This window comes from Nycticebus coucang, chromosome 11 (genome assembly GCF_027406575.1).
Source record: "Nycticebus coucang isolate mNycCou1 chromosome 11, mNycCou1.pri, whole genome shotgun sequence".
Lineage (NCBI taxonomy): Eukaryota > Metazoa > Chordata > Mammalia > Primates > Lorisidae > Nycticebus > Nycticebus coucang.
Genome location: NC_069790.1, coordinates 105554095 through 105692746, shown reverse-complemented (window position 1 = coordinate 105692746; position 138652 = coordinate 105554095). Strand labels below are relative to the sequence as shown.

The window sequence follows — 138652 nt, the reverse complement described above, 5'->3', positions numbered from 1 at the left end:
TTCAGAGAGCTCACTGATAACTCTATTCCATTTTAGAAACTTTTTTCTCTGTTTTATTTTGGATAGACTTTTTGCTATGTCTTCAAGTTCAGTAATCTTTTCTTCTTCAGTTTTTAATTATTTTTATTCTTTTTTTTTTTTTTTTTAAGATAGAGTCTCACTATGTCACCCTTGGTATACTGCCGTGACATCACAGCTCACAGCAACCTCAAACTCTTGGGCTTAAGCGATTCTCTTGCTTCAGCCTCCCAAGTAGCTGGGACTAGGTGCCTGCCACAACACCCAGCTATTTTTTTGTTGTTTCTGTCCTTGTTGTTCAGCAGGCTCAGGCCAGGTTTGAACCCACCAACCCCAGTGCATGTGGCTGGTGCCCTAACCATTTAGCTTTGGGCACTTTATTCTCATCCAGTTTATTTTTTATTTTTAAGAGACAAGATCTTCCTCTTTCACCCAGGCTGGAATACAGTGGCATGACTAGAGGTCTCTGTAACTTCAAACTTATGGGCTCAAGACATCTTTCTGCCTCAGCCTTCTGAATAACAAGGACTATAGGCACCCACTACTATGCCCAGCTAATTTTTTAAAATTACATATTTTAATAGAAAGTTTTTGATGCCCTAAATGATTTGAAGAGCCATATACCACACTTTTTACTGAATTCTTCTTCCATATCAAAATGTTGCCATTCTTGTTGCACTATTCATGCATTTATGAAGATGGCTCACCCAACATCAAATAAAACCATTCAAGTTAATTATGTGGGACTGCACTAAGAGAAGGCTGAAATAATTTCTGTACTTTCTTGTTTGAATTATTGCCAATTCTTTTTGTTTGCCAGAGTCAAGAAAACATTTTTCTTCATTTGAGCTATTTATAGCTCAGAAAAATTGATTAAAGTACACTTAAATGAGCAAAATCTCTCTCTCCCCGATTTCTGGAGAATTTGGAAACTATTTGTGAGTATTCCTAATTTACAGCAATATAGTTATCTGTATAAGTTCAGAAAGAATCTACTCCCTTTTACAACTGGATGCAATGGAATACATTGGTCATTTTATCAAGACTTTGACTGGAATGGAATATTCAGATATTCCTGGACTGTTTTAAGAAATTAAATTGACTTTATACAGTTAATAAAAAGCTTCTTAGAAAGATTGGTCTAGTACCTTGTCTTCTACGTATTTTCTACCCAGTTGTAAGTAAAGAATGTCACTTTCTTATTTGGATTTTGAGGGAAATGGAAACCAAAACCACATCAAGGTATCACCTAACTCCAGTGAGATTGGTGCATATCAAAAAAGTCCCAAAGCAACAGATGTGGCGAGAATGGAATACTCTTATACTGTTGGAAGGACTGCAAACAAGAATAACCACCATGGAAAGTAGTAAGGAGGTAACTCAAAGAACTGAAAGTGGATCTAGCATTTCATCTAGCAATCCCACTACTGGGTATATACAGAAAGGAAAAAGAGTCATTTTATCATAAAGATACTTGCATTTGAATGCTTATAGCAACACAATTCACAACTACAAAGACGGAAATGAAAACAACCCAAGTGCCCATCAATGCATGAATAGATTAGTAAAATGGAGTATACGTATACCATGGAGTACTGATAAGCCATAAAAAATGGTGACCTAGTATCTTTTGTAACAACCTGGATGGAAATGGAGACCATTGTCCAAGTGTCACAAGAATGGATGAAAAAACACCATGCATACTCCATATTAAGTTGAAACTAGTTGATCAACACCTATATACACATGAAACTCAATGGAATTCAATAGGTGGGAGGAGAAAGGGGGGATGGGTAAATTCACACCTAATGGGTACATCACACACTTCCTGGGTAAAGGGCACACTTATAACTTTGACTTAAAATATACAAAAGAAAACTATGTAACCGAAACATGTGAACCCCCATAATACTGTGAAAATTTAAAAGAAAAGAATGTTACTTTCTAACAGGACCAGGAACACCAAGTTGTTTGGGGACCTCAGGAAAAAAGAAATTTACCCAATTCATACAGGTCTCTGTAGGTACACATATATCCTTGGATTGGCTTAAAAGGCTTTTCAAAGTCTAGCCTGAGATACTTTATGAAAAAGTTTCAGCAGAGTCAATCAAGAAGGGGCCTTCATGACCAATAATTATTCTTGCTACATTTTATGCAATTAATCAGACCAAGTATAATAAGACTAAAATTATTTTGAAAATAAATTAGTTCTACTATAATTTATCTTTAATAGAAATGGAAAACCAGAGGGAAATTTATGTTTCAAAATTATACCTGCTATTAACAGAGTTCAGCCTTATTCTTTGTTTTTGAGTTTTTAATTATTTGGCTGAAATTTGGATTGAATCCTGAATATTTTCCTGACAAGTCTCCCCATATGTCCCTAAGAACTGGTTTTCTTTTTTGTTTTCTTAAATTCCTCATGAATTCCAGTTTACATGTTCTGTATTGCTAAAGTTAATCACGTCAATCTGGTTAATTTTGGTTAAGCTTAAACTGTAGACTCATTTCCAAAAAAAACTAACTTCCTAAACTCATTTCACTTTGCTTCATTTGTTTCTAACAATTTTATGATTTGCCATTTTCAGTATACAGTATCTGTCATGTTCTTCTCTTACCTAGTCATCTGATTTTCCTACTATCATTATCTGACTCAAAGTAAGGCTGCACTTCAATTATTTCAAATACTTAAAAATTTTCCCACCTAAATTTTTCCTACTCAAAACATCAATTTCTACTACATTAAGAGAAAGGTTTTTGTGGAATGCTGGACTGCACTCCAAAAAATAACACCAAAACCACCTTCTTTTTTTTTTTTTTGTAGAGACAGAGTCTCACCGTACCGCCCTCGGGTAGAGTGCCGTGGCGTCACACGGCTCACAGCAACCTCTAACTCTTGGGCTTAATGTGATTCTCTTGCCTCAGCCTCCCGAGCAGCTGGGACTACAGGTCCCCGCCACAACACCCGGCTATCTTTTTGTTGCAGTTTGGTCGGGGCTGGGTTTGAACCCACCACCCTCAGTATATGGGGCCGGTGCCCTACTCACTGAGCCACAGGCGCCGCCCAAAACCACCTTCTAATCATGTTAATAAGGCAATGAACACTACCTTTATGAAGTCTCAATAGCATCTTAAAGGGGAAAGGGTAAAATTGGGAAATTCAAAAGTTGATATTTGTGAAGCCTAGTTTAAGGTAGATCTCTCAACAGAAGACAAAGGAAGATTTGGAACTTTCTTAGAATTGGGTAAGAATCATGACATAATATACTAGGATCTGTAGACCCAAAATAGTGAAGATTTTTGGGGGGATTATTCAAAGAGTCTTAGTGTATAAACTGACATTTGATGCTTTCTATTCAAGAATTAATGGGATTTGTAGGAAGTTCCTGGAATAAACAATGAAGTTATCTGAAATTTTTCATTTCCTGGGCAAAAATCTGCTGGGTGAATTTGCTAATGAAGAACATAAACTCATGTTAATGTAAACAATAAGCTGTGTTTACGTTCTTAGTATAGTTATCCTTAAACAAAACCAGAGAGAAATACCTCAACTCATTAGGATTGGGTATAGGCAGGCTGACATCAAGACAAAGCAAACTTGTCTTATCTCACTAAGCAGGTCCTCAGAGTCCCTGGCTGCATCTCTGAAAGGGACCTCTCTAAAGCTGTAAAGGAAAATCCACAATCACAAGCCCCAGCTCATTGGTAAAGGGATGGTTAGTTCCAGTTCCTGGGGCCCCCAATCCAGTCTCACCACCAGTTTTAGTTACCAAAGTGTGAAAAATACTCCTGGAAAGGAACCAGTGGAAGAACTTTGGCAACATGAATAATCAGAGTAGATCAACTCCCCCAAGGGATGACAAAGGAGATTATCTCAACAGAAGATATCATTCGTAAAGAAATGGCTGACATGTCAGAAATACAATTCAAAATATGGATGGCAAATAAGACAAATAAAATGGAGGAAATAATGGAAAGAGAAATCCAAAATGTAGTTCAAAAGTTGTCTTAAGAAATTAATGAATTTAAAGACCAAATCACCAAGGCTATGGACATAATGAGAAAAGATATAGCAGAGCTTAAGGAAATCAAAAAGCTATTTGAAGAGCTTTGAAATATACAGTATAGTCCCTCAGTAACAGAGTTGAGTAGGCAGAAGAAAGGACCATGGAAACTGAAGACAAGGCTTTTGAATGATCCCAAGCATTCAAAGAGGCAGAAAAAAAAGGAGAACAAGAACAGAACATTCCCTGAGAGAGTTGTGGGATCATTCTAAAAGATCAAACATCTGAATTATAGGGATTCCTGGAGGAGAAGATAGTCATAAAGGCACATATGCTCTACTCCAAGATATTATGAGGAGAATTTCTTAAGCATTGTAAGAGATGCAAAAATCTAGATGATAGTTTCAGAACCCCAGCATAACTCAATCCAAATAAAGCATTTCCTAGACATGTTGCAATTAACTTTGCCAAAGTTAATATGAAGGGAAAAATCCAGCAAGCTGCCAGGTGTAAGAAAAGTCTTATCTACAAAGGGAGAAATATTAGGTTGACCACAGATCTTTCAGCCAAAACTTTTCAAGCCAGAAGAGGGTGGTCATTGACCTTTAATCTTCTAAAACAAAACAACTTTCAGTCCAGAATCCTGTATCCTACTAAACTGAGTTTCATCTGTGATGGAGAAATCAAATACTTTACTGACATATATATGTTGAGGAAATTTTCCATAACTAGACCAGCTGTCCAGGAAATACTCAGACCCATTTTCCACAATGACCAGCACAATGGTCTACCACCAAAGTAAACTCACCTAGAATTTAAACTACAAAACCTAGCTTCCACAATGGTGAAAGGGTTAAAAATATACCCTGGACCTTTGAAAAACAAGACAGCCCAAACACTACCATACCTATCAATTCTCTCAATTAATGTGAATGGCTTAATTTTCCTCTAAAGCAGCAGAGGTTGGCTGACTGGATACAAACACTCAGGCCTGGTAACTGGTAACATTACCTTAAAGGATAAAACAAGACTCAGGGTGAAGGGATGGACATTTATAATACAGACAAATGAAAATCAGAAAAAAATCAGGAGTTGTGATCTAATTTGCAAATATAATCATATTTAAACCAACAAAAATCAGAAAAGACAAGGATAGACACTACATATTTGTCAAGGAAACCACTCAACATGAAGAAATTTCAATAATTAACATCTATGAGCCCTACCTGAATGCTCCTAAATTTATAAAAAAATAAAAAAACCTCAAAAAACAAAAACTAATGGATCTGAACAATCTGATGTCTTCCTGCACTATAATAGTTGGAGATTTTAGATAAATAAGACAAAAATTTTAGAAATTATTGCTAGCCACATAGAAAACATTGAGAGTACAGGAAAAAACACTTGAAGATATTAGCCTGGGAAAATATTTTATTAGGAAGACCTCCTGGCAATTGAAGAAACACCAAAAATATATTACTGGGATTTGATCAAGCTAAAAAGCTTCTGCACAACTAAGGGCACTGCAACTAAAGCAAACAGACAGCCTTTGGAATAGGAGATTTTTTCATATTATGATTCTGACAAAAGTCTGATAACCAGAATCTACAGAGAACTCAGATTAATCAATAAGAAAAGAACAAACAACCCCATTTCTTCTGGGCAAGAGACTTAAACAGAAACTTCTCTGAAGATGAAAGGCAAATGGCCAAAAAACACATCAAAAAATGTTCATCGTCTTCAATCATCAGAGAAATGCAAAGCAAAACCACTTTGAGATATTACCTAAATCCAGTAAGATTAGCCCACATCACAAAGTCTCCAAACTTCAGATGTTGGCATGGATGTGGAGAGAAGAGAGCACTTCTACAGTGCTGATGGGATTGCAAACTAATACAGCTTTTTTGGAAAGAAGTGTAGAGAATACTCATGGAACTAAAAGTTGACATTCCATTTGATTCTTCAATTCCATTACTAGGTATCTACCCAGAAGAACCAAAACCATTTTGCAACAAAGACATTTGCACTGGAATGTTTATTATAGCCCAATTCATAATTGCCAAGCCATGAAAGCAGCCCAAATCCCCATCAATCCATGAATGGATTAACGAATTGTGTTATATGTATACCATGGAATACTATTCAGCCATAAAAAAAGATAGAGACTTACATCTTTTATGTTTACCTGGATGGAGTTAGAACATATTCTTCTTAGTAAAGTATCTCAAGAATGGAAAAAGAAGTATCCAATGTACTCTATACTATTATGCAACTAATATATAATAACACTTATACTCTCATACAAATAATAAAACAAAAATATAGTCTACTAAGAGGAGGGGAGAAAAGGGAGGAGGAAGGGTGAAGGTGATTGGTGGGAAGAGGGAAGGAATTTGATGGGAGCTCACTTAATATGCACAATGCAAGTGTATACTTCAAAATAACTAAGTATAAATTATAAATGTCTTACCACAAAAAATAAGTAAGTGAGGTGATGGTTAATCAGTTTGATTTAAGCATTTCATATTGTGTATCAAATAATCATATCGTACCCAATAAATGTATGCTGTTATGATTTAATTAAAAATTAAATTAAAAAATTAATTAAAAATAAATAAATAGATAATAAAATAAAAAACAAAGAAAACAGAGAATTATATGATCTTTTATGGAGAAAAAATTGCCACACATATATATCTACATATATAGATTTTCATCTTGAATATATATTATACATAAATAATATACATTTAAAAAATGAATAGAACATATTTATATAAATTTATTGAGTGAGTAAATGAATGAATGGAAACTTCAAGCAGAGAGGAGAAGTGGACCACATAGCTGACTCTGACCCCCAGGTTTCTCCTTCCTCTTTGAATTCTACTATTTAGTTCATGCCCAGATTTCCCAGACAACAGTTTACAGTTCCAGCCCAAGTTGGAACAAAAATACCCTTTCTTTTGGATTCCCTTAGCATAGCTAAATAAGACAAAAATTTTAGAAATTATTGCTAGCTACATAGAAAACATTGAGAGAATTGAACAAAGAAATAACCCCAACATTCAAACAAAGAGAATGACCCTTACAATAACCAATGGTATGTCAACTCACACCAACCAGTGCTGAGTATACAGAACCATATACTTAGTGAAAATTCCATTATTGTTTCTTTAAGGCAGTATTACTGATACAACTTTAATCACTGCTTCGCAATGCACACGCTCTGGTCTTCTGAGGTAATTTCCATGGTGATCTGAAGCTCTTTCCCTCAGAACTTAGGACCTAAACATCCTAAACCAGTCTGCCTTTCTGGCCACATTTTCTCCCCCCTTTTTCCCCAGTGCCTCCTTAGATGCCCCACATGATGTTGTTCAACTTTAAGAGCTAGTGTCAGTGGGACACCCTCTGTGAAAAGCATCCCATCCTCCCATTGCATTCCTATTGCCTCTGCCCTACCATATTGCCTACTATAAAATGAATTGTGTCTGCCCCAAAATTCATATGTTAATTCCATAACTCCCAATGTGATGGTATTCAGAATGGGGTCTTTAGAAAGTGTCATAGCTCTGGAAGAGGGATGGGGCCTTTGGGATGTTAAAAGATTAACTTAGGCACGTTAAACATTTAAAGAGTGACTTCCTATCGGAGGGTGGAGCAAGATGGCGGCTGAGTAACAGCTTCCCTGCAACTGGGCAAGGTGAGTCTGGGGAGATAAGACTCCAGGCATCTCTGGCTGGTGGGATCCGCCTATAATCATTCCTTTGAGGATACAGGGAGTCAGCAAGGGACTTCTGGACCCCAAGAAAAGGACAAAAACAGTGGAATACTGGCAAGTGGTAGGTGTTCGATCGACCTAATCCCGCTGGCAACCGTAAGTACAAGCAGCAGTGAGACTGCAAACCGGAAAGGCCTTACCTGTGAACTGTTTCGGTGTTTTTGGACTTGGCACTCAGTTGAACTGCCTTGGGGAGAGCTTAAACAGGAGTACAGAGAACTTTGTGCATTGTCTAGGGCCCCAGACTGAACCGCTGAGCTGGGCCACAGGGAGCCATTGTGAGAGAACTGCCCCTGCAAGCTCCGCCCTCAGGGTCCCAGAGCAAGAATCGGTCAGGAGCTAGTGACCTAGTAACTGGGCAGCCTAAAGGCGGGGACTGAGCTGCCTTACAGCCTTAACCCTTAGGGGCAGAGAGAGACCGGTTTTGGCACACTGGACCCTTGGGCTTTTGCCCCGGGTAGAGTGCTGTGGCATCACAGCTCATAACAACCTTAAACTCCTGGGCTTGGCACCACCCAGACCTCCATAAGAGCTGCTGCAACCCCCAACCTGCGACCCACGCCTGCTGGGCTTCCGCATGCCCTGACCAAAAACTGCAGGAGCCGTGCAACCCCGCATCCTCCCTCCTGTATCCTCCCTGCCTCCACACTGGCCCTTCATCTGGCCAGGGATACGGGTAGCTGTGTGCCCTCTGGAGCCCTCCCTGCCACTGTGCAAAGCCTTTCTTCTGGCCAGAGACTGCTGGAGCCTTGGGCTCTCTGTGCCAAAGTCAACCATTCAACATCTGGACTTAACAGACATCTACAGAACATTTCATCCCAACAAAACTGAATACACATTCTTCTCATCAGCCCACAGAACATACTCCAAAATCGACCACATCCTAGGCCACAAATCTAACCTCAGCAAATTTAAAAAAATAGAAATTATTCCTTGCATCTTCTCAGACCATCATGGAATAAAAGTTAAACTCAATAACAACAGGAACCTGCATACCCATACAAAAACATGGAAGCTAAGCAACCTTATGCTGAAGGATAGATGGGTTATAGATGAGATTAAGAAGGAAATCACCAAATTTTTGGAACAAAACAACAATCAACACATGAATTACCAGAACCTCTGGGATACTGCAAAGGCAGTTCTAAGAGGGAAATTTATAGCACTGCAAGCCTTCCTCAAGAAAATGGAAAGAGAGGAAGTTAATAACTTAATGGGACATCTCAAGCAACTGGAGAAGGAAGAACATTCCAACCCCAAACCCAGCAGAAGAAAAGAAATAATCAAAATCAGAGCAGAATTAAATGAAATTGAAAACAAAAGAATTATACAACAGATCAATAAATCCAAAAGTTGGTTTTTTGAAAAGATCAATAAAATAGATGAACCTTTGGCCAACCTAACCAGGAAAAAAAAGAGTAAAATCTCTAATTTCATCAATCAGAAATGGTGACGATGAAATAACAACAGACCCCTCAGAAATTCAAAAAATCCTTAACGAATACTACAAGAAACTCTACTCTCAGAAATATGAAAATCTGAAAGAAATGAAGCAAATAGCTGGAAGTATGCCACCTACCAAAACTTAGCCAGAACGAAGTGGAAATGTTGAACAGGCCTATATCAAGTTCTGAAATAGCATCAACTATACAAAATCTCCATAAAAAGAAAAGCCCAGGACCAGGTGGATTTATGTCAGAATTCTACCAAACCTTTAAAGAAGAACTAGTACCTATACTACTAAACCTCTTCCAAAATATAGAAAAAGAAGGAATATTACCCAACACATTCTATGAAGCAAACATAACCTTGATCCCCAAACCAGGGAAAGACCCAACAAGAAAAGAAAATTATAGACCAATATCACTAATGAATATTGATGCTAAAATACTGAATAAGATCCTAACAAACAGAATCCAACAACACATCAGAAAAATTATATACCATGACCAAGTGGGATTTATCCTAGGGTCTCAAGGCTGGTTCAACATATGTAAATCTATAAATGTAATTCAGCACATAAACGAACCAAAAATAAGGACCATATGATCCTCTCAATTGATGTAGAAAAAGCTTTTGATAATATCCAGCATCCCTTCATGATCAGAACACTTAAGAAAATTGGTATAGAAGGAAAATTTCTTAAACTAATAGAGGCCATCTTCAGCAAACACACAGCCAATATCGTATTGAATGGAGTTAAATTGAAATCATTTCCACTTAGATCAGGAACCAGGCAAGGTTGCCCATTGTCTCCATTGCTCTTTAACATTGTAATGGAAGTTTTAGCCATTGCAATTAGGGAAGAAAAGGCAATCAAGGGTATCCACATAGGGTCAGAAGAGATCAAACTTTCACTCTTCACAGATGATATGATCATATATCTGGAAAACACTAGGGATTCCAGTACAAAAACTTTTAGAAGTGATCAAGGAATACAGCAATGTCTCAGGCTACAAAATCAACACCCATAAATCTGTAGCCTTTATATATACCAACAATACGCAAGCTGAAAAAACAGTCAAAGACTCTATTCCTTTCACAGTAGTGGCAAATAAGATGAAATATTTGGGAGTATACCTAACAAAGGACGTGAAAGATCTCTACAAAGAGAATTATGAAACTTTAAGAAAAGAAATAGCTGAAGATGTTAACAAGTAGAAAAACATACCATGCTCATGGCTGGGAAGAATCAACATTGTTAAAATGTCTGTACTACCCAAAGCAATATATAATTTTAATGCAATTTCTATTAAAGCTCCATTGTCATATTTTAAAGATCTTGAAAAAATAATACTTCATTTTATATGGAATCAGAAAAAACCTCGAATAGCCAAAACATTACTCAGCAATAAAGACAAAGCTTGAGGAATCATGCTACCAGACCTGAGACTGTACTATAAATTGATAGTGATCAAAACAGCATGGTACTGGCACAAAAACAGAGAAGTCGATGTCTGGAACAGAATAGAGAACCAAGAGATGAACCCAGCTACTTACCATTATTTAATCTTTGACAAGCCAATTAAAAACATTCAGTGGGGAAAAGATTCCCTATTTAACAAATGGTGCTGGGTGAACTGGCTGGCAACCTGTAGAAGATTGAAACTGGACCCACACCTTTCACCAGTAACTAAGATAGACTCTCACTAGATCAAAGATTTAAACTTAAGGCATGAAACTATAAAAATACTAGAGGAGAGTGCAGGGAAAACCCTTGAAGAAATCGGTCTGGGCGAGTATTTTATGAGGAGGACCCCCGGGCAATTGAAGCAGCTTCAAAAATACACTACTGGGACTTGATCAAACTAAAAAGCTTATGCACAGCCAAGAACACAGTAAGTAAAGCAAGCAAACAGCCCTCAGAATGGGAGAAGATATTTGCAGGATATGTCTCCGATAAAGGTCTAATAACCAGAATCCACAGAGAACTCAAACGTATTAGCAAGAAAAGAACACGTGATCCCATCTCAGGGTGGGCAAGGGACTTGAAAAGAAACTTCTCTAAAGAAGACAGACGCATGATCTACAAACACATGAAAGAAAGCTCATCATTCTTAATCATCAGAGAAATGCAAATCAAAACTACTTTGAGATATCACCTAACCCCAGTAAGAGTATCCCACATAACAAAATCCCAAAACCAGAGATGTTGGCGTGGATGTGGAGAAAAGGGCACACTTCTACACTGCTGGTGGGAATGCACACTAATACATTCCTTCTGGAAGGATGTTTGGAGACCTAAAAATAGACCTGCCATTCGATTCTGTAATTCCTTTACTAGGTTTATACCCAGAAGATCAAAAATCACAATATAACAAAGACATCTGTACCAGAATGTTTATTGCAGCCCAATTCATAATTGCTAAGTCATGGAAGAAGCCCAAGTGCCCATCGACCCACAATGGACTAGCAAATTATGGTACATGTATACCATGGAATATTATGCAGCCTTAAAGAAAGATGGAGACTTTACCTCTTTCATGTTTACATGGATGGAGCTAGAACATATTCTTCTTAGCAAAGTATCTCAGGAATGGAAGAAATAGTATCCAATGTACTTATCTCTACTATGAAGCTAAATTATAGCTTTCAAATGAAGGCTATAACCCATCTATAGCACAAGACTATGAGGAAAGGACCAAGGAAGGGGAAGTGGGGGGGAGGTTATTGGTGGAGGGTAATGGTGAGGCCACACCTACAGTGCATCTTAGAATGGGTACAGGCGAAACTTACTAAATGCAGAATACAAATGCCTACATACAGTAACTAAGAAAATGCCATGAAGGCTACGTTGAACAGTTTGATGAGAATATTTCAGATTGTATATGAAACCAGCGCATTGTACCCCTTGATTGCACTAATGTGCACAGCTATGATTCAACAATAAAAATAAATAAAATTTAAAAAAAAATTTAAAGAGTTTATTTGACCAAATAGCAACATGAATCAGGCAGCATCAGACCACTAGTGGGTCAGGGTTCCAGTGAGGGGACATAAAGGGAAGCTTTTGTAAGGTGTTCATAGAAGCAAGACAAAGAAAATATCTGGTTGGTTATAGCGGAAAGTCCCTAGAGAATAGTTCTGATTGGTAAGTATGTATTTAAAGGTTAGCTGGCAGTCTCTGGTTGGTTAAGTTTCCTTCCACTGGGCATCTCAGCCTAATGGCTTCCAAACTAATACTTTTAACAAAGAGTTAATTAACTTAGGTCAGGTTATAAGGATGGTCTGTAATGATGAGCCTAATAATGCCCTTATGAGATACCAGAGAGCTTGTTCTGTTTCTCTTTTTCAGCTACATGAGGACACAGTGAGAAGTTGGCCACCTGCAGGCCAGGAAGAGAGCCCTCACTAGAACTAGACATGCTGGTACCTTGATCTTGGACTTCCTGCCTCTAGAACTGTGAGAAATATATTTCTGTTGTTTAAGCCCCCTCCCCCCAGTCTGTAATATTTTGTTGTGACAGCTGGATCTGACTAATACATAACTCTATACAGATTGTGAGCCCTTTGAGGCCCAGGGGACAGGTACACAGTGTAATATACATTGGTTGAACCACATTGAGTTGGTGTGGTTTGGTTTGATTTAGCTTAGTGAAGCCTACCACTTTGTGCACTCCTATTTAACCCCGTCACAGTCTTCTTTTTGCATTATAAGGGTGCAAAGAAAAGTGGAAGAAGATTAAGAACACTCAAGGAGCTTAACTCTAAGTTCCGTGAGAACTATTCCCTATCAAAGTTGTGTTCCTCTTGCTTCTGGTTTCCAGAAAGTAGGCAAATAGGTTCTTATTTTGAAATTGGTATTTTTAAATATTACTGCTTTTGATTGAATTAAGCATAACTGCCTCCCTTCCTATAGACAATTGATCCTAGATGTTAGGAATTGACCCAAGAAAGGACAATAGGTTCCATATTATATAGTTTGAGACTACTGAGTGACTCTCTTCCCTTTTTTTTTTCTTTTTTTTCAGATACCTGACTAGGATCAGGAGGGCATAAAGATAAGGCAGGGCCATGTTGTTTCCTATTGCAAAAAGGGAGGTGAGTTCCATGTCTCTCATTCCCTCATCCTCCTTTAGAAATCCCTGATCAGATATCACTTGGGCGATGGTAGAGAATGAGAAACCTGATAAGATATTAAAGGGCTCCTATATTGAGGATGGAGGATTCATGCAAAACTGACTTCGCAGTATTCTTTGCTAAAACTAGATTTTACAAGGAAATGCCTGCTCAGGCCTAGAAGAAGATTTAAAAGCCTGACTACTGTTTGGCCAAGCAAAGAATCTTGGTCAACTTCTATACCAGGCTGCCTTCTGTTATAGGTGAAACAATTTTAGTTGGACAAGTGTTGCCACGTCAAATTATGAAGCAGTCTAATAGAGGAGCTGTATGACGAGAACGAACAGTGAGAGGGAGAGAAAAAGAAGACAGAAAATTCATGAAAATGACCAGACTTTGCAAACAAGAAGATTGTCTAGTTGTGCTTCTCATGAGAGCAATAAGTTAATGTGTTAGAACAGTAGTTCTCAACATGTGGGTTGCAACCCACAGGAACTGCATTAAAGGGTTGCAGCATTAGGAAGGTTGAGAATCACTGTGTTAGAAGATCCTGGTTATCTCCCTTAATATCAGTGTCATCCGCTAGAAATGATGCCAAAGGTTCTCATTATGTTTAATAATGCACTCTGGAGCTGCTATTTATAATTAATTGTACTTAAAGGGGCTTTTTGTTTGTTCATTGGGTTTGTTCATTTTATTTTTTAGAGACAGGATATCATCTGTCACTCAGACTGGGGTGCAGTGACATAGTCATAGGTTACTGTAACCTCAAACTCCTGGGATCAAGTAATCCTCCTGCCTCAGCCTCCCTAGGCTGGTATTATAGTCATGAGCCACTGAACCTGGCCTTAAAGTGTGTTTTAAAGACAATGATAAAAAAAAAAAAAAAGACAATGATGTTGGCCTCACTTTGTAGATTTAGAAGGTCAAGGTCTAAGCACCTGAACCCCCGACCTGTCATTAGGCAGCAGCTTTGTTCTGTCTGTGAAGTCATGACTCAAACAGAAAGGCTTCCTGTGGGTGGGAAGGAATGTGTCTCAGATTTCAATGGAGCAGTGGGGACAGAGTTTGAGACTGGATGTCAGATGACCTGCATTAAATTCTAATCTACTACTTGCTGGCTGTAAGAAGTAACATTTTTGAATTTCACATCTGCAAAGTGAGCAAAATAAAGAGTAACTCCAAGGAATCTGGTGAAGACTTAAGAATACAATGTGTGTGAACTACACATTGTAACTTTATAGTGTTTTAAGAAGATAAGTTTTGGGGTTGAAGCTCAGGAATGATTAGTTTAGGGAAATGTATTATTGTATATTGAAAGCCACATTGAAAGTGTGGCTTTTAGAACTATGCAGTTACTTGGTACCCCCGTTTCCCCCAAAATAAGACATCCCCTGAAAATAAGACCTACTTACAGGAAAGAGAAGACGTCCCCTGAAAATAAGACCTAGCTCATCTTTGGGAGCACACCTTAAAATAAGACACTGTCTTATTTTCGGGGAAACAGGGTATTTTTTAAGCCTAAGACTCTTAACTGGCGCACAATCAGAGAGAGAGAGAGAAAGAGAGACGCAGGGAGAGACAGAAATATCATAACTTACTTTTGCAGGTTCTTGTGAGGATTAAAGGAGATAATGTATGAACAGTGTCAAAAATCTCAGCAGTGAACATGCTGAATGTGCTTCCTTCTTCCTGTAGAAATATAACTCTTTATTAAGTTAATAGATCATAGTTACTAAAATGTTACTCTGAGTGTTTATGTTTAAATAAAGAAATCAATGAACTGCCTATACCTGAGTTCTATCAAGTGACATCCACATTCGTCTTCCACTCTTACCCCTAACTGTCATCTCCTCCAGTTTGATGGACCTTCTCTTTCTGAATTCTTAGACCATCAAGAACCTGAAAGTGTGAAACACAAGCCCCCCCTTCCCCCTTCTAGTATTACAAAAAAAGTTATGGAAACTTATGACTGATAGCTATGTATTTTCACTGCTAGCTAGACCTCAATGCTGTTACATAGTTAACAAAGCCTCTTTCTGATGATTTCATGGAAGGATAAACTTCTGGACACTTAGATGACCCCGGCAAAGAGAGAAATTCTATTTATTTATTTATTTATTTATTCCTTCCTTCATTCATTCATATATATATATATATATATATTTGATAGAGAGTCTCATTTGGTCACCCTTGGTAGAGTGCTGAGGCGTCACAGCTCACAGCAACCTCAAACCCTTGCTCTCAAGCAATTCTCTTGCCTCAGCCTCCCAGGTAGCTGAGACTACAGGCACCCACCACAGCCCCTGGCTATTTGTTAGAGACAGGGTCTCACTCTTGCTCAGGTTGGTCTTGAACTCATAGGCTCAGGCAATCCACCTGCCTTGGCCTTCCAAGTGCTGGGATTATAGGTGTGAGCCACTGCACCCAGCCTCAAAAATTCTAAATGATCACATATGCATAGCTCCCTCCCTCTGGTCCTTCTCTGTGTACAGATATTATAATCCTTCCTACTGAAATATCTTCAAGTGTAGATTAATGAGTATTATCATAGGCCCCAAACAGTCTCTAGTTGGCAGTGAGACGCAGTGAGAAGTGAAGGGGCTGTCCAAAGTTATTCAAGCTGGCTCATTCCTTTAGTAGCTCTACATGGCCTAGGGCAAGTCATTACCCCCTCTAGACTATGTGTCATGTGTAAGATAGTGGGTCATGTGTCATGTGTAAGATGTGTCACGTGTAAGATAGTGATGATTACCACCTCTCAGAACAGCAAGAGGACTAAGGAAGCTTGGATGTAACTAGGTTGTTTAGAGGAGGTGATTCCACACACTCCCACTTTATTTTAGGACATCTTTGCCCAGATACCTGCCCTCAGGGTGGAGATAAAGATGCATACTTACATTTGAACAATGGCACATACGTGACACTCCTTGGATGAGAGGGCCCCTTGCTGGTCCTTTGTGACTGCTCTTCCTCGGTGGTCTGGAAGTGTTTATCATGCAGCATGGGGCTTGTATGGACTTTCTGGAGCTGGATTACCTCCTACTATCTATCACACTGCCATATAAAACACTTAGCATATTGCCTTTCATACAAAACCATTTTAGCAGAATATTTTTGTTATATTTCTCTAGATTCTAATTTACTCCTATAAAGTAGGACATTCTGCTCATGGGGGAAATCTATTTTTTTTCCCTTACAGACAGCATGTCACTGTCTCCAGGCTGGAGTGTAGTGTTGCAATCATAGCTCACTGCTGCCTCAAACTCTTGGGCTCAAGTGAAGTGATCCTCTCACCTTGTCCTCCCCAAGTAACTGGACTTTAAGTGCGTGCTACCATGTCTGGCTAATTTTTTTTTAAATTTTTGTATAGAAGGGTGGGGGTTTCACTATGTTGCTCAAGCTGGTCTCAAACCCCTGGTCTCACACACACACACACACACAAATGTATATATACCAAAAACCCACATAATTACATCTATATCTGTTACATACATATATGTATATAGAGAGAAGGTATATTATAGTCTATGAGGTTATAGTATATATTTGTATCATTTACATTTTCTAGAGGTTCCTCTCTAAGAATCTTAACATTTGGGGGGGGGATCAGAAACCCATTCTAGAATCTGAAAGTTTCAAACTCTTCTCTGTTTTTATTTTTAATTATTTTTTATTAAATCATAACTTTGTACATTGATGCCTTTATGCGGTTCAGGTTACTGCTTTGATATACAATGTGAAATGTTTATATTGAACTAAGTAACACACACGTCACAATTATACTCGTTTCTTAATAGTTTTGAAAGAATGCACATAAAAACACATACTCCAAATTTTACATGTAATAGATTTTTATTGTATCAGAAATGTATTTTCTTCACAAAAATAATAACAATAACAATTACAATGATTTATGACTTATTCACTCTCGAAAATGGTCAAACTTAGAAAATGGCTTTGGCAATGGTCTTTCCTTTCTTCTCAACAAAAGAGAAAACTGCCTAAAGTTCAGTTCTGTGCCTCCAGAAGGCCTCTGCATAGTCAGTGAGTTTCTTGGAAGTCTGTTCTCACTTCTTGACAAAAACTTCTTGAAAAATGGTAATTCAAAGCCCTGATTCTGATGAAACTGATGACTCTAACAACAGTAAACAAGACTTCTTTCAAGATTTCAGCAGACTACTTGAAATTTATAATGAAACATGTGGCCTCCTCTGAGGCTAAAATTCTCCCTCCCCTGTCCCCAGGCATTCTCCACCCCCATTATCCTGTTTTAAATCTTTCTATGTTGTAATCACTTCGTGAAATCATTGTATTCTTTGTTTAATGAATTTATTCCTTTTTTAGCTTTAATCTGTTTCCTTCAGATTAAATTACAGTGTAGTTTTTCCTGAGTCCATGGTTTAGTTTAACACCTACAGGGGTGCACAGAGCTATTTATACCCTTATGAATACCATCACTTTGTGGTGGGCTGGAGCCCACTTGCACCAGCTGTGGGAGGGTATTGGGCTCATCTCTTCCCAAATGCACCAGCACTGCCATATGGAATCAAATGAGAACCTGAGGCCATAGGAAAAATGTGCACCCTCATATACAGCCTTCAAAATATGTTTTCATGTTGTTAACAGAGTAAGAAAAAAAACTAATAAAAGCACTGTGATTAAAAAAAAAAAAAAACAGGACCATTCAGGGTACACTGGCTCACTCCTATAGGCATTTGGATTGCTTCAGCTGAGAAGTTTGACACCAAACTGAGCAAGAGCAAGACCTGTCACTACTAAAAATAGAAAACTTAGCCAAGCACGGTGGCACATGCCTATAGTGCCAACTACTAGGAAGGGTGAGGTAAGAGGATCACTTGAGCCAAAGAGTTTGAGGTTGCTGTAAGCAATGATGTCACAACACTCTGTCAGGGGGCAACAGAGTGAGACTCTGTCTAAAAAAAAAGAAAGGAAGGGAAGGGGAGGGGAGGGAAGGGAAAGGGAGAAGGAAGGAAGGAAGGAAGGAAGGGAGGGAGGGAGGGAGGGAGGGAGGGAAGGGAGGGAGGGAGGGAGGGAGGGAGGGAGGGAGGGAGGGAGGGAGGGAAGGAAGGAAGGAAGGAAGGAAGGAAGGAAGGAAGGAAGGAAGGAAGGAAGGAAGGAAGGAAAGAGAGAAAGAAAGAAAGAGAGAAAGAAAGAAAGAAAGAAAGAAAGAAAGAAAGAAAGAAAGAAAGAAAGAAAGAAAGAAAGAAAGAAAGAAAGAAAGAAAGAAAAAAAAGAAAGAAAGAAAGAAAGAAAGAAAGAAAGAAAGAAAGAAAGAAAGAAAGAAAGAAAGAAAGAAAGAAAGAAAGAAAGAAAGAAAGAGACAAGAATAACCATGACCATGTACAAAACCCTTCATTGACCAGGCCAACATGTTCCCATGCCTCTGTCCACTTTCATAAAACCTTTTTCTGGGTGGGGGATTCAAGGGCCATTGAGTCTGGGAAGCCCAGGGCTGATTGGAAATAACCATTCCATTGTACACTGATGTAGGGTTTAAAACTATGTGAACAGCAGCCCATCTTTATTCAACATTTTGATGATTTGTCATGGATTTTTTGCATTAATTTTTATGTTTTACAATACTGCATTAAAATCTTCTTTATCATGATTATTGAGTTTTCCCTAGCTCCGTATCTTGGCCCTAGAGATTAGATAGCTTTGAATAGGCCATAGTGAGAATATTTATCCCTCTGAAACTGGCAATCACTACAAATCAGAACTCCCTTCTCCCTCTCCCAGAGAATTGGTTGTTAAACATTTACCATCAAACCACTGCCAACAATCATTATGGACCACATCTCTTATGCTTTATCTTCCATCTAGTGTCTGAATGTTCATTTTGTGTTCTTGATGTAAATGAATAAATGTGCTCCCTTGAAGATATTGCTTCCCCCACTGTTCTCTTACGAGGTGGCTGGTTTTTCTCCTCAGTTCTCATACCAGCAATCCTGAAAGAGAGGTAGATATCCTCTTTGGATATTGCTGCTTTTAGTCTATTTCCTCTTTCAACATCCCAAATACTTTGCAGTACATGGCACCAAACTCTATACCCCACTTTCTCTTTCATTGACCTCAAGAGTAATCTTGCTCAGTCATAGAGATTTTACCACTTTTTTATCATCCTTGGTGAATCTCCATATCCACATAATTCTTGGTGACTTTGTAATCTCTGTTAATTTATCCCCTCAATTGTTATAAACTTTTCCTTTCTTTACTGTCATTATCAATAAATATACTACCATTGAATTTAAAATTCTAGCATCATATTATGACTAATACCTCCAACATTTCCATCTCATTTGCTCTACCACTCCAACTTCATCAACACTTTCACACCATTAAGACTGCTGACCCACTAAACTTATCTCATTTTACTGCCCATCACCACCTTCCTGCACAATCAGCTTCTTCTTGTCCCTCTTTATCCAGCTTAGATGAGATTCATGGTCTATCACAATAATTACTCCTTACCCTTATGTTTCACTGTCAAATGGATTTTTTTCTTTGTTCCCATCGAGAAAGAGGATTGGAGGTAGTTTTCATTTGGACAATAATATATATTTACAGTTTCACTCCAAGGCTAAGTTAGCTCTCTTACTCTTCAAAGCTGTCTAGACCCTCTGGACATCCTACTCTGATATGCTATATTAATGACATCATGCTAATTGGACAGTATAAGCAAGAAGTAGCCAGCAACATTGGACACCTTGGAAAGAAACATGTACTCCAGAGGAAATAAACCCGACAGTGACTCAGCAACACTGGACACCTTGGAAAGAAACATGTACTCCAGAGGAAATAAACCCAACAGTGACTCAGGATGTATGCTACACCAGTGAAATCTTCAAAGGTCCAGTGCTTGGGGCATTCTGGGACATTTTCTCCTGGGACATTTCCCTCCCCTGCATATGGGAAGACAGCTCTTGGTAATTCTATTCTGGCCCTGGTGGCAGCATATTTCACACTTGTGCTCCAATATTGCTCCAGCCATATACTGGGTGTCACTCAAGGCAGCCAGCTTTGAGTGAGGCCCAGCACAATAAAGGACTCAGCAGCCAGATTGGGTTGCAATAAAAGCAGCTCTGCTGCTTGAGCCACATAAACCCAGCATACTTTATGATATCAGAGGTATCGGGGTGGGAAAGTCTCTATTGGGAGAATCACGATGAAGATCCTAGGATTCTGGAGTAAGACCATGCCATTGTCAACAGTGAATTTAATGTCATTAAAAAAACAACTGTCGGCCTCTACTAGGCCCTGGTGGAGACACAATGCCTGCTCATGGGACAGAAGTGACGATGTGTCACAAACCAGTGTGGGGAAGGGGAGTGAACCAGAGTGGAATTGGTGGGGACTGAGAAAAATACAGCACAAGAGAAGACACAGACAAAAGATGGAATCAGGAGGTCTGACTGAGCTGATGGCTGTCGCCAGCCCCAAAGCACAAAATCAGCTTTATTTTATAGTATCTTGACAGGGTTCTCTACAAGGAAGTAGCATAAACAAAATACATATTTTTGGTCTTACAGTAGGCAAATGTAAAAGACTTGAATAAAGACAGATCATCTTGTTAATGGTTTCTACTCAACTTCATTAACATATAAGAAGTAAGAAGGGAAAGCTCACAAGGATTTCTGCATAGTTAACTGAGATGAAGAAAGAACTATGTGACTTAGTGGTTTCTACTTACCTTTGTTAACATATGACAAGAAGTAAGAAGGGAAAGATCACAAGGATCTCTGCATAGTTCTTAAAAATTAACTAGACAAAGAAAGAGCTACTGTCTTCCAGAGGGAGCATGAAGAAAGGAATATGGTTTGTTTGGGAACGGAGGAGAAGCAGTTGGGGGTTCATTCTCTGAATGTTCCGTCACCTCACGGCCTGTTCTCCACAACAATGCCTATCAGACCATCCAAGTCATGGAGTTAGGTAGTCCCAGTAACAATCTATCTAAAGCAGAAGTGGTATATCCAAGGTCAAGACCCAGTAAAAACACAGGCTAAACATAAGCTACCCAAGCCCCATGCCACCCACCACTGTTGCCTAAGCCCTCTCCTTCAGTTCACCCATGGACTGATGGGTTTGTGGGAGGAATCACTTATAACTGGGGGATGGAGGAGGAAGAAATGCACACTTGGTATGTGGGTGAGTGAATTGGGTATGTGGTTACAAGCTGCAGTAGAATAACAGCTACCCTGCTGCCCACTTAGGAATGACCTTGGAGGACAATGCTTGAGGGAAAGTCCTCTCAGTGGACAGAGCTTCAGGTGGTACACTTGGCCATCAGCTCATAGACAGTGACAATGTCTTGGCCAGTGGGTCAGGGGCCTGAAAGGAGAAAGATTGGAACATTAGACATTGGGTAGGTACGTGTTGATGGACATATAAAAGGGAATGCAGAGTATGACAATCTGTATCACATGTCACAGCCCAAGAGAGATCACCTACCACAGAAGTAGCAGTATACAACCAAGTAGACAGAAAGGCTCCGTCTGCTGACATCATCCAGGCTCTGTCATCATCCACCCTAGTGCTGGCATGATGGCAACATGAGCAAAGGAGTCATAGTGGCAGGGATGCAGGGTATGCATCGGCCCAACAGCATGGATGACTGCTTACCAAGGTGGATATAACCACTTCCACCAGCCGATGTTCACTCTCCCAGAAATAGAGAGCAGCAGCAAGTGCTCATATGGTCCTGAAAGACTTGGGGCAGGACCCCCCACTCTGCCCTGAGCGATGACGACCCCAATCAACCGCAAGAGATGGCGCTTGATGCAAACAGCAAGAGGATTTTATTCCAGCATGCTGGGGCTTGACTCGCAACTCTTTTAGGAGCCGAGGAGTCAAGCCCTGAACAGCAGGTTTTACAAGCTTATAAAGGCAAAAACCACAAAGTAGGGAGGGGTAGCAGACATAGCAGGGGCTTTAGGGAGGGGTAGCAGACACAGGGGCTTTTCCAGATAAGAACTCTGGTTCATTACTCATCTGTCTTAAGACAAGATCAGCAGTTAAACATTTGCTTAGCTTTTTTCTTTCAGAACCAGTTACCGGTTATCTGCTTCAGCTCGGGGCTATTTCCTAGGACAGTTACAAAAGGTCACATTCTTATGGTAGGGGGCGAGGGGTGCTGCTACATATCTGGTTCCCCCCCCCCTTTTTGGATTTGGTAGTACTTTCCTTCAGTACCACCCATCATGAGTACACCAACCCATAAACCAAGTATGAAATTATACACCCTGTTGTAAATAATATAACAAATAGCCTACTGGAAAAGCTAGAGATTAATTCATACAGAAATAGACACATATTTGAGGTATTGACTTTCTTTTCCTGCCTCAGTAGCAGAACTATCAGGGGCTTTTCTGGGTGTTTGATCTGCTACTCCTGGGTCCCACATAACATGTATCACAGACAACAGAGAAGGAGACACTTTATGACAAAAGAGGTGTGAAGGCGAGCATGTGACCATGAGGTCCACTGGTGGTATCACATGCCACACTATCAGCTCCTGCTGGGAGAGTACTGAAGAGTGCCGGTTAAACACAGCATGTTGAGTCAGTATTGCACCATCAAGATGAAGGACATACATTGAATCAAGGACCTTTGTATGGTGCTAGGTCTCCAGTATTATCGTTACATTGTGATATGTAATGCAATAATCATACAACTCACCAGCATGCAGAATCATTGGGAGCCTGAGCTTGTTTTCTTGCAACTAGATGGTCCCATCTAGGGGTGATGGGAGACAGGGACACGTGGAGAGCTGTTATCCTCTCCTGCTGCTCACCTCCTGCTGTGCAGCCCAGTTCCTAATGGGCCATGGACTGAACACACAGCCCCGGGTTGAGGACTCAGCCTCAGAGCACTCACAGTTACTAGTAATAAAGAATGCATGAATGCTTTAAGCATTTCTTATGAATTTGAGCGGTCTCGAAGTTACTTATCTCTGTTGGAATGCCTCCCTCCCTCCCTCCTTTACCTGTTTACTCTTGGCCATATGCAAATGCCTGCGTGGCAGTCACAAGTTGTTGCAGTGTGGGTAATAATTGTTCTTTGTGAATAACCCTGCTTCTGTGGGTTGATTCTTTTTCATTTTGATGATCTTTCGTCTGCATGAAACATTGAAGGGAGGAGGTCACAAAAATCACAATAATCAAGATACATGATATTGTGTTATAATTTTTAAACATCTAAATTAATGCCAAAAAATCCATGGTGAACAAAATACCAACATTTAACAGAAAGGTCAGTTACTAACACCTTGGTCTTGGGCAAATTAATATCACCAAACCTCAGTTTCTTCAATCTGAAAAATAGAAACAGGAATATAGCTAGTTGTCTTTGTGAGGCAATTATAAGGATTACAAGTGTGATAATGTATTTGAAGGGCTTGATGCTGGAAGACGCTCAGAAAATAGTGGATATTATGATCCACAAGAAGGTATTAAAAGCTGGGCTAAAAGTGAGAAAGCTATTTTATTTGTACCTTTGTCTTTTCTATGTGTGATTCTGCACTGTTCATCCGGAGTAGTAATGTTGACAGTTCCCTCAGTGATGCTTGCCATCTAAACCTCTCTGCACATACAAATCTGAGCAAACATTGACACACTGATCCGGCTCCATAGTAGACCACTTCCTTGTATCTTCAAGGGCCAATCCAGTCCATAGCAAGGGCTGGCACCCCCTCTTGTCCCCTTCCTAAGGTCTCCACTGTCTTTCTCTTTGCTTTGCTTCTGCTGACGGCTTCCCTCAGCTGTTCTTATCCCAAAATTATAGCTGTTTGGCCAAGGACACAGAAGGATGAGGTGAGCAGAGGTGAAGAGAAAGATGGGTTTACTGGCATGGCAGGAAAGCTCAGCTTGTACATTTCTCTAGGAGAAGTGATCGTGTCCCTTGTGTGTGCTTGTCTTAGTTTTCCTGCTATCGATAGTGAGAAGAACTGACAAGAACACAGAGTGGATGGAGGGCAAAGTTTTCCAAACTGTAGGCTGCAACCCATTAGCATAGATCATGAAATCACTTATGGAATCATGGGTGAATTGTAATTCAGACAAAATGTTAAAAAGAATAGCATACAGAATATGAAATATTAGTATCTATCACACATATATAAGGATGGTAATGGTTTTGCAACTCTTACATCTCTGTTATACATATTTGTGTGTATTATGTCATAGGGCAGCATAATTTGGGGGGGCATTTATTTTTTAATTGACACATAGTAATTGTACATACTTACGGGGCACATAGTGATGTTTCAGATCAGATTTATTAGCATCTCAGCATAGTAGTCTTAACTTAGTGGTGGAAAGGTTTAAAATTACGACTACACTCAACATTATTAATACCTCTTCACCTTCTTTTTTAAATTTCAGAATATTACAGGTATACATGTTTTGGTTACATAATTTTCTTTTGTACATTTTAAGTCAAAGTTTTAAGTGTGCCATACACCCAGAATGTGTACGTCGTACCAGTTAGGTGTGAATTTATCCAAACCCTACTCCCCCACCTACTTAATTTCTATTGAATTTTACTTCATTTGTGCACATAGGGTTGGTTGACTCATTCTAATTTGGTGCTGAGTACATGTGGGTTTTCTTTTCCCATTTTTGTGACACTTAACTTAGAAGAATGATCTCTAGTTCCTTCCAGGTTGTAACAAAAGATTACTACTCAGCAGCACTCCATGGTGTGTGTGTGTGTGTGTGTGTGTGTATCACATTTTATTAATCCGTTCACATGTAGATGGACACTTGGGTTGTTTCCACATCCTTGCAATTGTGAATTTTGGTGCAGTAAACAATTGAGCGCAGCTGTCTCTATTGTAAAATGTCTTTTTTTTTTTTTTGCCTTTGGATAAATACCAAGTAGCGGGGTTGCTGGATCAAATGGTAGGTGTACTTTCGGTTCTTTGAGATATCTCCATATTACTTTCCACAGAGGTTGTACTAGTTTGCAGCCCAACCAACAGCGCCTAAGCATTCTTTTCTCTCTATATTCATGCCAGTATTTGTTGTTTTGGGACTTTTGATATAAACCATTCTCACTGGAATTACATATTATCTCACTGCGGTTTTGATTTGTATTTTCCTAATGATTAAAGACATTGAGCACATTTTCAGGTATTTTTTGGCTATTAGGCATCTTCATTTGAGAAGTTTTTGCCCATGTCTTTTGGCCACATTTTAATGGAGTTATTTGACATTTTTATTGCTAGTTTGATGAGTTCTTTGTAGATTCTTGTTATCAGCCCTTTAGGAGATATATACAGTCTGCAAATATTTTTTGTCATTCTATAAGTATCAATATCTGCCCTATTGATTGTGTCTTTACTTGAGAAGAAACTTAAATTTGATCAGGTCCCATTTGTTTATTTTTATTGTTGTTGTGATTGCTTTGGGGGTATTCTTCATAAATTCTTTCCCTATGCTGATATCTATAAGAGTTTTTCTAACATTTTCACACATTTCCCACATAAATTTCTCACACAACAGCTAAGATATCCCTTTTGTTTCTTTAACTTACATAATTGTATTTTTAATTTTAATTACCTATTTTAAATTCTTACAGTTTTGTGCCTTAGGTTTAAGACTTATTTATCATGAATTATAAATCACATTGGGTAGGTTGGGCTTTTTAACAATGTTGATTCTGCGGATGCATGGACCTGATATGTTTTCCCATCTGTTTACATCCTCTGTGATTTCTTTCCTCAGTGTTTCATGGTCCTCCTTATACAGGTCTTTCATCTCCTTAGTTAAATATATTCCTAGGTGTTTTATTTTCTTTGTTGCTAATGTGAAAGCTATTGTACATTTGATTTGATTCTCACCTTGACTGCTGTTGGTATATATGAAAGATACTGATTTGTGTACATTGGTTTTGAAACCTGAGACTTTGCCAGATTCCAGTATCTCTTGGTTTCCTAAAAATAAGATTATATTGAGAGGGCACAGCAAGATGGCATACTAGAGACATCTCTTTACCAACTACTTATGGTGAGACAGGGGAAGGTGGCTGAGGGAATCTACGCTGAGGGAATCTACGCAGAAACATCACTCCAGGGGTACAGTGAAGCAGTGAGAGATTTAAGGAGCCAACAAGGAGGTCTGAAACTAAGAAAAATGGACATAGAAGCCAGATGCAGGCAATAGACCAGCTGGTCAGTCAGCTGTCCCATGGAGGACTGGGGATGGGAAAGGGCTCTCCTACAGTTTTTCGTTTTTGGACTGTACTGCTCACTGGAGCAGTGTGTAAACTTGAACAGTGTCCTGTGGCCAGGGTTGAACACCAGATGAGTGGTTCTCCCATCTGCTTGGCTATTTGTGGGATGCGCCATTGTGGGAAAACCATACAAGCAGGAGGAACACTCAGCAGGATCCTACTGTGCAGCTGACTCTGGCATGCCTGCTGAACTTGAATAGCTATCTTTGGGGTAAGCTGAGCCGCCTCTGCACCCCCAGAAGGGCTGCTTTGTTGTCAGGAGGGACTGTTTGATGGGCCTCCTGAGAAGTCTGACGAGAGCTTTGGATCCCTAGTCCCAAGGAGACTGAATGCTGACAAAGTGAATAGGCCCAGATTGAGGGCTAAGAAATCAGGTAGACAAGACTCAGCCTCCTTTGCAACTAGAGAGTGGCTTCTGACCCCCATCGTATACAGTGAATCCAGCGTGTGTTCTCTGTCTCCAAACACCATAACGCCACCTGGTGTTCAGAAAATATATTGCAATACATACATACACATGTATATATATTGTTTTACATTTTTGGCTTCTTTTTTCAATTTTTTTCTCTAGTTTTTTCTTTTCTTTTACTCCTCTTTTGTTATTGTTGATTTTGTTTGTTTGTTTTGGTGTGGTTGTATTTTTACTTTTTCATTTTTACTGTTATCAATAGCAAGGGTTTTCCATTTTTGTTGTTTTTCAGTCCCTTTGATTCCTTCTTTGTTTTCTGTTTCTCTCCTTTTTCTTTGTAGAGATTTTCTACTTTTCTCACATTTCCCACATAAATTTCTCACACAACAGCTAAGATATCCCTTTTGTTTCTTTAACTTACATAATTGTATTTTTAATTTTAATTACCTATTTTAAAGATTTTTTAAATTTTTTTTCTCTTCTCTGAGGGCTTGGGGCTGTCATAGCATTGATATGGTTCTAGTAGGCCACAAGACCATGGTCCAGGGTGTCCTTCTATCTTTGGCATTCGGAAAAAAAGGTATTGATAGATTCCCACTGCAACATGCTGCTGATTTCCTTCTATATTTGGCAGAGGTGGGGTCTTGCTTTTGCCTAGGCTAGTGAGGAGTCTCTGACTTTGAGGAACTCACCCAGCTCAGCCAACCAGAGTCCTAAAGCTGCAGGTGTAGTTAAATCACACTGCTGAATACCACTATTTCTCTTGACATGTTCTCTCTTATTGTCCTTTTTCTATCCTTTTCTTCAATTCTTTCCTTCAACCCCCCCACTCTTATTTTTCCTCTTTATCTTTTTCTTTTCTTTCTCCCTGCTTTCTCTTCACTCTTTTTTTTTTTTTTCTCTCTTCTCTTCACTCTTATTTTCTTTTTGGCCTTATACCAAAAGGCCACCTCAACACCTAAGCTCTGAGACAAGATAATTTGAAATGGAGGAGATGATGAGAAGGAAAAAGTAGGAGAAGAAAGTGAACAAGAAGAAACCACATATGAGGAAGAACCAACAGAAAATTCTGGCAACATGAAAAACCGGAAGAGAGCATCTCCCCCAAGGGATCATGAAGTAGCTACTACAGAAGATTCCACCTATAAAGAACTAAAGAAAGGGAATTTAAAATATTGATGGCAAAAAAGGGGGGTGAAATTGATGAGAAACTGGAAAAAACAGAACCAAAAAATGAATGATATGAAGAATATAGAAAAAAATCGCAGAACTGAAGGACTTAAAGGAATCAATCAAAAAACTTAAAGATGCAGTAGAAACTATCAATAACAGATTATACAATGGAGAAGAAAGAATTTCAGAGCTAGAGAATAAACCCCTTGAGCTAACCCAGGGAGTTAAAGAGGTAGAAAAGAAGAGAGAGAAAACAGAACATTAGCCCAGAGAATTATCAAACTTCATGAAACATTCAAACACATGAATTATAGGTATTCCTACAGGGGAAGAAGAACGTCCAAAAGGAGAATGTCATAAATAAAATCTGAGTCATCTCAACACAAATAGAAAATCTCCAGGATACATAGTAATGAAACTTTCCAAAGTCAAAATGAAAGAGAAAATTCTGCCAGCGGCCAAGGGTCAGCACCAATTGGCCTGCAGAGGCAGAACCATCAGGATGATAGCAGACTCCTCAGCTGAAACTTTCCAAGCCAAAAGAGTAGTCAGCTACCTTTAACCTTCTTAAACAAAACAATTTTCAGCCCAGATTTCTGTATCCTGCTAAACTAAGCTTCAAAATCAATAGAGAAATCAAATTTTTTACTGATATGCAAACATTGAAGAAATTTGCCACAAGACTAGCTCTATAGGAAATACTTAGACCTATTCTCCACACTGACTATAACAATAGCCCACCAACAAAGTAAACACCCAGAAACCAAAGAACAAAACCTAGCTTCTATAATGGCACAAAGGCAAAAACTAAGCAATGGACCTTTACAAAATGAGATAACTAGAACTCTACCATACTTATCAATTCTCTCAATAAATGTTAATGGCTTGAATTTGCCATTGAAGAGGCACAGGGTGGCCAATTGGATAAAAAAGCACAAGTCATCCACATGCTACATCCAGGAAATACACCTAATCTTGAAAGACAAAACAGGACTCAAGGTGAAGAGTTGGAAGACAGTATTTTAGGCAAATGGAAATCAGAAGAAAGGAAGGGTTGCAATCTTATTTCAGATACAAGTGGATTTAAAGCAACTGAAGTTAAGAATGACAAAGATGGTCACTTCATACTGGTCAAGGGAACAATACATCAAGAGGACATTTCAATTCTAAATATACATGCACCCAAGATTTATGAAACAGATCTTGATTGGTCTGAGCAATGTGATATCCTCTAATACCATAATTGCTTGGGATTTTCACACCCTTATGGCAGAACTATAGAGATTATCTAAACATAAACAAGATGCAAGGGATTTAAGTGAGAACCTAGAATAAATGGCCTTAATAGACATATACAGAATGCACCATCCCAAAGTTAAGGAATATACATTCTTCTCATCAGCCTATGTAACATACTCCAAAATAGATTATGTCTTCAAATAAAACATCAAAAAAATTAAAAGAATTGAAATTATAACTTGTATCTTCTCAGACCACAAGGCAAAAAAGATGGAACTCAACTCCAACAAAAATTTTCATTCCCACCCAAAGGCATGGAAATTGAACAACCTTATGCTGATGACAATTGGGTCAAGGAAGAGATAAAGGATGAAATTATTAAATTCCTCGAACATAACAACAATGAAGCTACAAGTTCCCAAAACCTGTGGGATACTGCAAAAGCAGTCCTAAAAGGGAAATTTATCACATTAGATTCCTATATCCAAAAAAACAGAAAGAGAGCACATCACAACCTAATGAATAATGTTAAGGAAATGAAAAAGGAAGACCAATCTAATCCCAAATCCAGCAGAAGAAAAGAAATAACCAAAATTAAATCAGAAATAAATGAAATTGTAAACAAAAGAATCATCCAGAAAATCAATGAAACAAAAAGTTGATTCTTCAAAAAAAAAAAATGAAATTGATAAACCTTTGGCCAGGTTAACTAGAAACAGAAAAGTAAAATGTCTAACAACCTCAAAATCAGAGACAAAAAAAGGGGAAATAACAACAGATACTACACAGTTGCAAGATATTATTTCTAACTACTTTAAGAAATTCTATGCCCAGAAATTAGACAATGTGAAGGAAATGGACCAATACGTTGAATGATACCATCTTCCTAGACTTAATCAGGAAGAATAGATCTTTCGAATAGACCACTATCAAGCACTGATATCACAGAAACAATAAAAAAGATTCCAACAACAACAACAAAAATACCTGGACCAGATGGCTTCAAACCAGAATTCTATCATACTTTCAAAGATAGCTTGTACCTATACTTCAGAACCTATTCCAAAACATTGAAAAGGAAGGAATCTTCCTTAACACATTCTATGAAGTAAACATCACACTGATACCAAAACCAGGAAAGGACCCAACTAAAAATAAGAACTACAGACAAATCTCACTAATGAATATAGTTGCAAAAATACTCAATAAAATATTAGCCAATAGATTGTAGCTACACATTAAAAAAAAATCATGATCCAGTAGGCTTCATCTCAGGGATACAAGGCTGGTTTAACATGTACAAATATATAAATGTAATTCACCCTATCAATTGAAGCAAAAATAAAGACCATACGATACTCTCAATAGATGCAGAAAAAAACATTTGATAAAACTCAGCATCCTTTTGTAAGAAGAATACTTAAGAATATAGGTGGCACATTTCTTAAACTAATTGAAGCCATCTATGACAAACCCATAGCAAATACCATACTGAATGGAGTAAAACTGAAAGCTTTTCCACTTAGAGCAGGAACCAAACAAAGTTGTTCTCTAGCACCACTATGATTCAACATAGTGCTAGAAATTCTACTCACTGCAATCAGGCAAAAGAAGGATATAAAGGGCATTTAGATGGGAGCAGAGGAAGTCAAACTCTTCCTGTGTGCCAATGATCTTATACTTAGAGAAACCCAGAGAATCAACCACAAGTACCCTGGAAGTAATCAAGAAATATAGTAACATCTCAGGGTATAAAATTAACATCTACAAATCAGCAAAATTTATATACACCAATAATAGCCAAGTTGAGAAGCTAATCAGAGATACAATTCCCTTCAGAGTAGCTTCAAAAACAATGAAATACCTAGGAATATACATAATGAAAGAGGTGAAGGACCTCTACAAGGCTAATTATGAAGCCCTAAGAAGAGAAATAGCAGAAGACATATTAACAAATGGAAGAACATTATCATGCTCTTTGCTGGGAAGAATCAACATTGTTAAAAGGTATTCTACCCAAAGCAATGAACAGATTCAGTGAAATCTCCATTAAAATACTAACATTATATTTTGAGGAACTGTAAAAAATATGTCTTCATTTTTTATGGAACCAGAAAAAACCTGGATAGCCAAGGCAATTCTCAATAATAAAAACAAATCCAGAAGCATCAGCCTACCAGACTTGAAGTTATATTACAACTCCACGGTGATCAAAACAGCATGGTATTGGCACAAAAATAGAGACATAAACATATGGAAACATATTAAAAATCAAGAAATGAAACCAGTATCTTATAGCCATCTGATCTTTGATAAACCAAACAAAAGCATATACTAGGGAAAAGAACCCCTATTCAACAAATAGTGCTGGAAGAACTGGATAACCACATGTTAAGACTGAAATTGGACCCATACCTTTAACACTTACAAAAAATGACTTAAGATGGATACAAGATTTAAATTTAAGACATGAAATGTTAAAAATACTAGAAGAAAGTGTGGGAAAAACTTTTGAGGATGTCAGCCTGGGGAAAGATTTTATGAAGAAAACTTCAGTGACAATTGCAACAATAACAAAAATAAACAAATGGGACTTAATTAAACTGAAAAGCTTTTGCACAGCAAAGGACACAACAATTAAAAGCAAATAGATAACCTTCAGAATGGGGAAAGATAGTGCATGTTATGAATTGACAAGAGCTTGATAACTAGGATCTACAGAGAACTCAAATTTATCAACAAATAAAGAGCAAACAATCCCATCTATCATTGGGCAAGAGACGTGAACTGAACCTTCTCTGTTGAAGACAGACAAATGGCTAACAAACACATGAAAAAATGCTCATCATCCCTAATCATCAGAGAAATGCAAATCAAAACCATCCTGACATATCACTTAGCCCAGTGAGAATAGCCCACTTCACAATGTTCCAGAGTTGCAGATGCTAGTGCCGGTGTGAAGAGCGAGGGACCCTTTTGTACTGTTGCTGGGACCACAAACTAATTCAGCCTCTTTGGAAAGAAGCATGGAGAATCCTCAAAGAACTCAAATTAGATCTCCCATTTGACTCTGCAATCCCACTACTAGGCATCTACCTAGAAAAAAATATATCATTTTATCTTAAAGACATTTGCACTAGATTGCTTACTGAAACTCAATTTACAATTGCCAAGATGTGGAAACAATCTAGATTCTTATCAACTCAAGAATGGATTAAGAAACTGAGGTATATGTATACCGTGGAATACTATCCAGCCATTAGAAAAGATGGTGACTTTACATGTTTTGTATTAACCTGGATGGAATTGGAACACATTCTTCTTAGTGAAGTATGACAAGAATGGAAAAGTAAATATCCAATGTATCCAATTTTATTATAAAGCCAGTAGATGATCTAACACATGCCCACACAGGAGAAAAACTTAATTCTATTCAATATGGTGGGAGGGAAAATGAGGGGGAGGGAGGGATGGGGGAGATGGGTGTGCTACTACTTAAAGGGAACAAGGTAGTGGTGTTTGGCATATCTTAAAGATGCAGGACACAAGTACAAGAGAGACTACCTAACAAATTCCAATATTGTACAAACCTGGCTGTTTGTATCCTCACAATGACCTGAAATTTAAAGAAAAAAAGATTGTATCATCAGCACAGAGTGATAGTTTGACCTTTTCTTTCTCCATTTGGATCCCCCTGATTTCCTCTCTTACCTGATTGCTGTGGCTAGGACTTCCAGCACTATGTTGAATAGAAGTGGTAAAAGTGAGCATCTTGTTTGGTTCCAGATCTAAGTGGGAATGGTTTCAATTTTTCCCCATTCAGTAGGATGTTGGCTGTAGGTTTTTCACATATATCTCTTATAATTTTGAGATATGTCCCATCTATTCATATTTTTTTAATTGTTCTTATAATAAAAGGGTGCTGAATTTTGTTGAATGCTTTTTCTGTGTCACTTTCTGCTGATTGTAGATAAAGAAAATATGTATCTTCTTCATGATATTCTATGATTATTCAATTAGGCTCTTAAGAATGCATAAAATTTCACACTTTATGGGGGCAAGACATGATTGCAAGAGGGACTTTACCTAACAATTGCAATCAGTGTAACCTGGCTTATTATACCCTCAATGAATCCCCAACAATAAAAAGAAAAAAAAAAGAATGCATGAAATTTTCCAGGGTAAAAACTAGTCATAAAATTATGTAATTCAAGGATTACATTGTTATTTTAAGCCTTATATAATAATGTAACACACTTACATCCATACCTGGATTTGTGTCAAAATATTTAATGATATTTCCACTGGAAATAACTGGAAATGGAGAAGTTTTTGCTGTTTTTATAGTGTCAGATGAAGAACAATACTACCTTAATTTTGCAATATACTGCATTTGCTGGTACTATTTTAAAGTAAAGCAACAGCTTTGCAGTGCTATAATTAAATTTCTTCAATGACAAAAAATGGTCCTATTTCAAGTTCAGAAATTCTTTCTTCTGCTTGGTCTGGTACAATGATTTTCAACAGGTGTGCCATGAGAGGATCTAGGTGTGCTGTGAAAAATTTTAAAGATTGTTAATTAAATTATTTTTGAAAGAAGTTGAAAACACAGTAAGTATATTCTTTTTTTCACTCTTTTTTTGGATCAACATAATTTAAGTGTGCCACAGAAGTTTAACTGTAGGTTCATGTGTGCTGTGAGATTTTTTAAAAAGGTTGAAAAACACTGGTCTAGCATATTGCTGAAGCTTTCAATTGTATTTTCTATTTTATATATTGAATTATTCAGCTCTAGGATTTCTTTCTGGTTCTTTTGTATGATATCTCTTCATTGAATTTCTCATTCATATCATGAATTTTTTTCCTGATTTCATTGAGTTGCTTTTTCTTTTGTATCTCATTGAGTTTCTTTAAGATTGTTATTTAAAGTTTTTCTGGTATTTTGTATATCTTCTTATGATTGGGGTCTGTTACTGGAGAATTGTCATTTCCTTTGGAGGTGTCATATTCCTGCTTTTTCACATGTTATGTGTTCCTATGTTGATTTCTGTGTATCTGGGTCAAACAATTTTATGGGATAGGTTTTATAGGGAAAGACCAATTTGTATAGAAGGATCTTGGTGTGTCAGTTCAGTGGGGGTGCATTGACTTTGCTTCTATTTGTACACAGCAGTGTTGCCTCCACATAGTTTTTTCAGCTATAATCCACACTAGTGACTACCAGCATCTCTGTGGTCTAGGTTGAGAGGATTTGTGGCAATGGTGGTGCAACTTTGGTAAGGGTGAGATAGTCAAGCTATTTCTCAGGCCAGGGGTGTATACCTACACATGTTGCATCAGCCCACTTGTGATCTGTCAGTGGAATTTGGGCACAGGGCTGTTTATCAAGCCCAGGAGGCAGATGCACAACTGCTTGGAAGTCCTAGGGTATGTCTTCTTGAGGTGGCCCACAGGGCTTCCTCCCAGGACCAGGATACAGGCATATACCTTCTTGGTTGCCTGCATGTGTTTCTTCTGGGGGCAGCCCACAGGGCTGTTTCTCAGGCCTTGACTGTAAGTATAGAACCCCTGGCTGCAGGGTCTGTTTCACACCCCAAGCACAGGTGTATAGATGCTCTGAGGGCCTGAGGGCATGGCAGTTGCTCAAGGAGTTTCCTTGCTAGGTGTCAGTTCTCAGGGGTTTGGCTAACTCAAGAACAGGATTTTCCTAGGTGGGACCATCAGATTGTTCCTTCAGCAGTAAGTGCAGATATCAGGAGTTAGTTTACCTTCTGTGTTAGATGAGTTACAGCTCATCCCGGGCTCAGGTTCCACACTTCTTGGGTTCTTGTATTGAGCTACCCATTTGAGGCTGGTGGAAGGAAGATAGAGCCCCAGTGTTGGAAAGGTGAAATGGCTACTGGCCCCCAGATCAGGGCATACTCCTGAGATGGCTTTGACTCAAGATGGTGTCATGCTTCAGCAGCTTAGATCATCAAGGGTGGGTAGGGGGTAGAGAGCACACCTTGTGCTCCTAATCTGGAGCAGTGAAACTGCCTGAATTCTCAGCAGCTCTCCAAATTGGGTTCAGGGCTTGTGAGGACTGTGGGATTCTCCTGTAATAAGGACTGTAGTCATTTCTGGTGGCAATGGGGGCCAATGGTGTTCTTCAATTTACCTTTTCCTTACAAGAGAAAGTCCATCCTTTCTCTGGGCTGATCAGATCTGGGCAAGTAAAACAGGGCTGCTCAGGCTGCCACAGTGTGTCAACATTGCCCTCCGGTACTTCCCTTTACCACAGTTGCTTCTTCACTCCTCCCCGCCACCCCCTGCCACACTCTAACACTCTCCCTCTGAGTCCTGTCAAACATTAACTATGTGTTTATTGCCTTGGTCCTTTTTTGCTCTGGAGATAAGCATCAGGCATCTCTAGTTAGCCATTTTGATGACATTATTCACTTTTGATGGCAAAATTCTTAGTGTGAGTCACAGTAAAAAAAATTTGAAAGCCACTGATAATGGTTAAGAGTTTGTGTGCTATAGCCAAATTCTTTTGGTTCAAATCTTGACCCTACACTTACTTGATGTGAGACCTTAGTAATTGATCGTACTTCTGCGTGCCTCAGTTTCTTCATATGTAAATAGGTTGGTAAAAGTACTCAATGCAATGGGTGGTTATAAAAATGAAATCATTTAATGCACATAATACTCATGGAATAATGCTGCGTATTTATTAAGCTCAATAGAAATTAGCTATTATATTATTACCATCACTATTATTATTGTCAAAAGCATCGGCATCTTTACATAACATATGCAAAGTACTTCCTAAACTGCCTGATGTATAATAAAGACTGAGTAATTGTTTGTCATTGTGGAAGAGACTTACCATATCCCATTCACCTTCTTTCTTACCATATCCTGCTTTCTGACACACAGCTTGGTGACAGTGCTCCATCCAGTTGCAGCTAGTCTTGACTGGCCTAAGACTCCAACAAATTACAGATAGATGCGCTATGTGTCACTTCCAGTCCTGGGCAATGGATTGCCCATTTGAGAGTCTCAGGTGCTCTTTTACCCACGTGAGCCAAACCCTGAAGACTTGAGCTGAGAAGGCAGTGAAACAATGTGGTGGAACTTCCCTGGCCTGAGTCCTTGCCTAACTATGTGAAGAAGAGCTGATTGCCACCCTCACTTTCACAAGCCTGTGTAGCACGTAACTTTTGGGTTTTTGTTTATGTATAGCAGCTTTCTTGAGAAATAATTCATATACCATGTAATTAGCCCTTTTAAGTATACAAGTCAATGGTTTTAATACATTTGGAGTTATATAGATAATGCAGGGTCTCAGATGTCAGGCTCAGGAGTTTAAGTTTTATCCTAAGGAAATTGGACAGTTAACAAGAGGTTGTCTTTTAATTATAAAATGTGTTTACTAAGGAAATAGTCTGAAAAATAGTACTTGTTATTTCTTTTTTTTTTTCTTTTCTTTTTTTTTGAGACAGAGTCTCACTCTGTCAACCTTGGTAGAGTGCTGTGACGTCACAGCTCACAGCATCCTCAAACTCTTGGGCTCGAGAGATTCTCTTGCCTCAGCCTCCCAAGTAGCTGGAACTACAGGCACCTGCCACAACACCTGGCTATTTTTTTGTTGTAGTTGTCATTGTTGTTTAGCTGGCCCAGGCCGGGTTTGAATTCTCCAGTCTTGGTGCATGTGGCCAGCACCATAACCACTGTGCTACCGGTGCCCAGCCTACTTGTTATTTCTTTTGGATTTTTTCCTAACTTTTTTCAAATATTTTATGTTGTATCTTCCTGCTTACCACATTGTCGTATTTGTATGACTTTATTTTCTAAATTGACCCTGACTTTACTTCATATACACTTTTTTCTGTGTCTATATCATCTTTCTTTTTAGTGGCTATCCCTTATCTTTTGCTATTATTGGATATTTATACTTTTATGTGTATACTGCTGCTTTTTCACATATGTACATGTGCAAGTCTGGGACTAATGCGCCTAGGCAAGTGCCCAGCACATAAAATTTAATGGAGTATCTACCTTTTGGCATGAAACTTTGCACCTATGTACCTCATTTACCTCACTCAACTTGCCCTATATCTATAGTGTATACGTATGTGTTTCCATCTCTGTGTGTGTTTTTTTCTCAAACTGTTTCCCTAGGAAATAGTAATAATTCCCATGATGCGAGATGACTAGTTCAGAGTATGTTAAGATTCCCATTTCTAGAGTATTTTTTAGGAGGATTCCATAGAAGATTTTTTTTTCTTCTTTTAACAAAATTTTTTTACATGCACAATGGCATTTTACAATGATTACAGAGGCAATGGGGGCTCTCAGAGTACAATCACAACAGTATGTCCCAACTATAGTATTTTTGCTGCTATCAAAATTCTACTGATAGGACTTTTTATATTTCTGCAACCCAGCCAAAGTATTCCAGTGTTAGGAAAAGTTATACCTTCAGCAATCAAGCTTTATGCTCAGTTATTATCAAAACAACAACAAAGTCTCTGACTTGAGTCCAAGCCCCTAACAGATTACCCTCTGTGTACACTAATCCAGTCACTCAAATTGTATAATTTTCACTGAGATTGGCCTTTTGGATTAGGATTTAAGAGTTTCAATTGACAGAGCAATCCCCTCAAATCCAGAGGGATCTCATGGAAGAAGCATCATGGGCCATCTACTGTTTTACACAAACCAAACTTCCAGCTTTAGGCTCAAATTCAATTATATTATTTGGGGACAAACAGCATCACAATCTGCCCACTAACAAAAGTTTTACAAAATCAACTGGAAAAATACCTGGGCTAGTATGTTCTGTGTAAATTTTTCCAGTGGGGGTGGGGGTGGGGGCACTTTTAAAGACAGCACTGAATGGAAAATCACCAGAATGGAGTTTAAACAGGTCTAGTTTCTGAGTCATTGTGGGACAGATGTAGGTCCCAATCTTGCATAATTAGGTGAAAGACTGGAGGGTGATGGAGTGGAAAGAGCAGGCTGGGGTGAAGTAGAGCATCATGGAGAGAGGTTGTTGGAATGAAACCAAAATTATTTTAAAGGCTCTTGGAATGACTTACCCTTGACTATCTTAGAAAAATAATGTTTTTATACTTGACAATTAGGGCTGATCACTTTATTATTTAATATCTTCTAATTGAAATACTAAGAGATATGATAGAGTTAACATTTTTCTTTTTAGAGTCAAGGTCTCATTTTGTCACTCTGGAAAGCAGTGCCCTGATCAATGCAACTGCCAATTCATGGGCTTCAGGGATCCAGGCTGGTTTCCAACTCCTAGACTCAAGCAATCTTCCCACCTCAGTCTCCCAAAGTACTGGGATTACAGCCACTGTGCACCATCAGAGTTAATTTTTTCTTCTGTGAGTTTCTGCCTGTCCACTTTTCTCCTTCGAAGTTTTCCTAAGTTTACTGTACTGGAGCTTGCTGCTCTGATAAATTCTCCCTTTCTGAAGACTGAATGGAATTAGTCTGAATGGAGAACCTTCCATAGTCTTCTGTGTTTTGCATAGCAACCTCATCAGGGCTCTACAACCTCAGAAGATGCTAGTCTTTGTCCAAAGGCTTGTTGTTGAAGCACACCACGCGCGCAGACACAGCTAGTACCTAGAGCGGCGTGCAAAGATACCTCTATGAGGTATACAAGCTGGGCAAACTTGTTTTTCATGAAGCTGTTCTGCAAAAAGATTGCAGGCTACTTCTCCCACATGCACCTTCGTGCAAGAATAAAGTGAGCTAAAGTACATGTAAAGTCAACAGTATTCCATTCATACAGATTAAGGGCAGGGCATTTGTCAAATTCCCAAAGAGTAGCAAACTGGATTTGGGCAGTAGGCACATTCTTCTGGGGTCTTAAAATAAACTAACTTATCACTTCTTCCTAGTCTATTTATAAGATGCCCACTACTTTTGATAACGCCTTTGATTTTCCAGCGCACAGTGACTGGGGAGGTCTTCCCCAAGCGGAGCGCATAGGCAAACCGTGGTAGCAGGAAGAATCCGAAGGCGCTGGGACCTAGTGGAACAAGCTTCCCCGCAGACCCCCGAGGCAGCACAGGCTGACCAATCAGAAGGCTCTTTCGCGCACCCCCGCGCCAATCCCAGTCACCCTTTTCCCGGCCGCACTGGCTATTTAAAGCTGCGCGCCGCAGCCCGGTAATTACCGTACTGTTCTGTGCGGCGGTTTTGTGAAGCGCAGCAATTATGGCCGACCACGTTGTTCTCAACACCGGCGCCAAGATGCCTATGCTGGGGCTGGGCACCTGGAAGGTAGATGCTCTAGGGGACGGGGTCCTGCGGCTCGCTTCGGGCTACGGGCGGCCGGGGGCAGGGAGGGACCCGGAGTGACCCTGGGCTGTCTCGCCGCGTACGTCTGGCCTGCTGAGAGCCACACTCAGCTCAATGCCCACTGGGCTGGACCTGGGTGTGTGGTTGGGGCGCGGCGGCAGATTCGGCCTGGCCTAGAGCATCGCACTGGAGGTCCTGCGTTTGTGGTTTGGGAGCACCGCGCTGGAGGCCGTCCCCGCCCGGCGACGCTGGGTGGGCGGCTCCCCAGGCCGCAGTTGTAATGTAGGCGGGCGCCCCAAGCGGACGCCACCAAAAGGTCACGGAGGCCCTGGGCGTCGGGGCGGGGTGGACCGCGGAGCCTCTCGGGAGACTGAGCTCCAGCCTGGCTCCTCAGGCACCGTTGGCGCCTTTGCCTTACTTGTAAATAGTTTGTCCTCAGTTGGTTCAGCAGTTTACTCTCGGGAATAAGCGTCTTAAGTTGAGGCCACAGAAGGCAGATAATTTAATTAGATGGCACGCGTTTGCCCGGACCGATCTCGGGCTGTCCTGGATCTGTGAAACTCCACAGACAACCTGGGCACCCGATTGCTAGCTGATAACTATTAGCAAGCACAAAGGTTAACTTTTTTTTTTTTTTTTTGCAGAAAATTTAAATACCATGTACAGCATCCCCCGAGAAATGCCCCGCCCGTTGATAGGGGTAATGGGACATGAAATATAACAGTTATGAAAAATTGGATACTAGGATATGAAAAATTATTTTAGAAACAAAAATGATAGTCTGATAATGTGAAAATTGAAGAATACAGACAGGTGATATTATGGGAGCTGAGGCAAAACCCAGTACTTTTTTCTTTTTGAAGAGGTGAGGGTCTTGCTGTGTCTTCCAGACAGGAATGCAGTGGCCTGATCATAGTTCACTGTAGCCTCAAACTCCTGACTTCAAGTGATCCTTCTACCTCAGCCTCTCATTACAGACGATGCCACCACACCCAGCTTGTTTTTTCCTTGTTTATTCTTAGAGACAGGGCTGGCCTGGAATTCCTGGCTTTAAGCAATCCTCCTGCCTCAGGCTCCCCAGTTGTTCAGATTACAGGTAGGAGCCACCAAGCCTGGGTTAAAACCTGATGTTGTTAAGCAGCTGATAAATGAGCTTCAGGGTATTGTATATTACATTTTGCAGCTGTAACCTGGGTTTCTTTCATAAAGGAACTTTGAATATGGGCCTGGGTGTTGCATAGTTGCACACAAAGAAGGAAAAGCAAAAGATGAGTGCACTGAGATGGTTTGGAAGTAGGATAGGGGTGGTTAAAACTTGTGGTTGGAAATTAGTAAATGTAAAATTGAGGGAAGAATCATAGACTTGTCTCACACGGAAAGTATGTCTTGGCTAAAATGATCGATACATAATTTGTATTTCCTCCAAAAAGTCCAGTAGTGGTCGTAAAGGTATAATTGAATTATGGCCATGATACCAAGTTGAATTCTATCTGTTGCAGGTTATGCTCTTGGAAGGGATGTGAAAAGATGCTTTCTTGACAAAAGCAAATATAGTCCTTTTTTCATATTTCATGATGTAGCACACATACATACATATGTGACTGGAATAAAAGTTTCATCAAACAGTATTTAACCTTTCCATTATTTTTGTTCAATTCCATTTTTCCAAAAACTATGGTCATAACTTCAGAAATTAGTTTCTTGACCCATCATTTGAACATCACTATGCAGGGTAAATAAGGAGTCAAAGTTTATAAAAGTGGGTTTCAAATCATTTACTAAAGCACTTAGCACCCTCACAAGCTGTGTATTTGTTTAATATCATAAAATCTGTATTCCAGCAGACAGAATTCATGGAGAACTAGAGTCTTGTCTCCCGGCAATCCTTGAGTTAACAAACTTCCAATTTACGTACAAGTTACCCTTAGGAACAGGGGCTCTTACAGGTAACAGGCAAATGTACCTGTTCCAATTTACATACAAATTTAACTTTAGAACAAACCTACTGAACCTATCTCCTTCATAACCCAGGTACTGCTATACCTTGTTTGCTACTATTTTCAGCTTTTTGTAGGTATCCAAAGTTACGTGGTAAATTAATATAAAGAAGTAAAGTAACTTTGAGGTAGCTATGCAGTGAAAAAGCCTGCTTGTATTTCTGGGGTTAAGGAGTGGGGTGGTACAGAATTGTATGGAGGCATGTGGGTAGGGGCAAAATGCAAAATAAATAAATGGTCTAAGTATAGACTTGGAGTAAACTTTCTTTCTTTCTTTTTTTTTATGACTTAATACCTTTCTCCTAGAAAAATATTCTCTCCCAAGTGCTCCACAGAAGATGTAGTCATTTGTAATGGCTGTGTTATACCAGACTCAGCAGGACTCTACAGTCTGCTGTTTTATTTAAAGTCCTCAGACCGTCTTCTCCCTGCAGAGGTGAGAGTTTCATGTAGGTGGAGGCCATCTCTGCCCCATACTCCAGGTGGCTTAAACCTGGGTTTTCTCCTGCCAGTCTTGCCACTGAGTAGTCACTAAGCCCATAGCCTTGTATCCCCAGGAAGCCTTTCAAACAGAAATGACCTCTGATGCCCACTGGTGTCCTCTTACAGGTAGTGTTTTTGACGTAGTTGAAAAATTGATGGTAGTAAATGACCACTATAACTCTCCCATGTACACTAGGAATACTCCTAGGGATGGAGGCACAGCTATGTTTATCAATCTTTTTCCCATTATCACCTTTCTCCCAACCCCCACCTAGGAACCTATTGAGACTTTTTTCCAAATTACTCCTCCAAATAAAATTTTAATATCACAGATAATACTATGCATCTGTTTATGTCCTATAGTCTTTTAGAGGATCACAAGCCATTTTATAAGTTCCTGCCCCCCAGGAACTATTTTTTGCCTCTTGGGGGCATAGCGCCCCACTTTAAGAATGTATGAAGTGGAAGAAAATGTGTGAAGAAAGACTTCCTGCCACTTTTCCCTGGTGGGGCAAGCTTGTGGTGGCCCAAATCCTGGGACTTGGGAGAGAGTAGAGGAGCTCTAGGCATTGCAGCCAGCACTGGAGCTTGGTTCACTGTTCTCCTTCCTGGTCTCCTTGCAGGTCTTCACCTTCGCCCCCAACTCCACCCCCTTCAAAATCAATGACATTTTAAAAAGTCCAGTCATGGTGCATCCACATATCGAACAAGTAGAGACAATAGTGTCTTAGAATTGAGGACAGAGTGATTAACACAGAAGGGGGAGGGAGTTAATCTCTGTGCCTGTTGCTGAACTTGATTCTGAGTTTATAAGTACAGTGTTAGCCAGATTACCTGTGTTTCAGTGTGATAAACCAGGGGGAAGGATTCTTCTGCAGTCAGTCTTTATCATTCGAAGACTTTTAGACCATAAAATGAATTTGGACATACGAACCAAGTGAGGTTGGTTTATTTACATCAAAGAGTGAAAAGTACATTTTCTCTTCACTATGGGTAGTATATACCCCCTTGAAAGGGGTAGCACATGGGAATAATTCTCTGGATCTCCCCTGATACTTCCTCTAGTGGGAGTCTCACACACCTGGCAGAGGCTCCTGCTTGCATACTCACCGCAGGTCTGAGATGTCACTCCTGTATGTGTTGTCTGTGGCTCCTTCTCTACTACAGAGGCAGAGCCGAGCAGTTGACACAGACTGTTTGGCCCATAAAGACTAAAATATTTTTTTGGCCCCTTATAAAAGTATTCATCAACTCCTCTTCCACAAGATTCTAAGTAAATTAATTGAAACTAGGAGAAATATATTTTGACAAATGCCTGTTTAACTTTCATATGGTTAAAATGATTTACGTTTATAGTGAAAAATAGTAGAAAATTTTATTTTGGTACCACTAGTACTTTAAACAAAACCAATAATAAAATCGGTTACAGACTACTTCTCTTATAATGCCGGCTGAGTTTCTCTGAAGATATTAAATGATGCTTTTCAGTGACAGCTTTTCTGTGATATGCTGCTTTTCAAGGCTTTAGAGGTTGATGACTCTGTCTGTTTATTAATCTATTCACATCAAAAGTTACAGTTTCCTGTTTCTTGCTCTAGGGTTATCACTGGCACAGTGTTTTCATATTTCTTACCCAAGATTAATTTTTTCCCCCAAAGTAAAGTTTCCTTTATTCCCCCACCACTTCATTTCATAAGTAATACCTGCTAACTGCAGAAAATTTTTTTTGAAGTACAAGAAACAGAGTTCCCTTTTCCCAGAAATCCCCACAGTTAATAGTGCAAAGGATGCAGTGTCTGAGGTACTTTGTTTTTACTATAGATCCTGTCCTGTAACCATCTTTCTGTTTAGAGCTTGATTTTCTTTTTTGACTTCCAGAGGAAGTAAGAGGGAGGACTGTTATCTTGAAGTTACTAATAAGACCTACAAGCAAAAGGGAAGAGGATTAGGCTTTGTTTCTGTTTCAGTTTCTTAGAGCCCAGCCTGGAGTACAGTGGCATGATCACCATTGCTTACTGCAACCTTGAACTCCAGGGCTCAAGTGATCCTCCTGCCTTAGCCTTCTGAGTAGATAGGACTATAGGCACATGCCACCACACCCAGTAATTTATTATTGTTTTGTAGGGACAGGTCTTGCTGTGTTGCCCAGAGTGGTCTCAAACTCTTACTTTCACATGATCCTCCCACCTTGGCATACAGGTGTGAGTCACTGTGCCTGGACCAGATTAGGTTTTTAAAGGAATATTGTGTGTATCTGTGTGTATGAGAGGTACACTGATACTATCTGAGTTGGTATTGGCTGGCCTGTGAGTGGGGGACTCAGGCAGAGGCTTCTCACCGCCATCACTTGGTACCATCATCCCAGAACATCTTAAAGTTGCTGCCCAACATAGAGCTTCGAGGAGGTGGAAGGTTCTAGGGAAATGGGCATGGGTGGATTTGCCCAAGTCACAGGACAGATGAGTGGCAGGATCAGGTTAGAAACATGTAGGATTTGTACAGTTCAGCTATTTGTAATGTGTAGAAGCATGTTTTCATGGTTATGTTCTTTTATAAGTCTCAGTGTGGTCCTTTCCCTTCTTTTTGATTCTCTCTGTGTTGACATGGAGTGGGGAGATATTGTAATCGTGTCTGCATTCCCAAGTTTTTTGAGTGAGTTTCTCACCAGAACTAAAGATGGCTATTTCACTGTTAATAAGGGTTCAACCTTGAGATAATTAATGTTGAACATAGTTGTGGGTTCTGGTACATGTACATTTTTATTCCCTTTGAAAGCACTGATAGCACTTTGGTCAGCTTCCTAGGACAGGTGTCTCAGCTAACCAGCATCTGTCCGGCAGTTAGAAAACAACAACTTCTTCATGACTTCTTGTAGTCCTTGACTTTCTGTCCTTGACTTCTATTAAAATAGCACACAAACTTTCTTTGTTTTATGCTAACCATTTGCAACTTTGCCTTCCCAATCTCTGTGTTCTTTTGATTCCAAGAAACTGAAAAACCAACTTAAGCAGAAAAAAAAAGATGAATTTATGGGATGGGGAGCCACTGACCTCCCAAATGATGTTGTTGACTATGGGTATTTGGGATTTGAGGTTAACAGTGAGGCCGTCAGGATTTGGTCTCCCTTAGTGTTTCTCCAGCAGCTGCAGGCACATGCTGTCCAGCACAGGGACCACAACAGAACCAGAGCTTGTCCCAGTTCATCCAGCTCAGGTCCAAAAACTGGATCTCACGGCCCGGCTGGAGCCATGTTCCTGCCTCAGTGCCAGTCGCTATAGCAAGCAGTGTATGGCTAGCTCAGGCTTGGAAAGTGTGCTCTCCCCGTTGTCCAGGCCTGAGGACTGCAAAGTGAGTGTCCAGCCAGGCCCAGGACAGGGCACGCAGCAGCAGCTCAGCAGCTCCTCAGAGGGGAATCAGTCGAGGTGCTGTCAAGCCAGAAGAAAGTTCAGTGAGTGCTGGGCAAATGCTTTCCTCACCCAGCTTCTGACCCAGTTACTCCCTCCTGGGTGGGCTTATGCTCTGCCCTCCCTGCTCTGCCCTCCCTGATCACAGCAGTATAGCTGAACCTGGACGCCACAGAGAACCTGTGGTGGGTTGTTCTTTTCTGGGTATGCTGAGATTCTGCTTATTGTTCTTCAATATAGAGTGGGGAGGCTGCAAGCGCAGCTTCTGCAGTGCTCCAGGGACACATAATGTTGACAGATCATCTGAAGGCATCTTAGCCCTCACCTGAATTTAGCAAGCACCTGTAACTGGCTTCCTGGTCCCCGCATGGGAGTCCAACGCAGCTGCTACCAGGCTGTGGTACTAGGCTTGTTCTACTGGGCTGTGGTCTTCCTTTCAGCCTATTCAAAACAGCTGATGTCAAAACAGCAGCTGCCGATGGCCCTGGGGAGTTTGCCTTTTCATTTGTTTCTACCCTGGCTCTCCAAAGGAATGTGCTCCATTCATTCAGCAGTCCATTGAGCACATTTAGTGTTCAGCTTTTTGATCAGACCAGGAGCAGTGTCGGGGTGAGGGATGTGTCTGTGCAGTCTATCTGGATGCTGGTGAAGCTTGCTGCCACACGAGGACTTCTTCCTCCTCAGCAGTTAGGCTCCCCACATCTGTTCATGTCACTCAAGTGTTCAGATGGTTTGGGCATGGATACTCATTCAGTCATTTTACTGGGCTGACCACAGACTACATTGTGTCCCCGGTTCCTATCTTTTAATTCATTCCTCTCGGCTAATATCTCTGAGGGGCCTCCCTATCTCCACCCCCTGAAGCAGATCCTCATATGGTAGGAATTGACACACAGGCCTTCCGGTCAGCATCATTCGCATTCGTGACTTCATGACCATGATAATCTCCCAGAACGAGTGTTTGCCAGTATCAGAATTCATGCCAGACAGTACTGTAAAGGACAGGTGTTCACTGGCTGACCTTGGGAACCAAATGGGAATTGGAGTCCATAATACAGCTCGTTTTGAAGTATTTTGAGGTATTTTAAGGCATTGGTTTCCTTTAGTATTTCAGGATTCAGGTAGAGCAGGATTTTTTTTTTTTTTTTTTTGTGAGACAGAGTCTCACTTTACTGCCCTTGGTAGAGTGCCATGGTGTCACAGGACTCACAGCAACCTCCAGCTCTTGGGCTTTCGCGATTCTCCTGCCTCAGCCTCCCGAGCAGCTGGGACTACAGGCGCCCACCACAACGCCCGGCTATTTTTTAGTTGCAGTTCAGCCGGGGCTGGGTTTGAACTTGCCACCCTTGGTATATGGGGCCGGCGCCCCACTCACTGAGCCACAGGCGCCACCCTGGAGGATTTTTTTTTTTAATACAGTGGTTTATATAAATCAGTGGATGTAAAGAAGAAAGGAAATAATACAGACCCTTATTTCCTTGAAAAGTAATCTATGTTGCTATTAACTGGCTATCAGGCTCTCCTACAGTGAAATGATGTGACATTTCACCTAAATTCCCCTGTGTCTGAGGGCTCAGAGTTTAAAATGCCTCTTCTGAAGTGTACGCTGGCCTGTCTCAGCTGCTTCAGCAAGAGTCACTGGTTTGCGCTGCCGCTGTTCTTTAGCAAACTGTTTTCTTTTCTGGTTTTGGCTCCATGGGTTACATTCTTTTTTTTTTTTTTTTTTATTGTTGGGGATTCATTGAGGGTACAATAGCCAGGTTACACTGATTGCAATTCTTAGGTAAAGTCCCTCTTGCAATCATGTCTTGCCCCCATAAAGTGTGACACACACCAAGGCCCCACACACCTCCCTCCTTCCCTCTTTCTGTTCCCCCCCCCATAACCATAATTGTCATTAATTGTCCTCATATCAAAATTGAGTACATAGGATTCATGCTTCTCCATTCTTGTGATGCTTTACTAAGAATAATGTCTTCCACGTCCATCCAGGTTAATACGAAGGATGTAAAGTCTCCATTTTTTTTAATGGCTGAATAGTATTCCATGGTATACATATACCACAGCTTGTTAATCCATTCCTGGGTTGGTGGGCATTTAGGCTGTTTCCACATTTTGGCGATTGTAAATTGAGCTGCAATAAACAGTCTAGTACAAGTGTCCTTATGATAAAAGGATTTCTTTCCTTCTGGGTAGATGCCCAGTAGTGGGATTGCAGGATCCAATGGGAGGTCTTTGCAGTCCCACCAGCAGTGTAAAAGTGTTCCCTTCTCTCCACATCCACGCCAGCATCTGCAGTTTTGAGATTTTGTGATGTGGGCCATTCTCACTGGGGTTAGATGATATCTCAGGGTTGTTTTGATTTGCATTTCTCTAACATATAGAGATGATGAACATTTTTTCATGTGTTTGTTAGCCATTCGTCTGTCGTCTTTAGAGAAAGTTTTATTCATGTCTCTTGCCCATTGATATAAGGGATTGTTGGCTTTTTTCATGTGGATTAATTTGAGTTCTCTATAGATCCTAGTTATCAAGCTTTTGTCTGATTCAAAATATGCAAATATCCTTTCCCATTGTGTAGGTTGTCTCTTTGCTTTGGTTATTGTCTCCTTAGCTGTACAGAAGCTTTTCAGTTTAATGAAGTCCCATTTGTTTATTTTTGTTGTTGTTGCAATTGCCGTGGCAGTCTTCTTCATGAAGTCTTTCCTCAGGCCAATATCTTCCAGTGTTTTTCCTATGCTTTCTTGGAGGATTTTTATTGTTTCATGCCTTAAATTTAAGTCCTTTATCCATCTTGAATCAATTTTTGTGAGTGGGGAAAGGTGTGGGTCCAGTTTCAGTCTTTTACATGTAGACATCCAGTTCTCCCAACACCATTTATTGAATAGGGAGTCTTTCCCCCAAGGTATGTTCTTGTTTGGTTTATCAAAGATTAGGTGGTTATAAAATGTTAGTTTCATTTCTTGGTTTTCAATTCAATTCCAAGTGTCTATGTCTCTGTTTTTGTGCCAGTACCATGCTGTCTTGAGCACTATGGCTTTGTAGTACAGACTAAAATCTGGTATGCTGATGCCCCCAGCTTTATTTTTGTTACAGAGAACTGCCTTAGCTATACGGGGTTTTTTCCAGTTCCATACAAAACGCAGAATCATTTTTTCCAAATCTTGAAAGTACGATGTTGGTATTTTGATAGGAATGGCATAGAATAGGTAGATTGCTTTGGGAAGTATAGACATTTTAACAATGTTGATTCTTCCCATCCATGAGCATAGTATATTCTTCCATTTGTTAATATCCTCTGCTATTTCCTTTCTGAGGATTTCATAGTTTTCTTTATAGAGGTCCTTCATCTCCTTCGTTAGGTATATTCCTAGGTATTTCATTTTCTTTGAGACTCTGGTGAAGGGAGTTGTGTCCTTAATTAGCTTCTCATCTTGACTGTTATTGGTGTACACAAAGGCTACTGACTTGTGGACATTGATTTTATATCCTGAAACATTACTGTATTTTTTGATGACTTCTAGGAGTCTTGTGGTTGAGTCTTTGGGGTTCTCTAAGTATAAGATCATGTCGTCAGCAAAGAGGGAGAGTTTGACCTCCTCTGCTCTCATTTGGATTCCCTTTATTTCCTTGTCTTGCCTAATTGTATTGGCTAGAACTTCCAGCACTACATTGAATGGTAAAGGTGACAGAGGACAACCTTGTCTGGTTCCAGTTCTAAGAGGAAAAGCTTTCAGTTTTACTCCATTCAGTAGAATATTGGCTGTGGGTTTGTCATAGATAGCTTCAATCAGTTTTAGAAATGTGCCACCTATGCCTATACTCTTCAGTGTTCTAATTAGAAAAGGATGCTGGATTTTATCAAATGCTTTTTCTGCATCTATTGAGAGGATCATGTGATCTTTATTTTTGCCTCTGTTAATATGGTGGATAACGTTTATAGACTTGCGTATGTTAAACCAGCCTTGCATCCCTGGGATGAAGCCTACTTGATCATGATGAATGACTTTTTTGATGATAAGCTGTAATCTATTGGCTAGGATTTTGTTGAGAATTTTTGCGTCTATGTTCATGAGTGAGATTGGTCTGAAATTCTCCTTTTTGTTTGGGTCTTTTCCTGGTTTTGGTATCAGGGTGATGTTTGCTTCATAGAATGTGTTGGGGAAGATTCCTTCTTCCTCAATTTTTTGGAATAATTTCTGCAGTACAGGAATAAGCTCTTCCTTGAAGGTTTGATAGAATTCTGGAGTGAAGCCATCTGGACCAGGGCATTTTGGGGTTGGAAGATTTTTTACGGTTTCTTTGATCTCAGTGCTTGAAATTGGTCTGTTCAGGAACTCTATTTCTTCCTGGCTGAGTCTAGGGAGAGGGTGTGATTCCAAATATTGATCCATTTCTTTCACATTGTCAAATTTCTGGGCATAGAGTTTCTGGTAGTATTCAGAGATGATCTCTTGTATCTCTGTGGGATCAGTTGTTATTTCCCCTTTATCATTTCTGATTGAGGTTACTAGAGATTTTACTTTTCTGTTCCTCGTTAGTCTGGCCAATGGTTTATCTATTTTATTAATTTTTTCAAAAAACCAACTCCTTGTTTCATTAATTTTCTGAATGATTCTTTTGTTTTCAATTTCATTGATCTCTGATTTGATTTTGGATATTTCTTTTCTTCTACTGAGTTTAGGCTTAGATTGTGCTTCTTTTTCCAATTCCATAAGATCTCTTGTGAGATTGTTGATGTGCTCTCTTTCTGTTTTTCGAATGTAGGCATCTAAAGCGATGAATTTTCCTCTCAAAACTGCTTTTGCCGTATCCCACAGGTTTTGGTAGCTTGTGTCTTCATTGTTGTTATGCTCAAGGAAGTTAATGATTTCCTGTTTTATTTCTTCCTTCACCCATCTGTTATTCAACAGAAGATTGTTTAGTTTCCATGCCTTTGGGTGGGGTTGAGCATTTTTGTTAGAGTTCAGTTCCACCTTTAGTGCCTTATGGTCTGAGAAGATACAAGGTAAAATTTCAATTCTTTTGATTCTGTTGATAATTGTTTTGTGTCCCAGGATATGATCAATTTTGGAGAATGTTCCATGGGGTGATGAGAAGAATGTATATTCTTTATCTTTGGGGTGGAGTGTTCTATATGCGTCTATCAAGCATAATTGTTCTAGGGTCTCATTTAAGTCTCTTATATCCTTGTTTAATTTCTGTTTAGAGGATCTGTCCAGCTCTGTAAGAGGAGTGTTAAGGTCCCCTGTTATTATGGTATTATCAGATATCATATTGCTCAGACTGAGTAAGGTCTGTTTCAAGAATCTGGGAGCATTCAAATTGGGTGCATAGATATTTAGAATTGAAATGTCTTCTTGTTGTATTTTTCCCTTGACCAATATAAAGTGACCATCTTTGTCTTTTTTGACTTTAGCTGCTTTAAATCCACATGTATCTGAAAATAAGATTGCAACTCCTCTTTTCTTCTGAATTCCATTTGCCTGAAAAATTGTCTTCCAACCCTTGACTCGGAGCTTTAATTTGTCTTTTGAAGCCAGGTGTGTTTCTTGCAGACAGCAAATGGATGGCTTGTGTTTTTTAATCCAGTCAACCAATCTATGTCTCTTCAGTGGGGAACTCAAGCCATTAACATTTATTGAGATAATTGATAAGTGTGGTAGTATTCTATTCGTCTTATTTTGTGAGAGTCCATTGCTTAGTTTTATCTTTTGCATCAGTGTGGAGGTTTGGTTCTGTCCTTTAATTTCTGAGTTCTTACTTTGCTGCTGATCCATTGTGGTGGTCAGTGTGCAGAACAGGTTGAAGTATTCCCTGTAGAGCTGGTCTTGTTGTGGCGAATTTCCTCAATGTTTGTATATCCGTAAATGATTTGATTTCTCCGTCAATTTTGAAGCTTAGCTTAGCAGGGTATAGAATTCTGGGCTGGAAATTGTTCTGTTTAAGTAGATTAAACGTAGATGACCATTGTCTTCTTGCCTGGAAAGTTTCATTAGAGAAGTCTGCAGTCAATCTGATGGATTTGCCCCTGTAGGTCAACTGGCGCTTACTCCTGGCAGCTTGCACAATCTTTTCTTTTGTCTTGACTTTGGACAGGTTCATCACAATGTGTCTTGGAGAAGCTCGGTTAGAGTTGAGGCGACCTGGGGTCCGATAGCCCTCTGAAAGCAGTGTGTCAGAATCTTTGGTGATATTTGGGAAATTTTCTTTTATAATATTCTCTAGTATGGCTTCCATTCCTCTGGGGCATTCTTCTTCCCCTTCTGGAATTCCTATAACTCGTATGTTGGAACGCTTCATAAAGTCCCATAATTCTGACAGTGAATGTTCTGCTTTCTCTCTCTTCTTTTCTGCCTCTTTTACTATATGAGTTATCTCAAAAACTTTGTCCTCTACCTCTGAAATTCTTTCTTCAGCATGGTCTAACCTGTTGCTGATACTTTCCATTGCATCTTTAAGTTCCCTGATTGACTGTTTCATTTCCTTCAGCTCTGCTATATCCTTTTTATATTCTTCATATCGTTCATCTCTTATTTGATTCTGTTTTTGGATTTCCTTTTGGTTATTTTCCACTTTATTAGCAGTTTCCTTCATTGTTTCCATCATTTCTGTCATTGTTTTCAACATGTGTATTCTAAATTCCCTTTCTGTCATTCCTAACATTTCTGTATAGGTGGAATCCTCTGCAGTAGCTACCTCATGGTCCCTTGGTGGGGTTGTTCTGGACTGGTTCTTCATGTTGCCTGGAGTTTTCTGCTGATTCTTCCTCATGAGTGATTTCTTTTATCTGTTTCCTTGCCCTAATTTTCCTTTCACTTCCTCTTGCTCTTTAAGTTCTCGTGCCTGTGGACTAAGGGTTACAGGACCAGAAGGGTGAGAAGGTTTAAGAGCAAAAAAGGGATGAAAGAAAGGAGGACCGAGTGATACGAAAAAGAAAAAGAAAAATAGAGAAAGGAGAGGGGGTGGGTAAAAGGAATATTGACAAAAAGAAGAGAGGCACAGAAAGAGGGAGACAGAGCAATATAGGCGTACAGTAGGGTACTTTGATACAACCTTAAAAAAAGAAACCCACCTTCTGGGGGTGCCCAGTTGGGTGGTTCCCTTGAGGTCAGCAGCTCTTTGCTAACCTGATCAGACACAGTACCCCACCTCCACCAAGTAGAGAGGAAAGACAAAAATGCTATAAATCAAAGCAAAACAAGCAAACAAAACTTTACGGGATAAAATTGGCTGGAAAAACCAAATAATAGCGGTAGAAACACTAACAAAAATGAAGTTCTAATTATTGAAATAGGCAGCAATGGGAAATTATAATTAAACTAGAAAAATTGAGAAAGAAAAAGGATCTGTATGGAAAAGGTTGAACTTAAAAAACAAAAAAACAACAATCCACAACATCAAAATAAACAAAAAAAAACAACCAAACCAAAAAAAAAAAAAAGAAAACACAACCAAAAACAAAGCAGTATGTATATGTTATTGAATATTGTCTGGGCAACACGTGGTCTTCTGGGGTATGAGATGTTAATCACAGTTCTGATACGACTGGAGGCTGCTAGTTTCTCAAACCCCAGCAGGTAGACACCCTAAATCTCTCTTCAGCCCACTTAAAAGGCACTTTGAACTTGTTCACTTACTGAGCAGAAGCTTTCTCAGGGAAGTGCTTGTCGCTGGAATCACTGCTGAAGTGGCTATCCACTTACCCTGTGTGTCAAAACTGGTCTCCCTCTGCCCCCGAGGGTTAGGGCTGCAAGGCGGCTCAGACCCCACCCTTAGGCTACTTGGTCGCTGGGTTACCAGCTCCCACCCAATTCCAGCTCTGTGACCCTGAGGGCAGAGCTTGCCGGGGCAGATCGCTCACAATGTCTGCCTGTTACCCAGAGCCAAACACCATTAGCTCCGTCTGGCTCAGCGGCTCAGACTGGGGCCCTAGACAAAGGCCAAAGTTTTCCGCACTCCCGCTCAGGCTCTCCCCCAGGCAGTTCAGCTGAGTGCCAAGTCCAAAGACACCAAAACAGTTCACAGGTAAGGCCTTTCTGGTTTGCAGTCTCGCTGCTACTGAACTTACAGTTGCGGGCGGGTTTAGATGGATTGAACACACACGACCACTTGCCGGTTTTCCACTGTTTTAGTCCTCCTCTTGGGGTCCAGAAGTCTCTCGCTGACTCTTTGTATCCTCTCAGGGGTGATGATAGGCAGATCCCACCAGCCAGAGATGCCTGGAGTCCTATATCCCCAGACTCACGGTGCCCAGATGCAAGGAAGCTGCTACTCGGCTGCCATCTTGCTCCGCCTCCCATGGGTTACATTCTTTTTCCTTCCAGTCCTCTCCAGGCCAGGTCACGGAGGCGGTGAAGGTAGCAATCGACATCGGGTACCGCCACATTGACTGCGCCCATGTGTACCAGAATGAGCACGAGGTGGGGTTGGCCATCCAGCAGAAGCTCAAGGAGCAGGTGGTGACACGGAAGGAGCTCTTCATCGTTAGCAAGGTGACACTTTGCAGGGTGCCTAGAGAAGGACTCTCGTGCCCATTCATCCACTGGCACCATCCTCTCAGGAGCCGAGTCTGTACTCTGAGTACAGCTACAGTCATCACGTGGCAGGCGATTCTTCTAGGATATATGTGTTACCCAAGGCCATAGAGGGCTCCAGAGTTTGCCTGTCCATGGCTGTCTGTTTGGTTACCATTCCATCCGGGCCCACTGGTTAGAGCCCCAGGCTGAAGAGGCTGGCACTCCTTTCCAGGGAGTCATCTTTAAGGATGGTCCCATCTGCACACTGAATTTCCACTGCTGGCAGAAGCTGTCCCCAGGCAAAGGGCTTCGGGTGGGAGGGTGAGGCTAGTGTCACAAAGACCAGCCTGGTGGGAAAATTCCCCCGAGAATTCATAGTTAGGGCCTAGGGCTGGCTGGCTGACCTATCCATTCTGTTTTATTGTATGCCTTTTCTTTGGTCCTTGTGCAAGGTTTCCTTGACCTGGTCATCCTACCTTTTTTTTTTTTAAGTTAGGGCCTGTAGTATGAAACAGAAGCTCCTTCCAGCTTTTCAGAGCAGCAGGGTGAAGTGCATGGGCTGTGGGGAGTGGAGAGTGCTCTGTCTCGGAGCTGTCTGGCTCCCAGCCAGGAAGCAGCCCTGTGCGTGGCAGTGATGAGATGTGCTTTCTCACTGGCTTCAGCTGTGGTGCACCTACCATGAGAAGAGCCTGGTGAAAGAAGCCTGCAAGAACACGCTCAGGGACCTGCAGTTGGACTACCTGGACCTCTACCTTGTTCACTGGCCAACAGGCTTTAAGGTATGGGGCACACGGCTCTGACCAGATCCCTGAGCCCCAGAAGGGAAAGCATTACCGGGGCTTATTAGAAATCAATTTCAGGTCCCACCCAGGCCATCCGAGTCCCAACCACAGGTGACTCACAGGCACCCTTCCTCCAAGTTTGAGGAACGCCACTCTTTGTCATTTGGTGGTTGTATAATTTAAAACTTGATGTCTACTGTGTGTCCTGCGCACAGTCAGCCCTTGGCCCCTTCAACCAGCCTCCCTCTCTACCTCCAAACTCTTGCATACAACCAACCTCTGTGTGTGTGTGTGTGTGTGTCCCCACTCAACATTCCACACATATACCCCATTGCACAGAAACCTGATCAGTATTTGATGGCAGCCTGGTTCTTTGTACAATAAGAACTCTGCCTTCTGTCTAGCCATTGGCTCCCTAACCTGCATCACCTGCATCAGGTGCAAAGTGTGTGGGTTTCATCCTAGGGCTCTGTTTTACAGCCCTGTGGCATATTGGGGCCTAAAGAGACTTGACTTTTCTCTTGTTTTTTTTGTGTTAAGCCAGCAAAGCTTGGTCCAGTGATGGTTTTATAGGCCAGTGACCACCAGGACTTGGGCCCCATGAGTCCTGGTCTGGAGTCCTTCCCCTCTCCACACACTGAAGTCCGTGGTAGGGCTAATCTCAGTGACTGAGTATTGTCCTTATGTCCATCAGACCGTCTGTTCACTGCCGCCTATTTGATAGAAAAGTGTCTGTGGGTTATCTGTGTGTTTCCTTTTCCTTTTTTTTTTTTTTTGGCGGGGTATTCATTGGGGGTACAAGAAACCAGGTTTGTGTGTTTCCTTTTCATACTGACACACAGACTGGCCCTTGATTATCTTCCAAGAACTTAGCCAATGGTGGCATTTTAGAAGTTTTTTAGATGAAGTTTCCCCCAGCAGGTCTGTCAGGGGCTGCTACTGATTGTTTTGTTTGATTTTGATTATAATGATAGGCTGGGAAGGATTTTTTCCCACTGGACGAAGCAGGCAATGTGATTCCCAGTGACACGGATGTTTTGGACACTTGGACGGTAAGACACTCCCTGAGTGAGCCTTATTGCTAGGTGCCAGTTCCCTATTCTCCTTAGGAGTAATCTTCTCTGCCTTTTCTTACATTGCTTTTGGTTTATGTTCTTCTTGTCTCATCCAAGCTGGCCTGGCTTTCATGTTACCATATCTTGGCCTCTGAAATATCTAATTTGCTGGCACTGAGTAGTGAGGTCAGGGCCTGCTGAACTGCCACAGAAGATGCTTCTGATCCTGGTCCTTTCTGGACTCATTCTGTACCTCACAGACACTCTTTTGCCTTTAGGTCATGGAGGAGCTGGTAGATGAAGGGCTGGTGGCAGCTATTGGCATCTCCAACTTCAACCATCTGCAGATCGAAAGGCTCTTAAACAAACCTGGCCTGAAGTATAAGCCAGCAGTTAACCAGGTAAAATCCACCAGAAAGTTGGTGTTGGTGGGATCCTGTTTTACTGTCTGATCCTGGCAGTGGGTCTTGTCTCCATCACCCAGCCAGTGGCCATGAGGGTGCACCTGGGCCTTGGTGGTGTCCTGAGTTATGATTCAGCATGACAGGGCACATCTGGGAGTGGAAACTTGCAAGAGAGAAAGGGTTTGAGCCTAGCTTGTCATGACTCGGGGTCTGACAGATGAGCAGTACACAGTCCTTGAGATCCTTGGACCTGTGACAGCTGATAGATGGCTAAAGCCAGAAAAAGCCTTTAGACCCTATGGCCATAGAACATCTGTAACAAAGTCATTGTTCTTAATGTCAAGGATTTTGGCTGGGATACATAGAAAATTATTGTAGCTTATCTGGCAGTAAGAAGTTGGTAGGGGAATAACTTCTGTGTCAGGTCACCTTGTGCCCTCAGTAGCCCCCTGTTTTTGTTCGCAGATCGAGTGCCACCCGTACCTAACTCAGGAGAAACTAGTCCAGTACTGCCAGTCCAAAGGCATCGCAGTGACTGCCTACAGCCCTCTTGGCTCTCCTGACAGGCCCTGGTGAGCTTTCTGTGGAGTCGTGTTCTCGTGTGACTTGGTGAAGATTAGAAATGACTAAAAAACATTCAATATCAAAGAAAATGCTTCTAGAGCTGGTCTGAAGAAGCACTGGAATCTTGCTGGCTTTCCTAGATAAGTTGAAGCTTCTAGGAGAAAGATGCCTACTCTTTTTCTAAAGGGTTGTGAGTTTGTAACCCAGTTTTGAATCAAGAGGAGACTGGCAGGCTTCCCTCTCAGATCAATGAAAGGATTAGGGTCTGGGTTTCTGGCTGCCTTGAATGGCAGTGATGATGTTTGTTGATCTGAACCGTCTTTCTGTCCTCAGGGCCAAGCCAGAGGACCCATCCCTCCTAGAGGATCCCAGGATCAAGGCGATTGCAGCCAAGCACAATAAAACTCCAGCCCAGGTACAGCCATTTCTAGGGGTTTGCGACTGTTTCCAGGACTAAGTATATTCTTGCAGGTCCCCATTAGCTAAGAGGGATTGGTAATGGCCCTCGAGACCTTGCAGGGGTCCTGCAGTTTATAGTAGAGAGTGAAAGGATTAGGGCTGCAGACTCTGCCATGGGCTTTTCCAGCAGCAGTACCTGCCCACGCTGCCTGGGGGACAGCTCTTGGAATTTATGTGGCCGTTCATCTCTGTACAAATATAAGAGCTCTTATTATCAGCTGTGCAGGAAATGTTCTTAAACTTCCAGGTGCTCTTGTGAGCTTCCAGTGCAAAGTCTCACTGTGGGCACATACATGGCAACACTGAAGCACATGGTACAGTGGCTAAGAGCAGGACCTGGACTCAGATCTGGACTTGACTGTGACCCCTGCCTGGAGAAGCTAGTCCAGTAGTTTAGGTGTGAAACTAGTTCAGGTGTGACCTGAACATCTCAGAGCCTCTCTTTTCTCACCTCTCCAGGGTTGTGTGTGTGAGGCTGAGTAAGAAGGACAGGCAGAGTGCCTAGTGCACATACGCACTCATCCTCTCTCTGGATTCACAGGTTCTGATCCGGTTCCCCATGCAGAGGAACTTGGTGGTGATCCCCAAGTCTGTGACACCTGAACGCATTGCTGAGAACTTCAAGGTAATATCCTAGCTGGTCAGCCAGCCCTGGCCTTCCTCAGTGAAGTAGGGGATGGGAAGACTCTTCCCAGGGCCCCTCCTACAATCCTTGGATTGTCGTCTGTGGGAACCCTGCCATGCTGTCCTCTCAGGCTGGGGAGCCAGCTTCAGTCAGCTGCAGCGAGTGAGCTGTGGACTTCAGACTGATTGCTCATTGGTGGAGCCAGGTGTGGGGTAGGGGCAGCATTCTGCCTCGGTGGCTCCATGCTGTGCGTGCATACCCCTTTGCTAAGCTTCTCAACACCATATAATCTCATTTTCGAGCAACTCTGACTGGGTTTGCGCCACAGCTCCATTAGTTGCCAGCTGTATGATCTTGGAAGAGTTGCATAACTGCCTTATGCCTCAGTTTCCCCATCTGTAAAATAACTATTTCGAGGATTGTTAGGAAGACTGAATATGACGGTGCATCAAAGTGCTTCACACGCTGTGTTAATACCTTAGTAAGTGCTCAAGAAACATGCTGATAAGCCCAGGGATTGCAAAGGTCCTTCTAGGCTCCATGGCCCACCTGCTAGCTCTGCAAAGAGCCCATATGATAATGGGCAGAGCAGGGCTTGTGTCAAGGCACCAGGGAGTGTTTGATGTGGGCACCCAGAGTGCCCTAGAGGGCATCCCCAGCTGCCTAGAGTTGTCTCCCAGGTAGAGGGAGCTATCCTGAGAGGAGAACTGCTCTAGGAGGATCCTGATGGCCCAGAGCATCTGCTCACACTAGGACGCTTGGTCTTCATCCAGGATCTGGCTCAGAGTATGGCACAGCCATGGCCATGGGTCTTCTGAGCAGACTGGCTCTGTTTCCACAGGAGCAGCTTATTTTGTCTGTTTCTACTGGCTAGAGGCTGGCCAATAACACAAGCCACTTGTCACATAGGAGACTAGGGTGAGGGTGAGCATGGGGAAGGGGAGCAGGGCTTATTGTTTAGCAGAAAAGACAGTTTTCTTCTTACGTACAGACTTAACTAGTCAAGATAAAGTATCTGAGCAGTGGCCACCCTGGAAATAAAGGCATATCCTACTAGAAGTGGATCCTTTGTTTCATATTTCAGTGTTTCAAGGTAGTATGAAAAAAAAAAAAAAAGAACTGGCTCGGCACCCATAGCACAGTGGTTACGGCGGCCACATGCACCAAGGCTGCTGGGTTTGAACTCTGTGGGCCAGCTAAACAACAATGACAACTGCAACAAAAAATAGCCAGGCATTGTGGCAGGTTCCTGTAGTCCCAGAGAAAAAGAAATGAGTCATCTCAAAATGCTATTACTTTTTTCATCTCATTGTGTAATTTTGTGCCTTTTCCCATAGTTATAAAATCACAGGATCTACAGCAGCCTCTTTGCCTCATCTTCTGAGGCTAATGACTTGCCGTGGCTCTGGCTATATGTGCACCCTCTCCTGCCTGTCTGTCTGCTTCTCTGTCTGCCTGCCTGCCAGCCTGCCTACTGGTCTGTCTGCCTGCCTGCTTCTCTGCCTGCCAGCCTGCCTACTGGTCTGTCTGCCTGTCTGCCTGCCTGCCTGCCTGCTTGTCTTCCTGTCTGCCTGTTTGCCTGCCTACTGGTCTGTCTGTCTGCCTGCCTGCTTGCCTACCTGTCTGCCTGTCTGCCTGCTTGTCTTCCTGTCTGCCTGTCTGCCTGCCTACTGGTCTGTCTGTCTGCCTGCCTGCCTGCCTACCTGTCTGCCTGCCTGTCTGCTTATCTTCCTGTCTGCCTGTCTGCTTGTCTTCCTGTCTGCCTGTGCTTGTCTGCCTGTCTGCCTGTCTGCCTGCCTACTGGTCTGTCTGCCTGTCTGCCTGCCTGTCTGCTTATCTTCCTGTCTGCCTGTCTGCTTGTCTTCCTGTCTGCCTGTCTGCCTGCCTACTGGTCTATCTGTCTGCCTGCCTGCCTGCCTACCTGTCTGCCTGCCTGTCTGCTTATCTTCCTGTCTGCCTGTCTGCTTGTCTTCCTGTCTGCCTGTCTGCTTGTCTGCCTGTCTACTGGTCTGTCTGCCTGTCCGCCTGCCTGCCTGTCTGCTTGTCTTCCTGTCTGCCTGTCTGCCTGCCTACTGGTCTGTCTGTCTGCCTGTCTGCCTGCCTACCTGTCTGCCTGCCTGTCTGCTTATCTTCCTGTCTGCCTGTCTGCTTGTCTTCCTGTCTGCCTGTCTGCCTGCCTGCCTGTCTGCTTGTCTTCCTGTCTGCCTGTCTGCTTCCCTGCCTGCCTGCCTACCTGTCTGCCTGCCTGTCTGCTTGTCTTCCTGTCTGCCTGGCTACTGGTCTGTCTGTCTGCTTCCCTGCCTGCTTATCTGTCTGCCTGCCTGTCTGTCTGCCTGTCTGCCTGCCTACCTGTCTGTCTGTCTACCTGTCTGCTTCTCTGTGTCTGCCTATCTGACTGCCTGTCTGCCTGCCTGCCGGCCTGCCTACTAACCAGTTTCCTGGCTTCCATGCCAGCTGAGTTGTGAGCAGTCTGCTGCCTTCACGTTGGTGTTTCTCTCTGACCAACACACCTTTCTTGCCCTCTCTATGAAAACCTTATTATTCTTAGGCCATCTTAAATACTATCTTACATGGCATATAATTAATTATTCTTTGTATTATAGCTATTTAAATACATCTGTCCTTTGCTTTGTTGTAAATAGGAAAAGACACATCTTACCCATCATTATCTCATCACTGGTGTTTATTACAGAAGTGCTTAGTAGTGTTTTTGAAATAGAATAAAAAGTATCATTTTGCTTGGAAGTGTTAGAAAGCAAGGACTGTTCTCATTGTTCCAGGTAGCATCTAGCCAAACTGTGTGTCTGCTGAATTGTAGTAAAATAAACGTCCTCTAAGTTCACTTTCCCTTCTGCTCCTCCCTGCTCCAGGGCATGGAAGACACCTCATCTGGGTTCTGCGTAAAATTCTGTCCTTGACTTATTTGCAGAGCTTACTGGATTTTTATTTTTTAGGTCTTTGACTTTGAACTGAGCAGCACTGATGTGACCACCTTACTCAGCTACAACAGAAACTGGAGGGTCTGTGCCTTGGTGAGGTAAGTCCCCGTGTGACTGACAGTCAGTTCCTAGGAAATCATCAGATGCTGCCGAACAAAAGAACGATCCCCGCAGGCCTTCTCATCCGCTGGCTTTTGTCACAGCTGTCTCATGTTTGCACTCTCCTTGCTTTTGTATCCATGTGCAGCAAGGAACATTTAAACCTGCATCAGCTGAACTGCACTGAGCCAGGGGGGGATATAAATGCCAAGAGATCTACTCTTTATCTTCCTGACCCAGAGGCATTGCCCGCCTAACCTGAAATAATGCTTTTGTCATGTAATTTTTAAATCCTAGTGGCTTCTCTGAAACCAGATGATCTCAGGTGGCCTCGAATCAAATCCTGGAAGAATTTGCCTATGACTCTTGGTCTCAATGACCCTGATAAAAGGGGCGTAATAGGATAACTGTGAAGCTGGGGCTCGTCAGTTCCTGCTCTGACAGTAGTAAGCCACATGACTCTGAGAATGTCCTTTATCTCCTCTGACCAAGCCGGGTCACCGAAGGCCCCTCCAGCTGCACATTCCCTGGTTCTTTATATTGCTTCTGAATTGTTGTTTGGAATCTATGGTAGATTACTAGGAAGGTTTTTGATTTTCTTTTCCTTCCAGTACAACAACTAAATAAAGTTTAAAACTTCTACTTTCGAGAAGCAAGTTCCCATTTTTCAGTGGAGACTAAGACCCTACTTCTCTCTCACTACCCTTGCTCTTGTCTGAGCTCTTTTCTACTGTCTTCTTGAGCGCTTTCTCTTCTGAACAAAACGGCACCACACCCTAAGACGCAGGGTGTGGTGCTAGCTTTCTCTTCCCAGCTTCTGTGCTCTCACCTGTAGTTCCAAGTTGGCCCTGCTGGTGGCTTCAGCCACAGCCCCAGGCAGATGCCTGCCAAGTTTGCATCTTGGACCCGAGTCTCTTGTGCTTCAGGCAAGCATGTGCCTGGCAAGCCTATTCCTGTCACACTGTGGCCTCAGACTCCAAATAGGTCACAGTTTATCACGCGTAGCCCCTCCCAGATTTCTACGAAGGCAGTTTAACCTTTAGATATTACAATCTTTTTCTGGATTTAATTAGCAAGGGAAAGAGAAGTGAAGCAGTCACCAAGGTACATCCATTCTTTCAGAATCTACTTCCTTCATTCCGTTTTTCCTTTGCCCTCCCACCGTGGACAGAGTACACTGAAGCACTCTCTGGACTGACAAACCACAGTGGTTTTCTAATCGTTCGTTTTCCATTTAGATTCCTCCCACCTTCAGTGCTAGTCTAAAAACAGATGTCTACTGCTAGTCTAAAAACAGGTGTCAGATCCTGCACCCTACTAATGAGTGCGCTGGGGTTGGCGTGTGAGGAAGAGGCTGTCCTTGACATCTCCAGGTCCCTGGGGGAGCTTTGGACATTTGAATAAGAGCTATGTACCACAAGCTGGGTTCACTCTGCCTTTCACTCCCTCCTTGTCATTGTATTCCCAGTGTAAGCCTTTGGCCCTTCAGGTAGGCCAGTGAGCCTTGGTAAACACACCTGCACCTCTCAACCCTGTTTCTACCCCGTGTTTCCAGTATCAAATCCTCAACTATTGTGTTGGGCTCTCTTCACCTCCTGCTGATATTAGGAAGCTTCTGGAGGTATCTCCTGTGTACCTTGGAGCACTTGGGGTTGTTTCACTTTGAAATGTCAAATAGACTTAACGTCTATCTTTTTTTTTTAGAGACAGAGTCTCACTTTGTCACCCTTGGTAGAGTGATGTGGCATCACAGCTCACAGCAATCTCCAGCTCTTGGGCAATTCTCTTGCCTCAGCCTCCTGAGTAGCTGGGACTACAGGCACCCACTACAACACCTGGCTATTTTTTTGTTATTGTTGTTGCAGTTTGGCCGGGCCCAGGTTTGAACCCGCCACCCTCGGTATATGGGGCCTGCGCCCCTAGACTGAATGTCTCATATGTTATTATCTCTTTGCTCTTTACATCCTGTTACTAAGACAGAGAGGTACTGTCCAGCCATACCAGCTGGACTGAATTACTGGGAGGCAGGAATCCTCTTACCGTCCTGCACGCCTCAGGTACAGTGCTGGGCACACAGGAAGGATGGTGTCTGTCACACATGTGCCTGGTGACAACCCATGGTAAAGGGGCCTGGGGAGTGAGCTGCTACCCCAGCTGCAGACTTGTGATCTGAAGACTCAGAACTGCCTTGTTGCCTCTAAGGCCCCTATTTCTGCCTGTAATGAAGCACTTAGCATTTCTGTGTGTGGAGAACTTGTTATAGTCAAAATCACTTCCTTGATTAGCAGATGTATCTTCTCTTTTCTCCTGACAGCTGTGCCTCCCACAAGGATTACCCCTTCCACGAGGAGTTTTGAAGCTGCGGATGCCTGCTCTTCCCAAGTGACCAACACCTGTTTTTCCTGCCTCATCTTTGTTGCAAATGTGATGTGGCCTCAGTTGAGGGACAGCGACCTTCAGACTGGCCAGTGAGGGCATGTCTGGCTTGATGTTGGGTCTGGAGGGCAGTATCAGTAGAGTAGAAGGATCTTTAGTTTTCCTTGCCCTTCTTTTTGCCCAGCTGGGGAAAATAAAACCCGAATACCCTTTCTGACCAAGGAGAAGCAAAATCTACAAAGTCAAAACAGTGCCACTAACAGTTGAGTTTTGACTCTTTAAACAATAATCCGTTTAGCCAGACTTCTCTTTGCCTCAAATAAAAAGTGCTTTTGTGAACTTGATGCTGTTCTATTTTGTCTTGGGTTTTTGAAATGATAAGCCACCTTTTGTCTCTCTCCCAACCATCACTCCCTGCATGTACAGAGCAGGCCGGTCGCCTCTGCTGCAGGAGTGAGAACTTGACTTTTCTTTTACTTGGGGTTGCTTGCCCAGTACTTCACCAGTTTAGCTTTAGGGCAGCAGAGCTTGTCCTCGCCTGGCACTGGAGTCGCCTGGGGAGACTCCTTGTCTTAATGACCTCATGATGCCTGGACCTCACCCTGAAGACTGGGGTGTGGTCAGGACATTAAGAGTTTTTATAAGCTGCTTTATTCTAATGTGTAGCCAAGGGGAGAACCACAGCTTTAGGGCCAAACTAGGACATAAACCGATTTTCAGTTTCACAGATTACGCATTTGTTCTCCTATCTGTGAAGGCCAAAGTCAGCTGTTGACCTTATAAGTAGCACTACCTGAGAGAAGCTGCTTTTATGAAACCCATTGTGTAGACTAGAGGGAAGAAAAGCATCAGAGGCATCCAGCTGGGCGAGGATGAGTGTGTTAAGTGGGGTTACAAAAGGAAGGGCCTTTGGGTCCTAATACTGGTGCTTATTTGTATTGCTAACATTTCCTCATCTAGAATTAAATTGATAAAGGCCAAGAAAGAGATGAACTGAGCAGGTGCTGACCTGAATGTTCATAACATTAGGTTGTTTTGTCACTGGCTTTATCTGTTGGATGGTTATAACTCCCATGATCGAGTCACGTCAACTACTTTGCACATTCATCCATGTTTAAGATACAACCCCCCCACTCCCACCGCAATACAGTTAATTAGGCTGCAGTGGTCGCTGGGCCTTACCTAGGGATGAAGGGCAGCACCAAGCCCCACCTGCCGCGGGCTGCTCCTCACTACCTGCCAGCCTTGGGCCTGGGCCCTCGAGACATCTGCTTATCCTGGTGGTCCAGCTTCCCTGAGCAGGACCCACCTTACTCCAGCTTAAGATGCAAACCTCAAGTCACCCTGTGATCATTAAGAGTGGACTTCAGTTTTGTTATAGTGTTTCCTCCATGACCTGATCCTTACACCTATTTCTTCGGTCAATAATTGGTATAAACATTTGGCAAAACTTTGAGGCAATCACCAGTTTTCAAATGAGTTAACTGCCTTCTAGATCCCTGCTGAAGATTGGCCACTATACTAAGACAATTAGAAGGGGCATGAACAAGATAAAAGGCGAGGCTGGGCAAACTCCCCTCCCCGTTAACAGAAAACCTTAGACTCTGACCATTGCCCTTTAGAAGGAGCCCTGCCCTTGGTGAGCGAAGAGGTAGAGAAGGAGGCCCAGCCACGGGGGAGAGAAATATTTGGTTCTGGTTCTATATTTGGAAGCTTGGGTAGTATTTTTGGCAATTGATAGCTCAGACTCAGATGGGACCCACTGGCTTATTGATGCTTAAAAGTGTGTTGTGAGGGAGCAGATGGTCCCCATAGCTCGGGGGCCGGCTTTGTTCCACTAACCATCCACAGTAGTCGTAAGAGGGTCCATGGATCCAGATCGGTGCTGTTTTGGTGGTGGAGATTCCCTTTCTCCCTCCCTCTGTGGAACCAAACCCCCACCTTCCTGGGCAGGTTCCAAGCCAGCACAAGGACTCTGGTGGACTCATAGTGAAGTGACCCTGTAAGAGACAAAGTCGGTGAAAGTTACAGAACAATGGTATCCCAGCTTTGAGACCTTTGCCCCTGTGTAAGTTGGAGGCACCACATTCGTTCGTGAAACAGGGTCTTAACAAAGCAATCTTCCAGCCAAAGAATAGAATTGTTAAGATGATAATGCAGAAAGTTGAAACTAAATGATAAATTGTATAGCCAAGTAAAACCTGTATTGGAAAGTTCTCTGAACAACACTTTCAGAGACTTGGATTTCAAACAGTACAGCTTGTCCTTACAAGGAAGTACAGAGAGAAACAACAAATTAAGAACAAAATAAAAAAGCCAGTTTCTCAAGGTCTAAGGACAAGTTCTCCCAACACAAACTGCTTTAGCATACACCCTTGCTGTGTGGGGTCATCCCAAACTCAGTGGAGGGCACTGGGAGGGTGCCCTGCCAGGAGAAGCAGAGTCAGCATTGGATGCAACTCATGAAGATTTTCCTAGAGGGGCTCTCTGGGGATTCATGGCTCCCTTGGGTCCAGCCCCCTAGTTCACATAAAGTCTTTCTGCCCCTTAAAGGCAGTGGAAGCAGCTGGTGGCTTCTCTTCCAGGCCAACATCCTAGCATACCCTGAGGGAGTACCAATTTCTGTCTCTTTTTTTTTTTTTTTTTTTTTTTGCAGCTTTTGGCTGGGTCTGGGCTCGAACCCACCACCCCCAGTATATGGGGCCAGCACCCTACTCCTTGAGACACAAGCGCCACCCCAGTTTCTGTCTTTTACACCCTTCTATCCACAGTTTCTAGAACAGCACCTGGTTGCAGAGTAAGTTCTCAGTAATGTCAGTTGCATGAATGAGTGAGGGAATGAATGAATGAAACTTTTGTGGCTGGGCACCGTGGCTCACACTGTTAACGAACCCACCGCACAGAAAGCCAATTGCTGAGACAACCAAGATTGTCATGGAGGAAAGGCCCGCAGGACCTGCGTCTGTTGGGGCGCCGAGGCACAGGCTGCCTCAGATCTGCCTCCCCAACCAACGGGGTCAGGGGATTTTATGGAGGTGAAAACGAATCAAGTACAAGGAGAATGAACATCATCACGTGTTTGGGTGGAGCGCAGGGCACACAAGCGCAGTGAGAAATTGTGCTAATGCATACCTCCCGTGAACAAAAAATGGTGGATACGTCCCTCCCAGGATGAGGATTTCGGTATTGTAACGAACTAGGGGTTAATATTGGTCATTTTTTCCATCTTGTTCACAAGCTCAGTGGATCCTTGCACACAATCTGGTGGCGTATGTTTGTGCTGTCTTTTCTGGACGAACAGGTGGTGCAAGACTCTATGTTATCTTGTAACTGCAAGGAGGTTCTGCTGGTCATGGGAAAGAAACTCAAAGGGAATGCATTAGCGCAATAGAAAGTTATAAAGTTCTGGTCAGCAAATCTAACTGGCCTGGGAACTTGAAACATGAGAGAACACCTTCTTAGTATAAAGCATCGCAAGAATGAAGAAGCAAGAATCCAATGAACTCTATTCTAATAAGAAGATAGTAAATGAGCTAATACAAAGTGGAGGGCAGGGATATAAGAAAGTGGGGACGGGGGAGGGCGGGGAGGGAGATGGGAGTCATGGTGTATGGCACATCTCTTGGGGATGGGACACAATTATAATAGGGACTTTACCTAACAAATGCAATCAGTTTAACCTAATTCTTTGTACCCTCAATGAATCCCAAACAATAAAAAAAGAAAATTAAATAATGTTTTCTTGCTTATGGAGCTGGTTACAACACCTGTTATCCTAGCACTATGAGAGGCTGAAGCAGGAGGATCCCTTGAGCTCAGGAGTTTGAGACCAGCCTGAGCAAGAGTGAGACCCCATCTGTACTAAAAAAAAAAAAAAAGAGAGAGAAAGAAAGAAAATTTTAAAAAACATAGAAAAATTAGCCAGGCTTTGTGGCAGGCGCCTGTAGTTCTAGTTTCTTGGGAGTCTAAGGCAGGAAGATCACTTGAGGTCAGAAGTCTGAGGTTGTTTTTACCTAGGCTGACACCACAGCACTCTAGCCCTGGGCAACAGAGTGAGACCATGTCTCAAATAAAATAAAATAAAACAAAATAAAAATTAAAAAAGACATTCTTACATCGAAACCCCCAAGTTGTGAAATCAATGTATTTCAGACCCAAAGAGCAGATGCTCAGTTTTGATCCGGGCCTACAATTTATCAAATGGTAGCCAGGGGTTCGATAAATGTAGACTTTTTTTTTGAGAGTTGGGTCTTGCTATGTTGCCCAGGCTAATCTCAAACCCCTGTCCTCAAGTGATCCTCCTGCCTCAGTATCCTAAAGTGTTGGGATTACAGGCATGAACCATCACACCCAGCACACCAGACTTTTAAGTATAGCTCTACTTCTACTAATTCATGACTCTGGCAAATCATTTCACAAATCAACCTTCATTTCCTCAATCTATAAAATGCCTACCTTGTAGTGGTCATGAGGATTAAATGAGACAACGAATGTAAAAAGCCCATCCAGACAGAGCCTTGCACACAGCACTCAAGTGAGCCATTATTGCTGATATTGTGAATGTCATTATTATAATCCAATGCTGACGACAGAAGCAAACCCATCTACCCCTCCCAGCGTGGAGATGATGCCCCCGGGGGTGGAGCTGTGGCCAGGGAGCGGCTCTTTCCTTGCAGGAGCAGCACTCTGTCCAGCCTCACACACAGGGAGGGCAGCTGTTGAAACACACAAAAAACAGCACATTGACAGTTTTTGTTTCAGCCTCCAGGGTCATATTTTATGTCAAGAAGAGTAAGCCCTGGAAAATGTGCTGCCTGTGGGCTCCTATCTTTTTCAGGCTGATGGGTGGAATCATAGAATGTTCGAGATGGAAAGGATTGTGGAGGTCATCTAGCATTTCTCTAAACCAGTGTTTGCACATTTATTTTTGGTAGCAGACTCCATTCTTCAAATGAAATTCTAGATGGGTCCTCAGTGTGAACCAGATAAACGCAGCACTGCTGTGGTTTACTTGGGGGAGGGGGGAGGAACCTGGGAATCAAGCCAGCCAGCACCTCTTCCCATATCCCCCACCCATGAAGACCCTGGAATTGTTTCAAAATCTGGGGATCCAACCCTTTGGATTAGTTTGTTTTAAACCATAAAGATTTATTACACATAGTTACTGGTGTTCAGGAATACTAGAGGAATTTAACTGGGTGGTTCTAGATTGGAGTCTTTCATAAGACTGCAGTCAACATGCTGCCTGGGACTGCAGGCATGCAGGGCTCAACTGGGGCCAGAGGATCGGATTCCAAGTTGGCTCCCTCAATCACCAGCAAGTCAGTACCAGCTGTTGGCAGAAGGCCTCAGTTCCTCCCTTTGTGTATCTTTCCCTAAAGCTGCCAGAGTGTTCATCACATGGTGGCTGAGTCTCCATGAGTGACCAAGAGAGTACAAAGCGGACACCACAATGTCTTTCATTATCTAACCTCAGAGATCACACGGCATTATTTCTAAAATATCCTACAACATGTTAGCTCTATTCACTGAGCCAGGTACTACTATTTGCAACTGGAGACATGTGCATTGGTTAGAAGGCATTTTAGAAGTAACTATAAATATGAAAATGATACTTCAAAAGAATTTATGTTCAGATAAGCAACAACAACAAAACTCTGAGGATCAGAGAGGTGAAATGACCAAAAGCTCACACAGCAATTTAGTAGCAGAAAGGACCTAGAATACAGGTCTCTGCAATGTAATCTATTGCATTACCTCATCATATTATTACAAAGCCATCCCATCCTAATGGTATGGAACTTCTGCATGTATAAAACTTTACTTCCAGGCAGGTGGATTGCTTGAGCTCACGGGTTAGAGACTAGCCTGAGGAAGAGCAAGCCCCTCATCTCCAAAAATAGCTAGGCGTTGTGGCAGGCGCCTGTAGTCCCAGCTACTTGGGGGACAGAGGCAAGAGAATCAGTTGAGCCCAAGAGCTTGAGGTTGCTGTGAGCTGTGATGCCACAGCACTCTACCAAAGGTGACAAATAAGACTCTATCTCCAAAAGAAAGAAAGAAAGAAAGAGAGAGAGAGAGAGAGAGAGAGAGAGAGAGAGAGAGAGAGAGAAAGAGAAAGGGAAGGAAAAGAAAAGAAAAGAAAAGAAGAGAAAAGCTCATTGGTATGTCAAATATCTCATAGCTAGTGACGGTTCCCCCTCCTAGTTCTGAGACCTTTCTATTGAATCACACTGAAATGATTTTTTTTTACTATTTCTGCTGCTATGTTAACTTTAGACACAGAAAAATGTGATTGCCCAACTGAATGTTACTGAGCAAAAGAAGTGAAGTCCTTTCAACAGAATTACCATCTAAGATAATCTCTCCTACAGTTCTTGGTTTTCTACGCTGTGTAGATAAGACATCTATAAATAAAGTTTGCCAGCATTACAGGCCAGGAATAATTTCAGTGGTATTGGAGAAGTGGTCAGAGATGAGACAATAAGTTTTGAAAGAGAATTATGAGGGCCCCAACCTTTTATCAGTAGGTAGCTGGGACTCAGGGAAGGCAGGGCCAATCTTAGGTCCCAGAAGTCAGGTAGGTACGTTTTGGTGGAACTAGAGCAGAACATCGAAATGGATGAAGAGTGGGGCACTAACCACAGGGGACAGGCTCCCCTGGCTCAGCACAGTGGGGATGCCCTGAGGGCCGCAGCATAGGACCAAGATGAGAATGGGACAGGTGGGCCGAGCAGAGGATAGACATAAACACACTCTCACTGCACAGATCTCTGCAGCACAGGCCTCCTGACCTGGACGTGGAACAGAATTGGGCGAGCAAGCAGGTTTGGACTCTAGTAGGGCTCTCAAAGGTCATGTGGTCCCTTTACTGTACAGGTGGGGTCAAATGACCCAGTCAAGAACAGTCAGCTGGTCTTGGTGGAACACCAGGACCAGAACTCAGTCTGCAGTTCCAGATGCTCATCTGACGTTCTGTTTCTGTTGGTCACCCACATCTTGGCCTGGACACATTGTTTTGGAAACCCCAGTCCATCCATGTGTGGCCTGATCTGTACTAGAGACTAGATCAGTTTGCCATCCAGTGGAAAGCCACGCAGTTCAAAAACATTATTCTTAGAAGGGCTCCAAAGGCTTCTGCAGTTTGCCAAAGAGCATGAAAAATAACACAAACCACCGTCCTTGCTCCTGTGCCACCTTTGGGGCCCCAGACCTAGCTCACATAAGGTAGCAGGTAGTGGCCACTGACAGGAGGGGATGCACTTCCCCACACAGGACGCCCACACAATTCATTTTTCAATGTGTTATGGAGAAACCCTGGGCTCCCTCCCTCCTCTTCCCAATTGAACCTCAGCAAATTCCTTTTCATCTGCTTTGTTTTCTGGAATTGTATGTATGATTTCATTTGTAAAAAGGGTTCTGATCTTTAAAAAAAAACTGAAATCATTCAATGGAGAACCAAGTTAAATCTCTTGAAGCTCTCTCTGTTCATTTCCCAAATTTTAATATCATTCAATGAGTATTCTTGGAGACCTAGTTATAGGCCCAACTTTATCACATATGCTACAGGGCATGTAAAAAGAGATTGCTTCATCCCCAAGGTACAGATCTACAAATGACTGCTAGGGTAGTTTCCTGGAAGAAGGCAGCATTTCCCTTTACAAACCACTTAGTAAATGATGCTTCATACAAGATGTTCCTACTATGCTACTTAATTACATCTCCTTTCTTGGACGTCCCTAATTTGCAAAGGGACAGGGCGATAAGATCTTGGTGCCTTCAACTTGTTAGCCTTCTCATCCATGAAAGTATAGGACAGAGTTCTTTTTATGCATGCATGAGTTAACTCTGGCTCATAAACTTTGCTGATTATTCTGTACAGGGGAACATGAGTCGATAACATCATGGTGGTATGAGGAAGGACAAAACAGGCCGCCTAGGTTGGGTGTTTCTAAATTGGGCATAGCCTTCATACACCCCGTTGGTTCTGGACTACCTGGAGGGCAGGCGATATTCCTGCCAATGAGCGGGCAGATGAAAAGTCGGGTAACATGAAGAGCTTAAGGGGGAACTAGGTGGCCCAGCACCTGCACTCGGCGTGGATGTGGTCCAAATGCTGCTTGGATAGGCTGGGGTATATATGCGGCGGGTCTCCAGAGCATTCCTGATAGCGTTTCAGTGGTCTAGGCAGGCCTAACAGTAGAACAAGGACTGGATGCCCTTTGGGATGCTTGGACTAAGAAAGGTGGCAGAAGGGAGGCTGAGTCATCTAGTTCAGCTGTGTGAGCAGGACACCTCCCCAACATGGATGGAGCAGAGGAAGAAAGGGAGGGAGAGAAAGAGGGAGGGAGGGAGGGAGGGAGGAAGACTGGCTCCTTCCACACACTACTCCCTGTCTCAGCCTCCACAGCTTATAGTATGGTGTATGCTTCCCCCTTCTGGCGGCACACCGTCTACATTTATGTTTTAGGAATTCTGGGTGACTTAGTGGGAGACCCTGATTACTACTTGGGAAAGTGGACCTTCACAGTAACTGTTGCCAGAGCTACAGAATGGGCACAGTAGGAAGACTTTTACACATGCCATCTCATTTAATCCTCACAACAGTTTTTTAAGGGAGGTATGATTATCGCCACTAAACAGGGGACAGCCCGAGACAGAACAGTTAAAGGGTGTCAGGCCTCCAAGTCCATGTTCAGAGCCACTGTGAAAACTCACGTGTCCTGGTTAGGATATCCTCTGTCGACAAAGACATCGGACAGAACACCTGTGCCCTTCTATGGCCATCAGCCCCTATACTGTCAACGTCATGAGTCATTCTTGGGCCCATCACCAAATGTGCAATCCTCCCGGCCTCTCTCTTTTCCTCCTGATCTCTGTGCCACTTGCTTCCCCCTCACCGCCTGCTTGCCTCAAACACTCACCCTAGTGCAGTGGTTCTTAAATTGGGACCCACGAGAGGTCTGATTAGATAATTTGAAAGGTCTGCAAGCTGGAACAGGGAAATCATTACATTCTATTGTGAGTGTAGAGAGCAAACAGGAAGTGGACCCTCACAGCTGTTTCTATGTCCCGTTACTATTGTTATGAGAACCTCACAATGCCATATCATGCTTAGCACTGCTTGGGAATTATACGAGTTACTAAACCTGTCCCTAGACCTGTTATTTAATCATTAATAGAAAGCATATATATCACTACCCTGGAATGCAGTTTTTAAAAACTATTTTGATGGCAGTCTTTCAAGATTATGGAATTCCTTTGCAATCCTATGCATTTGATTTTATGCACTTAAGAACATTATTCTTAGAAGGGCTCCAAAGACGTCTTCAGTTTGCCAAAGAGCTCTTGACATGAAAAATAATACAAACCACCATCCTTGCTCCTGTGCCACCTTTGGGTCACCAGACATAGCTCACTTAAGGCAGCAGGTAGTGGCCACTGACAGGAGGAAAGCACTTCCCCACGCAGGACACTCACACGATTCATTTTCCAACCAGGACACCTAGGAATATGGAAAGGGCTCCATTAATAATTATTCATGGAAAACAGGAGAAAACTGGGACATATGGCCACCTCAAAAATGACATAAGAAAATTCCAGGTGATTAGATGCAACTTAACGAGAATCAGCATAGAGAAAGCTTATATGTAACTGTGCTGCTGTTGAGACTAGATTATTTCCCAAAATCCAACCAGGAAAAAAACAAAATATAATTAATATAAACTAGATCAGCTTCAAAAGAAATAATTACCACATATAATAATAATAGGATTCATATTAACAAACCACTAACGATAGGCCAGGCGTGATCTCGCAACAATACCCTCTGAGGTCGGTGCTATTATCAGCCTCATGGTGCAGATGAGGGAAACCTGCCCATCACACAGCTAGAAAGAGGCCCAGCTAGAAATCCAGCCATGCACACTGGCTGCTGAATTTGTGCTCAGAGCCACTGTTGCCACTGTCTCTTTGAGACTACGTCACATTAGGATGTTTCATGATCTGAATGGAATCCCAGAAAATTGCAGATGGGATACAAACCTCAGCCTTTATCTCTAGCACCATACATGTTAGAAGCTGTTTTTTATTCAAGGTGGCTAGAACCAGTTATTTGAAAGAAATTCCCCAGAGTGGAGAGGGCGATCTGGAAGGTCCCCACAGGGCAACCGAAACATCCCCTTATGACTCCTCCCTGTGCAGGCATTAAACTTTCTCCTTTAGCTGCAAACCCTAGCACCCATGAGAAAGGAAGCGTGAACCAGTAATTAAGAGCAGGGGCTTGAAGTTCAAATTCCAGGTACCTATGAGTTGGGTGACCTTGAGTAAGTCATGTAGCCTTTATGCACTGCAGTTTTCTCATCTGTAAAGTGGAAACAATGATAAACCTCAGAGTAAATGAGCATGGAAAATACACAATAAACAGTGTCATTTGATTAGTCTCTACACTGACAGTTTTGTCCCCAGACTCATCTCTTGTCTTATTCTGAGGACTGCCACGTGTTCTGAATTTTTCAACTTTACTTCCTCTTCAACTATTTTTCGTCGCTCTGTAGCTATCTTTGGGTAACTATTATAACATTTGCTTTTACAGCATTTGCACCAGAACTCATTTTGCTGATACAACATAAACCCACAACTGGAAGTGAGCGCGGGACACGCGCTCTCATGATCATCACATTCTTCGTTTACCCACTCCATAATAGCATTTGCGCCAGGCCTCTTCATTTGCATTTTGCTGAGCCGACATGAATTTTTATAAGTTCTGAGGTGTCCAGAGAATGCTTCAGTAAGAATTGAGTTGACAAAAAATAGAATAGATCATTTATCACCTTTGTATAAACAAGATGAATTTCTGTTTTCAACTGCAACAAGAAATTACAAAAGATTGCTGGCATGACCAGATGGAAAATTAATACCCAAAGGGTATTAGTGATATCAATACCCAAAGGGAAGCTGCAGTTGGGAAATGTTTTCATCAGTATGTCAAGGGGTTAATAAATATGGTTTATAAGAACCATCTTTTAAAAATATTTTTGTTACTTCTCCATGAAGAAAAAGAATATCATGGCCCAATATATACTTATATTGAAAGAAAAGTTTAACACAAAAAATTTTGTGTGCAGAATTTTCTAACATTTCTATTTTACTCCTTTCTAATTTTTTAGTGCCAGTCATGAGACACAATCAATTTTTTAGTCTGCTAATGAATTATTTGTAATTTAAATACATAGTGATATCAAGAACTCTGATAAATAAATTATTGGGTAAAGAAGACATGGAGATACTTCAAATAGAAGTAAAAATAATCTCTGAAACATGGGGAAAAAATCTCTGCCCCAAGAGGGACTTTACCTAACAATTGCAATCAGTGTAACCTGGCTTATTGTACCCTCGATGAATCCCCAACAATAAAAAAAAATAAAAAAAAATCTCTGCCCCAATACTGACTCAAGCACTTAAAGTCTTGGTCTTATGACCCAAGGGACATAAATTTAAAACAATGATAAAACACAATTTTCATTGATTAAATAATAGAAATGAAAAGTAATGATAATGTCAAATGCTGATGTCAAGGCAGTAAAGGATTTTTTTTAATGTAATTACATATTTATGCTCAGTTAAACTCAAAACAAATTTAAGATGGTTTCATGTGCCATGATTGCTACAGGATTGATGGTAGAATCTACTGATGCAATTTTGTTTGAGAAATAATTTGGAAAGTCATAAAAATGTTCATACCCAAAAGTAATTCCACTTCTGGGAATTTGTCCCAATGAAGCAATTTGAAGAAAAAGAAAATTTTCTATGCACAACTTTTTATATCATTACTTAAATAGTAAAAAATGCGAAGCTATCTAAACAGCCAAGAATAGCACAATGTTTAAATATGCCATACTTCATCAACTCAAAATATTTTGCAACCAATAAAATAATTATGATGACAATAAAGCAACATGAGAAAATGCCCATGCTAATACATGCCAAAGTTCTAGAACAAAATTCTATATGTGTTTCAGCTACTATGGCTGCATAAAAATCACCCTTAAGCTTAGTAGTATGAAACCACCGTTTGTTACAGATGAGAAATTCAGACAGGTTACAATGTCTGGGCCCTTAGCTTGAGGTAGAATCATCTGAGGCTCATTCACTCAGTGCATGGCAGCCAATGCTGGCTGTCAGCTGAGACCTGAGCTGGCTCCGTTGGCCAGGACACCTGTGTTTGGCTTGGACTTCCTCTGTACGTGGTGGCTGGGTTCCAAGGGCAAAAGTGCCCAGACAGAGAGAATTAATGGCCAGTTTTAAAGAATATCGTCTGCCACAATCTGTCATCAGTTTACAACTCCATAAAAATCTTAAGAGCAGACTAACTTCTGTCATTGTTTTGACCATGTTCTTTGGCCAATAAGTAGAATATTATTAATGAAATTATATCAATAAGGAATGAAGCTGACAAAGCTTCAGTAATTTTAGACTGGGTGGCCCTGGTATCTCTTTGGCTCCTTCACTTATAAAGTTCTGCTGACCCCACTTCTAGCTGACTGACCCACTGCATCAGCAATGTCCTGCCATCATGTGAGCCGGCTGCTAAGCAGAGGCCCCAGTGTCCACAGCGTGAGTGACGCCCACACTCATGGCCTTCTCAGTCCTTCATGGCCAATCTCTCCTGCACTTGGGCAGCGTCGGCTACAGATAACCTCACTTCTTAGATTATTGAAGAAAAAAGGAAGTGGAGGTCACCTCTGGTCTCACCTATTAGTAAACGTTCATCTCCACCCAGAGTACCAGTGTCCTCACTGGCCTCCCTTCTTGGAGAAAGAGGTCCATATTCCTTCACAAGGCCACTCCCTCTACCCGTTCTCTTAAAACCTCATCTTCTCCCCTTCCTCACAAGCAGATGAGCTCAGGCATCAAATGTCTCATGTTCTTTAGCATCGTTGTTTCGATTCTTCCCTTCTACCCACAGAGATGCCCGGGTCCCCCTTGCTCCTGGTCATGCAACTCATTCTAACGTCATCCCATTTATTCTTCTTCTTCTAATCCAGCAACAAACTCTTCAAAGAAAATACTCACTCTGGCTGTTTCCATTTCATCACCCACTCATGTCTTAACACCAGTGGTTTACTTGTTCTCATCTGGCTTCTTAAGTGTCATTTTGATCTCCCAATTGTCAAATTGGATGACCCTTTAATCCTCAGTCTCCCTTCCTCTTGCAAGTTTAAATTATGTTGTTCACCATTGTCTTCCTAAACCTCTTTCCAAGCTTCCTGGGACCATCACTCCAGGTCTCCCCCTGTAGCTCTGATCCCCTTTCCTCCTGCATCTCTCTCTTCCCACTGGCTCCTGAAGCCCAATGTCCCTATTCTGCGCCCATCCCTAAGTCCAGTTATTCCCAAAGCTCCTAGGACTGCCTAATGGCCGCTACATCTTGGACGCACAGGATTAAAAGTGCAATCTTAAGTATGACCTATAACAGTGAAGTCTAATCAGGCTGGAGAACTCTAACTGTTCTCCAGACATCCCCGTCTTTCTTGGAGTACAATGCTCAGCCTTGTAGCCAGTGTGGCCCAGCTCTCCCAGAAGGGGCCACAGCCTTGTGTGTGCTGGGCTAGTCGTCCTGGAGGGTCCCTTGCTCTCCAAGGTGATGTCCTTTGCTGGTGTCTCCACTGTGTGCTTTTACGGTCTCTGACCTTGAACCCACTACATCCAAGCCTGGGGAGTCTTGGATGCCTGAGCCCCATCTTAACCATCCCTGGCAGCACAACCCTTAGTCCCCCGCCCAGGCCTACACTCCCAAGTCCTCGTGCTTCTCTCATGGAAGGGGCAGGCTTTCTTCTACCTCTCTAATGTGATGTGATAGCTTCCCTCCTCCGCATATCCACACTGGACCCTTAAGACAGAACAGGGTCCTGGCTGGCGATGAGCTAATAGAGCAGTGGTCTCCAACCTCTTTGGCACCAGACACGGGTTTCGTGGAAGGCAGTTTTTCCACCAACTGGGTGGGCTTGGGGGAGATGGGGCAGGAGGTGGAGTTCAGGTGGTGATGCTTGCAGGAAGTGGCTGTAAGTAGGGATGAAGCTTTACCTGCTGGTCTACCGCTTACTCCCTGCTGTGTGGTCAGGTTCCTAGCAGGCCACAAACTGGAGCCTTTTTGGCACCTGGGACTGGTTTCATGGAAGACATTTTTTCCACTGATAGGGAGGGTGGGGCACTATGGGCAGGTGGGTGGGAGGCAGAGGTCAGATGGTGATGCCCTGACGCCCAGTTCCTAATAGGCCAGGACCCAGCTTGGGGGTTGAGGACTGTAGTAATAGAGGAACAGGGGAGTAAAGGAATTCAGTGACTCCTCGTTGGGTTAATATCCTGGCTTGGAGACTTCTGTCCTGCCTTATAATCCTGCTCTGAATGTCAAAAGTTGAATACTAACCTGGCTTTTCCCCAGGCAATCCTCTAACAAGTTCTAATCTCTTCCCAGATATCCAGCTGGGTGGAAGACATGTAGAGGTCAGAGGCTCATGAAGACAAAAGAGGAAAATTGTACTCAGTGTCAACTTACCCCTCTAGTTATGGTCTTGGACCTCTGTCCACCCTGACCTATCGTCTCTCCAAGCTCTAGCTCACAATATCTCACTGTCCATTAGACATCTGCAAACATCTCTAAAACCAAACTCACTGTCTGCTAAAGCCTACTTCTTCCTTTGTCCCCACTATCAAAGTTTAGGGGAGGAAATGGGGTCGGGATGGGGGAAGGATTCATGACTCTCTAATCCAGGGCTCTGTCCTTTCATTCCCAGAGATTTGGAGCTTGCTCCAGGCTTTGCCTCTCTGACAAGCATGTCAGGTGGTCCTGATTCTGATGGGAGTGGCCAGGGAACCACATTTGGAAAATGTGTCCCAGGCCCTGCAAGGCAGAACCAAACCTGGAGTGGAGAGAGAGTCTCCCCCACAGATTCCCCTGTCCCTTGACATCTAGCTTCCTGACACCACCAGTGGCCTGTCTGCCCGGCTGAGTGTCCCCTTCCTCACTTCCCTCCCTTCTCTGTTTTGTATCCACCCTCCCTTGGGTCCCTCTCCTAACCCCTGTTGAGACCTGAACCATCTTTAGTTGGGTGGCACAGTCTTCTACCAATGAGTCTCCCAGCCAGAGCAGCCCCAGTGCAATCTGCCTACTGCATGGACATGGATTCCAGGCAAGGTCTGGAGCTGGATGCCTTCCTCACCCCAGGAGGAGTAGGAGGATGACAGAGGAAGGGTCTCTGGAAGAAGGGACCCTGCTCTAATGGGAGACGGGAGAGAGCCTTCCTCAGCTTCAGTCTATGCTGTGATCAGCGTGGAAATCTACTCACTGGCAGAATGGGTTTTCTAAGACCTTTCTACTTATCCTCCCCACCCCCTTGTTTCCCAAAAAAGTTCTTTTTGGAAAATTCCAACTCAGTCCCAGCTGACCAAAAGAGCAAAGGTATTTTTCCACAAGGGGCTCAGCTTTGGCAGGGGACCCAGAGCCCCCCTCTGCCACCTGTCTGAAAGTCGCAAAGAACCAGGAGCTGGGATAGATAGAAAGGAAAGTCCTGGGAGGGCTGGGTGGGGGACAACCAGGCAGTGCCGTCCCTTCCTCTCCACCACCCCTCCCCCTGGGCGAGGGTGGACTTTTCACTCTCCAATTTGCTCTTCTCCTAGTTCTCAGCACTTGGGTTTCACCTGAACCCCAGCTCTCCAATATAGTAAATCAGGTAATATTGTAAATGCACTCAGTTTGAATTTCTATCCAAAAGGAAAACCCTCTACTGGGTCTTGGTGGAGGAAATCTTGGAATATTCTTTCACCTTTGTCTACCCCTAAGGTCTTCCCAGTGACTTCTTTGTTTTTTCCCCTTTGCTTTGTTAAGTACTCAAATGCTTTTAAAAATTGAAATATAATTCACCTAATGCACTTATAAAAGTCACCATTTTAAAGGGTACAGTTCAATGGCATTTAGTATATTCAATATTCCTGAGACTTCCTGTCCCCTTGGCATCTCCCCTGGAAGGGAGAGGAAGGAGGCTGGAGGAAGTTTCCCGGATATGTTACCCCGGCAACCCAAGGCTGAGGCCCTCCCGCCAGGCCTCCTCCAGCCCATTGGCATAGCCACACCCCTCTCTGGCATTCTTGGGGGAAATATTGTCTGTGAAACTGGAATCCTACCATTCATGCAGCAGCTGGGTTCTGGGGTAAAGTTTTCCATCAGTGGCACCAGGCTCAGAGTCCACTTTTGAGTGATTAGAGACTTCTGTTCCTACAACAAGGTCAAACCCTGAGGTGAGCATGTAACCAAGTCAGAACCAGGCCAGAGCCCAGGGGCAGGGAGGAGAGAGTCTTGGGATGCTGTGTGAGCTTTCAGGACCACAGGGGCCAACTCCCTCCTCCTACAGATTAGGAAAATGAAACTCACAGACTCCAAAATTGCAAAACTCAGTAGTGGCACAGCCAAGACCAGACCCCACTTCTTCTGACTCCTGGGCCAGAGCATTCTCTCCCAGGTGATGCATTCAACAGTAACGATTAATCGAATCCTCCCCCTCCATGGGCCAGGGACTGCCCTAAGAGCTAGACAGAGTGGACCTGAAAGTCTACGTGCAGGCCAGGGCAGGCCCAGTGGAGGCCTAAGCTAGAGAAGGAGGAGAGATCAAGGAGGAGCCCTCCTTTGCAGCTGCCTCTGAAAGCCTAGTGGGAGTGCCAGTCCTTTAGGAAGGATGACACCCTTTCCCTTCAAGCTCCTGTCTCTTTCCTCCTGCCTATTGGTTTCATTTCTTCTTTCTTTGGGGCAGTCTTTGCAGTCTCTTTATCTCACGGCACACTTGAACTTATAATTAAACTTCTGAGGCACACTTCAATTACGTTGATCAAAAAAAAGAGTAAAAGAAAAAATATACTAATGTGCTTTGAACTTCTTTCAAAAATAATTTAATGATCTTTACGAATTTTCGCAACACACCTCAGGGCACACCTGTATGCCCTGGCATACCAGTTGGAAATCACTGCTATAGAGTGAGGCAATGGGATCTCAGGGCCCCTCCTTCACCGGCTTCTAGCTTTCTGATTCCAAACTTTAATGTGCCTTTGACTCACCCTGGGGCACTTGTTAAAAATAAATACGCCCAGTTTTCATTCCCAGAGATTCTAATTAGGTCGGAGGCTTGGACTGGAAGCAGCACTGTGCCCAAGTTCTCCAGGTGATTCTAATGCAGGTATGATGAAGACAGCATTTTGCAAAATAATTCCTGTGTCACTGACCAAATAACACCATGTTTATTGTTTTCCCATCAGAGAGGATTCATTTCTGCTCCTCCATCCCCATGCTCTGGCTTGCCATGCTTCATGGCACAATTGTTAGTGGTTTGTTCGGGGATAGCTGGACCCGTTAATCCTGTGCTCTAATTAATCAGGCCTTGGATCGGGTCTGGGCTACAATCACTCTCTGAAGAAAAAAAGGATAACGATAAAAACAGCTGCCAAACTGTCATTTGAAGTTATGCCACTTGGTGGCGTCATTGCCCCACTTTCTTTTTCTGGCCAGTTTCACTAGCGCTGGGAAAGTTCCTACTTTTGTGTTGATGGTTTAAGGGGAATTTTGTTTTGATCTGCCTTTCATCTTCTGTTACAACCTTTGGGTCAGATAGTGACAAAATGAGCAGCAGGTTGACTGGAAAGGAGATTGGATTTTCCTCTCACCCTAACCACAGGCCTGAGGAAAAGTGAGTCCCAGAGAGATGTCTCCAAATCCCACGTTGTCCACGTCTGTGCATTCACTGACCAAGCATTGAGAACAAAGCCCATTTGCAAGCGATGCTGCCGAGGACAGACTGATGGGCATTTGAGCCTTGGCCTACACTCAGGAAGGAAAACACTGAGCCCCCAGGTGCTGACCAGTGGACACAGAGCAGTTCGCATCTACTGCCAAGGGTGGAGCAGATTAGAAAATAAAGGAGAGGATGGTAAGTGAAGCACTTTCTAATGAGTGGGCAAACAGTCCTGTCAACAGCTGAAATCAATGAAGCAAAAATAGATGATGGCCTCCCAGGCCCAGAAGCACCTGTCTGCTCCAGGCCCCGAGGACATCTCCCATCCCTCTCACACCTGCAGACTTCTTCTGTGGCTCCAAAGCCCTGGGAGGGGTGAGCTGCAAAGTAGATTGTGTTCTTGCTGTCTTTATATAACCTCTCTTACATCAGGCAGGACAGCTTCCAGGTTAGTTAAGGTACAACCAGAACTTAAAAGTGCTAAATTTAGAAATTACATAAGGTTATTTAGGAACACGTGAAAGCAGGCCCTGTAGGAAGGAGGCATTTCTGAGCAAAACCATGGAAGCAAGGTGTGAGACAGTTGAATGAGAAGGCCAGCTCTGGCGGGGGTAAAGAAAGCCCCACACTGCCCCTGTTCAGGTGGGCACCTATTTTCCTATTTTTAATGCTGTTGAAGCTTTCACCTCACTGGTCTTCCATACACCAGCAACATGCCCCGTCGGTCATCTGCCCCTCCCATGAGCAGCATCTCAGACCATCTGAAAAGCTCATTTCCTTTCTTGAGATGAGCCTATGTTTTTATTTACATCTTTTCCCTCTGCCTCACTGCAGCCCTACTCTCAGTACTCCAAATGTGCCTGAACCAAAGGAGGGGGGAATCCAATGAACCCACAATGCATTTGAGCAACATGTAGCCGAGGGACTTGTGTATCTGATTTGCTTGATACTAAACCATGGATGTTGAAGTCAATTAATTGTGGTGAAAGGGGTGGTGCTGTTTGGCCTCTGGATGGCCACTCATGAGTGAGCTGTTTGCCTCCGTGTGTTACCTGCTGCCCACATTCAGATGTCTTGGCACCTGCAGTCCCGCCTGTGTGGGGCACCATTCCGCTGTCTGTTCCTCACGCCTTGCTTGGTAGATATTCCCTGAGTGCCTGTTCTGAGCTCAGCTGCCTAAGAGGCAAGGGAGGTCACCGTGGTGGGTCTTTGTGTTCGTGGAGCTGATGTTCTAGTGAAGGGAGACAAGCAATAAATATTTTAAAAAATCAGGTACTGGGGCTGTGCCTGTGGCTCAAAGGAGTGGGGTGCCGGCACTATATACCGAAGGTGGCAGGTTCAAACCCGGCCCCGGCCAAAAACTACAAAAAATATAATAATAATAATAAATAAATAAATCAGGTAGTAACGAAAGCCATGACAGATCTAAAGAAATGTGCAGCAACCCAGCGTGCCCAGGGGCTTGGTGTAGAGTGGGTGGATCTGTCTCCAGCAACCGGGCATCTTCCCCCACTGCAATCCCTTTCTGCATTCCCTCAGCCTTGGCTCCTGCAGGAGGAAGACCACCAGACAGGCACTAGGGAGAGTGGGCGATGTCATGCCTTCTCAGGGATGCCACAAGTCCTTGGGGTGCAGGAGGAGAGCTCACCGTGGTCGGGGAGCAGAAGAAGCTGAGGTGCAGAGTAGTCTGCTGTCTCCCAGAGGCACACACTGCCCCAGCTGAAAGGAACCAAGCTCCTCTTACAGGTGAAGGAACCAAAACTGAACAGGTTCTCTGCCATCACCCAGATTGCCATTAAACATCTCCTGAGCCTCCTTATTTTCTGGAAAAGGAAAGAAGTATATGGAAAAAATTGGCAATAACTTCTGTCTACTTTTTAGATTCTTGGTTTTTTCATGCATGGCTGTGTTTGAATCAACTCAAGAGAAAGGATTTCTTAACTCTGTCTATATTATACTGAGACAGCCAATCAGCATCACAGCAGTCACAATAGCCACCCTTTACTGAACACCCACCATGGACAAAGAGCTGTACATGAATTACCTCATATTTTTACAAGCATCCTTCAAGTTGGGAGATCACTTATAAGGAAATGGAAGTTCAGGGAGGTTTGGTAACCACTCCCCACAAGGTGTCACACTGTAAGTAGCAGAGCTGAGATCAGAACATACATCTCCTTGACTCTAAAGTTTGTCTTTTTTCTACCCCTGCATATGAAGGGAAGGAATTAACTGTAATCTTTACTCAAGAAACTAAAGTTCTGAGACCACATTGTCCCATGCCCCCCTCCCGTGAGTCACACACTGGGATGCTGGCATCCAGCAGCCCCCCAGCTGGAGACCCTGGATAAGCCATCCTATATGATGACCTTGACTCCCTACCTAGAGTGCTATTATCCTATAAGCGAGTCCAATGTAGAGAGGATATCAAATCTCACTCACTGCCCAGGTAAGTGGTGGAGAGCCAGGCGACCATATCCTTGTTTACAAGCCCCCTAGATCTGAGGTGGGCGGTCTATGTTTCTATTTGGGGAGTTTTGCTAGACTAGCAGCAGTTCATCCCGCAGCACCCATCCCGTGTTAGTTAATAGACATTTATGCTAATGCATTGACTGCATTATCAGAAGTCATTTCTTATCCATCCTTGTGAACCTCATAACTGTGATGCAGGATTTTGCCCATAATAAACCACAGTAAATATTTGATGAAAGGGTAATAAATGAAGAAGCAAAGGAAAGACAAGAGACTGAAAAAGAGATGGGAACTAGGGAAGGCAAAATAAAAGAGCAGCAAGGTATTTCCCTGAAGACAAATGAAGACATCAGACATTCGTTTTCTGGTCCGTTCCAGGTCCCTCTTCCTTTCTGAAAAAGAAAGGAAGATGGAAAAATTGATAATATCTTCCATTGACTGCCTAGGTTCTGGTTCCCCCATAGGGGGCTGTGCTTGGATTAACTTGCAAGAGACATTTCTAAAGTCTCTTTACAGTCTATTAATTTTGATGCAGACAATAAAAGGCCATTGCCAGTCCCTTTAGATAAACTCTCTGCCCTGGGCTTGCAGAGGGTGTCTCTAGCACCTTTGCCCTTCCCGGACCCTATGCTGTGGCACTACCAATATTTCTCTTTCCCCAAATTGATTTTATTTACACTCTATTCAATAATAAGGTATCATCCAAGTTGAAGGTGGTGGGAATCTTCTTCTATAGCTAGTTTCAATAAACATGTTGGGGAAAAAAGAAACAATATTTCATAGTAATTTAAAGCTGGAAGGGACCTTGGGGATCACCTGAGCTGTGGAACTGAGAGCCAAAAAATTAAATGGCACTAGATCAAGGGCACTAGAAGTTAGTGGTAGGACCAGGACCAAACCACATGGACTCACTTAGAGAAAAGTCTTGAGAGACAGTCTGTCGGTCAGTCAACTAATTAAATATCTATTACTGACCACAATCCATTCCCATTTCCATGAGGAGCAGAGGCTAACTTGCCAACCCACTGTCACAAATAGGGCTGTAAGATAAAACACAGGGGGTCACAGATCCCCATGGATAAGACACGGACCGTATGAGCATGATTGGAAGCAAGAGATACCTAGTTTATAGTGCTCATATTACAGGCTATAGCAATTCTCAATTAGTAACTATGGTGACTTTAAGAGACATCATAAAATCATGAACTGAAGACTGATTTTATACTCATATCTCCCTTTAAGCAAAGGCACATATATCTTATGGAAGTATGGTCCACTGGAGTGTCTGGTGTGATAGAAAACCAATTAAAAATGGAGAGGGTGTGGATGGAAAATTCAACAACTGTTAATCAGCCCTGATCGTGAAGACTTAGCCAAAGAAAGATGTTGGCCCAGAGATTTTGTACAGAGCAAACCCGTGCTCCTAATTACATCAAAGATGGGGGTGGAGGGGTTGAGCTGGATCTTTGGGTCATTTCTGCTGAGGACGAGGGGCAGCATCTATGAGTATAGCCAGCCTCAACGAAGGAGGGTTCCAAAGCCTTGTCCACTCAGGCACGTGGTGCATGTCCTAAAAAGGAAATAAGTGGGAGAAAATGGAAACCCGGAAAGCATGGGATTCTGACACATGGCTCCGAGTGGTGGAATGTGGGCATCCCCATTGCCGTGGATGCTTCGGTTCTCAGCCCCTCCCAGGAGCTCCAGACGGAGAGGCCCCTTTGCTTATTAACTGCCTTGCTGAACACTTGCTTGTGCTCTTGTGGCAGCCTCTGTGTTTGAGTAGATGCTTTATGTCACCATAGGGCCGCAGAAATGTCACAGCCCAGATTTCACAGACAGATCTTTCTAACTCCAAGGCTTTGCTTTCCCGACTCAGCTCTGCACAGCCGGTCACACTCTCCTGAGGCCGTGGCTGCGTTTTTGTGAATCAGCTTCCATAGGATGGTGGATACAGGGTGTGAAGGAATGAAGGTGGCATGAGGGAGCACAGGATCTGTCCCTTAAAAAAGAAAACCACTCAGAGGTGAACTGAACAAAACTGCAAAACTGACTCGAGCCCACAAACGGACACCCGAGGTGCTCCAGAGGGGTTGGGGAGCCAGGGCTATGATGGGCCTATATGGAAAATGTTCTCCTTTTGTGAATAGAGTTTAGGAAAAACTAAGCCACCCCGGAGAGTCACTATCTTTGTCTTTTGGTCATTAGCAATCCAACAGAGACCTCTAGAGAAGACTGTGGCTTTCTGGCAGATTATCAGTTCATTGATCATCATTGGATAACTTTGGGAGTGACCATTCCTATGTCAGGGAGAAGCTGGAAATGGTTCTATGAAAGGTCCTTCCATGGAGGATAGTTCAAGCTCCTCAGGAGCAAGGGACATGGTATGGGAAGGACTCAGAAACAGCACAGGAGCAACAGGCAGTGGCCAATGGTAGGAGAGCAGAAGGCCTGAGAATGACCGTGGGTGCACTGGGTGCTGGACGTGTCCAAACGCAGGAGAGCATGCAGCCTGTGACGAGGGGCTATGGACAGTGTGGGGGGCCCTTCCACGCCAAGAGTAACGAGACTGAAAATTCTGTCAAGGCAGCAGCTGCTGCCTGTCCGGTGGAGAGTGGCTCTGAAGGCTGTGGGAAGCTGCCTGTCCAGTGGAGAGTGGTTCTGGAGGTGGTGGGAAACCCTGAGCCATGGACCTGGTCTTGTTCCAGGCGGCCTGCCTGCCATGTCCACCAGGAGGCCACACAGAGGCCTCCTGCCCAGTGACTTGGTCAACAGGTTCAAGATTTCAGTTATGGCACAAAGTGGGGTGTCCCCACCCACAGCCACCTCTCTACACAGACACTTAGCTTGACTTCTGAGCATTGTTGTGTGTACCTAGAGATCAAAGTGGTCCTTTACTCCCAAGACGATCATCTCTCCATCTTGATCTGGATCAACTTTAATTCATCTGGGCCACTCTGGACCCTTCGGCTCCTGAAGGGAGGAGGTAGGCAGCCTTCCCAGCTGCCTGCCTGCCATGTCCACCAGGAGGTCTCCCAGTGTGGCAGGCCTCGGTGTCCCCCTGCCCACTCCCCTCCCTCCAGCTGCTCCTTCCCCAGCTTTCTCCACTCTGTTTTGCCCAGTGGTCAGATGCTGGAGTCACGGCTCACTCCTTTCTTTCACATCCACAATCTAATTCATCAGTTGTCATCTTCCCAGGAAGCAGCCACATTTGGCACCTCTGAGTCACTGTTCTGCTCCTTGCTGCTGCCAGCTGCAACCTGGAGGACAGAAATAACTTCTTCCCGGCCTCCAGCTCCTTCTCCCCGTCCTGTGTCCTGTGCTCTGTGCTCTGGTCTCCACACACTGGCCAGAGGGATCCTGAGAAGTGCAGACGGCATCATGCTTTCTCTCACATTCAGAATGAAATCCAGGGTCCCAAGAGTCACCAGAGGCTTGCCGGTTGTCCCTAGTGCTCTTGTGACTCTTCCTCGCTCTCAGTTGGAGCCACACACTGGCCACTCCTGGATCTCAGAGGCCCACTCCTGCTTTGGGGCTCTTCCCACAGCCTGGGGCAGTTGCATTCCAGAAGTCCCCAAGTCTGTACTGACCCTTCACTGTATTTAGGTCTCAGCTCGATGATGATCACCTCTTAGGAGAATCTCTCTCACCACCTGCTGGGCACCAGCCCTCCCTGCACACTCAGCCACTCGCTCTGTTCTGCTTCCTTGTGCTTTTCACAGCTTGACATTATTTCACAAGGTTTCACTTACTTATTGAGTGCCCGCCTCTTCCACTAGAAACCCTGAAAGTAGGGTTTTAGTTTGTCCCCTCTGAATCTGATGTTGAAATTTGATCCCCAGTGTGGTATGTGGGGCCTGGTGGGAGGTATTTGAGGCATCCGGGCTGATCTCTCATGAAGAGTGTGGTGAGTGAATTCACAGAGCTGGCTGTATGGAATCAGAAAAAACCTCGAATAGCCAAGACATTACTCAGAAATAAAAACAAAACAGGAGGAATCACACTACCAGACCTCAGACTTTACTACAAATCGATAGTGATCAAAACAGCATGGTATTGGCACAAAAACAGAGAAGTAGATATCTGGAACAGAATAGAGAACCAAGAGATGAATCCAGCTACTTACCGCTATTTGATTTTTGACAAGCCAATTAAAAACATTCAGTGGGGAAAAGATACCCTATTTAACAAATGGTGCTGGGTGAACTGGCTGGCAACCTGCAGAAGACTGAAATTGGACCCACACCTTTCACCATTAACTAAGATAGACTCTCATTGGATTAAAGATTTAAACTTAAGACATGAAACTATAAAAATACTAGAGGAGAATGCAGGGAAAACCCTTGAAGAAATTGGTCTGGGTGAGTATTTCATGAGGAGAACCCCCCGGGCAATTGAAGCAGCTTCAAAAATACACTACTGGGACTTGATCAAACTAAAAAGCTTCTGCACAGCTAAGAACACAGTAAGCAGAGCAAGCAGACAGCCCTCAGAATGGGAGAAGATATTTGCAGGGTATAACTCTGACAAAGGTTTAATAACCAGAATCCACAGAGAACTCAAACGCATCAGCAAGAAAAAAACAAGGGATCCCATTGCAGGCTGGGCAAGGGATTTGAAGAGAAACTTCTCTGAAGAAGACAGGCGCAAGGCCTTCAGACATATGAAAAAATGCTCATCATCTTTAATCATCAGAGAAATGCAAATCAAAACTACTTTGAGATATCATCTAACTCCAATGAGACTAGCCTATATCACAAAATCTCAAGACCAGAGATGCTGGCGTGGATGCGGAGAAAAGGGAACACTTCTGCACTGCTGGTGGGAATGCAAATTAATACATTCCTTTTGGAAAGATAAATGGAGAACACTCAGAGATCTAAAAATAGATCTGCCATTCAATCCTGTAATTCCTCTGCTGGGCATATACCCAGAAGACCAAAAATCACAACATAACAAAGATATTTGTACCAGAATGTTTATTGCAGCCCAATTCATAATAGCTAAGTCATGGAAAAAGCCCAAGTGTCCATCGATCCACGAATGGATTAATAAATTGTGGTATATGTATACCATGGAATACTATGCAGCCTTAAAGAAAGATGGAGACTTTACCTCTTTCATGTTTACATGGATGGAGCTGGAACATATTCTTCTTAGTAAAGTATCCCAAGAATGGAAGAAAAAATACCCAATGTACACAGCCCTACTATGAAACTAATTTGGGACTCTCACATGAAAGCTATAACCCAGCTACAACTTAACAGTAGGGGGAAGTGGGAAAAGGGGGGGTGGGTAGAGGGAGGGGAATCGGTGGGATCACACCTGTGGTGCATATTATAGGGGTATTTGCGAAACTTGGTAAATGTAGAATGTAAATATTTTGGCACAGTAACTGAGATAACGCCGGAAAGGCTATGTTAACCACTGTGATAAAAATGTGTCAAATGGTTTATGAAGTGAGTGTATGATGCCCCATAATCATATCATTGTATACAGTTATGATTTAATAAAAAAAAATTAAAAAAAGAAAAATAAAGCCTGGCACCTCCTTCTCCCACCATGTGACACCCCTTGCCCCTGCCTTGATTGGAAGCTCGCTGAAGCTCTCTCCAGAAGCAGATGCTGGTGCCACAGAAGCACAGGCCTAAGGAACCTCTCTTCTTTGTAAGTTACCCAGCCCCAGGGATTTCCTTTATATGAGATAAAATGAACTAACACTCATCTTTCATCTGACACTGGATCTGTGCAGACCCAGTACCTGGTACCCTGCAGCCTCTCAACAAATGCTTGTTGAACAAATCAATGGAAGAAGAAGGGGCAGAAGCTTGTTTCTCTCCATGAAATGCAACAGGTTTTGAAGAAATAAATGCCCTCTTGGAGGGAAATGGCCCTGGCCATACTTTGTGCCTCCAGCTGCAGTGACAAATCTGTGCTCCTGACCTCACATCTTTCTTCAGAACCTCCTTACAGACAGACTCAGGACACCTGGTCCCTGTGGCCGACCTTCCTGCCTCCATCCATTCTCATCCTCCTGTCCTTCCCGGCCACCATCCCTCCTGGTCAGGTGAGCTGGCTCTGGCTACCCTCACAGCTCAGCACGTTTGCTCTTCCTGGTTTGGTCAAGTCATGGCCAGACCCAGCTATACGCCTTGTTCTAAAATCTGGAAGTTGCTGACACTAAGGAGGAAGAGAATTGAATGGAAAAGAAGGCGAGAGGAAGGAGGAAGGAGGGAGGAGGGAGAGTTATAGGCTCATCATCAGTCTTTTGGGATTTCTCCCCTCTCCAGCAATGACAGTGAAGTGACATCTTCCAGCCCTCCCTGGGGGATGGGGGTAGGTGGCTCCTACCCACTCTCTGGGTTCCTGTTTGGATCTCCAAGTTCTCCTTTTTTAGATGAAGAATGAAGAATCTATAATGAAGGCAAGGTCATCACAGATTCTATTTCCTTCTCCTTCAGGTGATGCCACGGATGACATTGAAAGAATCTAGCAAAAAAGTATTTTATAAACGGTTAGTTTCTGAAATGGAATCATTCATAAACTATGAGGTGACTCTAGCGACCAGATCACCTGTTCTCTTATTTGATCACTGAGGAAACAGAGGGGAAGGGGCAGGTGGTCACAGAGCTGGTGAGGGCAGGCAGGACTGGAAATCTCCTGAGCTGCTGTGTAGCGCAGCAATGCTGGTTCCCCTCTCTCCCGCGGAAGTCCAGTTCCCAAAACACACAAAGACTCAGTCAGTCTTACAAATAATTTCCCAAAATGGTTGAGCCTGCAAACATATCGAGGAGCCTAAAGTTGTCGTCTAAAGGCTTGCCACATTTACGCCCCAATTACCATCCTCTTCCTCTCTGCTTTCTGTCCCCTCCTACTCTTTCCAAATCTAAAATCTCCCAAGCTTTCAAGTGACTGTTTAGAATTCAGGTATCAAGGTCCCCAGTTGTATCAATCTAAGACTTGTCAAAAACTTTCTTTCCTTTTTCTATCTTATTGGAAGAGGTTTCATTATAAAAAAAAAAAAATGGCAGTAAGTTTTCTCAGTAGTGAAACTTATTACTTGAACTAAATATAGCTTCAAAACCCAGCTCCAGACTGAAGGGAAAATAGTACAGTTCAGTCCAGGCCAGGCCATGGATCCCATGCCATCAGAGTCACGTTTGGAGCTGTTTCTGCCCCCAGGCCTCCTCCTCCTTCATCGGTGCCACCTAAGTTTGGTGACCCTGGGGAGCCACTAATGGCAACCAGGCCAGGAGCTGAAAGCTCTGGCTCTTCATTTGTGAAACCCTTTCCTCTCCACAGCATGTGAAGTGGTCATTTAATAAACAGCATCACGTGATGGCCTCTACAAAGCCAATCATCAGTTGTATTCCTAGAAAATCTATATTTCAGTAATCACATTATTTACATTTTTCATTTATTAATCCTATTAGGAATATTCCCTCCAGGAGAAGAATAAAGGTGGAATGAAAAAGCAAGACAAATAGGTAACTCTACTAATATACACAGCTATGGTTTAATAAAAATAAATAAATAAATAAAAACAAATAGGTAACTCTGCGAGAGAGAAAAAAAAAAAACACTCCATACAAAAGCCTGCTGTTTCCCTCGGGCACAGCTGATACATCGCCTATGTGCAAATAAGCCATCTGAGTCGGTGTAGATAGGAGAGCACCTGCTGCTGGAGCGGCTGAATGGTCCCAAAGACCCAGGAGAGCCCAGCCACAGGAGTCTCCTGCTTCAAGGAAAGCTACAGCCAACCGTATATTTTTTCAATCCAGTAATATCAAATTCAACAAAAAGTGTGGAGAGCATAAAACATGGTTAGAAAACAGACCACTGGAAGACCCCACAGGCCTGCGCTGTCTCGTTGGCTGACTGGCGGTAATGAGCATGCAGCCGGCTAGATATTGACTTGGCTGCCTCAGCCCCACAGTGAATACTCTCACCTTTATTCCAGCCCAATTCCTGGCACGCAGAAAGCCGGGGATTAATGCTAGGCCACCAGGTCGTCATTGCCGTTTCCCCATCTGCTTGAGGAAATGCTACTCATCCTTCAGGGACCAGCTGTCACAGTGTTGCTTCTCTAAGGTATCCTTGTAAACGTGCCTTCTCTGAATGCCTGAAGAATTGGCCTCACTTCTCCTTAATGTTTTTGTTGTTGTTGTTTTAGCCCTGACCCTATACAATGTCATCAATGGAATATGAGCTCCATAAGAACTATGATTTTTTTTTAAACCCGGGTCCTAGTTTTTTAAAAACTCTGAGTCCTCACCCATGGCATGCTTCCCACAGGGACTAGAATCTAGTAGGGCTACAAGAAACAAGTGATGCCATCCCAGAAGTGAGCCGTTTCCACGTGGTTTTGGTTGTTAGTAGTTTGATTTCTGTGTCCTTACTCATGCGTTGTCCCATCAGAGATGGGGAGATGTTGGAAACCAGATATGCATGAGAGAAGGCGAGTTCTTCTCCTCACTTGCCTTTATGCTTTGGCCTTCTTGGATTTTGAGGCAATGGGAAGAGTCTTGGTCAATTTTTTAAAACTCAAGAAATGTATAAGATGGAGGCGTAAGTCCCCAAAGTTACAGTATTTTCCTTGGCTAAGAGGAATAATAATTCCTATTCTAACTACCTCAGAGGACTCTCATGAGGTTCAAATGAGATAATGAGCATATGAAAGCTCTCTGCTAGCAGGAAAGCATGATATGGGTGTAAGATATTATTATCTCTTTAATCTTTCTAGTCTCATCATGGGGAAAATTTTCCAAAGGCAAATAGGGAGCTCATTTCAGTTTCTCAGCTGCCTCCTGCTACATGATGTCCATGACAATTAAATGCCACAGAAGAGCCTGGCAGAATCCAAATAAACAGTAGTAGAGTGAAATAAATTTGTCAATGCTCTAGCGCTGCTAAAGACAGGCGGAATTCTCCTCCAGGCCTCATCGCAGGCTGAGATGCTGAGTCCCGTAAGAATGCCACAAATACCATTCTGGGTAAGACCTTTCTCTCAGGCATCCAAGTTTTCTGCTCTTACTGTGCCGCGAGGGGTCATCTACAGGACGGCACGTGCTCCTTGTAGTGGTGGGAAGCAAAGCCTCTGGGAGGATGCAGGGAGCTCTCCACACCCTCCTACCCCGTAGGGATTGTGAGACTCATTCCTCCAGCTCCTAGGAGCAATGTGGCTGGTGGCTTTCAGATGAGTCCCAATCTGGGCATTGCCCTCAGCCTAGGAGAGCCCCTTGCCCGGACCCATAGCCCCTCCCACATTCAGCGACGGTCAGTGGTGGGAATGGGGTAGCACAAAGGCTCCCTTGTCAAGGGGGAGTCACTCTGCAGGGCAGCCCCAGTGCCAGAGCTCTGCGTAGCATAAGCTGAGGGGTCTTGCATGCAATTTTATTGCTGCTCAGCTTCTCCCTTGGCCCGGTCCTGTGTGCCAGGCCCCTGAAAACACTACTTAATAAAGCTCCCACTGGCTCATCTCGGCTGCTCCACCTACGCCACCTTTTTTGCAGTTCTTCTGCAGGTGGGCAGAGATAGTGATCCCCAAATCCCTTAGAGAAGCTGGTGTGTCCCACACTGGGCCTTGTCCCCAGGCCAGTCACCTTGGCTATAAGCAGCCCTCTCCATCTTCACCAAATTTCCCTGAGAGCATTCTTTCCTGGGTGTCACCATGCAGAAAGGGTGGGAAATGTTAGGGCAATGTGCAGAAATAAATTCATTTTAATACAATATGGTTGCCTTTTCAGTATCTATTTCCTTTTCCTCCTTACTAATTGAACTCTGGGTTGTTTTTTTTCCTTCCAGGTAGTAATCTCTCCGGCAAGAAATGAAAAACAAACAAACAATTAAAACTATTTCCCAACCTCCTTTGCAGCTAGCAACAGCCACACACATATTTCTTACTCAGTGGATAGAAGGAGAAATCGGCTGCTTTCTACATTTTCGTATTGTTCCCCTTTTCTTCCCTCCTGGAGTAGGGATGAGAGGTTAAGGACCAAGAAGATACCCATGTGTCCAGAGTATTTATCATGTATGGCTGCATTAAAAAGAGAACTCCAAGCTTTAGAAGTTTTAAACATTTATTATCTCATAGTTTCTTTGAGCCAGGAATTACAGTGTGTGGGGGGGAGAGGCATCACATCTGATGGATTCCTTTGGCCACACAGCCCAAATTTGGTGGAATGTAGGAGGAAACCACACAAGAGTATGAAAACCAGGAGGCAGAGCTCCCTCTCTGACCCCAGGGATTCACATCTATCCCATGGGACATACAGTCACCCTCTCCCGGGTCTCAGAAAGTCTCATCCCATGACAGCATCAGTGTGCAAACAGGAACCATGTCATCTAAATTAGGTCCTGGCATGGATGAGCCCTCAGGTGTATTGTACAGCACAGCCACTCACGGCCTTTCCACCCCAACCCACAGTTCTCTGTAGGCTGTTTTAGTTTCATGACTTACACATGATGTGTCAGGAGGATGGGAAAAGAAGAAAAATTTGACCATCTACCATTTTAGTCGTCTCTCCACGTCCTTGTCTGCTAAGACTGCAGTCCCTAACTCACAGGCTGTGGATGGGCACTGGTCTGGGGCCTGTCGGGAACTAGGCCTCACAGTAGGATGTGAGCAGTGGGAAAGCCAGTGAAGCTCCATCTGCCTTAACAGCCGTTCCCCATCACTCACATCACCACCTGAGCTCTGCCTCCTGTCAGAGCCCTGGAAAAATTCTCATTCATAAAACTCATCCCGGATGCCAAAAGGGTTGTAGACTGCTGCTCTAAAACTAGAGGACACATTTGTGAACCTGTTTAGACATACACACACACACATGAACACGTTGTGTAAAGTGGAGACAAAGAAGATGGCGCCCCAGCAGGAATGTCAAAATGAGAACAGCACCCAAATCAGAAATGGAGCTCACGAGTGGCTGATGCAGCAGCCGTCAGATGGGGCTCCAAACTCTTCTTCAAGCCCGCCCCCCAGTCCCCTATCAGAAGTAGTGATGAGTAGAGTGGGTGTGGAGCAGGAAGCTTTGTCAGTTAGGGACTGGGGCAGGAAAGGTGTCACAGAGAGTCCTACCGGGCAGCCATGTGCCTGTCTTTCTTTAACATTCCAAGGAGGAGGTGTGCCCCTGATTTTTCACAATGCTCAGTGAAACACTCCCTATATTCTGCAAAATGCGGGGCCCAGAAGCACTCCTCGGTGAGAATGTCTTCACTGGCCAAGCTGCCATGCTGTGATCTGAGGTCCTGCATGCTTGCCTACTCAATGGCACGCCCTGGGCGTTCACATTAACTTCTGATATCTCTCTCAGGTATGGCACCTAAACACATTCTGTGTGAAAAGTCGCACTTCAGGGTTCTCAGAGGACAACTCCAGATACAGATATGAAAGCCAGCCCCAAGTGCCGCTCTGTTGGCCTTGCTATCTGTGCGAATGTCATAGAGATTCTATCACTCTTCCTGTGTTTTTAAAGTTCATTCTACAAAAGTAACTTAATCACCAATTGAAACTCTTATATTTCTGTTCTTTAACTGAGGCCACTGAACCGGAATTTTAGATTCAACCCTGTGCCCAGGTAGCAGAGATTTATAGCCAATAGCTAGAATCAAACCACCTTGGCTATTGGACCTTGTGATCTGGGCTTCTTGGGTCCGATAATTGCCCAATGCCTTATTCCACACGGCTTAGTCCTTTCCATAAGCCCCAATTCCAGATGGGTCCAAGGACTTCAGCGTGCCCAGTAGGCTGACACATCTGAGGATAGATGTCCCATTTTTGAACCTGAATTCTTAAAGACAGATCATGGTTTCTAACCTGTGAGATTCGTCCCTAGTACTTGTGTATTTCCAGGCTGACCTTTCTCTCTGCCACTTGGATCTGCTAGATCCTTCACAGGGCCACATGTTTATAGCCCTTTTTTTCTCACATTAAATGACAACTTAAAGTTGAGCATTTCAAACAATTCCTTTCTGATGCTAAGGGCTAGAGCTGCCTTACAGGTCTTAGGGCCATTCTCTTTGAGATTGCTTTAGTAACTGTCTGGCTAATGGCTAGAGCAGCGGTTCTCAACCTGTGGGTCACGACCCCTTTGGGGGTCTCCTGCATATCAGCTATTTGCATTACGATTCATAAACAGTAGCAAAATTACAGTTATGAACTAGCAAGGAAAATAATTTTATGGTTGGGGGTCACTACAACATGAGGAACTGTATTAAAGGGTCATGGCATTAGGAAGGTTGAGAACCACTGGGTTAAAGACCAACCACCTTTGTCAAGCACACAGAGCCACATTTTAGGCTGGGAAGAGTGACAGAGAAGGGGAAGGAGGCAGCATGTGTGCTCCTGACATCCACAGCAATCGCTTCTTGGTAGCTGGGCCTGGCCACCATAGCTGCCTCCTGACTCAGTTCCTTGACAAGGCCACCTCCACCAATACTATGAAAGGCTGCCACCTGAATGGAGAAGACTGGCTTGGGTTTCGGTTATTTCTATTTGGGCTGACCTGATATTTGTAGTTTCAAACCACTCTAGTTGACCCTTTAAGACAAGAATATTATCTCTCATGAACCAAAGGTCAGATAAGGAGCTCTGGACAAGCCATAAAATCAAGGTTCCCGCCTTCACCTAGAGTTTGGGGGCTCTAGGGCAAAGCACCCATTCTCCTAGAGTTCTCATAGATCCACCCCAGCCAAATCGCTGACCACAGGTCCTTGACCAAGCTGCCCGCTTTCAGACTGGCTAGCCCTTTGGACCCCCTGCAAGGCTGTGTGCCCAAACACATTAGGGGAGGCTGGGGGTGTGAATGAACTGCTTTGTATAGATGTAGAGAAGGCCCAGCCAGAAAATTCTGGGAAGTCCCTGATATGTGGCAAATTCAGGGCAGAATGGAAGCAGCAGGGGCAAAGTAACTTAAAAGGTGCGCTGCTGGACTTCCAGGGCCTCCGATAGGATGCTCTTTGCTTGCACTAATGCACCTGCCAGCTCACAGCACACGACAACAGCGACAACAACACCTGGACAGAGTAGGAAAGGAGGGGGAGCAGAGAGGTCAGGTGGGTAGATTGAGCTCAGGAGTTCAAGACCAGCCTGGATGGCTCGGAGATAGCTACCCAAACCGCATCTAATTACCAAGTGCTCCACTTAGTTGTTAAACTAAATGTTAACTAAATTCCTAGGAAGGGATCAGGCTCACCCAAGACTTTTGGAAGGGGGTGGGGAGAGGGAATGTGAAACTGTATACCCACCAGCCAGTGTGTCAGCCATCACCACTGAGATGGAGGGGGCTAGAAAATCCTCAGCACGGAGAAGGCCCCAAAGGGAGCTCTGAGAACTACAGGCAGAGCACCGTTCTTCCCACACTGGTGCAGGCAGGCGTGTGGAATCCATGGGACACATTCAGACGCGCAGAACTTATGGAGAAAAGGCAATTTCAGAAGGAGAAAGCAGGCCTGATTAATGCACTGCAGGCTCAGAGGAGATTAATGTGTGGACAAGGAGGAGGCGATGAGTGTAATTTATTTAGACTTTCAAAAAGCCTCCACACCAAAGGCTATTTTTAAAAGTCACAGTACATCAGGGTTTTAAAGGACTGGCTGTTTGAGGTTAATGCCAAGGAAGATGCCTACATTCTCTTGGTGTCAGTGCCATGGACTACGATGACTCGTGACTTTTACCCTGCATAACAACTTCTAAACAAATTCTCACCTCCTCTTCCCCCCAAGAAGTGACCTTTCTCTCCCTGACCCCCGCCTCGCTGGTCCTGCTGAATTCCTATCTTATTTCACTTTATAGCCTGTGTGTCATTACCTATGTGTATCTTACCCCCCTACTAGGCTGAAACCTGTTTCAGGGTAGGTGCAATGTCTGACCCATTTTTGTACCCTACACAGTACTTACGCTGAAGATTCTACAACGGAAGTGACTGGTAAATCGTGAGCACTACATTTCACTGCAGTAATACTGCACAAACACCTCAAGGTCCCAATCGCCCGCATGGCCAACACCAAGGCCATCCCAGCCCGGCACACAGCTGCTCTTTCTGTGTCCCTCTGACTGAGTGGTACCACTACCCGCTCACCTGGCAGTGGGCCTTGAGGCCTCCTGCTGGCTCACTTCCCATGGTCTATCCAGTTGGGCAAGTTCCATCCATTCCTGCCCTGGGATGGGCCCACTATGCTTCTTCTCCACGCCACCCCTCTTAGCCTGAGCCTCCTGACTGCACCTGCAGTACAAAACCTTCCAACCTGTACAGTCTGTCAGTGTGCACGGCGCTCCAGGACTTTTCCTGGTCTCCCCTCCAGCCTCAGCCTTTGTACCCTCTCCATTCCACTTGCCGTCTCTCCCTCCCTTTCTCCAGCTTCTTCTTATAGTGAAATCCTGCTTCTTAAAATAAATGCCCCCTCTGCCACAGGGCCTTTGCATATGTTATTTCCATCTCTCTGGAACACTCACCTGTGTCTAATACTCCTTCAATTAGTTCCCCAGGCTAGATCAAATCCCCTTCCTTCATGCTTTTGTCAGATTTTGCAATTCTCCCTCAAAGCACTTAACACAATTATCATTTTATATTTATTTGGATCATTACTTGATTAGTGACTACTAACTTCTTAGATTGTAACCCTCCTAAGTGCAAGACCATGTCCAGTTTTCTCACCTGAATAAAACTGGCAACACGGAACACTCAATGGATATTTTTCATATGAAGAAGTGACAGATTAGTGAACAGCAGAAGTACCCAACCTGGTCTGGCACATTAGGGAAAGCTACTCATAGACAGTGGTAAATCAGGGACCCTGGGGGGAGGTGGCAATTGGGCCAAGAGCAAGGGGGCAGAGAGAATTTGGAGGATTTATTCCCAGGGCTCCTTCCTGCTAGGTTGCCCCAGGCTGCTGTGTCTGTCCACTGAGGTGGGGCCCTCCACACCCGCTCTGGCACTTCCTCCCCTCCCCTCCAGACCATAGGGTGAGAGTGTTTCCCTGTCCCCCACCCTGGGCACTATCACTTGTGGTTTCCTCACACTGTGCAGTGGCCACACCTTTGCCAATAATCCCTTTGTCAAGTTCTCCTCAGGTACCCAGTTTGAGTGGGCCCTTGGTTCCTACTGGGACCCCAAGTGTTACAGATGCTAGAGTAACAGTTTAACGGAGAACCCATACTAAGTGCATTAAACATGTTCATTAACAATTCCCTTAGGAAAACTTGGAGTGCTCATCAGTATCACTTGTCCTGAGTCCCCAACTGTCAGGTCCCCAGCTCTCCAGCTCTCTGGTAACTCAACTAACGCCTTTCACCAACACCCTCCACCTCCTCTTTTTCCAAAGGCACCCCTGTCTGGGTACTGGCCTCACTCAGATCGCTCAAGTCTGCCTTTGACCCTTACCCCATCTTAGCAGCCCCCCTTTCCCACAGATCCCTCATTTCCTTCTTTCTGTTCCACCCCCGCCGCCCCCACCAGCCTGCCCACGGCTTCTGAAGCCTGCTCATTCTCAGCTCTAGCAGTTCCAGACCACACAGCCTCTGCCCACCTTCCTTCACACACACATGCAAAAATACTCTGGCTATTTAAATCGCTATTATCACTTTTATTGTAGATGTGATGAGTCACCAGTTTGGCCCTGTCTACAGCACTACACAGTTAATTTCCACCCAAGGCTAATTGGATATCCTGCCATTTTCCCCACCAGTCCCCCTGGGTTCCTCCCTACCCATTTGGTCCCGTAAATATTTATAACTACACTCTAAATATTATCAGTATGTTTTGAAAAATAGGTCCAATTTTACCAGGAATTTGATATTATATTCGAAGCTAGTTACAGGCCTTCCTTCTTTAGTAGCTGACTTTGGAAGCTGGAAAAAAAAAATCCCTTCTTATCTATTAAAAAATAAAAACTTGACCTCTATTCACCATCACTACAACAGTGTGTAGAAATTTTGCTTTAAATAATTAAAAATACTAATAAACTACAAAGCAGCCCTTCTACCCTGCTATAGCAAGAGATGTCCATTTTAATGAGACAGTGATATAGTGTAGCGATTTTGATGTTCCCCTGATTTCATTAAAATGGGATTATGTGTGGGTGGGTACCTGCAGCCATAAGTACAAATTCAAAGAGCAAAAAGTACAAAAGCTGTTTGAAAATTAATTAAAATGGCCTTCAGGATTCGAGGGACATCAAGAAAGTAAACACCATCTTCCTGCCAGCCCCCCTCCTTGTCACCAACATATTGTTTGGTATCAGCCAGCATTTTTGCTCTTGGAGTCTATAACTCAGCTGATTAATGGTCTGGTCTGAGGACGTGAATGCTACCAGCTACAGAGTCTTCAGACAGTGGGCCCCTTTGACATCCTTCCCCACCCAACCTTGGTAAAACTGGGGACCCCTCGGAGTAAATCCACTCAGCTTACATGACCCAAGGATTTTCTACTCAGTAGTGGTCAGAAGAAGTTTGGGATGAAGCTAAGAGTCTCTGGCAACCAGGACTGCTAGGAACCTGAGCATCCAGGCCAGCCTGAACCCTCCCCCCAACTAGACCTGACCCCCCACCCCCTCCACCAGGCCCGAGACTTCACCTGGGCTGACCTACACCTGGCCTAATATCCACCCAGGCTGGCCACCCCACCCCATCCCACCCGCATCCGGCTTCACTCCCCAGCTAGAAGAAAGGTCCGCCGCATTGGCAAAGTTTCTAAGAGGAGGTGACGCACGCCTCTTTTTCCTTATTTGTCATCAGCCTCCCCACCTGGGAGCCATTCAGAAAGAACCCAGTAAAAGGTACAGAAATGCCCCTCTTCAGGACAGATCTCACTCTCCTGCTCTCTAAACCCTTCCTGGTAAACACGCTCCTTCCTTCACCCCCTCCACCTTTCCCCTCAAACCCACTTAGAAAGAGGGTGTCTCACGGTCAAAGGAAATAAAGAGATGTGTCCTAGCCATCTTCAGCTTCCGTATTTTGTCCATGGAATTAAGCAGCAAGGCCAGGGGTGAGGCTCTCTGTGGGGAGAGGCAGTTCTTTCCGACTAGTCTGCCTTCAGCAGCCTTGGACAGCGTCTGAGCCTCAGGATCAGGCGGACCCGGGTACCATTGTTTATTTCCAGGTGACTTTGGGAAGTTATTTGACTTATCTGGGTCTGCAGATCCTCATTCATCAAGGAGGAACAACAATAGAGCTTACTAATGCCTAGGAGGATCAAGTTAGCCAGTGAACGTGAAGAAACTTTAGGCAGAGCTCGGAATTCAAGGCTCCAAGCACACAGCAAGATAATTGTTATCTGTCCAAATCATTACAAGGGCACAGAACCTACATTTTCTTTGGAAACTAATGGCTAAGTGCCCACTACAAATGTAGAAGTTGTGAGACTGATTAAACAGAAGCCCTTGCCTCGAAACTGAGAAATAGTCAAAGCGGCTTCACCAAAATACTGGACTCCTGGTGTCCTAACTCATGGGCAGTTTCACTCCCCAGCTCTTCTTCCGAATGGATCAGAATGTTAAAGGAGACGTCATCCTGTTTCTGGGCTTAGCTATGACAGCTTTTCCCATCAAGTCCCTGGGACTTAGGTCTCCTGGTTCCACTCTTATCCCCACTACAGTCTATTCTTTTCATGGCAGAGAGAAGAACCTTCTAAAAAAAGAAATGAAATGGTATAACCTCTCTGCTACAATCCCCCAGGGGCTCCCCACTGCCCTTGCTATAAGATTTCACACCTTCACATGGACCTACAAGGTGGGTCATGACTCACCTCCCCTCACTGTCTCTTCAAGCACAGGCCAGCCCCAGGGCCTTTGCACTGGTTTTCTCAGCCTGAGTTGTTGTTTCTTTTCACCATAAGTTCACAGGACCTGCTCTGTCTCTTCTTTGAAAACTCTTCTCAAATATCACCTCATCAGTGCCGCTGTTTCTAACCACCCAAAATAATAAAATAGTTCATGTGCACACACACACACACACACACCCCACCACACCATTACTTTCCACACCTTTATGCTGCTTTATTTTTTTTCACAACACACATTACCACCTAACATACTATGCATTTTTTACTTTTTAGATGAGCTTTAGGTTTACAGAACACTTATCAGAAGGCACCAAGAGTTGCCATACACCCCCTTGCCCCCCCTGCACAAGGGTCCTCTGTTATCACCTTGCACTTGCTGTTGGTACATTTGTTAAAACTCATGATCCAAAATCGACACAGTATTATTAAGTAAAATCCGTAGTTCACCTTAGGGTTCATTCTTTGTGTTGTACAGTTCTACAGGCTTTGACAAATGCATAATGTCCCATATCTGCCATTACAATACCGTATAGAACAGTTTCACTGCCCTAAAAGTCCTCAGCCCCTGCCCATCCAGCCTTCCTCCCTAGCCCCAAACCCTTGGCAATCACTGATCTTTTCACTATGGCTGTAGCTTTGCCTTTTCCAGAATGTCATATAGCGGGAATCAGAATGTAGCCTTTTCAGATTGGCATCTTTCAGTTAGCAGTTTGAATTTGAGCTTCCTCCATGTCTCCGTGTGACTTGATAGCTCAACTCTTCTCATTGCTGAATAGTATTTCACAGTATGGAGACCACACAGTTTGCTTGTCCATTCTCCTACTGCAAGACATCTTGGCCATTTCCAGTTTTTGGCAGTCATAAACATCCCTGTGCAGGCTTTTGTGTGGACATAGGTTTGCAACTCATTTAAGTAAATAAGAAGAAGTATGCTTGCTAGTTTTGCAAAGAACTGTCCAACTGTCTTCCAGAGTGGCTGTGCTATTTCACATTTTTTTTTTTTTTTTTTTGTAGAGATAGAGTCTCACTCTATCGCCCTGGGTAGAGTGCTGTGGCATCACACAGCTCACAGCAACCTCCAACTCCTGGGCTTAGATGACTCTCTTGCCTCAGCCTCCCAAGTAGCTGGGACTACAGGCGCCGGCCACAACGCCCGGCTATTTTTTTGTTGCAGTTTGGCCGGGGCTGGGTTTGAACCTGCCACCCTCAGTGTATGGGGCCAGCGCCCTACTCACTGAGCCACAGGTGCTGCCCTGCTATTTCACATTTTGCAGTGAAGTTCTCCATGTCTTTATTTGGCATTATAAGTGTTTGAGGTTTTAGCCATTCTAACAGGTGTGTGATAGTAGCTCGTTGTTTTAATTTGCAATTCCCCCCCAGAACCCAGCCTACCAGTGGTACAGAGAAATTCAAGATTCCTTTCCCAGGAGGGGAGGGGAGAGGGAAGGATGGGTGGAGGGAGGATAATTGGTGGGACTACACCTAAGGTGCATCTTACAAGGGTACATGTGAAACTTACTAAATGTAGTATATAAATGTTTTAACACAATAACTAAGAAAAAGCCAGAAAGGCTATGTTAACCAGTGTGATGAAAATATTTCAAATTGTATATAAAACCAGTGCCCCATGGGGTACCCCATGATTGCATTAATGTACACAGCTATGATTTAATAAAAGAAAATTAATTAAAAAAATATTCCTTTACCATAAACTGTGTGTTATTTATTTCTTCATGCTCAAGGATTGGTGAATTGTTAAGCACAAAGTGACTGCCCAGGGAATATGTGTGGAATGAGCCAGGGTAGAATGGAAAGGTGTAGAATGGGATGGAAAGCTGGGACAGAGTGGAGGTGCCCCTGGAAACGACGCAGATTTGTTACTGGCAGCTGGCCACGTGCAGAGGCTCTCCTGATCCCACACAGGCCGCTCCCTGACGAGGGAAGGGGTGGTACTACAAAGGTCAGGGGAAGTGGTCGTTGGGGTCAGTTTTGCTTCCATTCTTAGTAGTTCCTGAACACTTCTGTAGTTCCTAAGACTGGGCTCATCCTGGGCCTCTATGGGGCACACGTCCCCTTGGGATCAATTTGTATAAGCAAGGACCAGGTAGACTGCCCAGGTGTGATTCAAAGACAAGAGACCTGGTTCTGCTGTACTGATGACAATCGTGGGCTCTGTCTCCCCTTCTTTATCTGTGTCTGCGTCCCCTGTTTTGCTCATATTCAGTTCATACAAAAAGTCAGGCCAGATTCACTGATTTCCACAAGAAAATCCAATCAAACCAAGATCATTATGGTTTTTAAAGACGAGTAAAGATACGTCACAGCGTGCAATCCCTGATCTCCCATCACTGTGCTAGCTTATCCTTTCCCCTTTTCACCCTCCCTATCCCTTTCACCAAGACAAAATAAACACACAAATAAAGAAAGTTTGTTCTCTTCTTTTCTCGTACAGAATAACTTTGGCTCTTCCTTGGAAACCTTGGCACCAGAGAACAGCTATGTTTCAAAGGAATTGACTACACAAGTGAGCTTATGGAAGTATTTTCCTCCAAAAGGCAAGTCTCTTCCTCAGATAAATTTTTGTACCAGCTACTAAGGGGATGGCAATATTTTTTTTCCATCTCATTGTACCTGGAAACTGTGGCTGAGTGCAGTGAGGCATCTGTCACACAGACCATCTCTTGGGCCAGGCCCCAAGTGCTCATGGCTGAGTTCTGCAATAAAAGAGCAAGTCAAATCTTGGAGAGCTTTTTCATCATCATCTCCACAGAGCTCAGGGAACATAGGCCCCTGCTGCACTGGTCCCAGCAGCTCTGCACTGGTGGCTGATAGTGCCAGTGGCTTCAAAAGTCCACATGACAACACCTTTGCTCAGATATCAAGCCTTCAAATCAGACGTCAGCTGGTGCCAGCCACAGTGGTGACCTGAGTGAGGAGTTCACACCTATATGCTGCTTTGGGAGTTGGCCCAATGTGGCATCGTATGATGAGCAGGGAAAGAAAAACTGCAGGAGTCACCACGTAGCGAAGAGAACGAATGCGTAGAATGCACATGAGACACCCTCCCCTGCCCTCCTCTCTGGGGCACCTTGAATGGGCTGAAAGGAATTCATACTAAGAGATCTACCGTCTCAGCAGGGAGGAGCCAGGTGGCCTAACCAGGGTCTCTGTGTCAGATTCTGTAACAAATGGGAAATAATTCATCCAAGAAAACACGGGCTCTGTCCATTTGTCTTCCACGGCACATAGCAGAGCAGCTTGTCTTGCTCAAGGCTATTTAGTATAACTTCAATGTGTGGAGAAAAGAGAGCTTAGCTAACCTGGCTCTCTGTCCCCTCCCTAATCTCTGTCCCCTCCTGTCTTCCTTTCTACATCCTCTCTGGGGGACATAGATACAGGGACAGTGTTACAGAGGAAAGGACAGAAACCGCTCCATCTCTGAGTAAGATGCTCCTCAATTTCCACAGCACCTTCTTCATCCCTGCATCCTTCCCAGACCTCCCTGGCAACTCTTTGATACTTGTGAGCTAAGATCTCAGTACTCGCGGACAAGGCATGCTGTAAGGTACTTCTGTAAGGTTAGAAGGACCGTTCCTCTAAAATCTCGGAGTAAGCCTGTGGCGTCACAGCCTGCCAGGTAGTTTAATCCTATTTACTATGTGTGAGCTACAGCCTTCTCCCATCCACTCCCCACTTGTCATCAGTATCCATCTACTCCTCTTAGGTTGCAAACTGATGAGCCACAAATAAGTATGCTCATCCAATCAGCCATAAAAAGTATGCTGAGAGTTGAGAGTTCATTACTGCTGTAAGCCCCAACAGCACTGATGTCAGTACTGAATTTGTTTCTTCCCAGGAATATGCCTAAGGAGGAGAGGAAGGTTTGTGTTAATGGCGGTAATTCTTGTACTTGAGTTCATGGGGACCAGCAGCTTCCATGGGACCCTTTTGTCCCTGCTGGTCCCTGTCCCAGGACTCCCTTCAGCCAGAGGCCAGCCAGGTACAGAAGACCCTCTGACCCCAGGCAGGTATGTGGTGGAGGTGAACCTTAATTCATAGTTGTTTTTTTAATTCAACAGCATGTTTTCTTAATCTAGGGTCCAGTTATGGTACTGAGTACTTGGAGTCAGTCCTGACGTCAACATTTAGTGTTACACTATTTCTCCTATACTCCAGACTGCCCGTTCTTCTACATAATACTTTGTTCCTTCATTTGTTTGTTTGTTTGTTTTAGGGAGAGGCAGTCTGTTTAACCCTTAAGCAGGCTGTTCCACATTTGCCCTGCTAGCCTCAGGTATCCTGGGCCTAATCAGTCCCAGTTGACAATCTCCCAATCATCACAACTCTCACTTTTTCCTTCAGAAATCAGAGGGAGGAAACCTGCTTTATTTTTAGACTCAAAGTATCATACAAACTCATGTTTAGAATCATCCTTGCAGTTAATTTAGAAACTGTTTCCAAATGGTAGTGGTGTTTGTCCTTTAATCAACGAAGTTCAAAGTTGAATATAATTTTCCCAAACTTCCAAGCCTGAAAATAAGAAAAATTTATGCATTGAAAATAATGAAAAAGATTTGTAATGACTAATGCATGCCCAAATTTTTATGATTAGAATAGACATTTTAAATAAACAATAAAACTCAATAAATATACATGATCTTGTTTCAATAAGATTTAAAGATATTTTTATTTTTGAGTTTCATTGTTTTTCTGGGATCATATTAAATGCCACAGAGCAATTTGTTCCCAGCCTATATTTCTGTTACTTGATTTAAAGGTTTGGGCACTAAAGAGGCAAAAACACCCAGCACTGGAGCCAAGGAGGTGTAAATTTCAGATTGACAGCAATTAGCACTTCAACAGATATCAGGTTGACTAAGGTTCTTTTTTATATTGATGTCAGTCATGAATGTAGTATTATTGGAATGTTTTGAAAATGTTCTTAGCTATTCTCACATTTTCTACAGATGAACCTTATAGTAGTGATTATTAATATATTGCCACGTCCAAAAAGTAGTCTCATCAGAATATTCACTGGGTCTTGAAAAATGAGAAGGCTCACTTGGGAAGAATTAACGTTTTTAAAGCATTGAGTCTTATTATCTAGAAACATGGCATATATCTCCACCTTTTTAAAACTTACATTGGTAAATTTTGCTGTTTTCCCTCCTAAATGAGGCTTATTTTCTACTTTCTTTTATTTTAAGTGATTTCTACTTTCATTTTTGCCATTTTATTCCTCTATTTTCCTTAGATTTGTTTTATTCTCCCTATTCTCTATTTTATTTCCAAAATAAGAAAAATGTTTAAGCCTATGAATTTACCTATTAGAAAAGCTTTGGCTACCTTCCATTAAACTTCATATGATTTTTTAATTATTTCTATAATTATATTTATAATATTCTGTTTGATTTAACTGTAGTTTAAAATTTTTTTTTACCAAGTGTTTTATCTTAGCTATAGTGTAAATTTATTTCTTTAAACTTTTTATTATTTAAGGGGTAGAGAATGTGACCCCCAAATAATTATGATAATAATGATAACAATAGCTGGTATATATTGAGTAATTACTATGTGCCAACCACTATAAGCTCTGAAAATACTAATTTATTCCTTACCAACATTCATAGAAGGTAGCTAGTATTAAACATTCACATTTTATAGATTAAGAAACTAAGCTTCTATTAGTAAGCCAGAATGTAACCCAAAGTTTCTGTGTTGTGTTTTTCAGTTCTCATAGGCCATGCATTTGAATTTATTGAGCTTATCATTGGGCCTAGTATTGATGATCAGCTTGGTGGTGCTCCATAGAAGCTTAATAAGAACTCAGTTCACAGTTACTACCTTTGAAGTAGATCTATTAATTAACATTCTTTTGTCTTTATTTGTATTACCTGCTTCACCAAAGACTGAGACGTTTGTTAAAGTCTAAGGGATTGTGCTACCATCAGTTTCTCCAGATTGTGTGTAGAACAACTAAGATTTTCATATTTACTAGAGATTGCCCCGTCATTGAGCCTGTTCTCCACAGTTTCGCTATCCTTTACTGCCTCCAAAGTGAATGTTTAAAAATTCTTTCTTGGAGGCAAGACACAATTATAAGAGAGACTTTATCTAACAAATGCAATCAGGGTAACCTGATTCTTTGTACCCTCAATGAATCCCAAACAATAAAAAAAAAAAAAAATTCTTTTGCCTTTCAGTTTCCACGGGAGCTCTTCTTATGGCTACTGTCTCCCCGTGATCTCATCTGTTGCCTTTACATCTCAGTTTCTTCTTCATTACTTTATTCTGTTTCCTACTTGAGACCTTATCTTCCCACCTACTACTAACAATGTCAAATTACCTTCTGCTCTCTCACTAAGCCATGGAAATCACATGTCCTTCTCTCTCCTCTCTATCATCTCTTTTTCCTTCTGTTTATTTTAATTTTGGTTCAGGGCATGAGAGTATCCTACCCATTATTCTTATGACCAGTTAAATACTTTAGACTCCCCTTTCAGCTCTGAATCAGCTTGTGAATTAATGTGCTTGACTCCTACCTCAAGTCTAAGTTCTACCATATATTTTGTATTAAACTTTGCTGAACAGAGATGGAAGCTTTGATTTTACCACTGCTTGACTTTCTGATACTCTGACTTGTATAAGCAGTAAAAGACAATCTATATTTGCATGATGAATAGAACTCTATCTCCACCTTGGTTTCCAACATTTTATCTCAAATGTAGGTTCAGGCACCCATGAGTTCCATGAGAATTTTTTAATTCTGCAAATTTTATTATTATAGTAATCTAAAAGAAATGTATTACTATAAGCACGTCTCAGAGATATTGTGATTTGGTTCCAGACCACCCTAATAAAGCAAATGTCACAATAAAGCAGGTGAAATGAATGCTTTGGCTTCCCAGTTGGTATATGTGAAGTTATGTGGTATTCTATCAAGTGTGCAAGAGAATTATATCTAAAAATATGTATACCTTAATTTAAAAATACCTTTTTGACAAATATGTCAATGACCATTCAATCCTTCAGTGAACTATAATCTTGTTGCTGATGGAGGATCTTGCTCCAGTATTGAAGACTGATGACTAATCAGGGTGGTGGTTGCTGAAGGATGGGGTGGCTGTAGCAATTTATTAAAGTAAGACAACAATGAAATTTGCCAAATTGGTTAGATACTTCTTTTCATGAAAGATGTCTCTGTAGCACATGAGACTGTTTGATAGCATTTTACCCACAGTAGGACTTCTTTCAAAATTGAAACCAATTTTCTCAAACCCTACCAACTGCTTTACCAACTAAGTTCTTATAATACTCTAAATGCTTTGTTGTCATTTCAACAATGTTCACAGCTTCTTCACCAGGAGCAGATTTCATCTCAAGTAACCATTTGCTTTGCTCATCAAAAGAAGCAAATCCTCATCTATGCAAGTTTTCTCTGAGTCAGATGTTTATGCTCTACTACAAAATCAACTTCTCTTGCTATTTCCACCATTTCTTCATTTCTCCAGTGAAGTCTTGAACTCCTCAAAGTCATACATGAGTGCTGGAATCCACTTCTTCCAAATTCCTGATAATGTTGATATTTTGACCACCTTCCCTGAACCACAAATGTTCTTAATGGCATATAGAATGGTGAATCCTTTCCAGAAGATTTTCATCTGGATCCATGAGAGGAATCACTACCTATGGAAGCTATGACCTTAAAAAATTATTTCTTGGGTGGCACCTGTGGCTCAGTGAATAGGGCGCCGGCCCCATATGCCGAGGGTGGTGAGTTCAAACCCAGCCTCGGCCAAACTGCAACAAAAAAATAGCTGGGCGTTGTGGCGGGCGCCTGTAGTCCCAGCTGCTTGGGAGGCTGAGGCAAGAGAATCGCGTAAGCCCAAGAGTTAGAGGTTGCTGTGAGCCGTGTGATGTCATGACACTCTACCTGAGGGGGTACAGTGAGACTGTCTCTACAAAAAAAAAAAAAAAATTATTTCTTAAAGAATAAAATTTGAATATCAAAATTACTTTTTGATCCATTGGCTGCAGAATGAATGTTGTATCTGCACACACAAAAACAACACACACACACATATATATATATTTGAGATAGAGTCTCACTTTGACACCCTTGGTAGAGTATCATGGCATCATAGCTCACAGCAACCTTAAACTCCTGGGCTTAAGTGATTCTCTTGCCTCAGCCTCCCAAGAAGCTGGGACTACAGGTGCCTGTCACAGGGCCTGGCTATTTTTAGAGATAAGGTCTCCCTCTGGCTTAGGCTGGTCTTGAACCATGTGAACTCAGGTGATCCACCTGCCTCCTAAATGCTGGGATTACAGGCATGAGCCACCGTACCTGGCTCACAAAAACAATATTAATCTCTTTGTGCCTTACCATCAGAGCTCTTGGGTGACCAGATGCATTCTCAATGAGCAGTAATATTTTGAAAAGAATCTTTCTTTTGAGCAGTAGGTCTCAACAGTGTATTTAAAATGTTCAGTAGATAAGGCTGTTAACAGATAATGCTGTCATCCAGTCTTTGTTTTCCCATTGTAGTGCACAGGCAGGGTAGATTTAGCATAATTCTTAAGGGACCTAGGATTTTTGAAGCCAATAAATGAGTATTAGCTTCAACTTAAAGTCATTACCTACATAGTGCCAACAGGAAAGTCAGCCTTTAAGGGCAGCCATTGACTTCTCCTCTCTAGCTATGAAAGTCCTAAATGGCATCTTCTCCCAGTAGAAAGCTGTTTCATATGCATTACAAATCTCCCATTTAGTATACCCATCTCCACTGATGATCTTATCTAGATCCTCTCAGTAACTTGCTGTAGCTTCTACATCAGCACTTGGTGCTTCACCTTACACATTCTCCTCCTCCTCCTCCATGTTCCTCTTCCTCGTTTCCTTAAACTTCATGAACCAACCTCTGCTAGTTTCAAACTTTTCTTTGCAACTTCTCATCTCTCTTAGACTTCATAAAATTGAAAAGAGTTAGGGCTTTTCTCTGGATTAGGCTTTGGCTCAAGGGAATATTATGGTGAGTTTAACCTATTCAGATCACTAAAATGTTCTCCATATCAGCAATAAGGCTGTTTCACTTTCTTAACATTCGTGTGTTCACTGGAGTGGCACTTTTAATTTCCTTCAAGAACTTTTCCTTTGCATTCACAACTTGGCTAAGTTTCATACAAGATACCTTGCTTTCAGCTTGTCTTGGCTTTCAATACACCTTCCTCACTAAGCTTAATCTTTTCTAGCTTTTGATTTAAAGTGAAGAGACATGCAACTCTTCTTTCCACCTAAACACTTAGAGGCCATTTTAGGGCTATTTATTGACCTAATTTCAATAGTGTTGTGTGTCAGGGAACAGGGAAGCTCAAGGAGCAAAAGCAGGAGGATGACCGGTAGGTGGACCAGCCAGAACAATACATTTATCAGTTAAGTCTGCCGTCTTATATGGGCACAGTTTGTTACCCCCCCAACACAATTAGCAATAGTAACACCAATGATCACAAATCACCCTACTAAATATAATAATAAGGAAAACATGTTTGAAATATTGCAAAAATTTCCAAAATGCACCACAGAGACACAAAAATGGTACTGATAGTCTTGCTCAACACAGGGTAGCCACAGACCTCCAATTTGTAAAAAGTACAGTATCCGCAAAGTGCAATAAAATGAAACACAATAAAAGGGCGTGTGCCTAGGTAAAGACTGATCTCTGTGTTGCCATGACGATTCATAGTTGAAAGATATGTGCATGGAATCAGACTTAGTTTTCTCTATGTGTCTTCCACATTCCACATACCTGTGTACCTGTGCCATGGCCAGGCACAGAGAGGACATTTGTTCACCTGAGGAGTAGAGGAGTTTAGCAGATGGCTCCATTGGCGGGGTCCTACTGTATATGCAGGAAGGGAACCTGACAGCTTTGTGAGAGGTAAGCTGAAAACCTCCAAACAAATCTACCTCCCTTAAATGCCTTTCACACTTCTTGGCCACAATGTTTGAAATTTCCACATTAGTGTCCTTTGTTTAGAATACTAGTTTTAGAAGGAGAAATTTTAATTGCACCTATGTTTTCTATATGGGTAACCTATTAACATGCATTCCTATAATGGCAGAGATTATCATCATACACGAATGTCCTCTATAATGTAAGTTTCTTGAGGGTCTCAACTGTCTTTACATATTTTTTTGTTTGTTTTCTTTCAGCCCAGCAAAGTTCTTGAACAAAGTAAGTGCTCAATAAAAGCATGCTGAATAAATGAATGAACAACTTCCACCCATGCCATCCCATCAAATGTTCAGCTACAAAACCCAAAGGCAGAGGACAGCCTGCCTGTGAACCTCAGAGGTCGGCTGCATGAAGTCAGCAAAGAGATGGTCACCTGACACGCTTGTCTCATGGGTATTCATGTTCACTCACGATTTGGGGCTGGTGAGAACAAACTGTTTGAAGGACAACGAGAGATTTACCTATGCCCAAAATAGGTGCTGAGATGCCTCTTCTGAATCCAGCCAATTCAGCAAGGGGTTAATGGAAGCTTTCAAGCAGGCTAGATAATTAACAGGATTAAATCTCTACCTGTCAATTAAGCCAATATATTTGAGTATAATGCTATTTAATTCTGTACCAGGAACAGTGCAATAAATCAAAGTTTACAGATGTCTTCAGCAAGCCCTTGATGGATGAAACACTGTAACTCAGAGGTACATAGAACATCTCAAATGAGATAACCTCCCATGTGATTAATATAGCTGTCTGCATTGGCATTGGCTCCAGAAGGTTCTAATCCAAACATGTTTAACATCACATACTTTATTGTGACAGATTTAGACACCTGAACTAACTAACCAGGCAAACGGTGCTTAATTATACTGGCTCATTATGGACCTCAGCATTAAAGCTGGGACACAGAATTATGTGTTAATTCCCATCACATCATCACACACCACATGAACAATCCAGTGTCCAGAGGATGTTATAGGGTCTGGTGTACAAATTGCAGGACAGCAGTCGGACTCCACTAGGGGCCACCTTCCTTCTCTCTGTTCAGTGGTGCTTGTCCCCAGGCCTAGTTCAGACAGACTGGCCAGTAAATGTATGTGACTGATCACCAAGAGAAAAAGGCACATGAACATTACTGTTTCTCTGAACATTTCCCCACTTAGAAAACAAAAGAATTGGATGTCAAGTCTTTTTTTAATGTACAAAGGCTGGTTAGGGCCTCCATAAGAACATACGCATGCCTGAAATTGATGTTTCAGAGGCTGAACAAAATGCTTGCCAAACTCCAGCATTTATTCGATAGTACAATTTCAGAAGCACAGTCCCCTAAACAGGTATACAGATTTGAGTGACATGTATTGGAAGGAGGCAAGAAACTTTCACATACAAAGTTCAACTCCCAGTCATGCTTCTTAGCAGAACTTACTTATTGGAGACTTTTCTCTGAGTTCTATGAGTGTCAAAATATGCAAAAATTTCCAGTAACATCAAGACGTTTCATTCCACCATACTGAAGTCATAGTGTGACCATGCTGAGTGGGACTCAATCATTTGATGACTGACTAATGGATCAGTACAGTGTGCCAAATATTGTGTAACAATGGTATGGGACAGAAATGAAGTACAATCTATACTCCTCATTCATGTCCCATTTATTTGGGGAGAGCAAGTTAATGTCGACTAGGGATCACAGTTATAAAGGTGGCTATACAGAAAATAAGGATTCAGTAAGGACAGACACCAGCATTGCCTGGAATTAGCAGGCCTCCATGAAGAAAGTGTTTTTGAAGTGAATGTTTAGGAAAGGGAAAGATTTGGGCCAGGAGAGAAAACTGATAGGAGGTATGAGATGGGAGAAACAACAGGGATTAATGTATTGGGTGAGGGAGGCCGTGTGGAGAGTCATTTAAAGAATTCAGGTTGCTTATTGGTGATGGACCAGGTCAGTGTGATAAAACTGGGTTTAGGAAAACACCCATAACCAAGGGCAAGAGGGCAGCATTTAACATAATTGGATCTGGATGTGACACCATGAGAAGAGGATTCTAAGAACCTTCATCTAGATGGGGTGTACGGAGTGAATTGGAGAGAAACAACATGAGCTGGAGCAGGCAGATGAGAAGTTATTGCGAAATCAAAGAGTAGAGACATGAGCATCTTGACTATGCAAAGTGGAAATAGGAATGAGGTCTAGGATAGACCCCCAACATCCATTCTACCCAAACACACACCATACACCTGTACTTATGGTTCTAATCATGACTGCTTTTTTCTCTCCACTGATCACTTTGAGATCCAGCAGGTGACCCCCAATGACAAGTGACTTCTGGGGAAGATTTCCTTTCCTTAAGTGGAAACACAGGTGAAACAGTCTCTTTTCTTCTTCTGGGCATTGTCCCATCTGGATGTGACTCATGTCACTGTCAGGCTGGAAAGTCATCTTAGGTGAGCTAACCAACCCTAAGCCCCACAGACCTCCCAGACTTTATGTAATGTGAGATAATTCCCATTCTACTTTGGGTTGTGGAGTTTTCTACTTGCAGTGAAACAGTCCTAAATGATCCACAGTTCCATCTTCTGGAGATGAGGGTGGATGGCTTTTGTAATTCACATTCAATGAGAAGGTAGAAGACACAGGAGTGGGCAGGAGTGACTCTTATAACATGCCTTGCAGTCTTTTAAAGTCCATTGCTAAACAAAGCAAAAATTTTAAGTAATGGTAAAACAAACTAAAGTTATTTATTTCTCAGATTTGCTAAAATGGGCATTTTCTTTTATTTCCATCAGAGATACCACTAACTCAAACGGGGATTCGTGTCTTCCTCGTTACCTTGTCTGCATAGTTATAAATGATAGCAATAGATATTTTGGTTATCCCAGGAGAATGCTGTGAGATGGTGGCCGAGCTTCTTATTTCTACTGTTATGTATAGGATTTCAGATCATTTTGAAAGTTCACAATAGCCTTAACCAGCTAAGAGCACTCACTGTACCAGTTTGGATAAGCTAGGTGGTGCTGCAGTAACAATATGACTAACTTGACTTTGCACTCCCCAGTCAGCTGTCCTCAGGGTGGTGCCTCCATGGTCCAGGATACGTTGATCTGTGGCTCTCTCAGTACTGGCTTCCATGATCACTATGACAAGAGAAGACAGGGTGGAGGTTCTCATCCCAGTGACATATCAGGAACGTCATTCCTGCTGTGACACTCCACTCATAATTCACCGGCCAGCACTAACCACAGGGTCTGTCTAATGGCCTTGAGAGTGGGGGTGTGTAATCATCAGTGTACCCCAGAGAAGAGAGCACTGGGTATGGGTAAGCATCAGGGTCTCCGCCACAGATGCGCACACACAGGTGCCCAACGTGTGCTGTAAGTGGCAAACTCTAAAGGGCATTACCTAGTCCTACTAGCTAGAGTCTAAAGAGAACTCTAAGGCCTTTAATAAAAGGGGTACAAATTGGGAATTAGAACAACTCAATAATGGCTCTCCTCTGCTGGACTTTCAATGAGCTGCCTGCCTCTAAGTGCTCTAACTTGGACAATTGTCCATCTTGACCATTGTTTTCCCTATGATTTTTAATTCCCTGAGCTCAGCATCAAGCAGAGAAAATAGAATCAGAGAAATACTCAAGATAGGATGGAATTGGGTCTAGCTTGAGTCAGAAGAGTATTGGGAATAATACTCTTCTTTTCCCAAGGAAATCAGATGTCTCAGGTTTGAAAAAGCTGCACTATACGGGAGATTTTCTGAGGAAAGTCCTAGATAGGTAAGCATTATGCCAGATGCTCGTGTGTACAAACTGAAGTGCTATGAATTGCTTGGTGAATGGATGTCATGTGATGTCATAGATTTCTCCCTAATTTCTCAGTATTTCTTTCCGTTTTGGAGCAGTGGGGCTGCCAGGAAAAGTCATTCTCCAGCCTTATGGGATTCACATAAGTGGGAGAGTTTCTATAACTACATTTTTAGGCACAAACTGAGAAAGATACCCCAAAATGTAATTTAGACTCAGTATTTATCAACCTCACATTTTATCAAAAGCTTTGAGCTCCCCTGGCAATCTTTCTATTAGAGTGTTAATAAAAATATAAAATTACATCAGTTCTCTTTCTGAGATTTAGGGCATCCTATTATTTATACTTCTCCTCTAAGGGTTCAGGGGAAATGTTCAGATATGGCTGTATAAATGGTGGGGGAGAGAAGGGGATTCCTCTGCCCCTCTATCACATTTTCCTCTCTGACCTCTTTTTTGCTCCTTTTACTAGCAACCTCTGTCCAAGGATTGGCTGATAAGAATATAAGACTTGCTTTAAGCCACGGAAGCAGAAGCTAGAATATCTGCACCTAGAGCTAGGCACTGAGGCTCCATTTTCTCTCCTCCTTATTCTCGGGGAGGGTGGGGAGGGAGGCTAACCAACCATCAGTGAAATGAAAATCTGAGAAATGTAATCAACTTTGATCCTTATGCCACTGTGAGCTGCTGGGCCAGCCACAGCCTCGACAGAAGAGGCAGTAGACAGAGAACTCTGGAAACAGACTCCAAGCAGTCTATGTCTAAGGGAAGTCAATTGGCTGAGTATGTCGCGAGTTCTTATATGGCACCTGCCACTTAATAGATTGTTCACTAAATATTTTTGAACAAATAGCTGAGTAGGATAATTTGATTTTGCATCTGATAATCTTGATTTTCTCCTAATCAAAATAGCATGGATTTGAATCCCAGCAGCATAGCCAACTTGCTTTGTGACCTCAGGCAGGTTATTTAGCCTCAAAGATTAGTTTCCTTATCTATAAAATAGAGATGATGACACGTCAATAGTCCTAATTCCCCCACCGGCATTGCTGGAACGATCAAATGAGATAAGATATCTCCTGATAAATAATCATCAGAATAGTGTTAAATCGTATCTCTCCACACGATTAGGTTGATGAGTTTGACTGCGGCACTTTTGGTTGCTTGTTTCAAAGTTCCTAATGACAGTGGCACAAAGGGGGTCATTTTGGCAACTGTGAGTTTCGACAAGCTCTTTCAGTCATCTGGTAAACGAAGACATCTTCTACCTTCTAGCTATGTTTTCCAGTTTTCATTTGATGAAAGAATCCCAGAAACAGGATTGCTTTTGTTTTTTTCAGTGTGTATTATTATTTTTGAGCAGGCGATACATTGGGTCAAATATTAAAATGAATAAAACATTGTGCTTTGAACAGGCTCACTCTCATAACTGTCTCCACCACCCCGTTCCTCAGTTTTTGGCCCTCTTCAGTAAACGTTTTTATTATTTTTTTATGTATTTGGGTTTTCTCCCTCTCCATCTACAAAAGGTAGCATACTTTATATAGTGCCCTAAACCTTCCTTTTATCATCCAGCAATATATCCTAGGGCTCTTTCCATATTAGAACACACAGACTTTCTGGACTTTTTGTTGTATAACAGCTGTGCAGGACTCCACTGTGCTGATGTGCCATGCTTTATTTAACCAATACCCTATTGGAAACACTTAGGTTTTTCCCAAACTTCCACTTTGTAGAAACCATATCACAATAAATAATTTCGTACTTACGTATCTCACGTGTGTGCAGATAATTGGGAAAATAAATTCTCAGAAGTGATTTTGCTGGCCCAAGGGGTAAACGTACTTACCGTGTTGATAGATATTGCTATGTTGGTCTCCATATGAATTCTCCCATTTTCCACTCCCAGCAGCAATGTCTAAAAGCATGAAACAAGCATGTGTGAAGCAATTTAAAAAACAATAAATGAGGAGAAATAGTGAAAGTTGGCAGAACCATGGAAAGGGAGCATTGGTATGTTGTAGATTAAAATTGCATTGTATGGCAGAAATGGAAAAATTTTGTGTTGGTTGTACTGAAAGTAAGGATGTGAGATTGCAACCCAAGCAGCCCTTGTACCATTTTCTCTAACAACAATGGAAGCTCACCCTTGTTTTCCACTTCATAGCCTACAAAATTCTTTGTGTATATTATCTCAGTTGATTCTTACAAGATCACATGAAGTGAGGGAAATAGAATTATTTGTACTACTTATAGAAAGGTCAAGTGACTTATCCTAGGTAAAAAAGATGGAACTTCACAGTGCTGGGAATTTTTTTTGAGACAGAGTCTCACTCAGTCACCCTTGGTAGAGTCATAGCTCACTGCAACCTCAAACTCTTGGGCTCAAGCAATCCTCTTGCCTCAGCCTCCTGGGTAGCAGAGACTACAGGTGCCTGCCACAGGGCACAGCTATTTTTAGAGGTGGGGTCTTGCTTCTGCTCAGGCTGGTTTCAAACTCCTGAGTTCAAGCCTCAGCCTTCCAGAGTTCTGGGGTTATAGGCTTGAGTCACTGTGCCTGGCCCTGCCCTGGGACTTAGGCCCAAACTTTCTGCCTCTAGATGCCAGGCTCCTTCTTGGGGGAGAACCTGGGTGAAGGCAAAACATTCCTACCACCCAGCAGGCACCCCTGCTACCCTCAGGCATCTTCTCATCCATCAACTCACTCACCGTCCTTCTTGCTTTTCATGTCATCTTTCCTTAACCTCCAACTCTCTTAAGGGTGATGAAGTAGACTCTGACACTGAGGGGCCTGCCCTCAGCGTGCCTCTGGTTTCAGCTGCAGCTATGTGGGACAGCTCCAGTGCAGACTGGCTGGACAGTTCCCACTTCAAGCCTGGCCAACCTCTTCACTCTTCACACGAGAAGGTGTCTTGGGGCACCTTGGGACACCTTCTAGAGAAGTGGTTCTCAACTTTCCTAATGCTGCAATGTACTTTTATTGTTAAAAAGAGGTCACGCCTCACAGGTTGAGAACCTGTTCTAGAGCAACAGGATTTCGTTCAATCTGGACGTGTAGGTGAGGGAGTATGAAGCTCTGTGAACAATCAGCCCTGGGGCATGGGAGTCAGAAGATTAATGCCTCAGTGACCATTTTGCAGGGGAAATCCAATGAACATTCTACAAGGTCCCTCAATGAGATCAAGCCCCACTTGCCACTGTTGTCATGAGCTCCATGACACACCCCTGATGGCTTTTCCTCCTTCCACATTCCACTGTCTTTCTACCCCCTCACTCCTGCTTCTGGGATCTCCTCCTAAAAGCCACCCACACAGAAGTCCTGGTTCAGGCTCTGCTGTCAGGGCAATTACAACCAAGGAAGGAGGGTTTATGTTTCAGGACACGTCAGTACGTACAGGTAAATAACCAGGTAAGTTTCTGGGCATGGGAGATCTGGGAAGGGAGATGCAGAAGCTGTCCTGGGGCAGTGGAGAACTGGGAGGCAGGTAAGCTGAGCTCTTCTTGGTTTTGCCTCTAAATTACGTGATCTTGGGCAAGTCGTTATTCCTCTGTTCTTGTTTCCTTTTACGTAGAGTGGAAATAGTAAGCATTCCCTGCTGCCTTGTAGGGCTGTAAGGAGTGTTTGTATCCAATTTAACTTCCACCAGGAGCTCGAGGTTTTTTCTTTCCAACACCCAACCCATCCACCCTCTGAGGACAATAACTGAGTGAGTCAAAAGCTCATTCTTGGACCCCAAGTAAGAGGAAGGGGCTCTTAGGGGGAGGATCAAAAGGTTAAAATTCCTATTCTCTAAGTGAAGGGTATTGTCTTGTCTTAGAACTTTTCTTACCTTGGAACTTTTTGGTTATTCTTTTTTGAGATGGCCTCAATCTCTTCCTCCTCCTTGTATACCTGATGTAGTAAGATCTGGGGGTACTCCTACTTGGAAGGACCCTCCTTTGGAAGCCTCAGAAGACCTGACCTGTGCCCCATAGAGAAGAGGCATCATGTGGGTGGCTGCTCGAGTCTCTAGGAAGAGGGGCTCTGAGTGCTACAACTCAGATGGCCAAGACCACCTTGTGTTCCTTGGGGAAAGGGTACAGGAGCACCCCTTGCCTGGCTCCAAACTAGGACCCAAATTTGGGGTACTAATGGAATCACTGACAGTCATTCCTGGCCCAGCCAGCTTGCCAGGGAGGAGGACCATGTGGAGAGGGGGGCCAATGCAGGCAGGCATCCCGTGGAGGGGTGCCCAGAGCAGATGTACCCTTGGTGACTTGGGATCCCAGTTTCTTGCCTTTCTCTAGAAGGCACGTGAGAGTGAGAGGCAAATGAGATAAAGCCCAGTGGGGTCTGTGAAGTGTTGTATGTGTTACTATGGAACAGAAACGAGGAATTCACAGACAGCAGAGTTTCCTGCCCTTTCTTCTTTCTCCCAAAGCTTTGCTCAAGTCCCCACACCCGCAAAGCCTGTGGGGAGAAAGCTGTGATTGCATTTTGACCCACGGAAGTTTATGAATGATCCACAATTTTTAATGCCTGAGTATAGCGGCCACTCTCTCCTGCTGCAGCTATGACTTCTAATGTGGGAGAGGACAGGAGGGTGTTTCAGCCTGGGGGCCAAACAGTGTGTGTACCTCAAGCCCAGCTTCCCACCCAGGCTGGCAGCCCACTGGCGGACTGGCAGGGTTGTGGGCATCAGGGCTAGCCTGGGGCTTGACTTCGCCGCAAGATACTGGGGAGTTTCTTCTGCCCATGAGAGTGTGGAGTACTGAACGTCTATTATAGTAGGAAGAGAAAGGCTCTCTGACATGGAGCCTTCCCTGCTTGGCTGCTTCGAGTATCAGCAGTTGTGCTCTGTGTGAGGGTTCAGCTGCGCCTGCTGCCAAAGAAGTCGAATGTGCAGCAGACTTAAGTTGGAGAGCTTGTTCTCTCTCAGTACCAGGGTGGGCAGTCCTGATGGGAGGGGTAGCTCTGCCCCCTGCACCTGTTGCTGTACCATCCCCTGGGGTGTTGGTTCTGGGTAGATGAAGCTGAGTCACCACCCCCACATTCCAGCTTGCAGAAATTTAGAAAAAGTCATTTTCCTCTAGGTAACTGCCACAAATTTAGTGGGGGGTACGGTTTGCAGTCTGCCACTCCCACCCCAGCCAATTATTTCCCACTCCCTTCTCCTCTGCATTATAATTTCATGCAGGGCCAATGCCATTGGTTCAGGAATAGCAGGAAGACAGAGCACCAGGGCTGGGTATATCATTGTAAATGCAGAGTGTAGCATTTGAAGTGCCCAGCTGTTCTCAACGTGCCAGCAAGAACAGAATATAAAGCATGGACTTAAAATTCAGGACAGAGACACTCGATTGATATAAGAAAGGACTGTCGTATTGAATGTGTTAAAACATGCAAGCTGGGATATTGAAAAAGACGGCGGAATCGTCCTTCCTGCAGGCTTGTTCAGAACGTCATTGTTACTGATTATTCCCACCTGAAAGCCAGAGCTGGGCAAGGTGACCCTTTGAGCTCCTTCCAGATTTAGGATTTTTATTATTCTGGTCCTTAACAGGCTTGTCATCACCTCCAGACCAAAAAAAAAAAAATCAATTTAAGAATAAATCTGTGTATAAAGAAATGCTACCTAAGGGGAAAAATAAATTTCTAGATGATCTACTTTCATGTTAAGAGATTTTCTTCCTTTCCTTTCTCTCACTTAGACATTTGCATAGAAACGGAATCACAGTTCATCTGCTTCTGCCATTTCCCTTTGTGTTTGTATTCTTGCCTGCTCCGTGACATGACAATCAGTTGCTGTGGAGATGACTGCATGTGTCAAGGACAGAGAATTTCATAATTCCGGGTGCAGGATGACTTCCGCCGTCCTCAGCTGCTAGTTTCTATGATAGTTTGGGCTCTTTTGCTGCTCTTGTAGAGTGAGAAAGATCCCTCCTTGAAAGGAATTCTTCAGATTAAAATGTTTGAAGCTTATTTCATTTTTTTCTTATTCTCACTTCATAGAGATAGTACCCACATAAAGTCACCGTTACTTTACAGCTACGGCAATTCCAAATGCTAGCAGGAGGATAGCTCCTGGATTTTAGTCTTGCAGAAAATTAAATGGCCCTATTCATTCACGAATAAAAACATTAGTAACTATTATTCGAGGGCCCCGGGGTTGACCTCTGTCTCTCCCCAAAGATATTTCTCAACCAACTGAAATTTCATAATTAAATATTCCTTGCCTGGTCACCTGCTAAAAATGGCAAAAGCTTCCTTGGAGCCCCCACTTCAACCCAATTACCTAGAAAAATACAGGGATTGGGGTCCTGGTGGGTGGGCTGTGGGCGGGAAAAACACGAGACACAGAAATAGAGAAAGGGGCTGCTGGGGTTACTGGAACCAATGTATCCTTCTTAGATTTTTACTTAAAGGCAGGAAGAATGAATAGCAGAAGTTGGTGGTGACTCACCACCATCCATCCACTCTGTGCACCTGGAGTCACCTACAGCTCTTTTGGACAGGTCCCGTAGAGCGTGGTGACAGTTACCTCCAGCACCTGTTTCTATCTGCTGGAAGGTTTCTTCTGGCCTCATATCAGGAGCATAGTCAGTTGATCAGTGGGGTGGCTAAAAGTGCCAGGGAGCTGAAGCCCCAGGTACAACCTGTAGACCAATAAGAGATGGAAGCTCATGACTTAAAACCCAGCTTCCTGTTGCCTCACTGGAGCAATTGTGAGGCATGTTCCTCAAGCCTCTCAGAGGACCCCAGGGGGGACTGAGTCCTGGTTGCCCATGGTGACAACCTTCTCATCCACCACCCCTTTTACTGGCTTCGCCCCTCCCCTCTCATTGTCCTGCCTGCTCACCTTTCTTTCTGGAATTATCTCCTCTTCCCCTAATAAACTTATACCCAATTCCTTATGCAAGGTTTGTTTCTGAGGGAAAAATCAAGATGGCGTCTTTTCTAAAAATAGTAACAACACATTGATATCCCACCACACCACCCATTACCCTAAATCAATTTCTCTTTAGTCCTACAGTGAAGCCTCTGCTTAAGTCATACCCTTTTCCTAGCTGTTCCTTGACACTGACCTCTACATTTTTTATAAGTCTTCTCCTCCCTGGGAAGTTATGGGGACTTTTCCCTGCCTAAGGCCGTAGAAATACATGAGGCTAGTCCTTGAAATTTTGACAAAATGATCTGCTAACATTGTGACCTCCTGGTGGAGTTGTACCGTCTACTTTTTCTCACAGCCATTCTCTGTTGAATTGCCTTATTAAATGCAAGTCCAAGCCAATGATATTATCAGAAGATGCAAAAATAAAATCCACCCTTGAGTTAACACGATGATCCTTGGATTCTCTTTCACCACAAATAACAAATGTTAGTAGCGAAAACACCTGCACAGATAGAGCATGATTAAAATGAGGGAGACCGTGATGACGGGTCGAGGGTGCATGACTCTTTAGGATGAAGCAGGGGTAGTTCTCATTTTCTATTTTAAAGAAAAATTATAAATTTTTCCCTCTTGCAGAACAATAAAACTGTGACTTTTGATTCACAATTTATGTAATCGATTTCTTGGATTTTTTTTGACAACTCTATCATGTTTTCAATAAATATATGGCCAAGGACATATTTCATGTTTAATTCCTTTTCTACCTGCAAAAGCCCAGAACCCCTAGGTAAATATTTTGCCTTATGCTTCTCTCAGGAACTGATAATTGATAGTCATCTAAAAACATAAAATAAAAATAATTTTTCCTTGATATTGATGAGAATATTGACACCTTTCTGAAATGCATTCTAAAATTCTCTGCCTTCTTCCAGAGAGAAACCAGCAGAACTGGGTGTCAGAGATTTCCCCTTGCAGCTGCTCAGTTCTGTGCTGAGTTTAGATTTTCTGCCTTCTTCCTCAGTGGTCAGGCTGCTTGCCAGCACTTCCACTCCCACAGCTTCCCCCTCCAATACCTACCTCTTCCACACTGCAAGACCCTTTCAGTGCCCTGATTAGAATCTGCTCCAAGCCAAGAATCCAACATTCCAGAAGTGGTTTGGCTCTAAGTGCACAAGGCACCACGTGTTGTATGGATATAGCCAGTGCTTACGGGTCGGGAGCTGTCTGGGGCAGAATATCCCTACATATGCAGGGTTGGGCAGGTCTGGGCAGTGCCTGGTCAGTGTTAAATGATGCAGAAAAAGGAATTGTTGACACCTGAAAGCCAGTGTAAAAACTGTGTGTGCTCTGCTGTGACTAACCCAGCTTCATTCCCAGCCCTGGTTTTCTATGTTTCCAGAACTGGGGAAAACAAGGCAACCCCCTTCTTCAGAATCCAGCACAGCCTTCTGAGCAACATCAGATTTGCCCACACAGGAAAACTTTCCTCCTCTCAATTAGTTAGCTTTGCTTTGGCCCATGGCCAGAAAACGTCATCTTCACAGGGAACTTCAGATCACCATCCTAGATCCACCACAAAAACTAACTGCGAACCTGTTTCCTGCTTGGTATACACAGTTTCCTGCTAGAGGTGAGATGGCAGCATTGACGGTCACATTCTACTTTTCTTTAATGAATGTAAAATGGATTTGTAAAATGTTTTCGATCTCTTTTCTACAAATTAATTATATTGGTTAATTTCCATTGGACAAAAAATAAAAGAGAGCTCTAAATGACTACCTGATCTTATTTGTAATATGAGATCTTGGGAAATTTGAGCCAGATCATTAGTGAGCATTGGAATTCTCCATTTCAATGGATTTAGTCATCCCAATACTTCATGCACACATCCCCTCCTGCAGGGTCACAACCCCACCAGAAAAGCCTGCCCTGGCTGAAAGAGATGCAAGAGTAGCTTTGGTTCTACTTTGATGGAAAATCCCCAGAAAGTTCTGTTTTCATGGATATTCAGGTGTGGCACATTCCCAATCAGAAACAACCTGGGAAGTCCATGCCATAGGTGTCCCAGTGGTGAGTGTGAGTGGAAAGTTTCTGCAGCTGAATAAAGTCAGCTCCATCTCAACAATGGCCCAGCCCAGCACAACCATGGAAAACAAGGATGAAACTAGCAGTTCTTGGAGAAATATTATCAGATTCATAGTAGCCTGAAAAAAGGCATGTTTTTAATCTTTAGTACACATAGATAACTTATGAGTTCAATGTTAAGCTGAGGTCTGTGTGGAGATTCCATGACTATAAGACTAGCCACCAATAAGAACTTGGCATCTATGATATACCATGGAGACAGATGATGCCATTGAGTGCTCATTGGGGCCTCAGGCTTTACTTAATTCCTTTATTCTCACCACCACCCTGCATAGGTTCTGGGATTATTCCCATTTTATGGATGTCTCAGGAAGATTAACTAACACAACCTTTTTGGAAGGAAGTATGGAGAACCCTCAAAGAACTCAAGCGAGACCTCCAATTTGATCCTGCAATCCCATTAGTGGGCATCTACCCAGAAGGAAAACAATCCTTTTACCATAAGGACACTTTCACTAGACCAGTAGCTCTCAATCTGTGGGTCGTGACCCCTTCATAACAATGAAAATACATTGCAGCATTAGGAAGGTTGAGAACCACTGCACTAGACTGTTTATCACAGCTCAATTTACAATCGCCAAAATGTGGAAACAGCCTAAATGCCCACCAACCCAGGAAAGAATTAACAAGCTATGGTAGATGTATACCATGGAATACTCTTCAGCCATTAAAAAAGATGTAGACTTTACATATTTTTTATCTTTTTTTAATTAAATCATAGCTGTGTACATTAATGCAGTCATTGCATTTATAGCAATTTGAAATATTTTTATCACACTGGTTAACATAGCCTTCCTGGCATTTTCTTAGTTATTGTGTTAAGACATTTATATTCTACATTTAGTAAGTTTCACATGTACCCTTGTAAGATGCACCACAGGTGTGGTCTTACCAATTATCCTTCTTCCACCCATCTTCCCCCCTTCCTTCCCCCCTTTTCCCCTTTTCCCATATTTTTTGGTTATAATTGGGTTATAGCTTTCATATGAAAGCTATAAATTAGTTTCATAGCAGGGCAGAGTACATTGGATACTTTTTCTCCCATTCTCAAGATACTTTGCTAAGAAGAATATGTTCCAGCTCCATCCATGTAAACATGAAAGAGGTAAAGTCTCCATCTTTCTTTAAGGCTGCATAATATTCCATGGTGTACATATACCACAATTTATTGATCCATTTGTGGGTCGATGGGCACTTGGGCTTCTCCCATGGCTTATCAATTATGAATTGGGCTGCAATAAACATTCTGGTACAAATATCTTTGTTATAATGTGATTTTTGGTCTTCTGGGTATATACCTAGTAGAGGAATTGTAGGATCAAATAGCAGGTCTATTTTTAGTTCTCTAAGCGTTCTTCAAACATCTTTCCAAAAGGAATGTATTAGTTTGCATTCCCACCAGCAGTGTAGAAGTGTGCCCTTTTCTCCACATCCACTCCAACATCTCTTTGGGATTTTGTGATATGGGCTAATCTTACTGGAATTAGATGATATCTCAAAGTAGTTTTTATTTGCATTTCTCTGATGATTAAGGATGATGAGCATTTTTTTCATATGCCTGGACTTTACATCTTTTGTATTAACCTGGATGGAAGTGGAACACATTATTCTTAGTAAAGCATCACAAAAACGGAGAAGCAAGAATCCCATGTACTCAATTCTGACATAAGGACAATTAATGACCTAGTACATGGTGTGGGGTGGAGGAAGGTGAGAGCAGAGAGAGGAAAGAGGGAGGGAGGTGGGGGAAGGGAAGAGCAGAGAGAAGGAAGAAGGGAGTGGGGTGGAGGGTCAGGGTGTCTTACACGCCTTTTGGGGGCAGGACACAATTTTAAGAGGCACTTTACCTAACAAATGCAATCATTGTAACCTGGTTTGTTGGTACCCTCAATGAATCTCGAACAATTAAAAAAAAAAATCCACTGATTTCCCCACTGCCACTGAGGTGAAGTTCAAGCCTTCACGTGGCTTAGATGGTGGCATGTGAGCTCACCTCATCTTACTCGCTCTGTCATCTCTTACTGCCCTTGTAGTGTCACCTGTCTCTCTCTTGTCTCATGTGTTGTCTCTACCCTTGAACTTCATGCCTTAGCATCATTACACAACTCGCCATTTCCAAAACATTTGAGATGGTCTCCTGGCCTTGGTATACACAGTTTCCCCTGTGTGGATCTTTCTCTTCATCATTAACCCCAGGGGTGTGCTCAACTCCTACTAATCTCTCCAGTTCCTGCTTTGACATTATTTTTTCAGGAAATGCCTGGGAAGTCAGACCACCACACTGAATGCCCACCCCGTAAGTGAGCCTCCTGATCTAATGCCCCCACTGCCGCCTGGAGCACCCGCCCTATTATCCATCCCAGCTGGTGTAGTTGGCTGTTTTTCCCGTGACGGACTAAGCTCCTTGAGGGCAGAGACCGAATCCTGTGTGTCTTTTGAGGTGTGGCATCTGGTAAGCAGGGAATAGATATTTGTTGAATGAACAGAATACAACCTATGTTTACAGTACATGGTCTGCTGTTCCGGACGGAATGAACCAGCAGAAGGGCCCAGGAACTGAGCACTTGTGGATCTATGAGGCGCTGCTCTTTTCTTGAAGAATTATTCCTGATTAGAAAATGATGCCCTGGCTTGGCGCCTATAGCTCAGGCAGCTAAGGTGCCAGCCACACACACCAAACCTGGCAGCTTCGAATCCACCCCAGGCCTGCCAAACAACATGACAACTACTACCAAAAAATAGCCAGGCGTTGTGGCGGGCGCCTGTAGTCCCAGCTACTCGGGAGGCTGAGGCAAGAGAATCACTTAAGCCCAGGAGTTGGAGGTTGCTGTGAGCTGTGATGCCACGGTACTCCACCCAGGGTGACAGCTTGAGGCTCTGCCTCAAAAAAAAGAAGAAAATGATTCCCCTTATCAAAAGTATCAAAAGAAAGTTGAAGCCAGGCCGGGTGTGGTGGCTCACGCCTGTAATCCTAACACTCTGGGAAGCCAAGGCAAGTAGATTGCCTCAGCTCAGGAGTTTGAGACCAGCCTGAGCAAGAGCAAGACCCATCTCTAAAAAAATAGCCAGGCGTTGTGGCAGGCGCCTATAGTCCCAGCTACTCTGGAGGTGGAGGCAAGAGAATCGCTTGAGCCCAAGAGTTTGAGGTTGCTGTGAGCTATGACACCACAGCACTCTACCAAGGGCGACAAAGTGAGGCTCTGTCTTAAAAAAAAAAAGTCTGGCTCGGTGCCTGTGGCTCAAGCGGCTAAGGCGCCAGCCACATATACCTGAACTGGCGGGTTCAAATCCAGCCTGGGCCACCAAACAACGACGGCTACAACCAAAAATTAGCCGGGCGTTGTGGCAGGCACCTGTGATTCCAGCTACTTGGGAGGCAGAGGCAGGAGGATCACTTGAGCCCAGGAGTTGGAGGTTGCTATGAGCTGTGATGCCACAGCACTCTACCCAGGGCGAAAGCTTGAGGATCTGTCTCAAAAAAAAAAGCCTAAGCCAAATGCTACCACATCCCAGTACATTCTGGAATCTTCCGAGGAGACTGGCTCATGGTGACTCATCCCTCCATGTTCTGCCCCTCTCTGTTCTCACCCTTTGAGTTGACATATGGGGACAAATACCTCAGGGCCAGCCAGTTTCCAGCTATGGGAAGGGCTTTATACTGCCGTGGGAGAATGCAAAATTTGGCAACCCAAGACCTGGATTTGAGTGCAAGTTTTGTAATTTCCTTGATTGTGTCTATTTCTTTCTGGGCCTGGAAGTTGAGGTGCTTGGGGCCAGGCCACTGCTGAGATTCCTTCCGACTGACGCTCACTTCTAGTCATATGTAGAATTATAAAGCCCTGTGCTCAGCATTGTTTGGGAATTGTTGAAATAGAAAACATTATTTCAGTCTGGAGACAAGTTTGTGAGGGAGAAAAGCCGATCTGGAATGGCTCTCTCATTCTTCCCTATGCATAAATGCCAAATAAAAGGTTACTACCATATCCAGCCAAAGATAAAAGACTTTAGGGGAGATGAGACTTCAGCTGGTCCTTGAAGTAAACCATCTAGCAAAGGCCCCTGGTAAGAAATAGTCCCTGCTGCGAGTCACAGCCAAAGTGTAGTGAGCTTGACTGTTCCACAGAGTCTGCGAGGCTCCCTAAGGGGTGAGTGCTCAGTGAAGCTTGGGGCAGGAGAGCAGACATAACGGAGGTACTGCCTGCATGCCCAGTGTGCCATTCACCAGTGGACTTGCCTATGATTCCTTATTCAGAGATTAAGTCTTTCAGCACTTAATAATCTCTGTGATGCCACTAGTAATAATACTTTTAGGGTGGTGCCTATGGCTCAAGGAGTGGGGCGCCGGCCCCATATGCCAGAGGTGGTGAGTTCAAACCCGGCCCCATCCAAAAACTGTAAAATAATAATAATAATAATATTTTTGAAAATCACTTTAGATCACCATAAGGATGGTGCACCTATATTTGCAAAAGGTGTTGCCATTAGTTAATGAAAATGGATTCTTAATCTCTGACCATCCACCCTGGAGGAAGGTGGGAGGGGGCAATGAAGCTAGTCGGGCACCCGGTCGGGATTAGCCCCACATCCCTGGAACCTGGCCCTCCTGCCAGCCTGCGCCCTGTCTCAACTTCCTGCCGTCCACATTGCACATGAGTCATCTGTTTCTGCCCTCTGCTAGGTTTGCTGCCCAGTGACCTATTGGGCTTTAATGGCTAGGAAATTTTCTGACAGTTCACCACATCCACCTCTCTCATAAGATCATGCCTCCTCCTGTGGTGTTCACCTTTGACTTTCAGAAGGGAAAAAGAAGAAAGGGAACACAGAAATGGAGAAAAGGAAATGAGAAGAAAGAAAAGGGCGGGGGGTCAGGGGATTGTTTATCTAGCAAGGAAGGAGTTGAATGAAGTGAAGCCAGTGGAGGAGGATCTGTGTGCCACCTTCTGCCCGGTCTCCGGCTCCAACTGTTCCTTACACACATGGCTGCCACAGGAGTAGCAGGGCAATCTATAAATCACGTAATGTGGACTGACGTTCTAAATTGCATTCGTATGCTATTGAAATGAATTTAGATGTTGCCTTGCTAAACAACAGGGGACTATTACAGATTCTTAGTAGAGAGAAAGCCTTGAACATAACACCTTACGTTTTCTATCCACTGGAATCGTGGCAGGAAAGAGATGGCACATTCTAAGGGGGTGTTCCCAGGATGATGTACAGGGCTGTGGGCAGAGTACAGGGAAGCCAGCAAGATGGTGTAGGACCTCAGGGCTAGCAACAGGGCAAGAGCAGTTACTGCCCAAGACCTCAAGGGGTCCCTGCAATGCACAGGGACCTCTAACTCTAGGAGACAGCTGCCAGTCAGAAACCATGGCCTTATAAAAAAGGTGGAGACTTGGGGCGGCGCCTGTGGCTCAGTGAGTGGGGCGCCGGCCCCATATGCCGAGGGTGGCGGGTTCAAACCCAGCCCCGGCCAAACTGCAACAACAACAACAACGAAATAGCCAGGCGTGGTAGTGGGCACCTGTAGTCCCAGCTGCTCGGGAGGCTGAGGCAAGAGAATCGTGTAAGCCCAAGAGTTAAGAGGTTGCTGTGAGCCATGTGACGCCACGGCACTCTACCCGAGGGCGGTACAGTGAGACTCTGTCTCTACAAAAAAAAAAAAAAAAGGTGGAGACTTTACATCTTCTGTACTAACCTGGATAGAGTTGGAGAACATTCTCTTTAGTAAAGTATCACAAGAACGGAAAAGCAAGTATATAATGTGCTCAATACTAATATGAAGCCAGTAGACAAACTAATATACACCCACACACGAGAAAAACTCAATTTAATACAAGTTGGGGTGACGAGGGGGGTGAAAGAGGGAGAAGGGGGGAAGGAGGTGGATTGGTGTGCTCGCTCCAAACAGGTACAAGGTCAGGGTGTATGGCACACCTCCTGCACCGTGCAGGACGCAACTAACACACGCAAACTTTTTCACCTAATCATTTATACCCTCATATTAATCTGAATTTTTTTTTAAAGTTAAATAAAGAAAACAAAAGGAAGAAATCATGGCCTTTAGCAGAGGTGTGGCAGGAAAGGAGGCTGCTGGGGAAACAATCCTGATCTCTTTTTCCTTTCATCCTCCAGCCTCCTGCTGAAGCTTCCCATTGGCTAAACCTAACTGGACGTGAGAGGGCAAGAGACCCAGGGGGCCTGTCTCAGGAATTAGTTTCCCAGGGTTAGAGCAGGGCACGAAAGTGAGGCTCTGGGTCTCCTGGGACACGAAGATCTAGTTTACATTCGTGCAGCACGTTATGACGTACAGAGCATAGACATCTATCTCTGAAGACAGCCTGGTACAGATTTTTAGTCTCATTTCACCTTCACAACCCTGGAGGGTTTTCATGTTTTTCAAATGCAGTAATGGGCTCTCAGAGGGCACATTGTTAACCTCAATAGAAAAGAGGTAGACTGAGGACATCAGTCCAGGATTTGGACCCTCACAAATGTCGCTCTGAGCCTTGGTCTCTTTTCTTGCCTGCCAGCCACTCCTTTCTCCTCACCTACCCCGAGTTGACCTATCCCTCAAGTCAAGTTCAGTGCTGTGTGAGTGAAATAACTCCATCCATCCCTACCAATCGTCCTTGCTGGTGTTCCACAAAGCACAACTTGGCAACCAGTCACTTACTGCCTTTGTATCATTCTGCGAATGTGAGTCTCTGCACTTCAGAGTCTGTTTTCCCAAGACAAAGTCAAAAGAAGAGTGTTTTGGATGTGAACCCCAGACAGCCCATGGCACATCCTGCCACTCAGCAGAGGATCAGTAAATACTTCCCAAATTTAAATAGGCAGCATGGGAAGGCAGACTGGGCTGTGGGAGGATGTGCATCCGTGTATGAGAGTGAACAGCACTGTGTCGGCCACTGTTCGATGCAGGAGACAGAACCTCTCCAGCTGAAAGGGAAGAAATGTAGGGAATCAGGCCCTTCTGTAATTGTAGCTGGGGCGCTGGAACCAGGAGCAAGAGCCAAACACTGGCATGGAGGAAAGGCTTTTATTACCAAGATTCAGAATCCCAGGAAGGCAGGGAGCTCATCCTCTAAGCCTGCCTTCCTTGAGAGAATATCAGGGAGTTCTTACACCCCCACCTCAGTGGCTATCTTTAGCTACACGTCATCCAGCCCTGTCATCTCTGGCTGCAGGACTCTCTGCCACATTTCTAATCTGTGCGTGTCCATCTGTTGGGTTTTTTTTTTTTTTCTTTTATTTCTTCAGCCCAGGGTCATGATGGTCTTACTGGCCGATGTGAGTGACTGATAAATACCTCGTTAAGTAAAATCATTAAGTAGCTTTTACAGCTCAGAGGAGGTTGAGACTGTTTCTCCTCCTACATAATCACTGGATGGGTAGAAGTAAGAGGGTCACCTTTAGACTATTGATTTCAGGATCCACGGTCGGGAAGCTGTTGTTACTAACGACGCCACACAATTGCCGCACACCTCTGCAGCAGGGACCAGACTCCGGGTGGAGATGCTGAGCCGCCACATTCTCCTCCCCCGGCCCTGCTTCCCAAGCTGCTGCCCGCGCACAGGCAGACGCCTCCGCCTGCTTCTCTACGGCTGGTGCAAGTCAGGCCGCCGGCACAGTCTCAATGGCATCTAGAAATTACGAAAAGGCAGTTTGGGGCGTCTCTTCTCTTGCAGTATTGAGGAGAGCACAGGCGGGGGTGGCAAGGGACTCTGCCGGAAGGGTAGGTGACTGCGTGCGCGGCTGTGCAGCGTCCCTGCTGCCACTGATCCCAAGTCACAGGGTGCAGCCATGGCGAGACGTCCAGGAGTGTCAGTAGGGGTGACGGGGCCAAGGTAAACTCTTTGGAGGTGTTTTGCATTGGGCATTTTAATTCCAGTTGGTGAAATCTGATGGTGGCCTTTAGAATCAGCCTTGAAGAGAAGCGGTATCAGAGCCGATCTGTGCGGTGAGAGGAGTGTGTGGAGAGGAAGGACCGCCAGCCGTCCCTTCCGGCCAGCCTGGGAGCCACCGGGTGGGGTGCGCGGGATAGCATGTGTTTAGATATATAAACCTGGGGCTTTTGAGCACGAACTGCACATTGCAGGCCCCTTCCCAAGTCCTTTACTACACACACACACACACACACACGCACACACACACCACACACACACACACACACACTCACTCCCCCATCTTCAGCCTTTCTTGTTCAATAGCGTCCTCTACTGGTACTACATAAATGCCTCAGTTTTCTGTAGCTTGGCAACAAATGATTAAATAGCTCTCCTTGAACCCAACTCTTAGATGATTGGGGGGTGCACAAATCTAAGCTGAGAAGACCAGCAAGTTGGACTCGGAGCCCATAAAACTTAGCTTCCAGGAACTAGGCAGCCCCTCCCTCCATCCCGATGTGCCCAGCTGACTCTAGCTAGTCACCACCTGGAACAGTAAGTCTCAACTGGGGGCTGTTTTGCCTCCCAAGGCACATTTGACGACGTCTGCAAACACTTTTGATTGTGATGACCAGGCAAGGGGTGCTACTGACATCTGCTGGGTAGAGGCCAGGGATGCTGCTCAGCATCCTACAGTACACAGAACACAGAAGAATATGTGGTGGAAAATGTCAGTAGTGCCACAGTTGAGAAACTGTGCCTTAGAAAAGGACAGTTTCCACTCCCAACCCCCCAGAGATGGTCCTCACGATTTCAGGGCCTGTGGCTTCACCAGGAATCAAGCCCCCTACATTAATCACAGCTCTCTTCAAACTTGAGACACTGGGAGACAGGCAAGAAGGAAAAGATAAAAGCCCACAAGCCCCACATGTGTTAGGATAGCGATTATTAAAAAAAAAACAAAAAACAAAAACAGGCCAGGCACGATGGCTCACACCTGTAATACTAGCACCCTGGGAGGCCAAGGTGGGAGAATCCCTTGAGCTCGGAAGTTCAAGACCAGCCTAAACAAGAGAGACTCCCTCACCCCATCTCTACTAAAAATAGGAAAAATTAGCTAGATGTTGCAGCGGATGCTTTTAGTTCTAGCTATTCAAGAGACTGAAGCAAGAGGATTGCTTTGGCCCAGGGGTCTGAGGTTGCTATGAGCTAGGCTGAGGCCATGGCACTCTAGCCTGGGCAACAGAGCAAGATTCTGTCTCAAAAATAAATAAATAAATAAATAAATAAATAAATGAAATGAAATGAAATAATTAAATTAAAAAGCAAAACAAAACAACCAAAAATAAGTGTTGGCAAAGATGTGGAGAAATTGAAATCCTTGTACGTTGCTGGTGGAAATGTAAAATGGCGCAGCCTCTGTGGAAAACAGTATGTCCATTCTCCAAAACACTTGGAATTACCATATGACTGCGCAAACCTGTGTCTGCCAAAAAGGGCTGGAAGCAGGGTATCAAACAGATACTTGTGTAGCCACATTCATAATAGCATTATTCACATTAGCCAAAGGACAAAAACCATGGAAACACCCACCAACAGATGAAGAAGCAAAACGTGGTACATACATGCTATGGAATGTTGCTCAGCCTTAGGAAGCAGTGAAGGTCTGACGTACGCCATGACATGGAGGAAGCCTGACAACGTTATGCTAAATCAAACAAGCCAATCACAAAAGGAAAAAGATTGTGCGGTGCCATTTATATCAGGCACCTAGAACAGACAAATCCATAGAGAATGGGGTTGCCATGGGCTGGGTGTAGGGAGGAATGGGGAGTTAGTGCTTAATGGATACAGAGTTTCAGTCGGAGAAGATGAAATAGCTCTAGAAATGGCTAATTGGTAGCCCCACAACAGTTGGGAATGTACCTAATGTCACTAAATTGGACATTTTAAATGGTTAAAATGGTCTGTTTTATGTTGTATCTATTTTACCACAATAAAAAAATGTCCCACAAAATGTCTCAGCTCTTTTAAACCAAACAGCAGTGAAGGTCAGCAGGGTCCAGTTTGCCAAGACTCTGACAATGTCCCAGAGAGGGCCCCAAGTATGTTTCCAGGACCATGTCAGGTCATGACATATGAGCTGAGGATTTGCCGCACATGGCCTCTATTACCCCAGGCTCAGATCGGATTTACTGGGAACAATGACAGCTGGCAGAACATGCGGCTGCCTCTCTAGCTCACCACGAAGGCATCACTTAAAAGACTGAAATGTTCCATGCGGGAGGAAGCTCCTCTGAAGCCCCTTTGGCCTCAGCCGCAGAGTCCATAGGCCTATCCTTCAGTAGGAAAGAAGTTAGGAGAAAGGGGCGGGGCCTCAGGGGAAGAATAAGAAGATGCCAGGTCCTTCTGTCTGTCACTGACTCTCTATCATGCCTGGAACCTGCCAGCTCTGCTCAAGTTCAAAGTTACTTTACTTATATGAATCCACTTCTCTGTGGTACCCCAAGGTCTGCTTGTGTGCATGTCTGTGCACTTCCGAGTGTGTTTATCTCATGTTTTCCTCTAAGATAGTGATCTTAGTCTTTGGAACACAGAGATGAGGAACCCAAGGTTGTGAGTTCAATTCTAATTATGAACAGTGAGCACCACATGACCTTGCCTCAGCCAGCCCACTGGCACAGCGGAGTTAGTAAAGGGAACCCATCCCTCCCAGCCCTGCCCAGTCCCTCTGGGAAGCAGGAGGTGAGGTGTGGAAGCAGTGAGAGGTGTGGAAGGACCTTCAGTGAACCGTGTGTGGCACACGAAGTCTTTTGCCCTGAGAATGCTGCAGACCTCAGAAACAGGTAATGCTGCAGTGGCATTAGTCACTTCCCATCAACCAAACCTCCCAACTGCAGGATGTCATGATTCTCTGTCTGAAATTACAGGTGGTGTTCACTGGGTACCCCTCAAGCTTTTCCCAGTGGGTTTCCACGGAGGGGATTCAGTGAAGACAGGAGCAGTTGAATGTGGTTGCTCAGTTGCCAGAACTTGAGCTGTCTCTACGCCCAGCTCAGTCCCTGAAGAGTCCACAGAAGGTCAGAACAGCCTCCTGGTGGAGGCGCTAACCTCCAGTGCTAGAATTACTTACATAAAAGCACTTTCACTGTGGAACTAGAGGTAGGTCAGAAAAGCCCTGGATTTGCCAAAGCTGGGAACAGGGGTAATTCATACAAGTCATACCCTCCGGTCAGGTAGTGGCTCCCTACTGTACAAGCCCTAATGTGAAAGTCACTGTAATCATTCCCATCTCTGCATTGCGGATCACGTTATTGCTACTGACATTTACCCCAGATCCCTTGGTCCTTGTCTACCCAAGAATGACCGCAGGCGACAAGGCAGAAGTCAGAAAGTGGAAGTAGAGAAAGGACTCTGTTAGGGGTTAGGAAGAAGGGGACACTCCACAGGGACTCCAGCCTCATCTGCTCTCTGTCTCAGCTTCTATCAGTGTTTGCCCAGTGAGGAAAAGTCACGTGACCTGGGTGGCCCCCCAGAGCGCCTCCTCCGCCCCAGCTTCCTCTGAACCGTGCAGGGAGTACTTAGCTCTGCCCGGTTCATGCTTCATTTCATCTGGCCCGTGGAGCGTTTGGCTGCGCTCTAGCCCTCTCCTCGGGCCCTCGGCTCCCAACTTGGCATCTTCAAAAGTCCCCAAAACGTTCCTCTGTCTTATGTACTCGGCCCACCTGCCTCCCATCCTCCCACTCACATCTAACTAACCTGCCTTCTCTAACAGTATTACCTCTGAATAGAATGCCCCCCCATCCTCATCTCTTTATTCAATTTCCCCAGTTTCTATCCGTTTTTAGACTTGCTGTTATTTAATAAAGGTGCTTTTAGAAGGCAAGCCACCTTCAAAACTGTTCTTCAGGAGCTTTGGGGTTGCGGTTCCAAATGTGGCCACCAGGTGGCAGTGGCACGTTGAGCTCCGCCCTCGTTATTCAGGTTTCCATGGAGAACTAACCTAAGGACCTGGCAGACGATGCCCTGGAGCCCTGCCCGTGTGATCTTATTTTACCCTACAATGACCCTAGTATTAGCTTCTCCATTTTACATACGAGAAGACTGAGACTCCAAGAGGCTAAATCGTCCATGCAAGATCATACCACTCATAAGAAGCACAGTTAGAGTTTTGAACCCAGATCTGGCTTTTTGAAAAACCCACAGTGTTCTCATTGAGTTTTGCGGGGGCTGGAGGTTTCAGTTGAACCTGCCAGCTCTGGGAGTTCAACTTTGAACTTGAGCAGTTTCCTGAAATGCCCCCTTACTACATGCCACCTTTTCTTTTAGTTTAATGTACCACACAGTTTGCCCTCCGATCAAAGCCCTATCTTGTTCCTATCTAATCACACAGTTGGTCTTTCTGGCGTGGCTAGCTCTGCCCCTGAGTAACCTGTGCACACAAACTAGCAGGTGTGACCCCAGGGATCCACCACGAATAATAAAAATACTCCTATTAGGAAATTCCATAGGTCTAGAGACTTCCTTCCAGGAGCTGGGACAAAGTTCAGCCCTCTGTCTGCAGGAAGCTAACTCTTTACTGTGCACAGGTCTAAGGGCACAATAGTGTCCTGGGGCTGCTGGTCTGACACTGCAGGACGTCTCATAGACCAAAGGTTTGACGCTAAGTATAGTTCAGAAAAATTGTAGCGCTGCTTACATTATGTTCACGGAGAATGCTACAGTCCAAAATAATGCAGCCAAAGGCATGACTCTTTTGATCTGCCTCAAGCCAGAGGTAAAGTTAGAGTATTTAATGGTTTGTCTCTGATTTGTATCCTAGAGCAAACTTCCATTAATAGTATTTTTCTCTCAGCTAATCTTTTGAGAGCTATTGTATCAGTTTACACTTCCTTATAACCACCGGAGAACAAGTATTTTATGTTATGAGTAAGTGTCAAGACATGTACCGTAAGGGTTAAACCAGCTGGGCAGGATGCCGGACTACGGGGACCCTCCTCACCCCAAATATACTCAGGCTGTGGGGTGCCCCTGGCACTGAATGAATTAAAGATGTTTCTCTCTCAAAAATCTATGGGTATATATCAAATTAGCAGAATTCTTAATGCCAAGAGGACATGCCAGTTTTTTAAGTTGTAATACTTTGGCAACTAAAATTATTCAAAACTCTTTTAAGTTCTGGGAAACATTAAAACTGTGAATGAAGTGTAGAGTGTAATTTTTTTCTTTAAGTTTCAACCATCAAAACTGATAAACTTTAATGGATCTCTGAAAACATCACAAAGGAGATATAATCACCATTGGATCCATTTTGTACAACTGGGTCTATCCAGAGCTGCGTATAATCATTATTTAAGTGGCACCTGTGAAGTGAAATAGAATCCTAAGGGCAGCACCTGTGACTCAAAGGAGTAGGACGCCAGCCCCGTATGCCGGAGGTGGTGGGTTCAAACCCAGCCCTGGCCAAAAAGGAAAAAAAAAAAAAAAAACTAAACTAAAATAGAATCCTAAGCCCTCAGGCCAAGTGAATGGACCTCCTTTTGTCCAAAAAGACACCAGAAAACCTTTAAAGCTGAGTGACCAGCAGTAAGGAGAAGGGAAGTCAGATACACCTAGTTAGGCTGTTTCCCTCCTAGAATACTCTTTGTAACAATATGATAATAAGTCATTAACTGGTCTAAGCTACCACATAAGACAAAGATTAAACCAACTTACAGATCATCAATTTACTTAACAGATCTGGGTTATGAGTCTGGGTATATGTCTCTGATTAAAAAACTTCCTTAACTTAAAACATTCCAAGGCTTTACACAAAGTTTCATTTCTTTAACCAATTATAAATTAAAGAATCTTTAAACTCACCTATAACCTGTAAGCTTCCTGCTTTAAGACATCCTACCTTTTGGGGGCCAAACCAATTTACACCTCCCATGTATTGATATGATTTCATGTGTAATTAAATATAAATGTGTAATTTCATGTGTAATTTTATATAAAATATATAAAAATATATATAACCAAACTGTAACCCAATCAGGGACAGACCACTTGTTCAAGGCTTCTTGGGTATGGTCTCTGGACCCTGGTCATACATATTTGGCTCAGAGTAAACCTCTTTAAATTATCTCACAAAGTCTGAGTTCTTTTCTGTTGAGACACCTATATATTTTTGCACAATCTAATGGGCCTGTGGAACAAAGTGTGTGGGTTTTGTCAAGCTTGGATCTGAAAGTCTTGGCATGTCACACTGTCTGTATCCTCTGTTATTTGGAGAGGCTTCTATCAGTTCACTGATTCCATCAACTTCCCATTTTACTGTAGAAAAAGAGCAGATCTTTCAGAATCATCACTTCCAAAAGTAAATATCATACAGTGACAATAAAACTGGAAAAAGTAAATATTGTATAGCGTGACGATAAAACTTGAAAAATCAACATCCTTTCACGTAGCAGACGTCGTCACCATAACAAT

The 138652-nt window shown here is 43.3% G+C and overlaps 1 protein-coding gene across 1 annotated transcript; it reads left to right on the top strand.

Moving 5' to 3' along the window:
• Window positions 1–39570: 39570 nt before the first annotated feature.
• On the top strand, window positions 39571–63790 carry AKR1B1 (aldo-keto reductase family 1 member B). Its single transcript, XM_053609063.1, has 10 exons — window positions 39571–39727; window positions 53957–54124; window positions 54811–54927; window positions 55905–55982; window positions 56264–56386; window positions 56855–56961; window positions 57287–57368; window positions 57954–58037; window positions 60992–61074; window positions 63390–63790. The coding sequence occupies exons 1-10, from the start codon at window positions 39662–39664 to the stop codon at window positions 63430–63432; spliced, it is 951 nt and encodes a 316-aa protein (XP_053465038.1). The 5' UTR covers window positions 39571–39661; the 3' UTR covers window positions 63433–63790.
• Window positions 63791–138652: the final 74862 nt, after the last annotated feature.

Coding starts and splice junctions, on each gene's coding strand:
- AKR1B1 (XM_053609063.1), top strand. CDS start 39,662: ATGGCCGACCACGTTGTTCTCAACACCGGCGCCAAGATGCCTATGCTG. Junction 54,125..54,810: donor AGCTCTTCATCGTTAGCAAG/GTGACACTTTGC, acceptor CACTGGCTTCAG/CTGTGGTGCACCTACCATGA. Junction 56,962..57,286: donor GGCTCTCCTGACAGGCCCTG/GTGAGCTTTCTG, acceptor TTCTGTCCTCAG/GGCCAAGCCAGAGGACCCAT.